General features: G+C 37.1%; 2 protein-coding genes across 3 annotated transcripts; both read left to right on the top strand.

Moving 5' to 3' along the window:
• The first annotated feature begins 9,292 nt into the window (after positions 1–9,292).
• LOC102910968 (sulfotransferase 2A1-like) lies at positions 9,293–45,168 on the top strand. The gene is made up of 7 exons (XM_076571844.1): positions 9,293–9,535; positions 10,399–10,607; positions 12,246–12,372; positions 31,142–31,237; positions 32,008–32,014; positions 42,766–42,935; positions 45,033–45,168. Exons 1-7 carry the CDS (start codon positions 9,403–9,405, stop codon positions 45,143–45,145), a joined length of 855 nt encoding a protein of 284 aa, XP_076427959.1. The 5' UTR covers positions 9,293–9,402; the 3' UTR covers positions 45,146–45,168.
• A 29,859-nt stretch (positions 45,169–75,027) lies between these two features.
• On the top strand, positions 75,028–116,255 carry LOC143266817 (sulfotransferase 2A2-like). 2 transcript variants are annotated; one of them, XM_076571681.1, is made up of 7 exons: positions 75,028–75,274; positions 76,508–76,716; positions 78,561–78,687; positions 88,912–89,028; positions 94,985–95,079; positions 111,732–111,909; positions 116,120–116,255. In XM_076571681.1, exons 1-7 carry the CDS (start codon positions 75,142–75,144, stop codon positions 116,230–116,232), a joined length of 972 nt encoding a protein of 323 aa, XP_076427796.1. In that variant the 5' UTR covers positions 75,028–75,141; the 3' UTR covers positions 116,233–116,255. The 2 variants fall into 2 exon arrangements, with proteins under 2 accessions (XP_076427796.1, XP_076427799.1); XM_076571684.1 differs by lacking the exon at positions 88,912–89,028.
• Positions 116,256–144,179: the final 27,924 nt, after the last annotated feature.

Here is a 144,179-nt window from a genome sequence, read left to right on the forward strand (position 1 = left end):
CTTCCTTCTGGAGACTTCCGAGATTGCTATTGGAAAAACTTATTTGTTATCAAAAATGGAAGGTTTGGATTTAAAGAGGACATAGCATGTAAGAAAGGATTCTGAGAAATCAAGAGTAAGCATGGAGAGAATTAGAATTTAGAAGACAATGGTTCCTTTTTATTGGTTTCCTTCTCTCCCACACCAGAGGGCACTTCTACTATGGGACTGAAGAATCTCTCAAACTTTTCTGTTAGCAATATGCTTGGGTTTAGAGAAGGAGTGATCCAATTCTATCTCCAAAGCCAGCTTGGCTTATAATTGAATTGGAACCACAACTTTTCTAGATTGATAGAGAGATAGATGTTAGACAGTGAGATTTTACCATGTGTAGATTGGTACCAATATATTCTTTCTTCCTGCTGTAAACATCCGGATATCTAAGGCCTTATGATTTTTGGAAGATGGGTATTTCAGTTATCCTGGAAAGACAAAAACAGAACCATACCCCAACCTCTGATTGTTAAATTTTTCTTACAACTTTAGAGATGTCACATTGGTGGATGATCTTTTACTTCTCTTTATCAAGGCGTTTTTCCTGTTCAAATCAAAATTTTTTTTTTTTTTTTTTTTTTTGTTTTTTTTTTTTGTTTTTTTTTTTTTTTTGGTTTTTCGAGACAGGGTTTCTCTGTGTAGCTTTGCGCCTTTCCTGGAACTCACTTGGTAGCCCAGGCTGGCCTCGAACTCACAAAGATCCGCCTGCCTCTGCCTCCCGAGTGCTGGGATTAAAGGCGTGCGCCACCAACGCCCGGCCCTCAAATCAAATTTTTATTAATTTTGTTGGTATCCATTTTGGTCGTATTCTAATTGTACTGAAATGTGATTTTGATTGTATGTTAATAAATAAAGTTGCCCGGGGGTCAGAGCTATTAGAGACATAGACAGAGTGTGGCGGTGGTGGCACACGCCTTTAATCCCATAGATCTCTGTGTGTTCAGAGATACAGCCAGCATTGGAGACATATGCCTTTAAGACCTAGGGGGCTGTACATTCAGACAGTGATGAGGCAGTCATGTGTTTGGGTTTACAACCAATGAGAAGGCAGAACAACATACTATAAAAAAAAAACCGAACAGACAGGATATAGCTTTTTTTCGGGAAGGTGGGACACCGCAGGCAGAAGGGTGAGATTTTAGTTCTGAGCTCTGACCTTTCGGCTTTCTCTTTTACTTTGTTTCTGTGTATCTTATTTAATAAGACTGTTGATTACATCAACAATCCATAGCTTTTCTTCTCCTGCAGAAACAAAGGCATAACCCCTTCCCCAACATAGAACATATTCAGGTTTCTATTCTGAGGTCAGCACATCCTTGAAATAAACCAGTTGGTTTAGCTCAGGAGTTTTGTCTGTCGTCCAGTGTGTCTACGCTGCTGTTGTTCCTTTCTCATCAGCATTGAGAAAATTCAAGGTTAATAAAGCACTATGCAGTCTATTTCTAGGAGTCATTGTTACCTGTTTCTGTTTAGTTAGCATATCCTTAAAGGTTCGATTGGATCTTTCTATGACTGCTTGGCCTGTGGGATTGTGTGTTATACCTGTAAAGTGCTTTATATTGTAATAAGCGAAGAATTGTCTCATTTTATTGGAGACATATGCTGGGGCATTGTCTTTCTTAATTTGTACAGGTATTCCCATGATGGCCATAACTTCTAATAGATGTGTGATCACAGAATCAGCCTTTTCAGAACTCATAGGAGTTGCCCATTGAAATCCTGAATAGGTGTCAATGGTGTGATGTACATACTTTAATCTTCCAAATTCTGCAAAATGAAACACATCCATCTGCCAAATTTCATTTCTTTGTATACCTTTTGGATTGCTCCCTGCTGGCAGTGGAGTTTGGTTATAGATGGAACAAGTAGGACATTTTTTTCACAATATCCTGTTGCCAAGTGATGGAGAAATCCTTCTTCAAACCTTTGCCATTTACATGGTTTTTCTTATGAAATTCTGAGGCTTCTAGCACATTACCTATTAATAACTGATCAATCTCATCGTTACCTTGTGCTAGAGGTCCTGGCAGACCTGTATGGGATCTGATATGTGTTTTATATATATAGGATGTTCCCTTTTTCTGATGATTTCCTGAAATTGTATGAATAATGATGTTAATTCTGTTTATCAGGAATAAATTCAGCAGTTTCAATATGTAAAACAACTCTCTCTGCATATTGAGAGTCAGTGACTATATTGAGGGGTTCTGTGAAGTCCATCAGTAACATATGAATGGCATACAGTTCTGCCTTTTGTACAGAGACGTATGGATTTGTACCACTTTACTTAAGTCTCCTGATTTATATCCTGCTTTCCCTGATTTATTTATATCAGTATAAAATGTAAGGACTCCAGAAATTGGCTTTTGTTGTACAATGTGAGGAAGGACCCATTCAGTCTTCTTTATGAGTTCTATTCTCTTGCTTTTGGGATAGTGGTTGTTAATCTCTCCCAAAAAGTTACTTCAGTCTCTGTACCGGTATTCATTTTCTTTCCATAGTGATGAAATTTCCTCATTAGTTAAAGGTAGTACAATTTCTGCCGGGTCCATTCCTGTCAACTGGTGAAGTCTTAATTTACCTTTTTGAATCAAATCAGAGATCTTTTCTATATAAGTCTTTAATTTCTTATTTGGTTTACGTGGTAGGAATATCCGCTCCAATATAATATCTTCCCTCTGCATCAAAATACCTGTTGGGGAATGTCTGGAGGGGTATATGACAAGAATGCATTTAAGTTCTGGATCCACACGTGCTTCATGAATTGTCTTTTCTATTAGAGTCAATTCCTTCTCAGCTTCGGCTGATAATTCTCTTGGACTATTTAATTCTTTGTCTCCTTCTAGAGTATTAGCCAAATTTTGTAGTCCATCTTTGGGTATTCCCATGATACCCAGTAAGTTGGAAATGCTTCCTAATAACTTTTGAAAATCATTAAGATTATTATAATTAGGTACTGTGAAGGCAAATTTTTTTCTATCATTTTCTTGTAAGGGTATGGTAAAGAAACAGTCTTTTAACTCAATGACTATTATAGGCCATTTTTTGGGTAGCAGAGAGGGCAAGGGCATCCCAGTCTGTAGGGAGCCCATTGGCTGAATTACTTTATTAATAGCTCTCAGATCTGTCAGCATTCTCCAATTACCAGATTTTTTTTAATAACAAATACAGGAGAATTCCAAGGGCTGGTAGATTCTTCAATGTGTTGAGCATTTAACTGCTCTTGAACCAGCTGTTCTAAAGCTTATAGCTTCTCTTTTGTCAAAGGCCATTGTCCATCCCAGACAAGTTTATTAGTTAGCCATTTTAAAGGTAAGTCAGTTGGTACTTCTGCGAGTTCAGCAGCAGTTGTGCTCTGTTTGTATAAAGCCTGAATGGTTGGTGACTGTTTTTTTATAGCATGCTATGATATTATTCCTAGGAACATGCATTAGCCTGCATTCCTTTTCTCAGAGTGTAGGAATTTTAATCTGGGTATTCCACTGTTTTAACAGATCTCAGCCCCAAAGATTTACTGTTACATTTGCTACATATGGCTTCAGCCTTCCTCTCTGTCCTTCTGGCCATATGCATTCAACCCACCTCGAACTCTGTTTTATCTGAGATAGGGTGCCAATCCCTAACAGTTGGACATCTACCTCTTGAAGAGGCCAATTTGGATGCCACAACTTTGGTGTAATAATAGTCACATCTGCACCTGTGTCTTCCAGGCCCTCCAGAACCAGGCCATTAATTCGAATTCTAAGCTTTGTTATTTGTTCATTTATGGAAGTCTGCCAAAATACTTGCTTTATAGCATTCTTTGTAAACTGTGATTCATCTATCAGAGCTATTATATCATCCATTGCTGTATAGGTTTTTACCTTAGGCTTTGGTTTATTCAGTTGTCCTGGAGAGGAATTTCTTCCACAGTGGCTGGGATGTTCGTACTATATTTGATTTGGGGGCCTGCAAGAGGCCCCTGAGGCGTTTCCCACCAGGAAAGGGTTGCCTCATATATCCATTTTTGATCTACACTCACTGGTCCAATGTTGGCCTTTGCCACACTTTCTACATAATCCAGGAGGTGGTTGGGGTCTCCTGTTTAGGCTATTCCTAAAAGGATTGTTACTTCTAGGAGTACCCCACGTATAGTTTTTCCTTATATGACCTGGTGTACCACACTTAAAACATTTGGTAACATGGGGCCTTCTTTCACATCTGGGATTTGTCTCTCCTATCCAAGCCTCATTACTATAGTTAAGAGACTCAACACCATTAGTGTACTGAATCCATTCTTCCAAAGGAGCTGATCTGATCTTTAGTGGTGTAAGTATTCTTCTGCATTCTGCATTAGCATTGTCAAATGCCAAGGACTCAGTTAATACTTTTCTTAATTCTTTATCTGATACATTTTGTTATAGCTGTGTTCAGCCTTTGTAAAAAATCAGTGAAGGGTTCGTGCAGTCCCTGAAATATCTTAGTGTATACCTCAGTTGGTTTTCCAGGTTCTGGAATTTTTTTCCCAAGCATTTAGAGCTGCTGTATGGCATAGGGATATTTTATGCTCATCTTAAGTGGCTTGTACATTCCTGTCAGCAAAACATCCCTCACCAAGTATTTGATTTTGGCAGATCACAAAACCTCTGAGTTTACCTTGTTGTTCTAATTTTTTTTGCCTCTTCTCTCAACCAGCTCTTCCACTGTAGCTGCTGGCTATATTCTAGAACAGCTGAAATTAACTGATGCCAGTCATCTGGGATGATACTATGTGAGGTAGACCATGAACTTAACATCTGTCTTACGTATGTGGAGTGTATCCCATATCTAACTACTGCTTCCTTTATATTTGTAAAATCCCTTGTTGAAATTTGTTGTAATGTATATTTAATATATGGCTCAGGGTGTGTGTCATCTGCTGGCTTCTCATGGACAATAACAGGATAAGCCATTTTATGAGAGCCATTTGGAGATGTTACAACCTCTATGGTCTTTAACTTCTGCTTATTAGTTCCCTTTTCATGTTTACTGAGAATTTCTTCTAAGGTTTGCAAACAAGCACGTAGGGTCTGTTCTAGGGAGTGAACCTCCTTTCTTGAAAGGGACTCCAGATTTCTCATGTAATCATAGACATTTTTATTTTCCTCAGAATCACATGATTCCATGGAGCTTATCTTATCAATTAATGATAATCTCTCTTCCTTATGTAGTGTCTGAGTAGCCATAACTTCACTCTGGAGAGTTAGTGTTCTATCCATTAGATATTCATATTTATTATCAATGAAATCAAATTTTGGTACAAGCCTGTTTTGTAAATCCTGATTAGCAGATTCTAGAGAAAGAATCTTTTCCTGTAAGCCTTCATTGCTATCTTTTAAAGCAGATTCCAGAAAGAGAATCTTTCTCTGTAAGCCTTCATTGCTATCTTTGAAAGCAGATTCCAGAGAGAGAATCTTTATGTTCATTTCACACAGCATCAAGTCATCTGAATGGAGGGAAATTCAACTGAGAAATACCTCCATAAGATTCACCTGCAATGTATTTTTTAGTTAGTTCTGGGAACATCCAACCCATGGTGGTTAGTGCTCGCCCTTGGTTGTTGTTCATGGGTTCCATAAGAAAGCAGGTTGAGCAATGTCATGGAAATGAGCCAGTTAGCAGCACCAATCTCATAACAAAAGAGTATCATTTTGAATTCCTTTCTAACAAATTGTTATCATCTGACACCAAGTTGTGGTGGTTTGAAAGAAAATGGTCCCACATATCACAGATTCTAAGGACTCCTCCAAAAAACACTCAAACTGTATCACTACATTCTACAAGAAAGCATTGCACAAGATCCATGACCTTTTAAAATAACAGTGAAAATGTTGAAAAAATAAGAAACTAATACTCTTAACAATAGATTACACTCTACTGGGCAGGGTCCTGAAAAAGGAGGTGAAATTAATTACAGTCAATATTTAAGACTTAAAGAAGCACCTAAAATTAACAACATGAACTGGGATGACACTCTCCAGCAATACACTCCTCACTGATTGACAAATTTAATATTATGAATATGATTAAATTAGCACAGAAAATCCATGGTAAAATTTTGTCAAAATTCTAATTTCATTTCTTATTTTAAAAAGTTGTTTCAAATTTATTTTACTTTTATTTTTGAGTGTTTTACTTGCATGATTATCTGTGTACCTTATGCATTTTGGGTGTCTGTTGAAGCCAGGAGAGATTATTGGATTCCCTGGAACTGCAGTTACAGATGGTTGAGAGTTACAGATGGTTGACATATGTGTGACAAGGTGGAATCTGTGTTCTTTGGAGGAACAACAAGTACTCTTAACAACTGATCTACATTGTGCGTCTCCCATTTTATGATCTTCTTATAAGTGAGAATATTTTCCACAAAATCAATGGAATATTTACTTCTCACAGGCCTAATATCTTGTTTCTTCACCCATCACAATTAAGATTTGTTTCTTAGATAGGGTTTCTATTGTTATGAAGATACAAAATGACTTCAACGACTCCTATAAAGCAATATTTAATGGGTGGTTAGTTTCCACTTCAGAGGGTTATCCCATTAACCTTATGGTGGCATGAAAGGTAGCAAGCAGACAGATAAAATACTGAATCTGTGAGTCCTCACATCTTTATACAATAGGAACAGAATGTGATCTGAATCACTGGCAGTAGCTTGATCATTTGTCAATTCACAAAGCCCACCCCAACAATGTCACACTTCCTCCAATAAAGCCAATCCTACTCCAACAAAGTCATACCTCTTAATACGACCACTCCATTTGTTGGGCATTTTGTTTCAAACCACCGCAATTTGTTATCAAATAAGAATAATTAGTTAGAAAGCAATTCAAAATGATATTCTTTTGTCATGGCATATATTCTATAATGTTAGTTTTACTATTTCTACAAAATGAAATCCTGTGAAATATCAAAATAATAGGTAAGATCAAATTTTATTCAACTTGTAGGGGCTAGTGTTTCCTAAAATTGATACTAAATATATTTTGAAAAGCCATATGAAAACCCACTAATTTAGATGCTTCCTAAAGTAAATAAAATAATTTAAATTGTATTATGACATATAGGGATAATCATGTTCCAACTAGATTTTATATGCTGTCAATTAAATTCTATAGTATCAGGTATTGGTTTTCATCTTTTGAATAGTTGGCAAAAAGGATCCCATAGACACCCCTAAATATTATAGGCTGTTGTCAATGTTATTGGTTACTTTCCACAACCTGATGATAAGGCCCGAATAACAGAACTTAACTTATATTATTCACCATGGAGAAACTGTGCTGGTGTCTAACAAGAAGCCTCATCTCTAATAATTATCATGAACAGTACTGGAAGGTACTCTGCACACTATAGGAGTGACCTATACAAGTGACCTACCTTCCAGATTTATTGGTAATTTAATAGAAAAAATATTATAGGAATAGTCAAAACCATTATTACTGGATTTAAATCCAATTCCATCAGATGGAACCCACATCTAACATTGATAATGAGGCCAAACATGATCCTAGATTGGTCATGGACTCATAGGAAAATCTATAACAATTATTGAAACATGCCCTGACTCTGGAACCATTACCAAAGAAACACTCTTGGTCCCTAGAATCAGAGTCAGTGAAAGAAATATACCATAGCCTTAGAATTAGTGTGAAAATGACAAGAAAAGCCAGGAAAAGAAACACAGTTTGGTTCTTATATCAAGGCCAACACTGCTCCTAGCCCATAAAACTAACCAATTCCTGAACAGAAAAAAAAAAACAATATTTGGATGACTTTATGCCGAAGATATTGTATATAAAGCACTGTGCATGTTCAATTGTGGGCTACTCTCTAAACCTTGTTAGAGGCAGCCATTCTACTGGACTACTCCTTCCCATATAAGTTTCTTTCTCAAAAGAGTTTTGGGTGTGAAGATCTCAATTCACTCTTTCATGCTGAGCTGTCCTACAAGTTAGAGGCTTGACTCTCCTGAGCAGTCAGGTTACCTTCCCCTCCAGGGATGAACTGTCCTAGCAGTTACAGGCTTGACTCTCCTGAGCAGTGAGAATACCTTCCCTTCCTGGGCTGAGCTGTTTCATTGCAGATCCAGCCATCAGAGCTGTCCTAGCAGCTCAAGATATCTGGGAGACCTTCCCCTCCAGGGATGATCTGTCCTAAGCAAGTCAAGGTATTTGGGATACATCCAGGGCTGACCTATCCTGTCAGCTTGAGGTATCCCAGATACCTCACCCTCTAGGGCTGAGCTTTCTCATTGCCGCTCCTGCTGTCAGGGCTGTCCTAGTTGTCATCTGACTCTCCAAATAGTTAAGATACCTTTCACCCAGAGTTGCAAAATTTATTATTTGGTGCCAAAACCTGGGACCAAAACCCCAGAGTTGCAAAAGATACTTACATTTTGGGGCCCAAAACCAGGACCAAACCCACAGAGTTTCAAAACTTTTATACAATGAATCTGTTCTACCTAAGGTTTGTGAAAAACACAGAGCCTGAGGGTATCTGTTGATAGGATATATCCTACAGACATGACAGAGCAAACACCTTTGAACACTCACCAGTATATTTATACAAATGAACCACCATAATGGAACTGTTTTTACCCAAATAAAGATAGGGGAAATTTTACATTGTCTTATCCATAGAGGAAAAAAACAAACACAACAAAACAAGTCAATGAAGATAGGATCAACTGCCTCAGGAGGGGAAATCCCATATTGGTTGTTCAGGTCCTAGTGCTCATCTAAGGATTTATTCACATACAAACAGAATTAAATGGACTCTGTATGTTATGTAAATGTGTGATCATATCAACATAGCAGTGAAAATAAAAGAAGGGCTCATGAATATGGGAAAGAGAGGAAGGCAATGGAGGGGAAAAATGAGGCTGAGGTGTATCGAAGGCACTATATTTATCAAAAACAATCCCTAATTAAAAAAAAATGATTGTACATGACAACTTTTTTTTCAGGGCAACATTTTTTATGGTCTCTGTAAATTTTTTTCCACATTTGAAACTATTGAGAATGATTAATTGTATTAGAAAATATTTTAACTAAGCCTCATTTCAATGTCTAAGTACATTTTATTGAATTTCTGGTTTGGGACCATGACCTCAGGCTCACAATTTTCTAGAACAATCTCTGATTAAGTTCACAGCTGCTTAATACAGCAACCTTTGACTGATTTCCGCAATCTGTATTTCTTCCTATCAGCAGCTCTTTTTGTACAAACTTTGGGATGTTAATGATTATTTGACTGCACTATAAATTTTACCTCTCAGCATTTGCTTTAATCTGAACAGGGGATCAATGCTGGAATTCTCACAGCACCAAGAAAGAGTTTTTTGGGATGTCAGACTACTTTTGGTTTGAAGGAATACCTTTCCCTGATACAGTGTATAAAAGAGAAATTATTGAAGAAAGTCATGATAAGTTTGTGATCAGAGATGAAGACACTGTCATAGTGAGTTATCCTAAGTCAGGTAAGAACATCATTGAGAATGATCCTGAACTGTCTGTGGAAGTTTTGGGCTTTATTCATCCTTCATTTAGGTGGTGAATGGAATGCTTTATATATCTCATGTGTTCAATGGTTTGTGGGCTTGAAGAGCTGTATCTGAGAGCATTTTCACTCAGAGGAAGAACTCTCACCTAACCAATGCAGTCAGAGGAGCAGCTTAGGTACTGGCAGTGCCTGAGCTGATCCTTGGAGCAATGACAGTGTTTCCTAAAGCAGATTGTGGCATTCGTTTCTCTTTTTGTTGAAGAGATATTGATGATAATAAACAGATAAAAGAGCATCAAGAAAAAAGGCATGAATATAAGATTATGTGGAGGAGAGGACAACTTCAGGAAGAAGAATTACCATGGATCTTCTTCAAGTAGAGGAAAGAATCTCAAAACTCAAGGAACCAAGAAAGGCATCATGGTCATTGGGGAGGAGTGTGGTGGGAGGCAGAAGCAGTAAACATTGGTTAAGTATTAGGTTGCTAACATCAAAGGGCAATAAAATGGAAAATCTAAGGACAGTGGGCTTCAGGAAAAGGATTCAGATAATAGCCCAGAGAATAATGGTAGAGAAACACTCATTGACAAATGAGCATATAATCACAAATACATTTTGTATGGTTAAATAGACCATGGAATTTATTTAAGCTAAAGTGAAGCAGTACCAATACATACAGTGCAGGATGGATGCATCTTAATGACACTGTATTAAATAAAATGTTCCAGTCTCTAGGACAGACACCATGACTGAATCCCTGACAAATATCTGCAATTGTTGAATACACCAAAACAGAATGGTTCTTCAAATGAGTGTCAATACATTTTCCTTCGTGTTCAGGAAATAATTGGCTGATTGAGATTGTCTGCTTGATTCAGAACAAGGGAAATCCCAAATGGATCCAATCTGTGCTTATCTGGGAACGCTCATCCTGGATAGAGACTAAAAAGGGACTTCCAATATTGATCAATACGGAAGGACCACGCCTCATGTCCTCCCACCTTCCTCTCCATCTTTTCCCCAAGTCTTTCTTCAGATCCAAGGCCAAGGTCAGTGTCCAGTAGTTGAGAAATCTTTGGCCAAATGCTCTTTGAACTTATTCTACTTTGTTAGGCCCTGGAACTCTGCCTGAAATGCATTCTGTATAGATTTGGAGAGGGAAGTTGGGATTTTCATGCACTAGGTGATGCTAAACTGTCTCCTCCTCAGACTATATTAGAGTACCAGGATATCAACCACCTCTCAGTGATCCTGGGCAGATATAATGCGAAAAACTGTGTTATCAGAGTAGGGCATTCAGGGACTACACATACAGGTCAAGTAGACCTCAAACTCGAGTGTACAGTGGATATTACTGGTTTGTTGTCAAAGTCATTTAGCTAAAATTGGTTCTATATACAGCCGAAACCTAATGGGTGAATCACCCAAGCACAGTTGCTCATAGGGGAAGCAGCCCGAACAGGCACGAATGCTGTAATCTGCGAGATTGTTCAACAACCATGGCTTATCTGTATCCATTGTGTCTTGCTGTGTCTAGCTGTCCATTAAGACCAGTTGTCACAAAAATTATCGACATCACTGACAGAGGATCTGCTAAGGGAATCAGAAATATCCAGGTTGTGACACATCATTTCTCATTGTTAAGAAAGTTTTGTGGAAATCCCCACACCTTAGAAACTATAACTATTTATGCTTAAACACAAAGACACATGTAGAAAATAATGTCTCTTGAAACTATCACAGTGAAGTTGTGATCATAAAGCTATACTTATGTGTATTATGTAGATTTAGAAAACTTGTGTCTGGAGAAATTAAGGCCCAATAGATGAATTATATAGTAATGTCACAATGAACATTGGGACAAAAATATTTATTTCATTTCATTAATTTTCTAAATTATTTCTTCTGTGTTGAGATTATACTATAATTATATACATTATTCCCCCTTCTTCTTCCTATCTCCAGTCTTACCATCATACCCCTCTTTTCTGTCTTTCAAATTTGAGTTTTTTCATTATTTGTTGTTACATCTGTATATGTATCTACATAGTCCTAAGTACCTTGGTACAATCTGCTCAGTATGTACAATGTTACTTGTGTTATGTTTTCAGGGCTAAGACATTGATATTGCATAACCAATTGCTGTTGCTTTTCCCATTTCCTTCCATCTCAGCATTTTTTAGGGGCTTATGGGTCTTTGTGTTCATCATTTTGCAATGAAACATTAGCATTAAACTCTGCATAATAATTCTTTTGAGAGTTTTCTTTTGTAGTTACCGTTACAGAATCTAATTAGTTTGTCATTTTTAAGATAAATTTAGCATAGTATGCATTATTTAATATATATATAAAATATTCTTTCACAGTGGACAGATAGTCTTTCACCTTGTAAAATATTGATCTTTACAAGTATTAAATCAATCTTGTCTTTTTTATTGTTGCTGTTGGTTTTATTACAGTATTACTGACCTAAGTTTTTTGCTGTTATATTTGTGTAAATCAAAGTGATAAAAGAAGATTCTGATAAATATAGATATTTTGCACTTGTGTTCATATTTTGTTCAAATAAAAATAATAAATATTTTTGGAAACCTCAAGGATACTTGATTGACTTTTCATATAAAATAAGCCAGATCAAATTGGTTTCTGACTATATTGACATTCATTTACATGTTTTTCCATTTAAGGTGATCTATGTCATCAGAAATCCCAGAGATGTTCTGGTGTCTGCTTATTTTTTCCTACATAACACAAAAATTATTGATAATCCAGAGTCACTAGGAACTTACATTGAATGGTTCCTCAAAGGAAATGGTGAGTGTCCTGTTAAATATAGGGGTTGAGGGAGGCTCAGTTACATTTATGAGGACAAGGTGTCTATAGCTTAGGCTGGCCTTGAATTCTCTATGCAGATAGGGATTACCTTGAAGATTTGCTCCTCCTCCCTGTACTTCATGAGTTCTAAGACTATAAGCACTCACTTCAACATTCTGTTTATTTAATCATGAGATTCAACCCCCAAGTCATTTATGTTATCTAACTTGGTTACAACTCAAGCCTTTAATATATTTTGTATTTTTCTCTTGGCTCCATCTTATTCCTCTACACTCTACCAACCTGTTGATCCAAGGATCATTACCATCACAAACCTAATTGTGAAGTCTTCCTCCTCTCACAAGCCACTGCCTAATGGCAGAGCTACAGCTTGACCTATGAATAACCATCCTGGCAATATTTGGAGTATCTAGTCTTTCTAGTACTAATGAAGATGTTATACCTTGTGGTTAACAGAGCAACAGTGATAGCAACAACACTAGGACCTATTTCCTTCTCATCATGAATATTTGAACATGATGACGGTACCAGATGTGAAGTCTTCTCAATCAGAAAATGATTGGTTACTCTGATACCACAATTGCAGTTATTGCACCAATGGGTGTATGTTGTATGGATGGTTGAAGTATAAATATCAGTGTCCATAGCTGAGTAATATTATTGACAAGAATCTCCCACTAGAATCCTACAGAAACTTTCTGTTACAATGAGGACTATTCAGCAGAAATTTATATTTCAGCTATTCCCAGTTTTCTTTCCTTATGTTGTGTGACAAGACTATGAGATTGGTTTTAGGAATAGGTTCTTCACCCGGGCAGTGGTGGTGCACATCTTTAATCGCAGCACTCATGAGGCAGAGCCAGGTGGGTCTCTGTGAGTTCAAGGCCAGTCTGTTTTACAGAGCAAGATCCAGGACAGGCACCAAAATTACACAGAGAAACCCTGTCTCCAAAGCCCCCCCCAAAAAAAGAAAAGAAAAGAAAGGAATAGGTCTTAACAACCAGTTTTTTGTGGGCAATTGACAATAGTGACAACTGCCTACATTATTTGGATCCCCAGGCCCATTTTAGGCAACATTTTCTAGCGAGTTATCCCAATAATAGCAATACAGCCTTCATTTTATAAACAATAACTTTTGGGGATATTAGTATCTGCTCATGAAAGCTGCCTTGATTTAAACACTTTAATAAAATTTTTAAGTGAGCTTACAAACTAATGGCACTTTCATATATTCTGGGTTTTGGTTAAATCCATCCCTAATTTACCCACCCCATCTTTGCATCCACACAATCAGTCTCATATTCCCTTCATTCTTATTGACACCATATGGGCCCTGGTGCTTCTCTCTTCTTAAGGTCTCTTTTTTCTTGCTACTCTTCTAATAGATCCTTTCTGCCTTCCTCTCCTTTATATACACATCAAGGTAAACATGCTAATAATTTGTCTAGAATCCACATATGAGACCAAAGATGCAGTGCTTGTCTATCTGTGCTTGTGTTACCCCCTTAAGTATATTTTCAAGTTCCAAATATTTTACTGTGAATTTTGTAATTTCATCTTTAAAGCTGAATAAAATTTTATTTTGTGTACATATTACAATCTCATCTATTTTCTGTTGATGGGCATCTAGGGTAAAACTGTTCTGTAGCTGTTGTGAATAGAGCTGCAATTAGCACAACTATTCAAGTATCTATGTAGTTGTATATATCTAAGTCTATAGTTTTATATACTTACCTAATGTGAGTATATACCTAAGATTTGATAGCTGGTTCATATGGATTTCTGTTTTCAGCTTTTTAAATGCTTCCCATATTGATTTAAATAATGGCTTTGCAGTTTTCTGTCCTAACAGTGTTTTTCTTTCCCCACATTTTTTGAAAATTAAAAAAAATAAAAAATAAATTTTATTATAAAGCAGCTTGCACATAAATAAAAACCAGATTCACCAAAATTATCAAGACTCAATATTTATACAATTAAATGAATTTATATACAGTTTGAATTGGTATGCAAAAGGGAAGCTGGGAAACTTCATATTAAATGTTATACTTTCAATATTGCTTATATTTCACCCAATTTTGGACCACAAATCCCCCAAATCCATGAGAAATTTAGAAAAAGAAAAACATTACCTAAATTCTGATTCAACAGTCTTGTCCATTGCTGACATCTACTCCTTTCACATCCCTTTAAATTTATATTATCTTCTCTTTTCAAACATTTTCAACATGCACTTCCAACATTTATTTGTGTTTTTTTTTCCTTTTTTGTCTTTTTTTTGTTTCTAAGACACATTTTGTCTATATTACAAATCTGGTATTTTTTCTTTTCTTTTGTTTTCTTTTGTAAATTTATTTTACAACATCATTTAGTTCAACATAATAGCCACAGAGTCCCCTGTTCTCCCACTCTCGCCCCCTTCCCCCTCCCCCCACCCCACCCCCCATTCCCACCTCCTCCAGATCAAGGTCTCCCCCGAGGACCGGGGTCGACCTGGTAGACTCAGTCCAGCCAGGTCCAGTCCCCCCCTCCCAGACCGAGCCAAGCGTCCCTGCATAGGTCCCAGGATTCAAACAGCCAACTCATGCAACGAGCACAGGACCTGGCACCAACACACAGCTGCCTCCCAAACAGATCAAGCCAAATGACTGTCTCACCAGTTCAGGGGGCCTGATCCAGTTGGGGGCCGCTCAGCCCTTGGTTCATAGATCCTGTGCTTCCATTCATTTGGTTATTTGTCCCTGTGCTTTATCCAACCTTGGCTTCAACAATTCTCGCTCATATAAACCCTCTTCTTTCTCACTAATTAGAATCCCAGTGCTCCACCAGGGGCCCAGCCATGGATGTCTGCATCCAGATTCCTCAGACCTTCCTTGGATGGGGTTTATGGCAAAACTAACAGGGTGTCTGGCCATCCCATCACCAGAGTAGGTCAGTTCCTGCCATCTCTCGACCATGACCATTGCCAGCAGTCTTTTGTGGGGGTATCTTTGTGGATCTCCGTGGGCCTCCCTAGCTCTCTGCTTCCTCCCCTTCTCATGTGGTCTTCATTTAACATGGTCTCCTATTTCTTGTTCTCCCTCTCTTTTCTTGATCCAGCTAGGCTCTCCCACTCTCTTTCCCTCGACCGTTGCCCTTCATTGTTCCCACTCATGACCAGGTTGTTCATGTAGATCTCATCCATTTCTCCGTGTTTTTTTTGGGGTCTCGTTTTTCCAGGTAGCCTCACTGGTGATGTGAGTAGCAGTCCAGTCATCTTTGTTCCACATCTAGCATCTTCCTATGAGTGAGTACATACCATATTTGTCTTTCTGAGTCTGGGTCACCTCACTCAGGATGATTTTTTCTAGATCGATCCATTTGTCTGCAAACCGTATGATGTCATTGTTTTTCTCTACTGAGTAGTATTCCATTGTGTATATGTGCCACAATTTATTTATCCATTCTTCAGTTGAAGGGCATCTAGGTTGTTTCCAGGTTTTGGCTATTACAAACAATGCTGATATGAACATAGCTGAGCAAGTGCTCTTGTGGTATGATTGAGCATTTCTTGGGTATATGCCCAAAAGTGGTATAGCTGGATCTTGGGGGAGATTGATTCCCAATTTTCTAAGAAAGTGCCATATTGATTTCCAAAGTGGTTGTACAAGCTTGCATTCCCACCAGCAGTGGAGGAGAGTTCCCCTAGTTCCACAACCTCTCCAGCATAAAGTGTCTTCAGTGTTTTTGATCTTAGACACCCTGACTGGCGTAAGGTGGTATCTCAGAGTTGTTTTGATTTGCATTTCCCTGATGATTAGGGATGTTGAGCAATTTCTTAAATGTCTTTCAGCCATTTGGGTTTCCTCTGTTGAGAATTCTCTGTTTAGTTCTGAAGCCCATTTCTCAATTGGACTGTTGGTTGTTTTGATGTCTAATTTCTTGAGTTCTTTATATATTCTGGATATCAGTCCTCTGTCACATGTGGGGTTGGTGAAGATCTTTTCCCATTCTGTAGGCTGTCGCTTTGCCTTGTTGACCGTATCCTTTGCTCTACAAAAGCTTCTCAGTTTCAAGAGGTCCCATTGATTGATTGTTTGTCTCAGTGTCTGCGCTACTGGTGTTATATTTAGGAAGTGATCTCCTATGCCAATGCGTTCAAGACTACTTCCTACTTTCTCTTCTAGCAGGTTTAGAGTAGCTGGATTAATGTTGAGGTCTTGTATCCACTTGGACTTAAGTTTTGTGCACAGTGACAGATATGGATCTATTTGCAGCCTTCTACATGTTGATATCCAGTTATGCCAGCACCATTTGTTGAAGATGCTTTCTTTTTTCCATTGTACACTTTTGGCTTCTTTGTCAAAAATTATATGTCCATAGGTGTGTGGGTTAATGTCAGGGTCTTCAATTCGATTCCATTGGTCCACATGTCGGTTTTTATGCCAATACCAAGCTGTTTTTATTACTGTAGCTCTATAGTAGAGCTTGAAGTCAGGGATTGTGATGCCTCCAGAAGTTGTTTTATTGTACAGGTTTCTTTTAGCTATCCTGGGTTTTTTGTTTTTCCATATGAAGTTGAGTATTATTCTTTCCAGTTCTGTGAAGAATTGTGTTAGTATTTTGATGGGGATTGCATTGAATCTGTAGATTGATTTTGGTAAGATTGCCATTTTTACTATGTTAACCCTGCCTATCCATGAGCATGGGAGATCTTTCCATTTTCTGACATCTTCTTCAATTTCTTTTTTCAGGGACTTAAAGTTCTTGTCATATAGGTACTTCACTTGCTTGGTTAGTGTTACCCCAAGGTATTTTATGTCATTTTTGGCTATTGTAAAGGGTGATGTATCTATAATTGTCTTCTCAGCTTCTTTGTCCATTGTATATAGGAGGGCTACTGATTTTTTTGAGTTGATCTTGTATCCTGCTAAGTTGCTGAAGGTGTTTATAAGCTTTATCAATTCCTGGGTGGAATCTTTGGGGTCACTCAAGTATACTATCATGTCATCTGCAAATAGGGAAAGCTTGACTTCTTCCTTTCCAATTTGTATCCCCTTAATATCCTTATGTTGTCTTATTGCTCTGGCTAGAACTTCAAGTACTATATTGAATAAGTATGGGGAGAGTGGACAGCCTTGCCTCGTTCCTGATTTTAGTGGAATTACTTTGAGTTTCTCTCCATTTAATTTGATGTTGGCTGTTGGTTTGCTATATATTGCCTTTATTATGTTTAGGTATGTTCACCGTATTCCTGATTGCTCCAAGACTTTTATCATGAAGGGGTGTTGGATTTTGTCAAATGCCTTTTCTGCATCTAGTGAGATGATCATGTGGTTTTTTTCTTTGAGTTTGTTTATATGGTGTATTACATTGATGGACTTTCATATGTTGAACCACCCTTGCATCCCTGGGATGAAGCCTACTTGATCATGGTGGATAATTGTTCTGATGTGTTCTTGGAGTCTGTTTGCCAGTTTTTTATTGAGTATTTTTGCATCAATGTTCATGAGGGAGATCGGTCTGTAGTTCTCTTTCTTTGTTGTATCCTTGTTTGGTTTAGGAATCAGTGTAATTGTAGCCTCATAGAAGGAGTTTGGTAATGTTCCTTCTGTTTCTATTATGTGGAACAATTTAGAGAGTATTGGAATTAACTCTTCTTTGAAGATCTGATAGAATTCTGCGCTGAAACCATCTGGTCCTGGGCTTTTTTTGGTTGGGAGACTTTTAATGACTGTTTCTATTTCCTTGGGCTATTTAAATAGTTTATCTGGTCTTGATTTAATTTAGGTATGTGGTACTTATCCAGAAAAATGTCCATTTCTTTTAGGTTTTCCAGTTTTGTGGAGTAGAGGTTTTTGAAATATGACCTTATAATTCTCTGGATTTCCTCAATGTCTGTTGTTATGTCCCCCTTTTCATTTCTGATTTTGTTGATTTGGATTCTCTCTCTGTGTCTTTTGGTTAGTTTGGATAAGGGCTTGTCTATCTTGTTGATTTTCTCAAAGAACCAACTCTTTGTTTCATTAATTTTTTGTATTATTCTCTTAGTTTCTAATTTATTTATTTCACCTCTCACTTTGATAATTTCCTGGCGTCTATTCCTCCTGGGAGACTTTGCTTCTTCTTGTTCTAGAGCTTTCAGGTGTGCTGTTAAGTCACTAGTGTGAGATTTCTCCAACTTCTTTATGTGGGCATTTAGTGGTATGAATTTCCCTCTTAGCACTGCTTTCATAGTGTCCCATAAGTTTGGGTATGTGGTGTCTTCATTTTCATTGATCTCTAGGAAGTCTTTAATTTCTTTCTTTATTTGTTCCTTAACCCATTGGTGATTCAGTTGAACATTATTCAGTTTCCATGAGATTGTAGGTTTTCTATAGTTTTTGTTGTTGTTGAAATCTAACTTTAAACCATGGTGGTCTGATAGTACACAGGAGGTTATTCTAATTGTTTTGTATCTGTTGAGATTTGCTTTGTGGCCAAGTATGTGGTCGATTTTAGAGAAAGTTCCATGGGGTGCTGAGAAGAATGTATATTCTTTCTTGTTAGGATGGAATGTTCTGTAGATATCTATTAGGTCCATTTGGGTCATGACATCAGATAAGTCCTTTATTACTCTGTTAAGTTTCGATTTGGGAGATCTGTCCAGTGGTGAAAGTGGGGTGTTGAGATCTCCCACTATTAATGTGTGGGGTTTTATATGTGGTTTAAGCTTTAGTAATGTTACTTTTACATATGTGGGTGCCCTTGTGTTTGGGGCATAAATGTTCAGAATTGAAACTTCATCTTGGTGGATCTTTCCTGTGATGAGTATGTAATGTCCTTCTTGATCTCTTTTGATTGATTTTAGTGTGAAGTCTATTTTGTTGGATATCAGGATGTCTACCCCTGCTTGTTTCTTAAGACCATTTGATTGGAAAGTCTTTTCCCAGCCTTTTATTCTTAGGTAGTGTCTGTCTTTGAATTTGAGATGTGTTTCTTGTATGCAGCAGAAAGTTGGGTTCTGCTTTCGTATCCATTCTGTAAGTCTATGTCTTTTTATAGGTGAATTAAGTCCGTTGATATTAAGGGATATTAATGACCAGTGATTCTTCATCCCTGTTATTTTTGGTGGTAGTGTGTGTGTACTTCCCTTCTTTGGGGTTTACTGTTGTGGCTTTATCTATTGCCTGTGTTTTCGAGTGTGTATCTGACTTCCCTCAGTTGGAATTTTCCTTCTAGTGCTTTCTGTAGGGCTGGGTTTGTGGATAGGTATTGTTTAAATCTGGCTTTGTCTTCGAATGTCTTGTTCCTTCCGTCTATGATGATTGAATGTTTTGCTGGGTATATTAGTCTGGGTTGACATCCATGGTCTCTTAGTGTCTGCATTACATCTGTCCAGGTCCTTCTGGCTTTCAAAGTCTCCATTGAGAAGTCGGGTGTTATTCTGATGGGTTTACCTTTATAGGTCACTTGGCCTTTTTCCTTGGCTGCTCTTAATATTCTTTCTTTATTCTGTACATTTAGTTGTTTAATTATTATGTGTCGAGGGGACTTTTTTGGGGGTCTAGTCTGTTTGGTGTTCCATAGGCTTCTAGTATCTTCATAGGCATTTCCTTCTTTAAGTTGGGAAAGTTTTCTTCTATAATTTTGTTGAATATATTTTCTGTGCCTTTGAGTTGGTATTCTTCACCTTCTTCTATCCCTATAATTCGTAGGTTTGGTCTTTTTATGGTGTCCCAGATTTCTTGGACATTTTGGTTCATGACTTTGTTGGCTTTAGTGTTTCCTTTGACTGATGGAACTATTTCTTCTACTGTATCTTCAATGCCAGAAATCCTCTCTTCCATCTCTTGCATTCTGTTGGTTATACTTGCATCCGAAGTTCCTGATCTTTTACTCAGGTTTTCTATTTCCAGCATTCCCTCTGTTTGTGTCTTTTTTATTTTTTCAATTTCCCTTTTCAGTTCTTGGACTGTTTCCTTTGTTTGTTTCATTGCTTTTTCATGATTTTCTTTCAGTGCTTTATTGTTTTCTTCCAGGATTTTATTGTTTTCTTCCAGGACTTTATTGTTTTCTTGCAGGGCTTTATTGTTTTCTTCTAATTTGTTTGCCCTTTCCTCTAGTTGTTTACAGCATTCTTCCAATTTTCTTGTCTTTTCCTCTACACAAGCCTCTACCTTCTTCATGAAGTTACTCATAAGGCTACTTTCTTCTGCTTCTTCCAATTTTTGGTGTTCATGTCTAGATGTTGGAGGCGAGCTAGGTTCTGGTGATGCTGTGTTGCTCTTCATTTTGCTGTATGTACTTCTGCCTTGACGTCTGCCCATCTCCTTGTGGTTCCTTCTTGGTCTTATCAGTTTACTTGTTTCACAAAGAGCTGACAGATTCAGGAAGACTCTCTCTCTTGTCCAAAAGGGAGTTCTCTTGTCCAACTCTTTGGTCCACAAGGGAAGTCAGGGGCAGGCTCTGGTCCAGAATGGCAGTCGGGGACAGGCTGGGAGCTGGGGGCCGGTCTCTAAGTCTCAGGAAGTGGCTGGGGTCTTGGGCAGATGGGCGTGGGAGCAGGGCGCGGAGATTGCAGGGGCTTCCGGGCGGGCCGGAAAAGGGGATCCCTCCTGGTGGGGCTAGAAGGGGAGCTGTCCAGTGGCCAGAACGTGGTGCCGAGTTGGGCAGGTCCTCCCGGAGTGGCTGGTGCCCAGGGATGGGGTCCGGGCTGGACCCAGGCACTTACCTCTGGTCCAGAAGGGAAGTCCGGGGCAGGCTGGGAGCTGGGGGCCGGTCTCTAAGTCTCAGGAAGTGGCTGGGGTCTCCGGCAGATGGGCGTGGGGGCAGGGCGTGGAGACTGCAGGGGCTGTCGGGGGGCTTGGAAAGGGGATCCCTCCCAGTGGGGCTAGAAGGGGAGCTGCCCAGTGGCCAGAACCCGGCGCCAAGCTGGGCAGGCCTCCCTGGAGTGGATGGTGCCCAGGGATGGGGTCTGGGTTGGACCCGGGTACTCACCTCTGGTCCAGAAGGGAAGTCGGGGGCAGGCTGGGAGCTGGGGGCCAGTCTCTAAGTCTCAGGAAGTGGCTAGGGTCTTGGGCAGATGGGCGTGGGGGCAAGGCGCAGAGACTGCAGGGGCTGCCTGGGGGCTTGGAAAAGGGGATCCCTCCCGGTGCGGCTAGAAGGGGAGTTGCCAGGTGGCCAGAACCCGGCGCCAAGCTGGGCAGGTCCTCCCAGAGTGGCTGGTGCCCAGGGGTGGGGTCCGGGCTGGACCCAGGCACTCACCTCTGGTCCAGAAGGGAAGTCCGGGGCAGGCTGGGAGCTGGGGGCCGGTCTCTAAGTCTCAGGAAGTGGCTGGGGTCTCGGGCAGATGGGCGTGGGGGCAGGGTGCGGAGACTGCCGGGGCTGCCGGGGGGCTTGGAAAAGGGGATCCCTCCCGGTGGGGCTAGAAGGGGAGCTGCCCGGTGGCCAGAACCTGGTGTCAAGTTGGGCAGGTCCTCCCGGAGTGGCTGGTGCCCAGGGGTGGGGTCCAGGCTGGACCCAGGCACTCACCTCTGGTCCAGAAGGGAAGTCGGGGGCAGGCTCTATTTTTTCTTTTAAAAATGGTGGCCATCTTGACATAGATAAGATGGACTCCTAAGTAGTTTTGAGTTTTTATTTGTATTTCATTGATAGCTAATGTTGATGAACACTTTCACAATTCATATGAAGCATTCCCTTTCTTTTATGGTGTACTTTTTAGTTCCATACCACAGGTTTTGATTTTTTTTCTTGATTTGTTCATCATTGGTATAGAGAAAAACTATTTATGTTTGATAATTTTGTACCCTGTCACTTTGTTAAAATCTTTATCAGGTCTAAGTGATCCCTGCTAAACACTTTCAGTCTTGCACTGATAGACTTGTATCACTCAAGAATAGGTACTTTGACTTGATTTTTTATTTGTACAGCTTTTTTTGTTCATTGATTTTTTTTCTATTTTAGAATTTGGTACTATAATAAATAAGAGTGGAGGAAGTCAGTTCATTTTCCTCTTGCTTGTCCTGGAAATATATTGGATTTCCCTCTACCTAGTAGAATGTAAGCTACAGTTTTCCTACATATGGCCATTACTATGTTGAAATATATTTCTTCTATTCTAAGTTCTTTGACATTTTATACATGAGGGGATGATAAATTTTATCAAAAATTCTTTTCTTTATCTAGACAGATTACAATGGGTTTTCTGTTCTTGAGTCCATTTATAATATGTAATTTATATTGATTGATGTTTGGGTATTGAACCAGTCCATCACTGAGTCTCTGGAGTAAAGTCAACTTGATCATGGTGAATGCTTGTTTTGATATAGTGTGTATTTGTGTTTGTGTTTGTGTCTCTCTGTGTGTGTGTACTTGTGCATGTACATGTACATATATATGCATATTGTGTGGGTCCATGTATATTCAAATGTGCAGGTTGACCATGTGGATTAAGGTGTTCATGTTTGGCTATAATCAACTTTACCTGTTCAGCCATTTTACTATCCTTTGGTAAGTTCCTGAATATGTTAACAAACTGTATTAATGAGAAACATTGCATCTATGTGAATCATAGATCTTGATCTATATGATTTTTTTTGTTGTTGAATATTTCTTTGTACTTGTATCAATATAATACTTCAAAAAAACTTTGGTAATGAGCCTTATTTTCCTTCTCCCATGTAACAGTTCAATAATCTTTGTGTTCTCTGAAGGTCTGGAAAAATTCATCTGGTCTGAACATTTCTCTTTTTTAGAGATTTTTTATTACTTTTGCAAACTCGTTGTTGTTTTAGGCCTTACAGTATTTTTATAACATAACTTTTATTGATTCTTTTGAACTTCTTCTCATCACACATATCAGTCCCACTCATTGTCCTGTCCTTTCAAATCTACCCTCCACCCTTATATCCTGCCACCAAAAAGAAAATAAAAATGACTTCACCTCTCACTTTGATAATTTCCTTGTGTCTATTCTTCCTGGGCGACTTTGCTTCTTCTTGTTCTAGAGCTTTCAGGTGTGTTGTTAAGTCACTAGTGTGAGATTTCTCCAACTTCTTTATGTGGGCAATTAGTGCTATGAATTTCCCCCTTAGGACTGCTTTCATAGTGTCCCATAAGTTTGGATAAGTGGTGTTTTCATTTTTGTTGATCTCTAGGAAGTCTTTAATTTCTTTCTTTATTTCTTCCTTAACCCATTGGTGATTCAGTTGAGCATTATTCAGTTTCCATGAGATTGTAGGTTTTCTATAGTTTTTGTTGTTGTTGAAATCTAACTTTAAACCATGGTGGTCTGATAGAATGCAGTAGGTTATTCCAATTGTTTTGTATCTGTTGAGATTTGCTTTGTGGCCAAGTATGTGGTCGATTTTAGAGAAAGTTCCATGGGGTGCTGAGAAGAAGGTATATTCTTTCTTGTTAGGATGGAATGTTCTGTAGTTATCTATTAGGTCCATTTGGGTCATGACTTCAGTTAAGTCCTTTATTTCTCTGTTAAGTTTCAATTTTGGGAGTTCTGTCCACAGTTTGCAACCTGGGGCTTATTCAGGGACACTTGGCTCAGTTTGGGAGGAGGGGACTGGACCTGCCTGGACTGAATCTACCAGGTTGAACTCAATGCTCGGGGGAGTCTTTGCCCTGGAGGATGTGGGAATGAGGGGTGGGTTTGGGGGTAGGCAGGGGAGGGGTTGTGGGGAGAACAAGGGAATCCGTGACTGATATGTAAAAATAAATTAAATAAATAATTAAAAAAATAAAAATAATTAAATGTGATCATTTTATCCTGTTTAATTAAAATAATTAACCTTCTTTTGTATGTTAATATTTAAAAAAAAGAAAATAAATAATGAAAAAAATAAAAACAAAAACAAAAAACAAATATCTCACTGACCCCTCTGTGGAATGACAAGCTCTGCTATCAGTCAGCAGTTTTCTCTCATACCAGTCCCTGCTGTCACATATCCAATTCTGGCACACTTTTCCCTGTTCACTCCTCTGTACTCCCCATCTACCCACCGCATATTTGTTCATTATAGTTGCATTGGGTGCTGGTGTGTATCATACCACATACACTTTTGCCCAAACAGCTTTAATTTCAAATGATCATTGTGCTAAATGGCTGGTCACGTTCAAGGCCTCTGGCTTTAGCTACACCATCAATACTGGACCCTCATCCAGACTCCTCTCAGATATCCTACTATATCTCAAAATCAAGGAAATCCTGTGGCCATGGTTCCCCAGGACCAGCTCTTTCCATCATCTCCAGCAGCTCATAGACAGGGTAGATGTTAAAGAGAGCCAACTAAAGACTGAGGATATGACCTTCAGTGATAGCTGAGTTGTTCAGCCTCAGTATTTGCTGTGTCTTCCCTAGGCTCCAGAGGTGGCAGATGAGAGGCAGAGTCAGGCCTGACTATTTTACATGTTTATTTTATGTTATGTGTAGAAGGAATTTGTTGCATGTATGTGTGTTTTTGGATATGTGTCTTGTGGCCACAGAGGAAGGAAGATGGCATTATGAGCTATCATGTAGGAAATCATCATCAGGAAATTGAATCCTGACCCTCTAGAAGGAAAGTAATTATTTTAACTTCTGAGCCTTGTCCCTACATCTACCTATTTAAATTTTTAAAATGTAATCTTGGTTTTATTTAGATAGGTATTAACTATGTAGAAATTAATCCATATATTTTAGATTTTCTGGTTTAATGGAATGATTTTAATGTAAACTTTAATAATTCTTTGAATTCACTGGTGCTTGTCATAATGAATGATTCCCTTTTCATGACGTACTGTATTATCTTTTGCTGTTTCTCTCCTTTTTCTTAGTTTATCCATGGTTATATTGTATTTGTGCTCAAATGTGGTGACATTGTACTTTTGCATTAATAAAGTTTTCCCTTAGATTAGGGAAAATAGAAAGCCATTTTAAGTAAACAAATAAGTCTGGCAGTGGTAGAACATGCCCTTAATTCTATCACTTAGCAAGCAGGATCATTGTGTGTTCAAGGCCACACTAGAGAACAGAGCCAAGCATAGATGTCTTTTAAGACCATTTTACCTGTGATGTCAGTTAATTCCATTTATTTTCTATTGGGATGAAGTGTTAACTATTGGAAATGAAAGTACTGAGATTCTTGCCTTTGGCTTTACATCTAGTACTATTTTCTGTGCATAACTGGGTGAACCTGTGTTTGTAATTGTAGAGTTCTCCCCATGAATTGTTCCATTAAGCAGTAGGAAGTAATGTTTATCATTGCTCAATAGACTTCAAGTCTATTGTGTAAGATTAGATCAGCTACATATCTCTGTTTTATAGCTCCATTTTTCCAGAATCTCTTTTCTCCATTATTTCATTGTAAGTATATAGCTGTCTTATATGATGAACTACAACAAACATAAACATCCTAGTACTTTAATCTAATGTTCTACACTGGGTCTTTTGATTAAGGAATTGGCGCCATTAATATTCAGTTACTCTTTTGTATATCATTTGGATATAAGGATACGTTGCTTTGGAAATGAGGCTCTGCTTTTGTTTCCACAGAAAGTAAGAGACAATGGATTTGTTCAATGTTAAGATGTTCAGATTTGATCAAGCCAGACATCCTGAACTTTAACAGATGGTACCTATCAAGAAAGGTTATAACCAGGCTTCCCAGGACTTGAACATTATCTCACATTTTCTTAGGATTCCTCTAAGATTATCAGCACCCTCAACCAGCATGGGCAGTATAAGAAGACACTCCCAAATTCCCAAAATATTGTTTATAAATGTTTAATTTTATTTAAATCAGTTGATTATAAATGCAATTTCTTTCTAAAGAGGAAAAGAGAATGTTATAGTTAGGATAGGATGAAAGGCTAGATTATTGTTTAAAAATGTTTTACATTGCTATTGATTTTAGTTTATTACTATAAATTTAAAGTTAATTTTGTTATGCTGTATGTATATTTATACTCTTTTGGGAAGTATTCTCTTTGTGGAACTCATTTAAAGTTGTAATGTAACATTAAGAAATATATATTTATAGTTAATCATCTATGATAATCAAACTTGTAGTCATTTTAGTTAAGATGTCTAGATATACATAGATATATTTCAATTATGTACGTAATCTTCAAACAGTTCAAAAACTAACAGAATATGGCATTTAAAATGTTTGAAGAAGTTTGAATTTCTGGACATTGAGACATGTCTGCTCCTGGCAGCACCAATCTACTTCAGAGAAGATAATGGGCATTGAAGCAACTCATTATGAAGTTTGCTTTCTTTGCTGCAAAAGCTAGACACTGCACACAAAAAATTGCCCTTGCCTTGACTGCTAGAAAATATGTTGTATCAAGTGGACATCCAGGACCCATAAAAGGTGACCACTGAACATTGCAAGATAAGATGGTTCTTCAGGTTTCTACTTAAGAGATGAGACTGTCAGACATTCCACAGGACACAGAGAGAAGCAACCGAGAGACACTAGGCTTATAGACTGAATAAGGATGCTCTAAAGTTGCAGGCAACTGTCCAGGTAGCCAGCTCTCTCTGTCATTCTAGATTTTTGGAAGTTGCATACAATGTATTTCTTGTTTATTTAAGTAATATATCCTTCTGGGGTCCTTGATGTAGTTGAAGACTAGATAATTCTAATTCTAATTTTCCTTGGATAAGATAAAATTACATATGAACCCTTAGACTCACAAATATAGAACAGATTGAATATTTTCTTTAATTTTACCAAATATAAATAGACTAGATATCATAACTGTAATTATTGCTTGATAACTCATTTGTTATTCATAATTTTAATATGTTAAAGTAAAAACCTTCCTTTTGTTTAGACAGAATAGGGGAAATGTCATTCTGTATGCTGTGTATATGTGTTGCTTTGATTGGTTGATAAATAAAGCTTTTTGACCTATAACAAGACAGCTTAGAGGCAGGCTAGAAATTAAAAGACAGAGACAGGAAGAAGGGAGAGAAGAGATGCCAGTGGGCCACTCAAGGAGCAACATGTAATGGGATGCACTTAAACACAAAGAACCTGTGGAGACACACAAATTAATAGTTATGTATCAGTTATAAAAAAAAAAGCTAGCAAAAAGTTTAAGCTATGACCATGCAGTTATAAATAATATAAGCTTCTGTGTGTTTACTTGGGAGATGAAAGTGGGAGAGATGTGTCCCTACCACCAGCAGGTCAGGACACCGGATATATTCCAACTACGACCTTGCTGGCATACATTGTGTAATTCATGTCCCCAAACAAATACCTTTTAAAACAACTTCCAAAGCAGAACTGCTATTAATTATTATCAGTATTTATCACTGGCTTATTTTCGGTGCACTCACTAGCATGCTTTTGGTTTTTTTTATGGTTTTGAGACAGAATCAGTTATATCCGAAGCTGACAAGAAATTCATTACGTAATTGAAAATCACATTGAATCCCTGGTCTTTGGGCTCTCCCTTCTTACTTTTGGTATTACATATGTGTGACACAACATTTCACTTGGCTTCTAGCTTTTCCTTTTATGCATGTATGCAATTGTGTTTATGATGATGTGTATGCAAATGTGAGAATGTAGGTGTTCTTATGCTAAAGACAGATGATAATATCAGGTGTTGAACCTTGATTTCTACCTTGTTTGAGACAATCTCCTTCTTCTTATACATCCCTGTGTGTGGCAAATTGGCAGGTCCTAAGTTTGTAGGCAATCTCCTGTCACCACCTCTCATGTCATAGAAGGTATACTAGGTTTAAAAAACAGGCTGCATCACCATGTTTAAATGGCTTTTGAGGATCCAAACCCAGGTATTGTGACATACAAGGCAATTGATTTCCATTGAGCTATCATATGAGCCGAGCTTTCAATCTCCTTAAGTGACTTAATTCTCTCATGTATTACCCAATTGACTTTATCTCTACACATTCTCTGTAGATCATTAATCACCACCAAGTTTCAATCAAATCTTAGATTCTCTGAACTCATGTATCCTACTTCTCTGGCACTGGCTTATGTCTTACCTTCTCTCCTGACTTGATTCAGTTGGTTCTTGAGATAATGGGGAACAATACAAGCCTGCAATGGAGGGTGAGGCATGAAGAGACAGCAAAACTAGACCAGAAACAGTTAGGACACTCTGACTATTGAAAACACATCAAAGTCATACTAGGAATGTAAATAAAGCATTTGGCTGAATGTGGAAGGCTAGGTCTTGAGCACTCTACCTGTCTATGTTTTGGTGTCTTTGGTCTTACGAGTCACTATCCAAAAGTTGTGGAAACTTAGAGGTGAAAGTGTGTGGAAAGAGATATCCCTCAGAAGGGGTTAATAGAGTTCTCCAGACATGATGGTAATAAAAAGTCCCAAGCTGGAAATGCTCAGAATCCTTTGGCTTCCTGTACTGTTGTGATCACATTTTACCAACTCATGCCATTTTCATTGCTACTTGCCAATAGGATGTCTCCTCATGGCATCAGTAGTAAATCTGTGAGGTGATGAGTTCACTGATGAACTGGATTTTATCTGCTTACTGTGTTTGTGTTGTAAATTATATCATTGAAATAATGACCAGCCTTCAGCTCAAGGATTGAAGGTGAAGGCATAGAGTCAATAAACTAATCACTTAACTTGAATTTTCTATCTGAGGGTGTAAAACTTTATTTTTTGGGGCCAGAGAGAGGACAAAATTTAACTTTCTGGGGCCAATAAAAAGAAGGAAACATGCACAAACATTTATATTTCTCCATCATTTTCTCTATATTTCTCTTAAGACTTATATATCTGAACAAAATCTCTGAGGCAATATAAAACTTACAATGTGGATACATTCTATTTTTCAAGTACATTATTACAATGAAAACAGTTAGAAAACATGATCTCCAATTTCCTTCAAAGGATTAAACATCCTACACATTATGGATATAAAACAATTTATCCAAAGAACCCACATACATTCATATCCAAGCAACTTCGTATAGATTAACAGAACATAAGCAAGTAAGATATATTTCTCAGCCATTCTTTTACTGCCAGGCTAAATTTTGTGGTTACAAAGGAAGGATCGATGATTTTATTACTTAACTCAAATGGTAATCTTATAAACAATCTTAAGAGAATCACAAACCTAAATTAATATATATGAAAAACAAACAGTCTTCTGTCTTTTAAATACTCAGATTGTGTTTTTATTCATCAATAGCTTTTTTTTTTATCAGGAAGCAGAGGGAATAAATGGGCATTAATTAATCACTGTCTTTGAATTAATTATCAGGATTTAAGGATTAAGGAATTAATCATTACCTTGGATTGCCAAACCATCCTAACAAGAAAGATCCATCCACAAATAGTAACTAGGCTGCTTTGTTCTTGTTTCTTGACCTCAATGAGTCCCTCACTCAACTATGTGCCTTTATAATCTTTAGATGGTTTCCCCAGGTTTTTCATCTCAAAGTTATTAACAAAAATATCTTATCCTACCTGTAAGTCATATTGAAAGCTTAGTTTTAGCTATGAATCACACTGAAGCCCATGTCACATATCTCAAAATTAAGAATAAAAGAACTTGACCTAGCTTAACTTTTGGGACACAATTGTGTTATTGTACATTTTTTACTCTTTTGGGTGGTCTACCATCCAGCTCCCAAATGTATCACACAAAGAGGCTTATTCTTACTTGTAAATACCTGGGCTTAGTTTGACTTGTTTCTTGCCCACTTTCCTTAACTTAAATAATCTCATCTCCCTTTTGCCTCTGGGATTTTCCCATTCTCTTATATCTATAAATCTTACTCTTCTTCTTACTTCTTCTGGAACTGGCTGTGTATCTGGTTGGCTGACTCTGATGTCTTCCTATTTCTCTCTCATTCATTGAAATTTTTTACTCCCAAAATTCTTCTATATATCCTCTGCCTGCCAGTGCCTTCTGTCCTTTCTCATGCCTCCCTATTGGCTTCAGATCTTTATTAGACTATCATGTGTTTAGACAGGTACTATAAAAAAACTTCCCAAAGTTAAACAAATGCAACATAAAAAAGTAACATACTTTTAAAAATATTCTACAACACAATTGTTTTTCTTAATCATTAATCTAAACCACAATCCATATGGATCCTCAAAAGAAACTAGGTCTGTGAAATTTCCTTGTTCTTATTTTCTATCTTCTGCAGCCCATGCTTTATCATGGGTATAGGAAACACCTATCTTGCATTTGGATTCATTAGTTTCCCTACTCAACTAAACTATCATAATCAATTACTATATTTATTAAAGAACCCAAATCACCAAAATGCTGTTTAAACCAACACTATTATTTTGTATAAAATCATTGCTCTAAACAGAATAGCTTAGGAGGAAATCATTTTTTATAATAATCCACAAATTAAAATGCCCAGTAGAATGGGATATTTCCTGAAGATAGTCATAATAAATTAAGGGAAGTGGGGATCTTCCTGCATGCATTCACAGCATGCTAGATACCATAGGAAAATAGCAGTGGCATAAATGTTAAGGTGCAACATTAGCAAAAGTCATTCTAGAGCCAAAGCCTTTGGGGCCTCACCTATCTGAGATTCACCCATTAGAACTTTCCTTCCTGGTGGAGCAACCTACTGATCTTCAGTTGCCACCTACAGCTCCTCTGACATGGCTACATAAAATATCACATTAAATGCTTTAAATACTGATTTGGTTTTTCTTAGTAAAGTTGTCTGCCATTTGTGGAAAGTGAATAATAACAGGTAGACCTCAATTTTATTCTTTGTAATCAATAATTTCCTTCCCCTTTCATACAGTGTCATATGGATCATGGTTTGAGCACACCCGTAACTGGCTGTCTATGAGAGAAAATGACAACTTCCTGTTACTGAGCTATGAAGACATGAAAAAAGGTAACTGTCATTCTTACAGCAATCACAAAATTCCTTAAGCAATTCACCCCATACAGCATCCCACATTGTTCAGTATCCCTATTTCACCTATTCTATCACTGGTAGGATCATGAAGAGTCACTAATTGTGAGCTCATACTGTATTTCCTTTATTAATGTGGTCTGTCATTTACTCTCCAGCCTCCTAGTCCACCCTACTTTACCCTGAAGTAGATTGGGGGAGCTCAAAATTGATCTAGTGGTGTTTCAAATCTGTCTATGCAACAATTTTGATACAGCTGATAACCCAGTGGTAATGGGGAAGGGGTAAACAGTGTCATACCACTGGTGGGCCAAAATGTATGCCATCTCCCTTTGATGAACAGAAGAGGGACAAAGGCATTCAATCTTTCAGGAGGAAGGTGTCCTGTGCTCTGAAGTACTGAGGGTTTCTGCATAGTGAGCTAGAAGACACTGGAAATTTCAATACTCTTAGAAGAGAATATCTAATATATTTCAACAATAAGTAATGAAATATATCTAAATACTCAGATAATCCATAAACTTATGTTACTTTACAGGTTTCATTTCAACAAAATGTCCCACTGAATGTCATAAATATGTTTAAGTAATATGTGCGTTTCACAAATATCTCTTACTTTAAAAATTAAAAAACATATCTTGGCAGGATATCACACCATTGTCAACCTTGCACTGAGTGTTAGAGACTGACTTAGAACCAGAGGCCATCCTTGGTTGCCTGGTGTGTTTGAGGCCAACCTTGGGTACAAGAGACCTTGTTTCAAAAGATTACTAACGAAAAAAAATTTGAAGTTCATTTGTCTAATTTATTTTCATGTAATTAAAAAAAATCTTCCCTCTAATGATGGGCATATAATAATGAAACCAAGCATATGAGCAAAAAGGTATTATCATTTGATCAGCAACTCAAAAATTTAAGTAGCTTGAAAGTTACATGTGAAACACAACCATCATTTACACATTTATAATCAATGATAAAGATATCAATTGTACTTTTACTGAGCAAAACGAAATTGTTCTGAGCAAACAGTCTGTCAGAAAAAATACTTGTCCACCATTAGAATTCTTCAAAAATTTAGTTAAGGAGAAGCAGTCTTACAGCCAATGCTAACCTTATAGAAGTAGACTCTGGTGATAACAAAGGCTGCTGATAGTTGTAACTTTTTTGTTGCTTTTATGTTCTCTTATTATATTTTAAAACAATAATTAATTGTATATTATTTTGGAGCCTGTCCTGGAACTCAGTTTGTAGCCCAGCCTTGCTTCGAACACAGAAATCTGCCTGCCTCTGCCTCCTGAGTGCTGGGATTAAAGTCAAGCACCACCACACATGGCAATTTAAATATATTTTGATCAGATTCTTTCCCTCACACAATTCTTTCCAAGTCATTTCCCCATCCTTACACACACAACTTCAAATTCCTTGTTAAAAAAAATTCCCCAAATGAAAACAATAGCAAAAATGAAACACCATGAGACTGGACTAGGCCCTCTGCATAGGCAAGACAGTTGTTTAGTTTGCTTTGCTTAATGGGCACCCTGACAGTGGGATCAGGAACCATCCCTGGTGTATAGTAGGCTTTTGAGAGTCCACACATCCTAGCGTGGGACAAATTACACAACCTTGGTGCAGGAGTAGTGTTGTTGGAGAATATCTCTCCAGCTCCCGCCACCAAGTCGTGCCAGTCCCAGAGCCCACTAATAAAATAAACACACAGACTCTTACATTATTTAAACTGCTTGGCCATTAGCTCAGGCCTATCATTGTCTAGTTTTTACACTTATATTTAACCCATTTCTATTAATCTTTACTTTGCCACTTGGCTCATGGCTTACCAGTACTTTACACCTTCCTTGTCCTGGCCGTGGCTCCAGACAGTCTCTCCTCTGCCTTCCTGTTTCCTCTTTTCTCCTCTCTGTTAATTCTGCCTATCCTTCCTGCCTGGCCGCAGGCCAATCAGTGTTTATTCATATAGAGTGATATCCACAGTAGAGTAGGTGCTTGGACCTGGCTCAACTGAGTGTATTAGGCTCTGCTGACTCCTCATCGTAGGTCTTGTGTTGGAGGAGATGGGAATGTACGTATGGGTTGAGGGGGAAGGATATGGACAGAGGAAGGTGGGGAAGGGGATCTGTGGTCAGTATGTAAAATGAATAGAAAATTTCTAATACTAATAAAAAAAGGAACAAAAGTAAAACACCAAAGTGTAACTAACTGTGAGCACCCCCACCACACACAAAACCCCAAAAACTATAGAGTCTCTTATATGTTGGTTAATTACTCCTGAACATGAAGACTGGCCTGGAGTGGTTGATATATACAGGGTCACTGCACTGCAGAATCCTGATTTTTCCTCTCCCATCAGGTATAAATGGCAATTCAGATGTTATCCTTTACCCCAGTGCCTAGATTTTCAATCATTCATTCATTCATTTTTAGAAATTATAACAAAATAAATACAATATGATGAATCAATACTATAATCTTGTAGTTGGACTAGACAAATCATCAGAACAGAAGCATCACAAGAAATGGCACAAAAATCAGAGATCTCAATGTTTGATCACATGGGAAGCCAAAAAAAATCATGAAACTAGAAACTCTAATTTATAAGTGGAGAACTGGTGCAGACATGGAGGACAATGCTACATGTTGCCGAATGTGGCTTCATATGTGGTTTTCTCATGCTGATGTGGAGGGCCTTGTTTCTTTATGTCCTCCCTCCTCTCTGGCTCTTAGACTCTTAGAGCTCAGGTTAGTTGATTTTGTGGATTTTCTTTTGGTGACTTTGATATCACTGGCCCCTACACTCCAGCCTTGCCCTGTTCTGAAGTGTATTTGTGAGCTCCACCTAATGTTTGGCAGTAGTCTCTGCATATTTTTCCATCAGTTGTTTTGTGGTGAAGCCTATATGATGACAGTAGTACTAGATATCAATCTATGGGAAAAGTAGTATATCATTTCATTGACTACCTTTGCCGTTCATATTTTTGCTATCCTAAATCTCTGGGGTATACTGCCTCTGGGTGCTGGCCCTCAGATGGGAGCCCTATCAGGACATGGGTCTGTGCTCTGCCGGTCATTACTTGTTCATTCCCCCAAATGCTGCCACATCTTTACCCAAGCAAATTTGCTCAGCAGGACAGATTGTAGGTTAAAGGCTTTGTGGCTGGGCTGGTGTCCCAGGCCTCCCACAGGAAATCTTGCCTGGTTAGAGGAGATGGCTAGTTCAGCTGCCATACTCTATGTTACTAGGTCACCCTCATTGATTCCTGAGGGTGTTTCTATTGCTCTAGGTTTCCATCTCATTCCAGTGATGTCCCCGTATTCCATTGTCTCTCCTAATTCTCTCTCAACCCATCCTCCACCCACATGATCCCTCCTGTTCCCATATCCATTCTCCCTTCAAAGACTCTCCCCCATCCACTAAAATGTCCATTTTACTTCCTCACAGTGACATTCATGCATAACCCCCCTCCTCCTTGGGCATACCTAATAATTTAGTTTCTCTTGGTCGGTCAGTTGTAGCTTGTTTCTCCTTTACTTCTGATGTCATAGTCACTTATGATTGAGTACATACCATTCTTGTATTTATGTGTCAGAATTGACTTAATCATGACTATCTTTTCTACATCCATCAGTTTGCCTTCAAATTTAATGATGTCATTGTTTTTAACAGCTGAGTAATACTCCATTATATAAATAAACTAGATTTTCTGTATCTATTATTCTATTGAGTTTATTTACAGTTTCTGACTATTACAAATAAAGATTCTATAAACATAGTTGAACAATGGTCCTGTGGTATGGATTGTTCTTTAGGTATTTGGCCAGAGTGGTATGGTATAACTGAGTCTTGAGCTAGATCGATTCCCAAATTTCTTGGAAACTGCCATATTTATTTCCAAAATTGCTGTATAAGTTTGCACTCCCACCAGCAGTGGAGTAGTGTTCCTCTTGTTCCATGCATTCTTCGCCATAAATCTGTCAATGGTAATTTTGATCTTAGCCACCCTGACAGGGGTAAGATAAAATTTCAGTGTTGTTTTTTATTGCATTTCCCTATGGCTAAGGATTTGAGTATTTCTTTGACTATTTCTCAGCCATTTGATACTTTCCTGTTGAGAATTCTCTGTACATATCTGTACTTAATTTTTAAATTGGATTGTTTATTTTAATGTTATCTAGTTTCTTGTGTTCTTTATATGCTTTAGGTATTGCACCTATGTCCAATGTGGAAGTGGTTAAAATCTTTGCCCATTGTGTGAATGGCCTTTTGTCTTATTGACAGTTTCCTTTGCCTTACACAAGTGTCTCAGTTTTATAACATCCCATTTGTTAATTGTCAGTATTATTGCCTGCTCAATTAGTATTCTGCTTAGAAAGTTGTCTCCTGTTTCAATGTGTTCAAGGCTATATCCCACTTTCTCCTTTATCAGGTTAAGTGTATCTGGATTTATGTTGATGTCTTTGATCTTCTTGGACTTGATTTTTGTACAATGATAGATATGCATTTATTTGCATTCTTATACATGCAAACATCCAGTTTTACCAGTGCCATTTATTGAAAATGTTGTTTTTTCTATTGTATAATTTTGGCTTCTCTGTCAAAAATCAAATGTCCATAGGAGTATGTATTTACTTCTGGGTCCTTGATCTTATCAAAAGAACAATCTCTCTGTTTTTAATGACAAAAGCATATGAGTTTTATTACTAGTATTTTGTGGTATAGCTTTAAATCAGGGATAGTGTTGTTATTTTCTCGTCCAAGTTTGCTTTAGCTATCCTGCTTTTCTTTTTTTTTTCATACAAAGTTGAGTATTGTTATTTTCTGATCTGTAAAGAATTGTGTTAGAATTTTGATGGGTATTGCATTGAATCTGTAGATTCCTGTTGATAAGCTGACCAGTTTTACTATGTTAAACCTGATGATCAATGAATATGGGAGGCATTTCTATGACTTGAAATCTTCTCCAATTTCTTCCTTCAGATTCTTTAGGTTTCTGTCATACCGGTTTTTCACTTGCTTTCTTAGAGTTGCACCAAATTACTTTATCTTACTTGTGGCTATTGTGAAGGATGTTGTTCCCTGATTTTTTTTTCTCACCCCATTTATCATTTGAATATAGGAGGGCTACTGGGTTTTTTTTTCAGTTGTTTATGAACCCAGCTACTTTACTCAAGATGTTTATCAGTTATCAATCTCCTTGGTACAATTTTTGGTATAGATTATTTATACTGTTGTATCACCTGCAAATAGTAATTTTTGACTTCCTTTACAAATTGCTTCCCATTATTCTCCTTAAGTTGTCCTGTTCTGCTAGACAACACTTCAAGTACTGTATTAAAAAGATGTAGGAAGAGTGGAAAGCCTTGTCACATTCCTCTTATTGTGTAATTGTTTTGACTTTCTCCACATTTAATTTGATGATGGCTATTGGTTGCAACATATTGCCTTTAGAATGTATAGGTATGTCCCCATATCCCTGATCTCTCCAAGATATTTATCATGAAGGGGTGCTCCTGTTTGTCAAAGGATTTATTTGCATCTAATAGGATGATCCTGTGGTGCTTTTCTTTCAGTTTGTCTATATGATGGATTTAATTACAGATTTTCATATGTTGAATCATCCTTGCATCTCTGGATGAAGTCCACATAACCAGTTTGGATAATCTTTTTGTTTTCTTGGATCCAGTTTGTGAGCCCTTTATTGAGTATTTTACATCTATGTTCATGAGGAAAATTAGTCTGTAATTCTATTTTTGTTTTTTCTTTGTGTGGTTCAGATATCAGGGCAACTGTGGCCTTATAAAATAATTTGGCAATATTCCATCTATTTCTATCTTGTGGAATAATTTGAAGGATATACTTATTAGCACTTCTTTGAGTGTCTGGTAGAATTATGCACTAAAACATTCTAGTCCTGGCTACTATTGGTTGGGAGACTTTTAATGACTGCTTCTATTTCCTTGGGGATTATAAATCTATATAAATTGTTTTGAACTTCATATAATTTCAGTAAGTGATATCTAACACAAAGGTTGTTCGCTTCTTTTAGATTTTCCAAGTTTGCGGTGTACACATTTTTGAAGTATGACCCAATGATTTCCTTAGCATCCTAGGTGTCACTTGTTATTTCTCTCTTTTCATTTCTGATTTTGTTAATTTGAATATTCTTTCTCTACCTTTTAGTAAGTTTGGATAAATGTTTGTCTACCTTGTTGTTTTTCCTCAAAGAACCAACTTGAAGTTTCATTGATTGTTTGCATTGTTCTCTTTGTTTCAATTATATTGTTTTTCATCCTCTACTTGATTATTTCCTGAATTCTTTGTAGTATTTGTGTCTGCTTCTTATTGATCTAGAGCTTTTAATTGTGCTGTTAATTCTCTGGTATGAGAATTCTCTAAATTCTGCTTTCAGCTTCTTAGTGCTATGAGCCCTCTCTTAACACAGCTTTATTTGTGTCCCATTAGTTTCGGTAGGTCATGGAATTATTTTAATTGAATTCTAAGAAGTGTTCAATAACTTTATTTCTTTCTTGACTCATTGTCAATTCAGTTGGGAGTTTTTCAGTTTTCATGATTTTTTAGGCTTTCTATAGTTTCTGTTATTTTCAAATGCAAATTTTACTCACAGTGGTCTCATAGTATATAGTGGGTTATTTCAATTGTTTTAATCTGTGGATGCTTGTTTTGTAACTGAGTATATGATCAATTTTGGAGAAGGTTCCATGAGGGAATGAGAAACAAGTATGATCTTTTGTGTGTTTGGGTGAAATGTACAATAGATTTATGTCTTGTGGTCATTCGCACCATAATATTTGATAATTCCATTATTTATCCATTTAATTTCCTTCTGGATGGCATGTCCATTTGTAGGAATGAGCGGCTGAAGTTTCCCAGTATAAATGTTTGGGATTTGGCTTTTGACTTAAGTTTTACTCATGTTTCTCTTACAAATATGGGTGCCATTGCATTGGAGAATAAATGTTAAGAATTGAAATGTCATCTTGGTGGATATTTACCTTAATAAGTGTAAAATACCTTCCAAATTATTTTTTGAAAAATTTTGGTTTGATTTCTCACCTTTACATTTAAATTAACCCATCATTATTTATCTCTGTATTGTCACAGGTCCTGTGACTTTACCTGTCCTTGTGCACCTTGCTCCTTGGGCATCTCAGATGTGTTTCTCCACTGTGCACTTCTTCTTCCCCTCTTTAGTTTAGTTTTTCCACCTAACCTCATCCAGCCATTGTATTGTTCAATATGATTCTTTATTAACAAATCAGAACATAGTTACACAGGGTATAGAAATATTCAAAAACATTTTCCTCTTATATTGTCTAAATAAATAGGAAGGTTTTAGCATTAACATAGTAAAGCTATATAAAATGGAAAAAGTTATTAAGAATTACAGTACCAATATCCAATCAATTTGTGTTTAGCAAAAGTAGAGAATATAATTATATAATTTATCTTAGTCTAAAGTTTTGTATCTAATTTACTTTCCCTTATAACTAAGGAATATTCATTTATAACTATTTATTTTTCAACTCCATCAAATCCCAGAAGGATGAAATATTACTCAATGACAGGGACATCAGGCTATATCAACAGTCACCCAAAGATCCTCTGCAATGATGGGGCATCCATCATTCCCATACAGGCCTGGAATTAGCCTACAAACTCTATTGTGAATAGAGGATTCTGAAAGACTTCCTACCTCGTCTTGGCAAAGATTGGCAGTAACCACTTGTTGCATTCTCCTGATCTAGTTTTTACAGTGACTGTCAGAAATGGAAGCAAAGGCTGTTGCTTTGCCCACATTGCTAGCTTTAGTCATTAAAAAGAAAGAAGAAAAAAAAACTCCATACAGTTTCTTTGATGTTCACCATCTATTCTGAAGTAGATTAGTGTGCCAGTACAGACATATCTTACTTTCATGAAAAGCTTTAATTATTAAAACATTTAAAATGTCATATATTGTTGTTCTTTCAATGTTTTGAAGATTGCCTATCTATTTAAAATACCTGTTTGTATAATTGGAACATCTGACAAGACTATAAATTTAACTATTATAGATGACTACTGATCTGTATTGCTTCATTATACATTTATTATTGAGTTGCACCAAAGTTACCTTAAGCAATAGTAGTAGTATACATACATTATAACAAAAGTAACTTTAAATTTGTATAAATAAAGTAAAATTCATTCCAATATAAAATATGTAGAGTTTAACAATTGTTTACAGAGATTAATTATTACATAATTTACTCTTTTTCCCCATCATAATAATGTAACTGTTTTCCATCATTTCTATATCATATCCCCTTTCTTCTTTTAGAAAGAGATTATGACCAAATTCAATTTGTAACCAACCCTTCTTAAATGAAAACAAACATTTATAACCAATATTTTGGGACTGTAAGTCTAGATTTCTAGACTACTTCCTGCTGTTTGGTGGGTGCTGGTAAACAGTCCAAAACTCGGAGAAAATTGGGATCATTGCTAAGTTTTGCCTTGAATATTTTGTGAGGCTAGATCACTACAGCTAGCAATATTAAAACTATTTTGGACGTTGGATCACCCTCAACATTTTATTGGTGTTTTGTCCCCTTGGTCTGAAAATATGTAACCTTGTAAAGGTGTATGTATGTATATATATATACAAGGTATATATATATATATATATATATATATATATATGTATATGTATATGTATATATAAAATAAAGGACACACACACACACACATATATATATATATATATATATATATATATATATATATCCTTTATTAAAAATACAAACTGTACATTATACACAAACTAGCCAAAAATAATTTTCTTGTTTTATGTTGGGGCAGGTAAAATATACACCATTTTTCTTGTATTTACTTTAGGTTTGTTTTCTCATGTCTGTAGTCAGGAATTTAGGGGATCTTTCTTTTCAAATCTGATTTTCGTAGACTCAGAATGAATCCATTGGCTCTTATTTTATGTGGAAACAAAAGCATATACTCTCCCCCAATTAACATAGCTTTTGACTTAAATTTTGAAATCACGATAATTTTAAATTATATAGTTTGGTTTAATTTAATAGCTTTGACAATCAAATGTCTCTCAGATGTTATGATCCACAAATATACAAACAATCTAAACACAACATACAGCATAATATAGAATCTAGACTATATGTGTATTTTTATCTGTATATGGCTTAGCATAATTTTTATTCCTATTCATTTTTAGGGATTTTCCTTGATTAATTATAAACCATTTTAAATCTATGACTGTTTCTATACTTTCTCTTCCTCTCCCAAGCCTACATACATTTTTCAAACATGGTGCGATCCACTTAGAGGACATTATGTCTAAATTTGTCCTTTCTGTGTATCTCTAACCCTTTCTGTCTTGATGATCAAAAAACCTTAATTGCCACCTACCATGTGGCTGGGAGTTGCCTCTCTGTTCCTCATCCTGTGTGAGAATGTGATAACTTGCCATGCTGCAGCTCAAGCTCACTTGTCACAGCCAGGGAATGTATCTATGTATAGTGGCCCACATGAGAAGCATGAATGATAATGCTGGTTTTGTCACTGTTTTTGTGTGTCTAGAAGACTTTTTAAGACCTCTCACACTGTGGGACCCTCAGTGGATGCCATATGTAAATGGATATTTCTCTCCCACGTGCCACTTCTAAAATTACCACTTAGAGGCTTCTATTATTTAAAAAATGATCAGCCAATAGCTCAAGCTTGTTACTAACTAGATCTAACATTTAAATTAATCCATATTTATTAATCTCTGTATTGCCAATTGTCCTGTGGTTTCACCTGCCTATAACATCTTGCTTCTTCAGTGGCTCACTCCCACTCTGCCCTTCATTTCCTCCTCCATAATTTGGTTTTATTGCCTAACCATATCTTGCTTGGCTATTGGTCAGTCAGCTTTTTCATGAAACCAATCTGGGCATAATTTATACAGTGTACAGTAAAGCAATGTGTAGGTAGAGGCAACTTTGGAGAATAAGACCTATGTTATACTCATTATATTGGGGAATTTTGGGGAGAGACTATGGTAGGTGTTCTTCACAGAGATAAGGATGAGTGGAAAAAGTGAAAAAATGTGGTCAGTCTACCTACTACCCTGGTAGGAGTCAGAAAAACAATTAAGGATTACCAAAAACAGAAAAATTTAATTATTCCACAAATAATTTGCTCTCTTGATTTTATTTTCCAGGGATAGAAAGTTTCCATGTAAGAAGCAAAGCCATCCATCAGATTCCTTGCCTTTTGAAAAATATTTTAATTTTTCATTATATATTCAATTTTCCCCAGGAAGCTTCATTACTCACCTCTGCCGTATGCTTATTCAGTTTCCTATAAGTCTCCCTTCCAACCATTCAACACATTCTTTTCAGTTATTGGCATGGTTGTTTACTTTCAATTAAAAGTCAACTCAATCTGTGATAAAATATATAATACAAGTTTAGAGCTAAAAGAACCTTTATGAGCCCATGTGTAGGGCTTGGATTCTAAGCAAAGTCATCCTTATTCCAAAGTTTTGCGTTCTTATGTCCAACCCTAGAAGTGAGTCAGTTGTGGCAGTGCACAGTTATAATGCCAGTCTAAGTGGGTCTGAGGTAAACAAATTGTGGATTTGATGCCCATCTAAGTAACAGCATGAAAGCATAATTCAAAACAAAATTAACGTTTGGCTGTAACCCTTACTAAAAACTATTGAAAACATTTTTATGAAAGTATTTTAAAACTGTCTTATTCTCATTTACCCATAGGAAAAGGTATCATTTGGCATAAACATGAACCTCCATTCAATTATTTGTGCATATGGCCTTCATTCACCTTTAATGCCTTCTAGAAGTATTTCTATAAGTATTTTTAAACATCACAGGGTAGGTTGGGTATGGTGGTGCAAAACTTTAATGCTAGCTCTTAAGAGGAAATGTGAATTACTGTGTGAGGTCGTCTGGTCTCCAGAGCAATTTACATCACACCACATAGGACTCCCCCCTCTATAGGACATAGCACACTCTGTTTCCAGACAAAATATCCCATTGCAGTTAGTAGTTGGGTAGGCATACACCTGTGAATATAACAATACACAGATAAAGACAAAATGATCAGAAGTTTAAGGCCCTCATTCAGTACAATGTAAATTTGAGGACAGTCTAAGTTATATGAGACCCATCTAATATCAACTCCCCCATAAAAGAAATCCCACCCTTTGTATTTTAGGGGCCAGTGATCAGTCACATTCCAACCCACTAAATATACAAATGTTGTGTGTGACCTTTGCCCTCCATACAAGGCCTGTTTGTTTGCTAAAACCCATTCTATACTTTCTCATTTTGTGGTGTCATTTTTTTCTTCATGTTTCTTTTTCCATCGTCCATCTGTAGTTACCTTCTCTGCATCTGTTCTTTCTAAGCTCTCTAATTATTAACCTCATTTTGTTTTGTTTCTTCTTTTAGAATACAAGGGGAACCATAGAGAAGATCTGTGACTTCCTAGGAAAGAAATTGGAGCCAGATGAGCTAGATCTGGTCCTCAAGTACAGCTCCTTCCAAGCCATGAAAGAAAACAAAATGTCTAATTTTAGTCTTGTCTCAGAAGATGTGGTTAATAATGGTTTGGTCCTCATGAGAAAAGGTGAAGAAACTCGTTAGTCCCAAAATATGTCAGAATCTGTGGTGGGTTTGTTTTTCATATGAGACTCTAAAAAAAATTGGGAATATGTCAGCAAACACGGCTGATTACTCATAGTTTTACACAGACTTTCCAGGGGGATCTTTCCATGGTGATGGCATGGACTTCAGAAACTGAACATATTTATTTTGGGTGGGGATGATCTTGGGATTTTAGAGTGCTGTGTCCAATATCCCCAATGGAAAATGAGAATGTAGACATGTTTTTGTGAGGCTTGGTTAGGCTCCCAGTAGCATAGCCCTAAACTGAAAAGAAAATATTTAGTGAAAAGAACTAAAGATACACACACACACACACACACACACACACACACACACACACACACACATATATATATATATATATATCACACACACACACATATATATGGTAAATATATATGGTAAATATATATGGTAAATATATATATATATATGTGTGTGTGTGTGTGTGTGTGTGTGTGTGTGTGTGTGTATGTGTGTGTGTGTGTGTGTGTGTGTGTGTGTGTGTGTATTGCATGATAACCACAAAATACACTTCCCTTTACTGCTGAAAAAGATGTTCAACAGGTCAAAACTGCTGATCCACCACAGGAAAAGGGCAGACCTTACAAGGACTAAGAAAATTGTCCTCCAGCGTAACCATATGATGGCATTTGCCAAGCAAAATTTCGATTGCTTCACAATCATAGTTACCGGCTTTGTTCTGAATTGTCTCTCCTGGAATAGAAATATCCATCTTCTCTATGTCTGTGCCACCACTTTACCCTAGGAGCAAATTGTGGGTGTGGTTTCATATCAGTGCAGTTGAGGAGTGACTGCCAGACTATACACACTGAATTAGTGAATAATTGGTGAGGTGAATGCATAAGTGGAGAGTTATGGGTTTAATTTTCCTCTTCCATTTTTTACATGCTTCAGCCTTAATCTTCATTCCCTCTCCAACATACAGTGTGAGGATCAGGTCATAAGACTGTAAGACAGCAGGAATATACATAGAGATAAGTAAGTTAAAGTCATTAGTGGTTGCATTTAATTCAGTAATCCTGGTGTCCTCACAAGAGGAAATTATACTCAGATTTGGGCACAAAAAATGTCAACTCAAAAAAATGTTCATCTATACACTAAGGAATGAGGCCTATGGGAGGATCCACTGCCATTGACCCATAACCTCAGACTCATGTGCTCCAGGTTCTGTGGACATAGAGTTCTCTGTACTACAACTGAGAACCTCAAGTAAGAAAAGAAATTGCCCATTCTTGGATTTCCTGTAATGAATCAAATTTGGGCAGAGATGAAAGAGTATGTGTATGAAGCCTTAGGGAATTTAAAAAAATATTTTACTTCTCAAATATATTAGATGCATATTTCAACCATGTTTACAAAAAGGAAATGCATAAAGTGACACAGCTGTGAAATAAAATACACAAAGGATGGGATCTGTGGAATTCTATATGGAAAGAAGATAGGAAGAGATGGTTAAAGTCACACAAATAATGATACAAAAGTAAAAAAAGTGACTATGTGGAACACATCAGCACTTCATGGTGAAGGAACACATAATACAATGGGAAAAATTGGACTACTTGTGATCTCTAAGCCCAAACCTTAAAACTTCCTAGAATGTGGTTTTGAGAACCAGGATATGGTGGTAAAGACTGTGGATGAAATCATCTTTATGCATCACCAAACTCCATACTACCTGAAAACTGACATCCTGGATTGTCTCAGCAAGCTGTATCTTGCTGAGAATGATTGAAGAATGTCTAGTGAGAAAAAGAAATAATCTGGACATTAAAAAATGTAAATCCAGTCTCTATGCTGTTAGATTGTTTAATAAATATGTTGGTATAGGAGATGGTTGACATTATTTATACAGAGTTACAAGTCTGTTTGCATATTTTCAAAGCTTAAGAATTGTTCTCCACAGAATAACTGTTAGTTCTACTTTATTGACTGTGTAGTCCTACTTAAGCAGATGGTAAAATCATGTGAATAAAGGAATAAGAGCATATGTACAATCAACATTTACCGATCTATGTGTCTGTTTCACATTTTCTAGGCATAACTGGGGACTGGAAGAATCACTTTATAGTAGCCCAAGCTGAAGCCTTTGATAAATTATTCCAGGAGAAAATGGCTGGTTTCCCTCCAGGGCTGTTTCCATGGAAATAAATCCTTAAAACTTCATAATCTTACATGAACACTGGTGTTTATTGAATTTTGTAGTTTTTTTTCTAAAATGTATTAGTAGTAATAGTAGCAGTAGTATTAGTGGCCATAGTAGTATACTAGTGGTGGTTGTTTTATATATATATGTGTGTGAGTGTGTGTGTGTGTGTGTGTGTGTGTGTGTGTACATGTGTGTGTTCATGTACATTTCTGTGTGTAGTACCTTTAGGGATAAGAAGAATGCATTGGTTCCCATGAAGTTGACATCACATATGCTGTAAGCTCCTTTCTTTTCATCCTAGGAACTAAATTCATGTTTTTTGTAAGGGTAGTACAGTTCTCTTAACTTCTGAATCAATTCTCCAGCCCTAAATGTTGTAGACTTGAGTCATGAAATGTTTGTTTGCTATACATAGCCAATTAAGTTCAATGTACTTCACAGAATTGCAGCTTAAAACAACCCTTGTAATGTCTGAAATGCAAAACACTCTACATAAATTTGTAGACAATATTTGGTTTTTGACATTTGGGTGAAAAATACATAAATTGTATTTATAGACATTCAAAGCTAATTTAACTAGTCTATGGTAGAAGATCTTTAAAACTTACATTTCTGTTCACAATTGTGTATTTGTATTTCAGTTTTTTCCTTCTTTTTGGTAATTTTTACTGGGTGTATACAATAATGGGTTTCATTATAAAACTGTTTCATACATGCACATCTTTTTCATTTTCTCAGTATTGTTCCTCTACTGCCAAGTGCCATACATTCACTCATCTTATTACTTTCTCCTCCCACACAGCACCTCTCTGCCTGGGGGTCCTATAGACACACTTATATTTAAATATGGATATTCAGAATGGAGAAAATGATGCCTAATTTTCTTTCCTTTTTATGATTACAGGACAGTTATTTATTTTAGGTATGATGGAGCATATACCTAGCGGCATCTAGAAGAGTCCAGAGCAGAGAGAGAAAGTAGTAGACAGAACATGGCCAGCAGAATAGGTCAGGCCACTATGTAGGGATCAAGAAAGCAAGACTAAAACAGAATAAGATGAGAGAGAGTGGCCAAGAAGATCAAGAGTGCAAAGAGTGGACATTGTCTAATTGAGTGTTTTATATACAAATGAGAGGTTAGTGAATAGAAGTCTATGACCTAGATAAGTTCAGGATAGGGACTGGGGTGAGAAGAACAGAGAGGAGCCAGGATACTGAATACTTGTGTGAATTCTGTAACAGTATTTGCCATGAGAGCATGGAGGCCAGCATGCACTTTGATATGCTAACAGGCACTAATTTAGCCATTTGTCCTAAGAATTTTTTTGACCCTGACATTCCATACTGTTTTTTGGTGATGAAGGCCTATGTAATCAGTTCTGTAACTGCTTCTTGGCTGACTATGGTGGTGTTGTCAGGACCTTGGATGTTTGGAGTGCTTATCAAAGATTGGAAGGAAGGAGTTGAGTTAAGGTTGGAGACATCTGTTTTGATATCCAGGTTTACAGGGACAACCTGGGGCAGGCAAAATACAGAGAGCTTTAGAGTAGTATGAACATTCTGGTTAAAGCCAGAGGCTAAGTCCAGTTTGGAATTCCATCAGAAATGTCAAGTTTATATGGTTTACAGCAAGTGTAGGGGTAGCTGTTTTTAATTTGGAGCAGTTTATAGTTTTTAAATAATTAGAAGTCTGATGGGAGTGATATAGACTGGAGGAAAAAAATAAAGCTAATGAGCATAGTGGAAAAACTTTTTCTTGAGTATATGCTTGAAATTTCCAGATCTATAGGGTGTGCAAGAAGTGTAATCACTAAGTGTATCAGAGGTAGATAGTTAGATAAATAGATCCCAATGTTAGGAATTGATAGTAGGTAAGTAGGGAAAATTCTGCTGTTGATTGACAGAAGTACTTATCTAGAGTATGAGTTGTGACAGATAGATCCCAGATGTTAATCCTAGAGGCATACATGAATTTCTTAAATTTACACAATGAGATGAAAATTTTAAATTTTCTTAAATTTACACAATGAGATGAAAATTTAGCCAGTCAATGGTGGCGCACGCCTTTAATCCCAGCACTCAGGAGGCAGGGCCAAGCGGATCTCTGTGAATTGAAGCCCAGCTTCATTTCCAAAGTGAGTTCTAGGAAAGGCACAAACCTACACAGAGAAAACCTGTCTCAAAAAATATTTTGGATATGTTATCATTGCTGCTGCTTATAATCTGTACGTAAATTTTCACTGTTGAAAAGTCAGTTAACAGGTGTGTAACACAAATTACTAAATGGTCGTATTAATAAAAAAACAGAGCTAAATATTGAGGTAAAAGTTGAAAGATCAGAGAAACAGCACAAGACAGCCATGTTCTTACTTGTACAAAATCCTCAGCTTCAAGAGAGAGACTTCTTCTTTACTCATGCCTTATATATTCTTTTTCTTCCCTGGCATCTTACTTCCTGGGATTAAAGTCATGTATAGTTCCCAAGCAAAGGCATGAGATTTCAAGTGTTGGGATTAAAAACATGTTCCACCACATCTGACTCTGTTCCCAGTGTGGCCTTAAACTCACAGAAACCCAGATAGATCTATGTATCCTGAGTGATAGTGAAGGGTGTGTGTTATCACTGTCTAGTCTATATTCATAATCTAGTGACTGGCTCTGTCCTCTGATCCCCAGATAAGTTTTATTGGGTTGTACAAGGTATAACCACATTTCCCCTTTTTTGTCTAAAATAATAAAAGATTATTTCTCAAGTCCTTGTTTTAAGTAGACTCTCAGGCTGGATCATCTCAGGTAGCCAACTTGAGCATTTTATACTTCAAAGCTTATCTTTTGGAGGTGTTTATCATCTCAGCAGTATTATCATTGAGGGCCCCCGACTTCCCTTCTGGACCAGAGGTGAGTACCTGGGTCCAAACCGGACCCCATCCCTGGGCACCAGCCACTCCGGGAAGACCTGCCCAACTTGGCCCCAGGTTCTGGCCACCGGGCAGGTCCCCTTCTAGCCCCACTGGGAGGGATCCCCTTTTCAAAGCCCCCCGGCAGCCCCTGCAATCTCCGCACCCTGCCCCCACGCCCATCTGCCCGAGACCGCAGCCACTTCCTGAGACTTTGAGACCGGCCCCCAGCTCCCATTCTGCCCCCAACTTACCTTCTGGACCAGAGAGTTGGACAAGAGAACTCCCTTTTGGTCAAGAGAGAGAGACATCCTGAATCTGTCAGCTCTTTCTGAAACAAGTACACTGATAAGACCAAAAAGGAACCACAAGGAGATGGGCAGACGTCAAGGCAGAAGTACATACAACAAAATGAAGAGCAATACAGCATCACCAGAACCTAGCCTGCCTCCAACATCTAGACCTGAACAGTATTATCATTGAGGAAATATAATGTGAGCTGTTTTGGCTTTAAGAAAGAAAGTCATTTGAAAAGGGAGTGTAAACATGGTTTTCCTATAAAGAATGTTAATTCAAGGAACAGCAACAACAGAAGGCCCTCCATTCTGGATTATGGAGAAAGTGTGGTAAGAATAAACATTGGACCAACAAATGTAGATCAACAATAAACAGACAAGGTAATCCTTTTCGTTGGCCCTTGGGAAACTCCCAGAGGGGTCTCATGAAGGTACCCACAGCAAATTAAGTTCAGAATTTTCCTGTCAACATAGAAGAAACCCATTCTCAGAGCAATTAAATAACCAAATGCCTATTGGAATAAACCAGGGTGCTCAGAATAACAGAACAGCTATAGCAGAGAACAGAAATTTCAGGAGAAACCATAAAGAATTTTTTTTCAGCAAAATTCTATAAATGAACAAATACCAAATAAAAAATATGAAAAATGTCATTCTCTTGGAAGATTTGTTAAACACAGGCGCCGATGTTACACTAATTGCACCAGAATATTGGCATCCAAATTTCCCTCTTCAGGAGGTACATGTTCACCTGTTAGAGACTGGAACATTATCTCAAGTGAAACAGAACTCTAGATGGCTAGAATGTATAGGTCCAAAAGAACATAGAAGAAAATTACAGCCATATGTGGCTAATATAGCTATCAATTTATTAGGACATGATCTATTACAACATTGGAATACTCAGATTAACATAATACTCAGAAGCAAACCATAAACTAACACATGTTTCTGAGAGAAATATTAGGAGGTATTATTACAAAGAGAGATCACTGGTCATCCAGATTGTACAAGTACAGGACTCAACAACTGTTGATCTTTCATAGACCCCAACAGGTCTACATTTAAAATGGGTAACAGATAAGATGTATGGGTTTAGCAATGGCCTTTCACAACAGAGAAACTGCAGGCTTTAGAAAACCTTGTATAAGAACAGTTGAATCTCAGCATATCAAAGAACAAAACAGCCTTTGGCATTCTCCTGTATGTGGTATTATAAAGAAATCTGGTAAATGGAGAATGATAACAGACCTCAGGGCAATTAACAAAGTAATTCAGCCAATGGGATCTCTACAATCTGGAATTCTTTTGCTTACTCTGTTACCTAGCCTATTATAGGTATTGATTTAAAAGAATGTTTCTTTACAATACCCTTACAAGAAAAGGAAAGAGACAATTTGTCTTCATGTTGCCTAGTTATAATAATTCTCAGATGGTTATGAGATATCAATGGAGGGTTATCCCACAAGGAATGTAGAATAGCCTAACCCTATGCCAATATTTTGTACAACAGCAATTGGAAGTAATACATACAAAATTTCTCAAATCTATAAGTTATCATTACATGGACAATATTTTACTAGCTGATTCAAATGCAGATAATTTAGAACAAATGTTTGAAGAAGTAAATAAAATTTTGCCTTATTGGGTATTGAAATTGTTCATGAAAATATACAAAAAGGAGATTCTATTAAGTATTTAGAATATAACACAGGTCTACAAAAAAATTATACCCCAATAGGTGCAAATTAGGAGAGATCTATTATAGAATCTTAATTAATTTCAAAGTTTATTTGGAAAAATTTCCCATCCAGAAACTATTTTGGGGGTAAAAAAATGATGAACTGAGTAATTTGTTCAAAACCTTAGAAGGTGTTAAGCATTTTTATATTCCAAGAGAATTTTCAGGGGAAGCTGAGAGAATTAGCCTTGTTTTAATAGATAGTACAGGAAGCACATGTATATCGTGTGGATCCAAACCTTGATCAATTTTGGTTATTTTGCAGCCTAAATCTTGCGGGCCGCAGAAATATATCATAAGAACTCAGCTGGTTATGGCAAAGTCACTACCTGGAGGGATCAGGGAATTCCTCCAGAGGAAGCCAAATCCCAAGGAGTTTTTGGTGTTACTTGGCTTGTTATATATCAGCTGTATTCTGTTATGAAAATCATGTGTGCCTTCATAGTTCTCCCAGTTGATTTTTCCCTAAGAAGGGCTAACAATGTGGACTGATCACTCTCTAGACATACACATTCCAGGAATTTGGAGAACAGCCTCAGGAAAGGCTTTCTCTGGAACCAGTTATCTCCCTTAGCCACTTGCAAGGACTACAGGATAACAGCCCACATGCAAGTCTCCTGACTTACGGTAAATTCCACAAGGAGACACCGCCTAGGAGAGGTGGACGTTAAGTAATAGCCTTACACAATTTAGCTTGGACCCTCCCTTTTATATACCGGGACTTCCAGGGCACTGGAGAAGAGAGAAGAGAATGGAAGAACGAGATGGGTAAGAACTTGAGAGGAACAAGCTGAGATAGGGAAGAACTAGATTGAAGAGCCAAAAGAGAGGACTAGAGGAATGAGATGGAAGATGAGGAAGAGCCAGATGGGGAAGAACAAGATGAGGAAGAGCCAGATGAGAGAGAAGGAGACAGGAGAGGAGCTGATAGGGGAAAGAACTAGATAGATGAGAACCTAGAAGGGACAGAACTAGATGAAGGAATTAAGATAGAACATAGAGGGGACAGGAGATAAATATAGAGAGAAATCAGGCAAGAAAGGAGCTAGACATGAGAACAGAACTGAAGCTGTGTATAAAGGATGTTATGCCAGAGGAATTAAAGCGAATGGATCAAAGAACTCTGAGTGCGTAGACTGATTTACCAACCCTAAAGATTCTCTGCTGGTTGATAGAGCCTTCTGCGGACCCTGTGAGGGGACTATCGAGGGGCTGGACCCCCATAGTCCTCGTTACCTAAACATTATCCTACAGGAATTTTAGTGAAGAGGGAAGATAATATACTGGAATGAATATTTCTACCAAGCAAATAGGTAAAAAATTAAAAAATTATTTTGAAAATATCTCTTAATTTTAAAAGGAAAATTCAGACTTTGTCAATTAGCATGAATAGACGCAGCAGAAATTGTAGTACCTTTAACTAAAGAAAAAAAAAATGACAAATTATGGGCAGAAAGTGAACCTTGGCAAAGAAATTGCTGTAAATTTTGGAGAGAGATTAACAGTAAATATCCCAAAAGTGACAGAGTTTAACTTATTAAGAGAGCTGATTGGATTCTGCCTTAAATTTTTCAGGAAAATACCCATAACTGAAGCCCAAGTATTTTGTTCAGATGAAAACAGACAAGGAAAGACAGGATACAAATAAAAAAAATAAGTGAAGTGCTTCTGTATTCACACATTTGCTAGAAGTGATGGTTATTGTGGGTACACGTATATGAAATTAACCTGAAAATGCTCCAACATATCTCTATGTTTAATTGAAACAGTGTTTTGCTTATTTAAAGATAAAGCATATTAGAGGTATACCACATAATCCTACAAGCCAAGCAGTCACATTAAGATCAAATACAACTCTAAAGAATATGCTAAATAAACAGAAAAAAAGAAACACAACCCCACGAAATAGATTACATAGTGCTCTATTAGCACTGAATTTTCTCAGTGCTAATAAGAAAGGAGCAACAGCTGTGGAGAGTATGGTGATATTTTATTTGTATTGAAATGTCTTAATAAATAAAGTTGCCTGGGGATCAGAGCTAACACCAAGCCATAGCAGAAGCCTGGTTGTGGTGGTGTACACCTTTAAACCCAGCACTTGGGAGGCAGAGCTAGACAGAGCTCTGTGTGTTCAAGGATACAGCCAGCATAGAGACACATACCTTTAATCTCAATACCAACCATAGAAGATCTGGAGGTCTGTATAGATGGGCAGTGATGCGGAGGTCATGTGGTTGGGTTTACAACAAATGAGAAGGCAGAATAGAAAGTCAATAAAAAGGACAAAAAAACACGAAGGGGGCCTCTTGCAGAGGAGGACAACAGCAAAAAAGAAGGGTAAGGTTTTTAGCTCTTAGCATTTGCTCTGAACTCTTGGGCTTTTTACCTTTGCAATTGGCTCTGTGTTTCTTATTTAACACAATCTCCTGGAGATTACATCTACAGGAGAGACATTGGATAATAGAAAAATCTTCAGTATTAAATTAGCCTATATACTTTAAAGATATGATGACCCCAAAATGGAAACCAGAATATGTGTTACATTGAGGATGATGTTTTGCTTTGTTTCTACAGGAGAAGAAAAGCTATGGATATCATTAAAAGTGATAAAGGATTGATTTGAACAGGAGAGACCTCTTAATTAGAAGGGGGAATAGTTCATCAACCAGTATGACCATCCAATTTGAAACTAACTTAGTCAAATAACAAATGCTTTTCATTTAATCAGATATAACTAGCTGGAAGGCTAGGGGAAAGGATTTTGTGCTGTGGGACGGTCTGTGTGTCAAATTGCTCTGATTGGTCAATAAATAAAACACTGATTGGCCAGTGGCCAGGCAGGAAGTAGGTGGGACAAGGAGAGAGGAGAATTGTGGGAAGCAGAAGGCTGAGGTGAAGAGACACTGCCAGCTGCCGCTATGACCAGCAGCATGTGAAGACGCCGGTAAGCCACCAGCCACGTGGCAAGGTATAGATTTATGGAAAGGGATTAATTTAAGCTATAAGAACAGTTAGCAAGAAGCCTGCCACGGCCATACAGTTTGTAAGCAATATAAGTCTCTGTGTTTACTTGGTTGGGTCTGAGCGGCTGTGGGACTGGCGGGTGACAAAGATTTGTCCTGACTGTGGGCAAAGCAGGAAAACTCTAGCTACATATTTGTTTTTGTCTTTCAGAAGAATAAAGGCTAAGGGATCTGAAGAATACCGGACAAATGAGACATTAGAAAAAATAGGACAGAGAAAATTGGCCTATTGGTATATCACATGTAAAATTTCATAAATCTTCCTTAAATGTTTGTTTTTACTCTTCTCTACAGACACTTAACACAAATGGTCTTTAAGTAGTCACAGTTCAATTAAAAATTAAAGCTGGTTTTGGAATTGGAGAATGGTTCTTTTCTTCTCTAAACCAAAGCATATTGTAAAAAGGGAATTGGAAATTCTCTGTATCATGTCAGAAGAAAAAAACATCTTCTGATATGGGACAGAAAAAAACCAAAAATTTAAGGAACTTTTCTACTGCCATTGATCTCAATTCTTTGGTTCTATTTTGATTCTTTAAACTTTTTTAATGTATGCATTTTATGTCAAAATTTATAAGGTTAATATATATGCATAAATACATGTATATATACATATATATACATATGTATTAAACTTATGTCATGATATTAATGGTCAGAAAGTAAAAACTTATTCTAGAAAAAGGCTTCATTTAGCTGCCTATACATGTCAGTTCCTGGCAGTACCAATCTACTTCAGAGAAGATATGGGCAAAGAAAGAAATGCATATAGAGTTAACTATTTTGTATCAAAACTTAGCCACTGGGCAACAAAGTGACCTCACATTGATTGCTGACAGTGTTATGTCCAAAATGGACAAATAGTACACAAAACATAGGATGAGCAGTTCTTGCCAAGACAACTGTAGTTGCAGCTTTGTCAACAGATGTCCTCTGAGACAAGGACAATATGGTACCATTACCAAAGTGGCTTTGCAATCCAGAAAAGATACAGTGCCCTTTATTGCAAGGCAACCAAACAAACAGTGGCCTGATGGCTTCTTGTGGGCAGTGAAACAGTAACTGAAACAGTTTTTCCTGAAGGAGTAACTAGGCTGATGGCATCCATCCTCCCAATGATAGACTGGCATTGATGAAAGGAGATGAAACCACCCATAAGCTAAGAATGATGGGATTCTGAGATGAAGCCACCAACTAGTTAAGAAGAATGGACAACCAAATTCCAAAAACAACTACAATTTAAAGAATTTAAAATCCTTAATCAGGAAAGGACATTGGTGGAATTCAAGTTTATATGGAACATGGAACACTTGCACCAAATGTGATGTTAAGCTGGAGGCCTTGCCTACACCCTACTTCACAAATGAGTCTGTCAGATACTATAAGCTTATAGGCTGAAGATGATTCCCTAACATGCAGAGAAACCTCAGATGACTGTACACACAGCTGAAAGTTTCTGCAAACTCTCAATTTTTTGGAAGTTGCTTGTTTACACTTCCTGTTTTACTAGATAATATGATTTCCTTCTTTGGTCTCTGAGGGAGTTAAACAATAGATAGGTGTAGTTACAAATTTCCTACTTAAGAAATTTAGAAAAGAAACTCACTAAGATGTGTTAAATGTATAAGTCTGAAAGACATCATAAGATACTTTTCTGTTGGTAATATTTGTTAGAATAAAAAGTGAATTAGATACATTTTGGACATACCAAAATAGAATAGATAAATGAACATTTTCTCTGAATTTGTTCAATGTAAATGGACTAGACCTTATTGATGTATTTATTGCTTGTATGTATTGAATGTAGTTATTGTACTTATAGTATGTGGTGGTAATCTAATTGTACTGAAATGTGATTTTGATTGTATGTTAATAAATAAAGTTGCCCAGAGGTCAGAGCTATTAGAGCCATAGCAAGAGTGTGGCGGTGGTGGCACATGCCTTTAATCCCATAGATATCTGTGTGTTCAGGGATATAGCCAACATTGGAGACATATGCCTTTAAGACATAGGGGGCTGTACATTCAGACAGTGATGAGGCAGTCACGTGTTTGGGTTTACAACCAATGAGAAGGCAGAACAAAATACTTTAAATAGATGAACAGACAGGAATAGAGCGCTCATTCGGGAAGCTGGGACACCGCAGGAGAAAGGGTGAGATTTTAGCTCTGAGCTCTGACCTCTCGGCTTTCTCTTTTGCATTGTTTCTGTGTTTCTTATTTAATAAGATGGTTGGTTACATCAATAATAGTATATAGTTTTTCTTATATTAATTATAAATTTTTAATTTTGAAAATTTTTATTAGATAAAAAAAAGGCAAAGTGTGGTGATATTTTATTTGTGCATTTAGAAATGAAGTTTTCCTGGAAATCAGGGTGAAAGACCAGCCATTTTAAGTAAACAAAGAAAGGCAGCACAATGCTCTTAATCTGATCAATTAGCAGGCAGAGTCTCTGAGTTTTCAAAGACATACTAGGGAACAGAGTCAAGAGTGTTGACACATGCCTTTAATCCCATTACCAACTATAGACATCTGGAGGTCTGTACAGACAGACAGTGAAAAGACAGTGAGGTAGTTGGTATAAGAGCCAATAAGAGGGCAGAAAAACAAGGCATAAAGTGTCATGGGTAGACAGGAAGTAGATTGCATTTGGAAACCACAGAGTTGGTGAAGTGAGGTTGGCTGTTGGCTTTTCCTATTTCCCTGATCTCTCTAAGGCTTTACCCCTATATTAGGTTCCCTGTTTTTATTTAATAAGACCCTTTAGAAATTTGTCTACAAGACCATATTGTACAAACTATTCCAATCTTGTTCAAGCCTTTGTACCTATACAACTCCTTTAAAATGTAATGCAAATTGCTAGTCCCTGAAATTTATTATTACCATGTAATTAGCATATAAAGAAATGAAAGTTAGTTGTGAATCACATGTTACTTTTGAACTTGTATTTATATTAGGTACATTTTCAAATTCAAATTGAAATATATTTTAGATAGGTCATCTCAAACACCTCAGAGATCTGCAGAATATGGGATTTGTGATGTTTTAATAACATATATTCTGTGTCATGTCTGTGAGACATGTGTACTCCTGGCAGCATTAAACTACTTCAGAGAAGATGAAGGGCATTAATAACTCCTTATAGAGTTTCCTTCCTTTGTTGCAAAATGTTAGCCACTTGGTAAGAAAGGGCCCTTGCCTCAAGTGCTAACAGCAGACTGTCTGAATGGACAAGGAGGACACAAAAGACAGGACTTCTGAACCTTGCATAGACAAGGTAGAAAGCCCTTTAGAACATCCTGCTTCATGGATGAATCTGTCCCAAATACTAGTCCTGTGGACCAAGGATGGATACCACAACTGAGAAACCTTGGGTGAATGTACAGGCAGCCATCAGTTTCTGTCATTTTTCACATTTTTTGGAAGTTGCCTGCTTGTACTTATTGCTTACTTAGTGAATATTAGTTCCTTCTTGGGTCTCTGAGGGAGTTCAAGACTAGATAGTTAGTGATAGTTTTACTTGTTAACTAATTAGGAAAAGAAACTCACTAAAAAGGTATAAAGTGTATATATTTGAAAGTCATTGAAAGAGAATAATCAGTTGGTCATAAAAGTTAGGATAGAAAGTGAATTAGGTACAATATTCTGGACTCACCAAAATGGAATAAATAATGGACTAATTTCTCTGAATCTGTCCAATGTTAATGGACTTGACAATGTTAATGTAATTCTTGACTGGATATATTGTATATACATATTATACTTATTGAATATAGTATTCCTATATTAGTTATAATATTTTTTATTGCTTTAGACAAAAATGTGGAAATGTGGTGATCTATTGTATAACCTAATAAAACTTGCCTGAGGATCAGAGGGCAGAGCCATCCACTAGATCAGGCGGTAGTGGCACACACCTTTAATCCTAGCACTTGGGAGACAGAGACACTGTGAGATGTTTTTCATGTTAAATGTGTGCTCTGATAGGTTAATAAATAAAACAATGATTGGCCAGTACCCGGCAGGAAGTATAGGTGGGAAAAGGAGGGAGGAGAATTGTAAAAATTAAAAGGCTAAGGCATAGAGACACTGTCAGCTGCTGCCATGACAAGTGAGATGTAAGGTACCGCTAAGCCACAAGCCACATGGTAACTTATAGACTAATAGAAATGGGTTAATTTAAGATATAAGAACTAGATAAGAAAAGCCTGCTGTGGCCATACAGTTTTTAAACAATATAAGTCTCTGTGTGCTTACTCAGTTGCTTCTAAGCAGCTGCAGTACTGGCAGGTGAGAGAGATTTGTCCTGAACTTAGGCCATGCAGGACTGGAGAACTCTCCAGCTACACAGAGATTCATCTGCATCTCTGTGAGCTCAATGCCACCCTGGACTACAGAAGACTGACTCAGTCTCAGAGAGGAATCAGAGCCAGATAATGATGGTGCACACCTTTAATCCTAACACTTAAGGTCTCATTCCTTTGGTGAAAGAGTACACATGCCTTTAATCCCAGGATGTATTATGTCAGGATGAAGAAAATTCTACAAGTTACAAGGAGACAAGGACTAGAGGCTCTTTTAGGCCTATGCCTTTACATTTATGACTCAGAGGCTTTCAGGACTGGCTGAGGAGTTGGTGAGGTGAAGTTGGCTGTGGCTTTCTCTGCTTCTCTGATCTTTCAGCTTTTAGCCCATTATCTGGCTAATGGATTTTTATTAATAAGACATTTTTTTAATTTTTGCCAGGGTTTCTCTGTAGAATTGCAACCCTCTTGGAATTCACTCAGTAACACAGTCGGGCCTCAAACTCACAGAGATCAACTTGCCTTTACCTCCCAAGTGCTGGGATTAAAGCCATATACCACCACCACCCAGCTTTAATAAGACATTTTAAGATTTGAATACCTGCTGTGGAAGCAGGTAGGCTGACTGAAGATTTTTACCAGTTCCTGTGATTTTACAGCTTCAATTCCCCTGTCTCATCCTCATAATGCAAGAGAATAATCTGTGGCATCTCCCTCATCTAGGTTGAATCCAACAAAATTTCTAAACTCAATAATCAAACTCGGAGTACTGTCTCAACTTTTAACTCCAATGAGGCCTCCTTGGGAACCCACCAACTACTGTGGCAAAGAAGAGCGAACCTAAACACAGATCTTAACAATTCTTTATTCCTTTGAGTCCAATCCCCCAGCCTTACCCCCAGCTCTGCAGCAGAGCACATGCATTAGCTACCCCCATCTCTAGTGGATGTCTGAGATCCCTGCTAACATCCCTACCACAATGCAAGCATTTGCCCCATACCTCAACTCAATCAAGTATTCCCTAAAAACATCCAAAACAACCTAGGCAAGGAAACAGGTTAAATGCAGATCTTCACCTCTCCATTTGAATCTCCATGTCCAATCACCTAGTAGTATTTCACGCTCTATGTGGAACACCTGCTGAAGCCTTCCTCCCACATATGTCCCTGTCTCATGTAGATAATACAGATCTTAACAACCAAAGTTCTTCCCCCTACTCATTTTTTTTGTCTAGCAAATGATGAAATCCAGAAGATATTATCTAAGCACTTACTGGCCAGTCTAATCAGAAAACAAGTAGACTAAGTGCAGATCTTGATCTCTCCTTGCATTCTTCCAAGTCCAATCTTCAGTCTCATTCACAGCTTGATTTCAAACCTTCTCTTGTGATCTGACTTCACTCAGTTGTCCCATTCCCAGGTTACTAACTAAGTAGATCCTGTGGATTAATCTCTTATCTTCCCTTCTGTGGATCTTCTTATGCCTTCTTCCTAGATCATTGCTAATCCTAAATGTAAGCATTGTAAAAATGAAGACATTTTTCCTGAAACTGCAATTGGCCACACTTATCAGGATTCCAGAAGAATTTTCTACCAGGCAATTTTATACACTGACCTAAGTACCAGACAGAGCAACAGAAATTAAGGAAGGAAATACCAACCCTGCAAAGACTGGATCAGATATCAGCATGTAGAATTACAATTTCCCCAATACCAGATGCCTACACACCAGCCTAAAAACATAGTCAATAACATTCTGGACAGTATACCTTCACTAGAGCCCACCAAATATACTACAACAGGCTCTGAATATTCCAAATTAAATGGAAAAAAAGAAAACAATACTAAAATGTTTGGGTGGAGATGACAGACATCATTAAAGAACAAATAATATATCTCATAAAGTAATCTGTGAAAACATAAGCAGTACAAAGAAAAAAAGAAACATTGAAGACCTGAAAATGGAAAGATTATTAGTCACCAAAAAAAAATGAAAGAAATGCAAAAGAAAAATTTAGGAACTCAAACAGGAACCATAGAGATGAACTTCAATAATACAGTTCAAGAAACAGATGAGAGAAACTAAAGGATTGAAGACAATGTAGAAAAAATGTAGACATTTGTCAGAGAAAATGTTAAATCTAAAATTTTCCTTGCACAAAACATGCAGGATATCTGGGACACCATGAAAATAATGCTTAATATTAAGAAGTGAAGAAAAAGAAGAAAACCCAGGTCAACTATATATAAATATTATCAATTATATAATATATAAATGATAAATAAACATAAATATGAATGTACATACATATGAATACCATCTAAATACTATAAAATAATAATGATGGAGATGGTTTCCTAAATGTCTATCTCTAGAAAATAAAGGAATTTTCTTTTACTTTGATTAGATTAAATTTAATTTATTTTTTGTCAAAGAGACCTTATTGAAACCTCTAAACAACATAGTTTCTAGGTTGCTCTTTACAAACTGACTGCAAGGACCCAATCTTGAAGACAACACCTTTAGAACTCATTGAACATGGAGATAATAGACTGGTGACCACCTAGAGTTTTCACCTCTAGTTCCTAGATCTTTGATACTGCAATGTGCTTTGCACACTATCAAAAGAGAAATGTAGACATGAAGCCACCCATAAAGCTTTTGATTTACAATGGTGTCTGCTGTTCAGCAATCCTTTTCTACACTATGTATAAGTTTAGACTCATTACTTAATAAAAAGTTGATAGAACAGTAACTTGGAAGGGAGTAATGGAGAAAAGCTAAACTCGTATGATGGGAAGAAGAAGAAGGGAGGAGTTAGAAGATATGCTAGCCAACCACCCAGGAAGCAAGACATACTACAGGACAAGTGAAGTCAGAAGCCACATGGCAATATATAGATTAATAGAAATGGGTAAATTTAAAGGTAAGAGTTAGCTAGTAAAATGCCTAACCTATCAGCCAATCATTCATAATTCACATTCAGACTCTGTTGTTTATTTGGGACCAGGCAATTAGAACAGGAAACATTCATTTACATAGTCAAACTTGCAAGATAAGATAGGCCAATGATACCACAAATCTCATGGCAATAAACAACCAGTAACAGATTTTACTTAAGGCCCATTCCATGAGATGGGATGAATTCCAGACATTGCTTTGGTGACAAGAGACTGGCGTAAAACCAAATAATACTGGTCTAAAATATTGTGAAAAATGATGACTAATGGTTTTCTGCTATGTTCAGATTAGTCACTTGTTCAGTCATCTTTAGATAAATTTTCTCTGAAAGCAGTGGGGAACAAACAGATAGACAACACAGAGAGTTTGAGATGCTCTTGGACAATCATCCCTAAATCATGTGTCTCTACCAAATCTCTCAGTTTATATCTCAGAGAACTCTTCAGAAGAAGAAGAAAGAATGTTAGAACCAGAGAAGATGGAGGACAGCAAACAACAAGGTCTTCCACATCAACACAAGCAAAGCTCATATGACCCACAGTCTGGAACAGCATGCATAGTGCCTCTCCACTCTGCACCAGTTTTCTGCTTATAAGTTATGGCTTCCAGTTTAGTGATGTTATGGGCTTCCTGAATGTGTGAACATATCAGTCTCTGCTTGTGCCTTCTCTTGTGCTCTTTTCCTTCTGTTGGTTTATCTTGTCCAGCTTTGAGGTGATAATACTATTTCAACATATTGTACTTTATTTTGCTATATTTTTTAAAGGAATGAATTAATGAGTGAATGAATGAATGAAAATCTATCCACTAAATTAAACATTAACAACTCAGCTCTCATTTATACCGGCCTGGAGGGTGAGAACCAGTTTTCCCCAATGCAGTGACACTGGATATATCAATCATTCCAATGCAATCTTCATGTTCAGGAGTAGTTGACTAAAATGTAATAGACCTGATGTGGCTGTTTCTCTTCTGCACTCTAATTTTAGCAGAAGAACCACCATATTCACACATTTGTATCCATACCATCGTAAACTAACATATCTATGCACATCAAAAGGAAAGGTAAAAGCCAAGTCAAATATGATGGCATCCATCTGTGATACTAAAACTCAGGAGGAAGAGACTTGAGAAGACCAAAGATCCAGTGTCATTTTCCGTTTCACATAGCATTTGTGGCCATCCTAGGATACAACAGATCTGTAAAAGAAAAAAAAGCCAAACTCTGTGACTACAAGCACAAAAATAACCAATATCATAAATATAGCAGATAATTAACAGTGGTTCTGACTTGGAAGTGATATTAAAAATATGTGATTATTTGGAGGCAGGGATTCTAAAGTGTATGTCAATAAGGGTGTCTCAGTCTTGGCGTTTAGCAGAAGATGGTTTTGAATTATTGATCCACTTGAAAATGTCTCATGAATGTTGTGATTGAAGGCTTACACCATAATAGTCAGCCTGGATATTTATTATTTTGTTCCATTTTCATTGATGTTTATCAAGTGATAAGACCTAATGGCTGGATCTAAAAAAAAAAAAAAAACAACCACAAAATCTATGTGTTAACAGGAAGTAATGTTCAAAAAGCAAACAAGTAAATACCTGCCTCCTGGTGAACTGTGCTATGAGGACAGAAAGTTTACATGACATAAATTGTAAGAATGATATTTTGTATGACGTTGGGATGAATGATTCCCATCAATACCAAAATATGTTGAATGAAAAGAATTAATGGTATGAATCAAGATTATATGACATTGTTAATAATCACATCAATGAACACAGTGAGCAGAATAAATCATGTCATAGAGACTGGAGTGGGGAAGCAGAGAGGGACTGGGAAAGATAGAGATGGGTGGCAGAGAGAGAGAATGGTTTACATGGGCATTCAGATAGTATGCGATGCCCTAGAAACTTGTAGTTAATGAAATCATTTTCAAGAGATTTTTTCTATTTTTGTATATGTTTGTTCATAATCAGAGAAGTATGAATCTGTGTGTGTATGTGTGAGTTTGCATGTGTGTGTGCTCACAGAGGTTTGCAGAGTGTCAGTTCCCTGAAGCTGGATTCATGAAACAATTGAGCTACTTAATGTTAGTGCTAGGAAACACATGCCACACTTCTCAGCACTTTTTTCTAAGTATTTCTAAGTACTTTTGATTACTGAAGTGTCTATCCAGCCCTAATGACATAATTTTGAAGAGTAGGTTATAAAAACCACTTTATTGAAGAAGGAAGTGTAGAAATTTTCACAGATGACCTACACAACAAATAATTGTAAATAAAGTAAATAAATATACAAAAGGGAATGGTGGCATTATGAGATAACAATGGGTAAAAATATACATTGTTCATCATATAAACGTGATGATCAAACTGTCTCTGTAACCCACATAAATCAGAAGTAGAAAAGTAACTCCACAACATTGTTCTCAAGTTCTCTCAAATGTACTTTGAAATTTGTGTAACGACACAGCCACAAATGCACTCATACACGCTGGTTCAAAATTAATGAGATATTTATATGGCTGGGGTGGGAGGAAGGGTGAGGGTGGATCTATGGGTGGTATGTGGAGTGAGTAGAAAATTTCTTAATAAAGAAAAATGAAAAAAATAAATTTAAAAATGTTTTTAAAAATGTATGTTTAAAGGAAAAAAATAATAGTGTGAAGGCAAGATGGCAGGCTTGGGACAATCCAATAATAACAAAGGTAACACAATAAGAAGATAAAAGTGGGAATTCCAGGATATCTGTCATCCTATGCAAAGATGAAATATAAGTTCATAGGTATAGAAAACATTTTATGATCATTTCCTCTAATTAGGAAATGAGATATCATGTTTAGTAGCTTTTGATGTTAATTTAACACATCCTATATCCACCTTGGAAGAGATTTGCATTGAGTAATCATGTAGATTACATTGGCCTGTGGGCATGTCTTTGAAAGAGTATCTTGATAGTTCATTTATAATGTAGAATGATGAATCACATTTTGGGCAGCATCATTCCCTACCCATGGTTGTCCACAAAAGTATAAGGGAAGAGAAAGCTAGTTGCAGGTAAGAAAGCAAGAGTAAACACATTGTCTGTCTGATTTTGACTGTGAATACAGTGTTCTAACTTCCTACCAAGACTTCTTATCAATGACATACTGTACTCTGGAGTTGTAAGTAAAACAAACCCTTTTCTTGCTAAGTTGCATCTTGTTAGAATGGATACACATTCAGATACAGGCAGAATTTAGAACCTCAAATAGACAAGACCAGAAAAGAGCCACCTCTCAAAATATTATATTTCAATAAAAAATATGTATTGACATTGGCAAGAGAGAGACATCAAGACAAAAATAAAGGAAGATCTGTCAGAATAATAGATTTTACCTGAGATTTTGAAAAGCAGGAGAAACTTGAAAGCTGTGTTTCATGTTCCAAAAGACAGCTAATGACAATTCAGACTACCCATCAAAGCTGCTTTTCATTACTGAAGGAGATATAAAAAATTATATGCTAAAAATATGCAAAATGAAATTATGACTACTAACACAGCTCTATAAAGCATATTTAAAGGAAAGGAGTTTTTATAGTTAAGAGGAATATAGGTATATCCTTAAGAGTGCAACAAGCAAAATTCATTTCACCAGTCAACTTGACACAACCTAAAATTATCTGTGAAAGCCTCAGTTAAGATATAGTTCTCATCAGGCTGACACATTACCAGGTGTTGAGATGCCGTCTTCATTGATGATCATTGTGTTTGGGCCTACAGCATAGGTAGCTGAAACTGAGTTGTATAAGAAAGAAACTGAGCATGAAACACTGATGAAGTTAAAAAGCAGATTAGGAAAATGATTTCTGCTTCAGTTCCTTTTGGAGATACTGCCCTGACATCTCCCATAGCTAAATTGTGACCATAAAGTATAATAATTTCTTCCCCTACATTGATTCTAGCAAGAGTGTTTTATTCACAGAAATGATAAAGCAAATTAGGGCAACAGCTAAATAAAAAATAATGAAAGCAAAACAGCTCGAGCACATTGGCAAAATCATCAAAATTACAATCATGAATAGGCACCTTTCAGTAGTATCTTAATTATAATGGAATCAATTACTTAATCAAAAGACACAGGTTAGGAGATTAGAATAATAAAGGATGAAGTATTTTTTATTGTACAGTATCATAAAAAGACATATGTAACCTTAAAATGAAATGATGAAAAAAGATATTTGAGGCAAATGTAGCATGAAAACAAGCTGATGCAAACTGACAAAATAGACTTGGAAACACATCTAATGAAAAATGATAAATATCACTTCCTACTATTTAAGGGAACAATTCATGGAGAGAACCGTACAATTCTAAACACAGGTGCACACAGTACTACACAGAAAATACTACTAGATGTAAAGCCAAAGTCTATCACCAGGTATCTTAGTAGTTCATTCTAAGAATTCATCTTTCATCCCAAAACATGTAGACAGAGTTAAATGAAATCAAAGGTAAAATGGCCTTAAAAGACAACTATACAATATTGTATCCAAACATTGCAGAATACAAATTGTTCTCAGCAGCCCATGGAACTTTCTTTAAAATATATCATCTATTAAGACACAAAGAACGTCGGAGCAAATATGGGGAAACTGAAATATTTCCTTTTATTGTACATGACAACAATGAAATAACATCAATAAACAAGAGAAACAGTAGAAGGTAAAGAAACTCATGGCAGTTTAACAACTCACAACATAATCATGAATGATTTCTAGAAGAATCCAAGAGTAGAAAAACTCCTATAATAACATGAAAATTAAAAACAATCAATGTACGTTAATCTGTGAGATGCAATGTAAGTAGTCCCAAGAGAGATATTTAAAGGTCAACATGCCTACATTAAAAAAATTAAAGAGATTTCTAATAATTTAGTTAATGGTTCACCTTAGGGCTCTGGAAAAAGAACAACTTACATATCAAAATCAGGAGCTGGAAAGAAAGCACTGACATTAATGAAATCAGTGAAATGCAAACAGTTGAAAAGTAAACAAACCACAGAGTCAATAAAATTGATTTTGGTCCTTCAAAATATAAAAAAATATTGACAAACTTTAGATAAACTATGCAAAAGGAAGTATGTAAGCCAATGCTGAATATGTAAGATTCAAAAATGGAGTCATTATGAAAAGTAACAATCAAATTCAAAAAATTATTAGAGTTTATTTTAAGAATATTCCACTAAAGGAAAAATCTAAGACATATGAATGAATTTCTAGAGAGATCAAAAACTACCATAATTAAACTAAGATGATGATTTAAACATTTAATCAAGTGTGGATGGGGATAAGGCTCAGCAGTTAAAAGCATTCACTGTTCTTGTAGAGAACCAGGATTCAATTTCTAGTACCTGTATAGCAATGCACAATACCATTTCTTAGACTCTTGGGGCCACAGACATTTGCAACAAACACATACATACATGCAAGAAAATCACTTCTACACATAAAATAAAAGGAACCTTAAAAATAATCAGGACTGTCTCTGTCCCTTGCCTGTCACATCTGGGTTGGAAAAAGGCACATTAAAGACCATCACTGAATAACTAAGCTACCACTGAGGCCTAATCTAGGGCTTTGATTTGGGTCACCCCTAACTTGGCCCTATGTGTGAGTTGGTGGAGAAGGTGAAAAGGGCTGGTCCTTCAGAACCGAGTCACAGGATATCCATGACTGTGAGTGATAGTAACATATCCAAGATGTGTCTAGGTGAGGGTCCAGTATTGAGGGTGTAACAGAATGCATAGGTCCTAAACCAGACCAACAAATCATTGCAATGTACATTATCAGTAAGTAAATCTGTTTGGGCAAAATGATATACTGCATGACACTCCCCAGTTCCCTATGCCATTATGATGAATAAAAATTTAATGGAGATGTGGAGAAAATGGCGTAGTAAAGTGGGACAAGTAGGTTGTAACTGAAGGCATGACATGTTTGGGTGGTATGAGAGAAGGCTGCTATCGATAGTGGAGCGTATCCATGCCCAGAGTGTTAGAGAAGATTTGGTTTTTGGTTTGTTTGTGTTTCTTTTCATTTTAAAATAAATTTACTCATGTATATTTTTACACTCAAGCCATAGTTTCCCATCCCTCCTCCCCTCCCAGGAACTCCCCCAACCTCACTCTCAAACCATTCCTTCTCCGTTTCTGTTTAGGAAGGGGCAGGTCTCCCATGAGTATTATCAAACAATGGCCTATCAAGTTGCAGGAAGACTAAGCAATTCTCCATGAATTATAAATACAGTTGCTAGGAACATAGTTGAACAATATCATAGTTGTATGATTGCGCATCCTTTGGGTATGTGCCCAAGTGTGGTATAGCTGGATCTTTTTGTAGGTTGATATCCAGTTTCTGAGTAACCTCCACTATGACTTTCAAAGAGAATGTACAATTTGCCACTCCCACCATCAATGCAAGAATATTCAACTTACTCTCCCTCCTCTCCAGCATGAGCTGTTTGATATAGATATATAGGATAAAAGTGTAAATTGTTGAACCTACTTTTAAAAAGCAACAACTTCTTTAAAAGTGTTTTACATTGCTATGGATTTTAGTTTATTGATACAAATTTAAAGTTAATTTTATTACACTATATATGTATTTTTACTCTTATTTAAGGTATTATGTTCATCCAACTCATTTCAATTGTAATAAAACAATTAGTCTTCTATGATAGTCATTCTTCAAGGACTTGAAGTTTTTGTCATGTTGGTCTTTCAATTGCTTGGTTAGAGTTAAGTCAAGATTAAATTACTTCTATTTTAGTAAGTTAGACTTGAGCAATGGCATACACTAATTTCTAAGTCCAATTCCTGTTTCCTTTGTATGGACTAATATGAACTCTCTAGCTATATGTTGTTTGATAGTTTTTTTTAATTAATTCCTTTTTAGTCTGTTGAGAAACTTCTACACAAATATTGTAATCATTACATTGTACCTTCTCTCAGTTTTGCTACTTGCCTCCTCTTGTGGTCCTCATTTCCCTAATTCATAAGATTTTTTACATATCTTATATATGTACAAATATAATAGATAAATGTATATGTTATGTATGTATATAAAAAAATTATGATGCATTTATATTGGTATACATATATAATATATCACACCTAATGTGTTGATTTAATTTTGATCATATGTCTATGTGTACTGAAGTGACCAGTTGGTTGTACATAACATAGAAGAGCTGTAGCACATGATATATTTTAAATAAAAAGTAGTTAATATTTTTCTAGAAGGAACACAGATGTGAAAGAAGATAAAGATGATGCCTGATAGTGCTTATAGGGGAGACTTGCTGTTTCGTCCAGTGATAAGTGGCTATACATAAGTCATTGTATATTCATTAATAAACTCAAGTCTTCTGGTTAATATTTAGGCAATTTTATATATACCAGGTTCATCCTGGAAGAAGCAATTGCAATTTTGAATATGCCTCCGACTGACTGGCATGTAGTTATGTCTTGGCCATTTCTTGGTTAATTATTCATGTAGAAGGACCCAATCCAGTGGTTTTGGAGGCACCTGCCCTAGGCAGTTGGTCTTGGTTTGTTTGGAAAAGAAGGCTAAGGAAACTATGAGGAATGAGTGAGGGATGAGTGATCTGTGATGTGACCTCTTCAGTTCTAAGTAGACATCTGCCCTTTTCTATTGGTGAAATTATTAAGGCCACTCCACGTAGTTAAAAGGAAGATTTATTTAGTGGGTAACTTAAAAATGAAGGGATAGGTAGATCGCGGGTTTCTGGGGAGGGTGTATTGCAGTTCAGGGTAGTTCTCTGGAGCTCTGCTCAGTCAACCTCCACTGTCTAGGGTCCAGGAACAGAGAGTGCTTGCCCATCCAGGTCTCAGGTCTCCAGAGGCCTCCCTTAGACCTGCCTCATAGGCTTGACAGTTGCCAGAGTCTCAATGGTGGTTGGAACTTCCAAATCCAAGCTGGAATGTCTAACAGCTACATCTCCCCCTTTTTGTCTAAATAAGAAGTTTCTAAACTAGTACAAGACTATATACAAAGGAATGGTTATCAAATATTGTCCAGGAATAATGCGGGATAATGACATAGATAAGATGGAACTACAACCAATGCAAACAATATCAAGCAAGAAACACATACTAAAATCAAGAGAAGTATAGAGCATAGGCAAATGGCATGTTATAAAGATCATTCCAAAAATTGTCCTATCAAAAAGAATCTGAATCTAATACTTAATATGTTCTATCTAAGATATTATATATACTATGTTGTAACTATAACTGCTCGTCTTTAATCCCATCAACGACTTGAGAAGGAACATAATGATACCTGAGAAATGGAAGATGGATTCAAGCAACTTTTGGGAGTCTTGCAAGAGTAGACAGAGACAGCTGGCAGCCTGGACAGTCACCTAATGTTTCTCAGCATTGTTGTTGCATTCAAACAGGCTACAGGCCTAGAGTATCTGACAGACCATTTTCAGAAGCAGGAATTCTGAAAGACCATCTTACCCTCTCTTGGCAGAGTACAGTGGTCTCTTTCCTTGTGTCCCACTTGTCCAGGAATGACAGCATTGCATTTGTACTGTCAGCCGTCAAGGCAAGGGCAGTTCTTTGCCCAGTAGGCAATTTTGTGCCAAAAAGACAAACTTCCAAATGGAAATGTCTTAGAAGCCCAACATTCTCTCGGGATCAAATTGGTGCAGCCAGGAGCAATTGTGTCTCATGTCAACAGAATTCTAAGTTATTTAAATGCCATATTCTCTAGGTCTACGAAGTGTTTGAAGATTACCTGTCCATCTGACCTATGTATCTGTAAATCTGGATAACCTAACTAATCTATCTATAGAGATGACAGGCATAGGTGACTATAAATCTATAAGTCTTATCTGCCGAAATAACCTAAGGACTAAGGCTTCATGTAAACAAGGTAAACAGTCTATAAGTAAATGTATGGTGAAGAACAATGACTTCAAAATTGTAACAATACACAAGATATTTATAACAGAGGTAGGAATATATAGCACAATATACAATATGACAATAATCTTAAATATATATCAATATACCGAATATCCTAAACAGAAGTAGAACATACATAAAGTATGACAGATATAAATTTACATTTGTATCAATATAAACATATTTCAAATAAGAGTAGAAATATATGTACATTATAACAAATATAGTTCCGTATTTGTATCAATATACAAATCATCTTAAACAGGAATATAAAATAGTTTACATTTGTATCAACATATAAGAATCCATAACAGTACAAGTTACAGTGCAAATTATCTAAGGTTGCTATTTTACTACATTTGTTTACTAGTATATACAATGATCTACCATAATATCTTATACCTATCCATTCCATTTCTTCTTCTTCATTTTTTTAATGAGAATACTGATTTTAATGTTTTCTTCAACCCCCAATCCTATAACCATCATCCATAACCCTGAGAAATATGAAACCTAAGGGAGAAGGGGCATCATTTTCTTAGAATTGCTTCCTGTTGTTTAGGGTTCATGTTATCTCTGTTGGGTACTGTGAGAAAGCTCAGATAGTTAAATCTCAACTAGAAGCTAGAGTTTTTGTGTCCTGGCTAATTTTCTGTTCATTTCACACAGCATCAAGTCATCTGAATGGAGGGAAATTCAACTGAGAAATACCTCCATAAGATTCAGCTGCAATGTATTTTTAGTTAGTTCTGGGAACATCTACCCCATGGTTGTTAGTGCTTTCCCTTGGTTGTTGTTAGTGGGTTTCAAAAGAAAGAAGGTTGAGCAATGTCATGGAAATGATCCAGTTAGCAGCATCTCCAATCTCATAACAAAAGAGTATCATTTTGAATTCCTTTCTAACACATGGTTATCATCTGAAACCAAGTTGTGGTGGTTTGAAAGAAAATGGTCCCACATATCACAGATTCTAAGGACTCCTCCACAAAACACTCAAAATGTATCCCTACTTTCCACAAGAAAGCATTGCACAAGATCCATGACCTATAAAAATAACAGTGAAAATGTTGAAAAAAATAAGAAACTAATACTCTTAACAATAGATTAAAATGGCTGGGCGGTGGTTGCGCACTCCTTTAATTCCAGCATTCAGGAGGCAGAGACAGGTGGATCTCTGTGAGGTCGAGGCCAGCCTGGACTAACAAGTGGGTACCAGGAAAAGGCACAAAGCTACACAGAGAAACCCTGTCTCAAAAAACCTAAAAAAACCACCCAAAAACAATAGATTAAACTATACTGGGCAGAGTCCTGAAAAAGGATGTGAAATTAATTACAGTAAATACTTAAGACGTAAAGAAGCACCTAAAATGAATAACATGAACTGGGATGACACTCTCCAGCAATACACTCTTCACTGATTGACAAATTTAATATTATGAATATGATTAAATTAGCACAGAAAATCCATAATAAAATTTTCAATGTTTTACTTGAATGATTATCTGTGTACCTCATGCATTTTGGGTGCCTGTTGAAGCCAGGAGAGATTATTGGATTCCCTGGAACTGCAGTTACGGATGGTTGAGAGTGACATATGGGTGACAGGATGGAATCTGTGTTCTTTGGAGGAACAACAAGTTCTCGTAAAAACTGATCTACATTGTGCCTCTCCCATTTTATGATCTTCTTATAAGGGAGAAGATTTTCCACAAAATCAATGGAATATTTATTTCTCACAGGCCTAATATCTTGTTTCTTCACCCATGACAATTAAGATTTGTTTCTTAGATAGGGTTTCTATTGTTATGAAGATACAAAATGACTTCAACGACTCCTATAAAGCAATATATTTAATGGGTGGTTAGTTTACACTTCAAAGGGTTATCCCATTATCCTTATGGTGGCATGAAAGCTCGCAAGCAGACAGATAAAATACTGAATCTATGAGTCCTCACATCTTTATACAATAGCTACAGAATGTGGTCTGAATCACTGGGAGTAGCTCCATCATTTGTCAAATCAAAGCCCAACCCAACAATGTCACACTTCCTCCAACAAAGCCAATCCTACTCCAACAAAGTCATACCTCTTAATATTACCACTCCATTTGTTGGGCATTTTGTTTCAAAACACCACAATTTGGTATTAGATAATAATAATTAGTTAGAAAGCAATTCAAAATGATACTCTTTTGTCATGGCATATTTTCTATAATGTTAGTTTCAATATTTCTCCAAAATGAAATCCTGTGAAATATCAAAATAGTAGGTAAGATCAAATTTTATTCAACTTGTGGGGGGCTAGTGTTTCCTAAAATTGATACTAAATATATTTTGAAAAGCCATATGAAAACCCACTAATTTAGATGCTTTCTAAAGTAAATAAAATAATTCAAATTGTATTATGACATATAGGGATGATCATGTTCCAACTAGAATTTATATGCTGTCAATTAAAATCTATAGTATCAGGTATTGGTTTTCATCTTTTGAATAGTTGGCAAAAAGGATCCCATAGACACCCCAAAATATTACAGGCTGTTTTCAATGTTATTGGTTACTTTGCACAACCTGATGATAAGCCCTATTCCTGAAGACAGAACTTAACTTTTATTATTCACCATGGAGAAACTGCACTGGTGTCTAACAAGAAGCTTCATCTCTAATGATTATCACTAACAGTACTGGAAGGTACTCTGCACACTACAGGAGGAGAAAAGCAATCATAAATGTCATATATCTACAAATCCTGTGGCCTATACAAGTGAACTCCCTTCAAGATTTATTGGTACTTTAATACAAAAAATATTATGGTTATAGTCAACACCGTTATTACTGGATTTAAATCCAATTCCATCAGATGGAACCCACATCTGACACTGATAATGAGGCCAATCCTCATCCTAGATTGGTCATGGACTTATAGGAAAATCTATAACAATTATTGAAACATGCCCTTACTCTGAAACCATTACCAAAGAAACACTCTTGGGCCCTAGAATCAGTCAGTGAAAGAAATATGCCCTAGCCTTAGAATTAGTGTGAAAATGCCAAGAAAAGCCAGTAAAAGAAACACAGTTTGGTTCTGATATCAAGGCCAACTCTGCCCCTAACCCACAAAACTAACCAATCCCTGAAGAGAAAAAAAACTAACCAATATTTGGTTGAATCCACACCGAAGATATTCTATATAAACCACCCTGCATGTTCAGTTGTGGGCTATTCTCTCAACACTTTTGGAGGCAGCCACTCTACTGGACTATTCCTTCCCATATAAATTTCTTTCTCAAAAGAGTTTTGGGTGTGATGATCTCAATTCACCCTTTCATGCTGAGCTGTCCTAGAAGTTAGAGGCCTGACCCTCCTGAGAAGTCAGGGTACCTTCTCCTCCAGGGCTGAACTGTCCTAGCAGCTACAGGCCTGACTGTCCTGAGCAGTCAGAACACCTTCCCTTCCAGGACTGAGCTGTCTGATTTCAGATCCAGCCATCAGAGCTGTCCTAGCAGTTCAAGATATCTGGGAGACCTTCCCCTCCAGGGATGATCTATCCCAAACCAGTCAAGGTATTAGGGATACCTCCAGGGCTGAGCTATCCTGTCAGCTTAGATGTCCAAGATACCTCACCTTCTAGGGCTGAGCTTTCTCATTGCAGCTCCTGCTGTCAGGGCTGTCCTAGTTGTCATCTGACTCTCCAAATAGTTAAGATACCTTTCACCCAGAGCTGAAAAATTTATAATTTGGTGCCAAAACCTGGGACCAAACCAACAGAGTTGCAAAATTTTTTAAAAATTAATTCATTCTACTTAAGGCTCGTGAAAAACACAGAGCCTGAAGATATCTGTTGATAGGATATATCCTACAGACATGACAGAGCAATACACCTTTGAACTCTCACCAGTATACTTACCCAAATGAATCACCATAATGGCACCAGTTTTTTAACCCAAATATTGATATGGAAATTTTTACATTGTCTTATTCCTAGATGAAAAAATAAACAAAACAAATAAGTCAATGAAGGTAGAATCAACTGCCTCAGGAGGGGGTATTCCATATTGGTTATTCAGTTCCTAGTGCCTATCTAAGGATATATTCACATACAAACAGAATTAAATGGACTCTATGTTATGTTAATGTGTGATCATATCAACATAGCAGTGAAAATTAAAGAAGGAATCATGAATATGGGAAAGAAAGGAAGGCAATGGAGGGGAAAAATGAGGCTGAGGTGTATCGAAGGCACTATATTTATCAAAAACAATCCCCACTTAAAAAAATGATTGTACATGACAATTTTTTTCAGGGCAATATTTTTTTATGGTCCCTGTAAATTTTTTGCACATTAGAAACCATTCATTTTTATATAATGTAATTTAATTTTACATATCAGCCATAGATTCCCTTGTTGTCCCTCCTCCTGTCCCCCCTGTTTCCCCCCCAGCCCACCCCCCATTCCCATATCCTCAGGACAAACACTTCCCTTAAGATTGAGTTCAACCTGGTATATTCAGTCCAGGCAGGTCCAGTCCCTTCCTCCCAGGCTGAGCAAAGTTTTGCTGTATGAACCCCAGATTTCAATAGGCAATATCATGCATATCAAGCACTGAGGACAGGACCTGGTCCCACTGTCTGGATGCCTCCCAAACAGATCAAGCTAATCAACTGTCTCACTTATCCAGAGGCCTGATCCAGTTGTTCATAGTTCATGTGTTTCCATTCATGTGGCTATTTGGCCCTGTGCTTTATCCAACCTTGGACTCAACAATTCTCACTCATACAAGCCCATGGCTGAAAGACATTTAAGGAATTGCTCAATATCCCTAATTATCATGGAAATGCAAATAAAAATGACTCTGAGATACCACCTTATGCCTGTGAGAATGGCTAAGATCAAAAACACTGAAGATACCTTATGCTGGAAAGAATGTGGAGCTAGGGGAACTCTCCTCCACTGCCGGTAGGAATGCAAGCTTGTACAACCACTTTGGAAATCAATATGGCACTTTCTTAGAAAATTGGGAATCAATCTCCCCCAAGATCCAGCTATATCACTCTTGGGCATATACCCAAGAAATGCTCAATCATACCACAAGGGCACTTGCTCAGGCATGTTCATATCAGCATTGTTTGTAATAGCCAGAAACTGGAAATAACCTAGATGCCCTTCAATTGAAGAATGGATAAATAAAATGTGGTACATATACACAATGGAATACTACTCAGCATAGAAAAACAATGATATCATGAGGTTTGCAGGCAAATGGGTGGATCTCAAAAAAATCATCCTGAGTGAGGTAACCCAGAGTCAGAAAAACAAACATGGTATGTACCCACTCATAGGAGGATACTAGATGTAAAACAAAGATGACTAGACCGCTACTCACAAACCCAGGGAGGCTACCTAGAAAACAGGACCCCAAGAAAGGCACAGGGATCACCCAGATGACAGAGAATAGAAACCATTCTTAATGCTTAATTGTATTAGAAAAATATTTTAACTAAGCCTTATTTCAATGTCTAAGTACTTGTTATTGAGTTTCTAGTTTGGGGTCATGACCTCAGGCTCAAAATTCCCTGGAACAATTTCTGAATATGTTCACAGTGTAATGCAGCAACCTTTGACTGGTTTTTGCAATCTGTATTTTTTCGTATCAGCAGCTCATTTCAGTACAAACATTGGGATATTAATGATTCTTTGACTGCTCTATAAATTTTACCTCTCATCATTTGCTTTAAGCAGAACAGGTGGACAGTGTTGGAAATCTCACATCACCAAGAAAGAGTTTTTGGGATGTCAGCCTACTTTTGGTTTGAAGGAATACCTTTCTCTACTATAGTGTATAAAAGAGAAATTATTGAAGAAAGCCGTGATAAGTTTGTGATCAGAGATGAAGACACAGTCATACTGAGTTATCCTAAATCAGGTAAGGAATATCATTGAGAATGATCCTGAACTGTCTGTGGAAGTTTTCAGCTTTAATCATCCTTTATTTAGGTGGTGAATGCAATGCTTTATATATCTCATGTGTTCAATGGTTTGTGGATTTGGAGAGCTGTATCTGAGAGCATTTTCACTTAGAGGAAAAACTCTAACCTAACCAATATAGTCTTAGTGCCTGAGCTGATCCTGGGAGCAATGACAGTGTTTCCTAAAGCAGATTGTGGCATTGGTTTATCTCTGTGTAGAAGAGAGATAATGATGAGAATAAACAGATAAAATAGCATCAAGAAAAAAGGCATGAATGTAAGAATTTGTAGAGGAGAGGACAATATCAGGTAGAAGAATTACCATGGACCTTCTTCAGGTAGAAGAAAGAGTCTCAAAACTCAAGGAAAAAAAGAAAGGCATCATGGTCATTTGGGGAGGAGTATGGTGGGTGGCAGAAGCAGTAAACATTGGTTAAGTATTAGGTTGCTAACATCAAAGGGCAATAACATGAAAAATCTAAGGACAGTGGACTGCAGGAAAAGGATTCGGATAATATCCCAGAGAATAATATTAGAGAAATACTCATTGAGAAATGAGCATATAACCACAAATACATGTGTGTATGGTAAATAGACACATGGGAATTTATTTAAGCTAAAGTGAAGCAGTACCAATACATACAGTGCAGGATGGATGCAACTTAATGACATTGTGGTAAATGAAAGGTTCCAATCTCAAGGACAGATTCCATGTCTGCATTCGTGACAAATATTGGAATAGTTGAATTCATCAAAATGAAATGGTTCTTGACTGGAGGCAATGTTCAATAGGAAGGTTGGGGTTGCTGAGTAAAGATTCTCAGTTTTGTTAGGTGAAGTATTTTAAATCATCTGGAAGAATATATTTTGTACTTACACAATGTGGATATAGCAAATACCACATGCTTTTTTTCTTGGAAATAGCTACATTTAAATTTTATGGTTGTATATTCTTTTTTTTTTTTTTGGTTTTTCGAGACAGGGTTTCTCTGTGTAGCTTTGTGCCTTTCCTGGAGCTCACTTGGTAGCCCAGGCTGGCCTCGAACTCACAGAGATCCACCTGCCTCTGCCTCCCGAGTGCTGGGATTAAAGGCTTGTACCACCACGGCCTGGCAATGGTTGTATATTCTATTTAAGGCTTTTCAGAAGTGCTTTGAAATGAGTGTCTATAATTTTTCCTTCTTCTTCAGGAACTAACTGGCTGAAGGAGACTGTCTGCTTAATTCAGACCAAGGGAAATCCCAAATGGATCCAATCTGTGCCAATCTGGGAACGCTCTCCCTGGATAGAGACTCAAAAGGGATTTCCAATATTGATCAATAAGGAAGGACCACGCCTCATGTCCTCCCACCTCCCTTTCCATCTTTTCCCCAAGTCTTTCTTCAGATCCAAGGCTAAGGTCAGTGTCCAGTGGTTGAGAAATCTTTGGCCAAATGCTCATTAAACTTATTCTAGTGCATTGGGCCCTGAACCTCTGCCTTAAATGCATTCTGTGTAGATTTGGAGAGGGAAATTGGGATTCTTATGCCCTAGATAATGCTAATCTGTCCCCTCCTCAGATTATATCAGAGTACCAGGATATCAACCCACTCTCAGTGATCCTGGACAGATATAATGAGAAAGAGTGTATTATCACAGCAGGGAATTCAGGGATTATACATTCACGTAAAGTAGAGTTCAAACTCTAGTGTACAGTGGATTTTAATGTTTCCTTGTCATCAAAGTCATTTAGCTAAAATTGATTCTACATATAGCCAAAACCTAATGGGTGAATCAACCAAGCAGAGTTGCTCATAGGGGAAGCAGCCTGAACAGACACTAATGCTGTAATCTGGGAGATTGTTCAACAATCATGACTTATCTGTATCCATTGTGTCTTGCTGTGTCTGGCTGTCTATTAAGACCAGTAGCCACAAAAATCACCAACATCACTGATAGGGGATCTCTTAAAGGAATCAGAAATATCCAGGTTCTGACATATCATTGCTCATTGTTAATAAGAAAGTTTTGTGGAAGTCCCCACACCTTAGAATCTATAAGTATTTATGCTTAAACTACAAAGACAAATGTAGAAAACAATCTCTCTTGAAACTATCACAATGAAGTTGTGAACATAAACCTATATATGTGAGTCTTATCTAGATTTGGAAAACTTGTGTCTGGGGAAATTAAGGCCTAAAAGGTGAATTATATAATAATGTCACAATGAGCATTGGGACAAAATATTAATTTCATTAATTATTTAATATTAATTTGTTTGAAATTATTTCTTCTGTTTTTGAGATTGTACCATAATTACATACATTATTCCCCCTTCCTCTCTCCAGGCTTTCCATTATAGCCCTCTTTTATTTTTTTCTTTTTTTATGGTTTTTCAAGATAGGTTTTCTCTACGTATCTTTGTGCCTTTCCTGCATCTCGCTCTGTAGACCAGGCTGGCCTGGAAATCACAAAGATCCACCTTCCTCTGCCTCCCAAGTGCTGGGATTAAAGGCATTTGCCACTACCATCAGCCTTTTCTCTCTTTCAAATTTGTGGGTTTTTTTCATCATTTTTTGTTACATCTGTATTTGTATCTACATATTCCTAAGGACCTTGGTACAATCTGTTCAGTACGTACAAAGTTAGTCTATGTATGTTTTCAAGGCTAAGAAAATGGTATGGAATAACCAATTGCTATGCTTTTCTCTGGGAAGTCTATTTCTTTCCATCTCAGCATTTTTTAGGTGCTCGTGGGTCTTTGTGTTCACCATTTTGCAATGAATTATTAGCATTAAACTCTGCATCATGATTCTTTTGAGAGTTTTTCTTTTATAGTTATAGTTATAGAAACCAATTAGTTTGTCATTTTTCAGATATATTTAGCATAGTATGCATTATTGTGTGTATATAAGAATCCTTTCATACTGGATGGATAGTCTTCCACACTATAAAATATTGATCTTTACAGGTACTGAGTCAATCTTGCCTTTTTCTTGTTGCTGTTTTTTTTACAGTGTTAGTGACCTCAGTCTTTTTGCTGTTACATTATTGTAAATCAAATAAAATTATAAAAGTGTATATAAAATTATACATTCTGATAAATATAGATACTTTGTACTTCTGCTCATATTCTGTTCAAATAAAAATAATAAATATTTTTGGAAACCTCATTGATATTTGATTGACTTTTCATATAAACTATGCCAGATAAAATTGGTTTATGACTATATTGACATTCATTTACATGTTTTTCCATTCAAGGTGATCTATATCATCAGAAATCCCAAAGATATTCTTGTGTCTGGTTATTTTTTCCAACGTAACACAAACCTTATTGATAATCCAGAGTCACTAGGAACTTACATTGAATGGTTCATCAAAGGAAATGGTGAGTGTCCTGTTAAATATAGGGGTTGAGGAAGGCTCAGTTACATTTATGAAGATAAGGTGTGATATAGATTAGGCTGGTCTTGAATTCTCTAAGCAGATAGGGGTAATCTTGAGATCGACTCCTCCTCCCTGCACTTCCTGAGTTCTAAGACTATAAGCAGTCACTTCTATATTCTGTTTATTTAATCATGGGATTCAATCCCCAGTCATTTATGTTATCTAACTTGGTTATGACTTGGTTAATATATTCTGTAATTTTATCTTGGCTCCATCTTATTCCTCTATACTTTACCAACCTGTTGATCCAAAGAGCATTACCATCACAAACCTAATTGTGAAGTCTTCCTGCTCTCACAAGCCACTGCCTAATAGCACAGCTACATCTTGACCTATGAATAACCATCCTGGCAATATTTGGAGTATCTAGTCTTTCTAGTACTGAGGAAGATGTTATACCTTGTGCCTAACAGAACAAGATTGATAGCAACAACACTAGGACCTATGTCTTTCTCATCATGAATATTTGACCATGATGACTGTATCAGATGTGAAGTCTTCTCAATCAGAAAATGATTGGTTACTCTGATACCACAATTGCAGTTATTGCACCAGTGGGTGTATGTTGTATGGATGGTTGAAGTTTAGATATCAGTGTCCATAGCTGAGTAATATTATTGACAAGAATCTCCCATTAGAATCCTACATAAACCTTTTGTTACAATGAAAGCTATTCAGCAGAAAGGCATATTTCAGCTCATTCCCAGTTTTCTTCCCTTATGTTGTGTGACAAGACTATGAGATTGGCTTTAGGAATAGGGTCTTAGCTGGGCAGTGGTGGTGCACATCTTTAATCCCAGCACTCAGGATGCAAAAGCCAGGTGGATCTCTGTGAGTTCAAGTCCTCAGGCCCATTTTAGGCAACAATTCCTAAGGAGGTATCCCAATAATAGCAATGGAGTTTTCATTTTATAACCAATAACTTCTGGGACCAGTAGAATCTGCTCATGAAAGCTGCGTTGATTTAAACTCTTTAATAATTTTTTAAATGAGCTTACAAACTAATAGCATTTTTATATATTCTACGTTTTGGTTAATTCTATCCCTAATTTACCCACCCCATCTTTGCATCCACACAATCAGTCTCATATTCCTTTCCTTCATATTGGTACCATATGTGTCCTGGTGCTTATCTCTCCTTAAGGTCTTTTTTTTTTCTTGCTACTCTTCTAATGGCTCTTTTGTGCTTTCCTCTCCTTTATATACACATCAAAGTAAACATGCTAAGAATTTGTCTCGAATCCAAATATGAAACAAAAGATGCAGTGTTTGTCTATCTGTTCTTGTGTTACCATCTTAAGTATATTTTCAAGTTCCAACTATTTTACTGTGAAATTCATACTTTCATCTTTAAAGCTCAATGAAATTTTACTGTGTGTACATATCACAATCTCATCTATTTCCAGTTGATGGGCATCTAGGCCAAAACTGTTCTGTAGCTATTATGAATAGAGCAGCAATTAGCACAAATGTTCAAGTATCTATGTAGTTGTATATATCTAAGTCTATAGTTCTATATACCTACCTAGTTAGAGTATATATCTAAAATTTGATAGCTGGGTCATATGGAATTTCTGTTTTCAGCCTTTTTTATGCTTCCCACAGTGATTTGAATAATGGCTGTGCAATTTTCTGTCCAAACAATGTTTTTCTTTTCACACAATTTTTCTGAAAATTAAAAAAAATAAAAACTAAATTTTATTATAAAGCAGCTTGCACATAAATAAAAACCAGATTCACCAAAATTATTGAGACTCAAAGTCTATACAGTTTAATGAATTTGTACACAGTTAGCATTGGTATCCAAAACAGAATCTGGGAAACTCAATATTAAATGTTTTACTTTCAATATTCCTTATATTTCACTGAATTTTGGACCACAAGACCCTCAAAACCATGAGAAATTTAGAACAAGAAAAACATTAGCCTATATTCTCATTTAACAGTCTTGTCCATTACTCCTTTCTCATCCATTTATATTTAAATTATCTTTTCTTTTCAAACATTTTCAACATATATTTCAAACATTTACTATTTTTCCTCTCTTTGTCTTTTTGTTGTTGTTTGTGAGATGTGTTTTCTCTATGTTACAGCTCTGGCATTTTTTTAAATAACTGTGACCATTCTGACATAGATAAGAAGGACTCCTAAGTAGTTTTTAGTTTTTATTTTGTATTTCTTTGTGAGTTAATGTTGATGAACACTTTCAAAATTCATATGAGGCATTCCCTTTCTTTTATGGTATACTTTTTAGTTCCATACCACAGGTTTTGATCCAATTCTTTCTTTATATTGAATATTTTATTATCTTTAATTCTTGTTAGATACTAGATACACATTGTCTGGAAGCATATAACTGGCAAAGCTTTCTTCCATTTTATTAGCTGAATCTTCACATGATTAATAATTTCCTTTGGTGGATAGAAATCTTTTAATTTCAAGGGGTCCCAATTGTTGAGTATTTGCCTTATTTTCTGAGTGAGATGAGTAGCATTTAGAAAGTCCTTATCTGTGGTTACCTCTCAAAGTGCACTTCCTATAATTTCCTCAACTGTGTCAGAGTTTTGTGTCTTCTGTTGAGGGTCTTGATACATTTACAATTGGTATAAATGTGTGTGTGTGTGTGTGTGTGTGTGTGTGTGTGTGTGTGTGATGAAGGATTACGATCGAAATTCATTCTTCCACACATAGCAATCTAATGTCCAAAATACCATGTACTGAAGATACCAAGATCTTTCTTTCAATGCATGTTTTTAATATTTTTTTCAAAAATACAGTGCCTGCAGTTGTGTGAACTTATGTCTTGGTTTTCTATTCAATTAATCCACTTTTTTTGTGTCAGTACTTTGCTGTTTTCATTACTCTATCTCTGTAGTATAACTGGAAATAAGGTACTATATTTTTCCAAGGTTGCTTTGATTATCTGCAATTGTTTGTGCTTTTGTATGAATTTATTATTGAACTTGTTCTTTAGAAATTACAAAGATGTATAAATTATATTCTGCTTATTAAAACCCTTTTCCCTCTCTAATCTCCCTCTCACCTTTAGTAACCCCCATTCCCTACAGTTCTCTTTTATAACTTTCACATCTATTTATTGGTGGCCCATTCAATTTAACCATGATTTTTATCTTCTGTGGGAATGTGGGGTTTTGACTACCAATGGAAACCTAGTTGGCACCTCACTGGGGACACAACTGAGGACAGTGACTTCCTACCACCCAGAATCATTCAGTATTCATAATTTCATTATGGAGTTGTAGTGTCCAGTGAGTACCTTCATCACAGTATGATACCTCATTTTTGAGCAAGTCTTATGCAGGATCTTTGCAGCTGCTTCAGCAGCTTTAAGATCATGAGTACACTTGTTCTGTCATGCCCACATGTCAACATTTTCCATTCCTTCTTTTTTTTCAACTTTTACATTATTTACACTGCCTCTTCTGCGATGATCCCTGAGGATTAGAGACAGTTCTGTAGTGTTGAATTTAAGAATGAACATCTAACCATTCCACAATAATTTGAAGATTATTAATTTTTATTTCTATTGATAACACTAAAAACCTTGATTGGTATTGTACTGAGTGTAGCAGGAATCTTAGAGAGTCTTATTAATAAAATAAAACACGAGCCAGGTATTGGGGTGAGCACTGGAAAATCAGGTAGACAGAACAAGCCACAGCTATCTTACCTCACCAGATCCTCAACTGGTCTTGTTTCCTCAGACTGGAGGCTTCTGAGTCCTCATCCAGAATGGGTCTGAGCTGAATTGCTGCTCAAAAGCCTGAATGCTTAACTAGCCAAATGCTTAACCAGCCAAATGCTTCTAGTTTCTGGTCCTCACGCCTTATATACCTTTCTGCTTTCTACCATCACTCCCTGGGATTAAAGGCTTGTTTTTTGGGATTAAAGTTGTGATGAGTCATTATGCCTGTCTGTATCCTTGAACACATGGATTTCTGCCTCTGGAATACTAGGATTAAAGACATGTGGTACCACTGCCTATCCTTTATGATTAATATTGTGGCTGCTCTGTCTCTGACCCCAGATAAGTTTATTAGCATGGACAATATTTGGGGGAATACAATACCACAACTGAGTCTGTTCATTGCTTATGGTAGGATGGGCATTTTCATAATATGAATTTCTCTAGTTTGTGACCATGGAAACATTTTCCATCTCCTGACATCTGCATAAGAGTCTCTCCTTAATGTGTTGAGGTTTTCAGTAATGAGGGCTTTGCCTCCTGGGTGTATTCATTACTTTTCTATTGCTGTGATAAAACACCATGAACAAGGCAACATATTGAAGGAATGCTTTGTTTGGAACATATGATTCCAGAGTGATAAGAATCAATCATTACCACTACAGGTAGTATGGCACCAGGAAGACAGGCATGGCATAGGCATAACACCTGAGATCTCACAACTCAAGCCACAAACAGGAGGCAGAAGGAGAGCACTCAAAACAGTGCTAGTCCTTGATACCTTAATCCCACCCCAGTGACATATTTCATCCAGCAAGTTCATACTTGCTGATCTTCCCATAAGATACAACATCTGCAAACCAAGTATTGTAACCTGAACATTATATGGGACATTTTTACAAGGCAGCACACTTGTTTAGGTTTATTCTGAGATGTCTTCTTTAGACATTTGTTAACAGACTGATATATCTGATTTGTTTCTCAATTTGTTCATCATTCGTATAGAGAAAAACTAATTATGTTTGTTTGATAATTTTGTACCCTGTCACTTTGTTAAGAGTCTTTATCAGATCTAAGTGATCCTTGCTAAACACTTTCAGTCTTGCACTGATAGAGTTGTATCACTCAAGAATAGGTACTTTGACTTGATTTTTTTCTTATTTGTACAGCTTTTATTTGTTCATTTATCTTTTTTTTCGATCTTAGAATTTGGTACTATATGTAAAAAGATTGGAGGAAGTCACTTCAATTTATTCTTGCTTGTACTGGAAATATATTGGATTTCCCCCTACCTAGAAAATGTAAGCTACAGTTTTCCTACATATGGCCAATACAATGTTGAAATATGCTCTTTCTATTCTAAGTTCTTTGGCATTTTATACATGAGGGAATGATAAATTTTATCAAAAATTCTTTTCTTCATCTACACTGATTATCATGGCTTTTCTGTTCTTTATTCTATTTATACTATTTAATTTATATTTATCAATGTTTGTGTATTGAACCAGCCCTTCATTGAGTCTCTGGAATAAAGCCAACTTGATCATGGTGAATGGCTGTTTGGATATAGTGTGTGTGTGTCTGTGTGTGTGTGTGTGTGTGTGTGTGTGTGTGTGTGTGTGTGTGTGTGTCTGTGTGTGTGTGTACTTGTGCATGTGCATGTACATATATATGTATACTGTATGGGTCCATGTATACCCAAATGTGCAGCTGGAAACCAGAGAAAAACTTACAGGAATGTGTTCTTTCTTTTGAACATATGGATTTTGGTCTTCAGGTTTGGCAATAAGCAACTTTACCTGTTCAGCCATTTTACTATCACTAATAAGTTCCTGAATATGTTAACAAAGTATTTTATTGAGAAACTTTGCATCCATGTTAATCATAGATCTTGGTATATATGATATCTTTGCGGTTGAATATTTGTCTGTTCTTCATATCAAGATGATACTTCAAAAATGGTTTGGTAATGAGCCTTATTTTCCTTCGTTTATGTAACAGTTCAAAAATCTTTTTGTTCTCTGAAGGTCTGGAAAAATTCATCTGGTCTGAACATTTCTCTTTCTTTAGAAATTTTTTAAATTACTTTTGCAAACTCATTGTTGTTATAGGCCTTAGAGTATTTTTATAACATAATTTTTATTGATTCTTTGGGAATTTTTCATCATGCATATCATTCCCATTCATTGCCCTGTCCTTTCATATCTATCCTCCACCCTTGTACCCTGCCACATAAAAGAAAATAAAAATGAAAACAAAATAAAAACAAAAACAACAAAACAATATCTCACTGACCCCTGTGGGGAATGATAAGCTCTGCTATCAGTCAGCAGTCTTCTGTCATACCAGTCACAATTGTCACATCTCCAATTCTGGCATTCTTGTCCCTGTTCACTCCTCTGTACTCCCCATCTATGCACCGCATATTTGTTCATTATAGTTGCATTGGGTGCTGTTGTGTGTCACACCACAAACCCTTTTGCCCAAACAGCTTTAATTTCAAATGTTCATTGCAATAAATGGCTGGTCTGGTTCAGGGTCTCTGGCTATGGCTACACCATCAATACTGGACCCTCATCTAGACTCCTCTCAGATATCCTACTATATCTCAAAATCAAGGAAATCCTGTAGCCATGGTTCCCCAGGACCAGCTCTTTCCATCATCTCCAGCAGCTCATAGACAGGGTAGATCTTGGAGAGAGCCAACTAAAGGCTGAGGATTTGAGCTTCAGTGGTAGCTGATTTGGTCAGCCTCAGTATTTGCTGTGCCCTCCCTTGGCTCCTGAAGTGGCAGATGAGAGGCAGAGTCAGGCCTGAGTGTTTTACAGGTTTATTTTATGTTATGTGTAGAAGGGATTTGTTGCATGTATGTGTGTTTTTTGGACATGTGTCTTGTGCCCACAGAGGCAGAAACATGGCATTGTGAGCTATCATGTAGTTACTGGATATTGAATCCTGACCCTCTAGAAGAAAAGTAATTATTTTTAAATTCTGAGCCTTGTCCCCACGTCTACCTATTTAAAATTTTAAAATGTCATCTTAGTTTTATTTAGGTAGGTTTTAATCCATGTTGAAATTTAATCCATATATTTTAGTTTTTCTGGTTTAGTGGAATGATTTTAATTTAAACTTTAATAATTCTTTGAATTCACTGGTGCTTGTCATAAGGAGTGATTCCTTTTTCATGACTTAACTGTATTATCTTTTACTCTTTCACTTCCTTTTCTTAGTTTATCCATGGTGATATTTTATTTGTGTTGAAATGTGGTGACATTTTACCTTTGTATTAATAAATAAAGTTTACCCTGAAATCAAAGTAAATAGCAAGCCATTTTAAGTAAACAAAGAAGTCTGGCAGTGGTAGAATTTGCCCTTAAGTCTATCACTTAGAAGGTAAAGTCTCTGTGTGTTCAAGGCCACACTAGAGAACAGAGCCAAGCATGATGACATGTGCCTTTAATCATAGTACCAACCATAGAGGCCTGGAGGTCTGTACAGATAGACAGAAAATGAGTGGTGTAGGAAGAGGAAGTGAGGTATTTGGGCTAACAGACCAATCAGAGGGCAAACAGCAAGTCATATAAGACTGGTTAGATAGGATGTCACTCTCTATGGAAGCTGCAGAGTTGGTGAGTTAACGATGGCTGGTGGCTTTCCCTAGTTCCCTGATCTCTCTAAGGCTTTCACCCCTATATTTGGCTTCATGGTTTTTTCTTTAATAAGACCATTTAGAAATTCATCTACATTTATCTGAAGTTTTGTCAATATTATTTATATGTTGAAGGAAAAACTATTTCATCGACTCTGGATTTGTTTGGTTGCTGTTGCTGTTTTCATTTCACTAACTTTTTTTAATGTCAGTGTTTTCTTTCCAGCTTCTAATTTTGATGTTTGACGCATTCCTTTTCCAAAGCCCTAAGGCCATTCTTTAGCTAATTTATTAGAAATATCTTTGACATTATAATATAGTTAATTTGAACTATAAACATTCCTCTTAGGGCATTTTTCATTGCATCTCATAGTTTAAAGTATATTGTGGTATTTTTGTTTCATTTCATTGAAAGAATCTTTCCATTCATGATTTCATCAAGGACTCATAAAGTTGTGAGTTGTTTATTCTCCATGAGTTTGTTTATGTTGTGGAGTTTTTCTTATTTATTTATAGTCATTTTATACTTTTGGGGTAGAACATAAGGAATTATTTCATTTTCCCTATGTATTTTAAGATGCTCTTTGTGACCTTGTATATGTCTATTTTATAGAAAGTTCCATGTGCTTCTGAGAACATGGTGTATTCTTCAGTCTTTGGGTACATTATTCTATAGATGTCTTTAAAGACCATTTTACCTGTGATGTCAGTTAATTCTAATTATTTTCTATTGTGATGAAGTGTTAACTATTGGAAATGAAAGTACTGTGATGCTTGCCTATGGTTTTACATCTAGTACTATTTTCTGTGCATAACTGGGTGAACCTGTGTTTGTTATTGTACAATTCTCCCCATGAATTGTTCCCTTAAGCAGTAGAAAGTAATGTTTATCATTGCTCAATACATTTCAAGTCTATTATGTCAGATTAGATCAGCAACATGTCCCTGTTTTCTAGCTCCATTTCCCCAGAATCTCTTTTTTCCATTATTTCATGGTAAGGTGATAGCTGTCTTATATGATGACTACAACAAATATAAACATCCTAGAACTTTAATCCAATGTCCTCCACTGTGTCTTTTGATTAAGGAATTGGCACCATTAATATTCAGTTACTAGTGTGTAGCTGGAGTTTTCTTGTGTCCTGGCCTTCCAGTAGTCAGGGCAAATCTCTCCCACTAGTGTCCCCAAATAAACACACAGAGACTTATATTATTTACAAACTGAATGGCCTAATGGCTCAGACTTCTTGCTAGCTGATCTTATATCTTAGATAAACCCATTTCTATAAATCTGGACTGTAGATGTTACCAACCATCTTATTAAATAAGAAACACAGAACCAATGCAAAGAAGAAAGCCAACAGATCAGAGCTAAGAGCTTTACCTGTCTGGTGCAGCTAGCCTTTTCAGCCAAGAGACCTACTTCCTGTGTTTTCATCTTTATATAGACTTTCTGTTCTGCCTTCTCATTGGTTGTAAAGCCAACCACATGACTGCCTGGTCACTGCCTGTTTGTACAGACCTCCAGGTCTTCTATGGTTGTTATTGAGATTAAAGATGTGTGTCTCCAATATTGGCTGTATCCTTGAATACAAAGAGATTTACCTAGGTCTGCCTACCAAGTGCTGGGATGAAAAGCATGCACCACCACTGCCCAGCTTTCACTATGGCTTTAATAGCTCTGACCACTGGGCAACTTTATTTATTAGCATACAAATAAAATCACATTTCAGTACAAATAAAATATCACCATAATATACCTTGCCATGTGGCTTGTAGCTTACCTGGTACTTTACATCCTCCTCCCCATGGCTGGCTGGCACCATCTCTCTGACTGAGCCTTCTTCCACCCAGAATTCTCGCTCTCCTTGTCCTGCCTATACCATCCTTCCTGCCTAACTACTGGCCAATCTGTGTTTTATTTATCAATCAATCCTAGCAACATATATTCAGAGCATATATGACATCCTCAACACTTCAGCTGCACTAGTGAAAGGTGATTGTTGATTCCTCTCATTGTGATGATTTTACCAAGGTGATTGTGTTGTTTTCTTATTTAACTATTGATCTAGTTTGCTTTATGCTCTCTCAAGCCAGAAACAATGTAGGGGAAGAAATTGTTTATCTGGCTTAATCTTTCAGATTGCAATTTTCTATGGGAGAAGTCAAAGCCCTATCTCCAGAAGGAACTGAAGCAGAAAGCATTTTATTAATCTTCATGTTAACTTGTTATGGTGTCTTATGCTGAGCTGTCTTTCTCATAAAATCCAGTTACAGCTACCTATGCTGTGGGCCCTAACACACCAATCATCAATCAGGACAACAACTCAAATACTTTGTCATCAGCCAATCTGATCTGTACAAACTCTTTTTTTTCCTTTTGTTTTATTTTACAATACCATTCAGTTCTACATATCAGCCATGGATTCCCTTGTTTTCCCCCCTCCTGTCCTACCTCCACTTCCCACTTTCTCCAAGGCAAAGCCTCCCCCGAGGACTGAGATCGACCTGGTAGACTCAGTCCAGGTAGGTCTAGTCCCCTCCTCCCAGACTGAGCCAAGCATCCCTACATAAGCCCCAGGTTTCAAAGAGCCAACTCATGCAATGAGCACAGGACCCAGTACCACTGCCTAGATGCCTCCCAAAGAGATCAAGCCAATCAATTGTCTCACCTATTCAGATGGGGGCCCCTCAGCCTTTGGTTCATAGTTCATGTGTTTTCATTCGTTTGGCTATTTGTCCCTGTGCTTTATCCAACCTCGGTTTCAACAATTCTCACTCAAAAAACCCTCCTCTTTCTCACTTATTAGACTCCTGGAGCTCCACCCGAGGCCTAGCCATGGATCTCTGCATCCAGATTCCTCAGTCCTTGGATGGGATTTCTGGCACCACTATTAGGGTGTTTGGCCATCCCATCACCAGAGTAGGTCAGTTCTGGCTCTCTCTCAACCATTGCCAGCAGGCTATTTTGGGGGTATATTTGTGGATTTCTGTGGGCCTCTAGCACTTTGTTTCTTCTTTTTCTTATGAGGTCTTCATTTATCATGGTTTCCCACTCCTTGTTCTCCCACTCTGTTCTTGATCCAGCTTGGATCTCCTGCTCTCACAGGCTCTATTTCCCTTGACCCTAGCCCTTCATTACTCCCACATATGTCCAGGTTTCTCATGTTGATCTCAGCTATTTCTCCATCACTATCCACGATAATCAAGTAGGCTTCATCCCAGGGTTGCAAGGGTGGTTCAACATACAAAAGTCCGTCAATGTAATACAACATATAAACAAACACAAAGAAAAAAAACCACATGATCATCTCACTAGATGCAGAAAAGGCATTTGACAAAATCCAACACCCCTTCATGATAAAAGTCTTGGAGCAATCAGGAATACAGGGAACATACCTAAACATAATAAAGGCAATTTACAGCAAGCCAACAGCCAACATCAAATTAAATGGAGAGAAACTCAAAGCAATTCCACTATGACCTTTACAAACTCTTAAAAGAGGCTCTCTCAGATAATTCTAGGCTGAATCAACTTGAACATGGAAGATAACGCTTGCTTTGTTGCAGCCTTATGGATTCATTTTTTCTCTTTACTGGAAAAGATTCCTATAAGTATATTTTGTAGAACTGTTTTGATGATCATAAATTCATTTTGCATATTTTAGCATATTTTTTATCTTTGAATTATGAGAAGCAGTTTTGATGGGTACAGTAGACTGAGTTGTCATTGGTTGGCTTTAGAACTTGAAATACAGCTTTCCAGGCCCTCCAGCATTTTAAAATCTCATTTGAAAAATCTATTATTCTGACAGACCTTCCTTTACATTTGCTTGGTGTTTCTCCCTTGCCAGTTTCAATGTAATTTCTCTGATTATAATTTTATGAGGGAAATATATTTTCTGGTCTTGTATATATGGTGTTCTATATTTCTTCTTTATCTTAACTGGCATCTGTTCTAACAAAATACAACCTAGAGGAGAAAATGGTTATTTTTGTGTACAACTCCAAGTTACAGTTTATTTTTGAGGAGAAGCCTAGGCAGGTAGTTAAGGCATTGTGTTCACAGACAAGAGTAGAGAGACAATAAATATGCTTGCCCTTGCTTTCTTGTTCTCAGTTAATATTCTCTTACCTTATGCTTTCCTGAACCCACCTGAGTAGAAAAATGGGGCTGCTACAATAACCCTTCACCTTTTACATTATCAATTAACAATCAGAACAATCTTTCATTGACATACCCACAGGCTTTTGTGATCTAGATAATTCCTCAATAAAAATCTGTTCCAAGGCAGTTATAGGTGTTATAGGTTGTAGCAAGTTAACAGTAGGTAATTTTAATATAACATCTCTTAGATTTGTTTTTCTATAGAATGACAGATATCTTGGGATTCCCACTCATATCTTTATCTTATATTATCTTAGTTCTTGTTGCATTGTCCCACATCTTTCACCTTGCCTTCACACAGTGATATATTTTTCTTTTAAATTTTTCTTATTTATTGTGATCTACTGTATGTGTGTGCATATCTGTGTGGTTACACACATCTCACTGAACATTTGGAAGAACTTGAGGAAAACCTTGTGGAGTCAGTTGTGCATTTCTAATTTATATGGTTTACAGAGACTGAGGTTTGGTCAGCAGGTTTATATAATAAGCATTTTACCCACTGTCATATCATTATCCTTGACTGGTTATTGAATATTACTCACCACTGACACTAAAATTCTGTTGTTGTTTGTTGTATATATAGCCACTAGGTCTCATAATTTGATACCTATCTATTGAAATATTAGCAAATAATATATTTACAGGCTGAGTAGGATGATGTAAGTATTAATTGGGTGGAGAAGAATTGATAAAAAATTCAAGGCCATCCTTGTTTACTTACTAAGATTGAGGACAGCCTTGTGATGGGGAAATGTCTTTCTGTATGCTGTGAATAAGTTTTGCTCTGATTGGTTGATAAATAAAGGTATTTGGCCCATGGCAAGGCAGCTTAGAAGCAGGCAGGAAGTTCAAAGAGAGAGACAAGAAGAGATGCCACTGAGCTGTTCAAGGAGGTACATGTATTTGGATGCAGATAAAGCCAAGAACATATAAAGATACATAGATTAATATTTATGGAATAATTTAAGATATAAAAAATAGCTAGCAAAAAGTGTGAGCCATGACCATGCACTTATAATTAATATAAGCTTTGTGTGTTTACTTGGGAGATACAAGTATGTGGGATGTGTCCCTACTGCCAGCAGGTCAGGACACAGGAAATCTTCCAACTACAGCCTTGTTGGCATACACTTTGTAATTCATGTCCCCAAACAAATACCTTTTAAAACAATTTCCATAGCAGAAATGGTATTAATTATTATCAGTATTTATCACTGGATTATTTTTGGTGCACTCACTAAGATGCTGTCTTTTTTTGTGTTTTGAGACAGCATCTATTGTATCCCAAGTTGACAAGAAATTCATTATGTAATTGAAAATCACATTGAATCCCTGGTACTTGTGCTCTCCCTTCTTATATTTGGCATTACATATGTGTGACACAACATTTCACTTGGCTTCTAGCTTTTCCTTTTATGCACGTATGTACTTGTGTTTATGATGATGTGTATGCAAATGTGAGAATTTAGGTGTTCTTATGCTAAAGACAGATGATAATATCAGGTGTTGAACCAGGATTTCTATCTTGTTTGAGACAATCTTCTTCTTGTTCATCCCTGTGTGTGGCAAATTGGCAGGTCCTAAGCTTGTAGGCAATCTCCTGTCACCAACTCTCATGTCATTGAAGGGTTACTAGGTTTAAAAAAACAGGCTGCATCACCATGTTTGAATGGTTTTTGAGGATCAAAACTCAGGTCTTATGACATACAAGACAATTGATTTCCATTGAGCTATCACATGAGCCCAGCTTTCAATCTCTTTAAGTGACTTAATTCTCTCATATATTATGCAATTTACTTTATTGCTACACATTCTCTGTAGATATTTATCACCAGCAGGTTTCAATCAATTCTTAGTTTCATCGAATTCATGTATCCTTCTTCTCTGGTACTGGCTTAAGTCTTATCTTCTCTCCTGACTTGATTCATTTGGTTCTTGAGATAATGAGGAACAATAAAAGCCTGCAATGGAGGGCGAGGCAGGAAGAGACAGCACAAGTAGACCAGAAACAGTTAGTACACTCTGACTATTGAAAACACATCACAGTAGTACTAGGATGTAAATGAAGCATTGGGTTGAATATGGAAGGCTATGCCTTGACCATTTCTAGTTGTCTATGTTTTGGTGTCTTTGGTCTATAGGAGTCACTATTCACAAGTTGTGGAACTTTAGTGGTGAATGTTAGTGGGAAGAGATCTCCCTCTGAAGTGATTAATAGAGTTCTCCAGACATGATGGTAATAAAAAGTCACAACCTGGACATGCTCGGAATCCTCTGGCTTCATGTACTATTGTGATCACCTTTCAACAACTCATGCCTTTGTCACTGCTACTTGCCAATAGGATGTCTCCTCATGGCATCCGTAGTAAATCTGTGAGGTGATGAGTTCACTAATGAACTGGATTTTATCTGCTTACTAACTTGGTGTGTGTGGCAAATGATATCATTGAAATGATGACCAGACTTCAGGAGCTCAGGATTGAAGGGGAAGCCTTGGAGTCAATAAACTAATCACTTAACTTGACTTTTTTATCTGAGGGTGTAAAACATAATTTGCTGGGGCCAGAGAAAGGACAAAATTTAACTCTCTGGGGCCAACAAAAGGAAAAAACATGCACAAACATTTATATTTCTCCATTATTTTCTCTGTACTTCCTCGATGTTTCTCTTACAGCTTATATATCTGAACAAAATCTCTCAGGCAATACAAAACTTATAATGTGGATACATTCTATTTTTCAAGTACATGACTACAACGAATACAGTTAGAAAACATGATTTCCAATATCCCTCAAATGATTAAACATTCTACATATTATGGATGTAAAACAAATTATGCCAAGAAACCAAATACATTCTTATCCAAGCAACTTGGTTTAGATTAACAGAATATAAGCAAGTAAGATATATTTCTCAGCCATTCTTTTACTGCCAGGCTGAATTTTGTGTTACAAAGGAAGTAACAATGATTTTATTACTTATCTCAAATGGTAACCTTATCAACAATCTTAAAAGAAACACAAACCTAAATTATTATTTATAAAAAACAATCACTCTTCTGTCTTTTATATACTCAGATTATGTTTTCATTTGTCTTTTAAAATCTCAGATTGTGTTTTCATTCATCAATTGCTTTTTGTATCAGGAAACAGAGGGCATAAATGGACATTAATTAATCACTGTTTTTGAATTAATTATCAGGATTTAAGGATTAAGGAATTAATCATCATCTTGGATTGCCAAACCATCCTAACAAGAAATATCCATCCACAAATAATAACTTGGCTAGTTTGTTCTTATTTCTTGACCTCAATGAGTCCCTCACTCAACTATGTGCTTTTCTAAATTTTAGATGGTTTCCCCAGGTTTTTCACCTCAAATTATTAACAGAAATATCTTATCCTATCTGTAAGTCATATTGAAAGCTTTGTTTTAGCTATGATGCACACTGAAGCCCATGTCACATCTCTCAACATTAAGATTAAAAGAACTTGAGCTAGCTTAACTTCTGGGACACAATTTTGTTTTTGTTCATTTTTTACTCTTTTGGGTAGTCTACCACCCAGCTCCAAAATGTATCACACAAGAGGCTTATTCTTATTTGTAAATACATGGGCTTAGTTTGACTTGTAACTTGCCAGCTTTCCTTAATTTAAATAATATCATCTACATTTTACCTCTGGGATTTTCCCATTCTCTTTCATGTGTAAATCTTAGTCTTACTCTTACTCTTTCTGGCACTGGCTGTGTATCTGGTTGGCTGACTTTGATGTACTCCTTCTTCTCTCTCATTCATTGATTTGTTTTGCTACCAGAATTCTACATATTCTTGCCTGCCAGCCCCTTCTGTCCTTTCTCATGCCTTATTCTTGCCTTCAGATCTTTATTCGACCATCAGGTGTTTAAACAGGTACCATAATATAACTTCACAGAGTTAATAAATGCAACATAAAAAATTACCATACTTTAAAACAATATTCTTTCAACCCAATTGTTTTCCTTAATCATTAATCTAAACCACAATACATATGGAACCACAAATGAAACTTGATATGTGAAAATTCCTTCTGCTTGTTTTCTATCCTGGGCAGGATTTATCATGGGGAGGGGAAAAGCCATATCTTGCTTTTGACTTTATTAGTTTCCCCACTAAACTAAACTCTGTCATAATCAATTACTCTATTTATTAAAGAACACAAATAACCAAAATCCCATTTAAACTGACACTGTTATTTTGTATAAAATCATTGCTTTAAACAGAATAGCTTAATAGGAAATCATTTTTATAATAATCCACAAATAAAAATGCCCACTAGAATGAGATATTTCCCAGAGATAGTCTTAATAAATTAAGGGAAGTGGGGATCTTCCTGCATGCATTCACACCATGCTAGATACCACAAGAAAATAGCAGTGGCATAAATGTTAAGGTGCAGCATTAGCAGAAGACATTCTAGATCCAAAGTCTTTGGGGCCTTATTTCTCTGAGACTCACCCATTAGAACTTTCCTTCCAGGTGGACCAACCTACTGATCTTCAGTTTCTACCTACTGCTCCTCTGATATGGCTACATAAAATATCACATTAAATGCAGTAAATACTGATTTTGTTTTTCTTAGTAAAGTTGTCTGCCATTTGAGGAAAGTGAATAATAACAGGCAGAACTTAATTTTATTCTTTGTAATCAATAATTTCCTTCCCCTTTCACACAGTGCCATATGGGTCATGGTTTGAGCACACCCGTGACTGGCTGTCTATGAGAGAAAATGACAACTTCCTGTTACTGAGCTATGAAGACATGAAAAAGGTAACTCTCATTCTTTCAGAAATCACAAAATCCTTTAGCAGTTCACACAATGCACCACCCCACATTGTTCTGTATCCCTATTCCACCTTCTCTATCACTGGTAGAATCATGAAGAGTCACTAAATGTGAGATTATACCCTATTTCCTTTATTACGGTGGTCTGTCATTTACTCTCCAGCCTCCTAGTCCACCCTACTTTACCCTGAAGTAGATTGGGGGAGCTCAAACTTGTTCTAGTGGTGTTTCAATTCTGTCTATGCAACAATTTTGATACAGCTGATAACCCAGTGGTAGTGGAGAAGGGGTAAACAGTGTCATACCACTGGTGTGCCGAAATGTATGCCATCTCCCTTTCATGAAAAAAGAGGGACAAAGGCATTCAATCTTTCAGGAGGAAGGTGTCCTGTGCTCTGAAGTACTGAGGGTTTCTGCATGGTGAAATTTCAATATTCTTAGAAGAGAATATCTAAAATGTTTCAACTCTAAGTAATGAAATGTATCTAAATATTCTGATAGGCCACACCCTTATGTTAATTTGCAGGTTTCATTTCATTGAAATGTCCCACTGAAAGTCATAAATATGTTTGAGTAATATGTGCATGTCATAAATATCTCTTACTTTAAAAAGTAAAAAAAGACTTATCTTGGCAGGGTGTCACATGATTGTAAACCTTGCACTGAGAGTTAGAGACTGACTCAGAACCACAGGCCATCCTTGTTTGTCTGGTGTGTTTGAGGCCAACCTTGTGTACAAGAGACTTTGTTTCAAAAGACTACAAAGGAAAATAATTTTGAAGTTCATTTTTCTATATCATTTTCATGAAATTAAAAAAAATTCCCACTAATGATGGGCAAATAATAATGAAACCAAGCAAATAAGCAAAAAAAAGTATTCTCATTTGATCAGCAACTCTAAAATTTAAGTAGTTTGAAAGTTTTATGTGAAATGTAACCATCATTTACACATTTATATACCAATGATAAAGATATCAAATATACTTTTTACTGAGCAAAACAAAATTTTGTTGAGTAAACAGTTAGTTAGAAAAAATAATTGTTCACCATTAGAATTCTTCAAAAATTTAATTAAGGAGAAGCAGTCCCTTTTATATATGATTTATTTAATTTTGCATATCAGCCACGGATTCCTTTGTTCTCCTCCCTCCCACTCCCCCCCACCCCACCATCCTCCCAGTGCACTCCCCATTTCCATCTCCTTCAGGGCAAAGGCTCCCCTGAGCATTGAGTTCAACTTGGTAGATTCAGTCCAGGCAGGTCCAGTCTCCTCCTCCCAGGCTGAGCCAAGTGTCCCTGTATAAGCCCCAGGTTCCAAACAGCCACCTCATGCACTAAAGGGTCCCAGATCCAATGCTTGGATGCCTCCCAAACAGATCAAGCTAATCAACTGTCTCACTTATCCAGAGGGCCTGATCCAGTTGGGGGCTCCTCAGCTATTGGTTCATAGTTCATTGTCAGGGACAAGGGCAGCATCTCTAGTTAGTGGAAAAATACAGACCCCCAAAAAGACAGGGAACTGGAACATCTTATGGACAGGTTGCCTAGCAAAAGGACATTGAGTCAGAGCCCTTGACCTTTTCTCCCTGTCAACATCCTGTATAAACATCCTATTCAAACATCCTGCAGCTGGGTTGGCTTGCCCCACCCTATGCAGATAACAGCTTGCTGCTCCCCCCACCCTGCAGAAACTATATAAACCCTCCTGAAGAAAAATAAAGTTGCACCTTGATCAGAATCTTGACTTGGTGTATTTCCTTTGTGTCTCTGTCCCTATCATTCCATCCTTGGAGTGGTCGAGAACCCTTTGAAGCCCTGCTGGCTGGGGCAATTTATGAGTTTCCATTCATTTGGCTATTTGTCCCTGTGTTTTTTCCAACCTTGGTCTCAACAATTCTCACTCATACAAACCCTCCTTTTTCTCACCAATTGGACTCCTGGAGCTCCACCTGGGGCCTGACCTTGGATCTTTGCATCTGGCTCCCTCAGTCATTGGATGGTGTTTCTAGCACAACAATTAGATTGTTTGGCCATCCTATCACCAGAGTAGATCAGTTCAGGCTGCCTCTCGACCATTGCTAGTAATCTATTGTGGGGATATTCTTGTGGATTTCTGTGAACCTCTCTAGCACTTTGCTTCTTCCTATTCTCATGTGGTCTTTATTTATCATGGTCTTTTATTCCATGTTCTCCCTCTCTGTTCTTGATTCAGCTGGGACCTCACACTCTGCTAAGCTCTCTTTTCCTCTAATCTTGCTCTTCATTACCCCCACTCACATCCAGGCTGTTCATGTAAATATCTTCCATTTCTCTGTCATTGGGTGATTCTTGTGCCTTTCTTGGGGTCCTGTTTTCTAGGTAGCCTTCATGGGTTTTTGTGTAGCAGTCTAGTCATCTTTATTTTACATCTAGTATCCTCCTGTTAGTGAGTACATACCATGTTTGTCTTTCTGAGCCTGGGTTACCTCACTCAGGATGATTTTTTTCTAGATATCACCTTATGTCTGTCAGAATGGCTAAGCTCAAAAACACTGAAGACACCTTATACTGGAGAGGATGTGGAGCTAGGGGACCTCTGCTCAACTGCTGATGGGAATGCAAGCTTGTATACCACTTTGGAAATCAATATGGAGCTTTGTTAGAAAATTGGGAATCAATCTCTCCCAAGATCCAGCTATACCACTCTTGGGCATATACCCAGGGCACTTGCTCAGCTATGGTTATATCAGCACTGTTTGCAATAGCCAGAACCTGGAAAGGAAAAGCAGTCTTACAGCCACTGCTAAAATTATAGAAGTAGACTCTGGTGATGACAAAGGCTACTGATAGATGTAACTTCTTTTTTGTCACTTTGATTTCTCTTTTATTTTTTTTATTGTTTAAAACAATTATATAAATATATATAATTGTTTTGGGAGACAGGGCTTCTCTGTGTAGATTTTGGAGCCTGTCCTGGAAGTCAGTTTGTAGCCCAGCCTTGCCTTGAACACAGAAATCTGCCTGCCTCTGCCTCCTGAGTGCTGGGATTAAAGGCAAGCACTGCCACACATGGCAATTTAAATATATTTTCATCATGTTCTTTCACTCACACAATTCCTCCAAATCATCTCCTCTTCCTTATACAGTCAACTTTAAATTCCTTTTAAAAATATCCCCCAATGAAAACAATAGCAAAAGAGCAAAACACCATGAGATTGGACTTGGCCCTCTGCATAGGCAAGACAATTGAATTGAATAACATTTTCTCTGCTTAATGGGCACCCTTACAGTGGTATCAGGAACCATCTTTGCTTTATAGCAGGCTTTTGAGAGTTCACACATCCTAGGATGGGACAATTTATACAACTTTGGTGCAGGAGTAGGGAATTGGACCTGCCTCAACTGAGTATATTAGGCTCTGCTGACTGCCCATTGTAGGTCTTGCATTGGAGTTGATAGGAATGGAACTATTGGTTGAGAGGATGGCAATGGGAGTCAGAGGAAGGTGGTAAGGGGATCTGTCGTCAGTATGTAAAATGAATAGAAAATTTCTAATACTAATAAAAATAAGGAACAAATGTAAAACACTAAATTGTAATTAACTGTGAGCACTCCCGCCCCCTGTGCCACACACACACACACACACACACACACACACACACAAAACTATGGATTCTATTATATGTCATTCAATTACACCTGAACATGAAGACTGGCCTGGAATGGTTGATAGATACAGGGTCACTGCACTGGATAAACCTGATTTTCCCTCTCCCAGCAGGAATAATTGACAGTTCAGGTGTTAACCTTTACTCCAAGTGGCTAGATATTCATCATTCATTCATTCATTCATTTGTAAAATGTATAACAAAATAAAATACAATATGATGAAACAATACTGTCATCTTAGTGTTGGACAAGACAAATCAACAGAACAAAAGCATCACAAGAAATGGCACAAAAATAAGAGATATCAATGTTTGATCACTTGGGAAGCCCATAAAATCATGAAACTAGAAACTCTAATTTATAAGTGGAGAACTGGTGCTACATGGAACACAATGCAGCATGCTGCAGAATGTGGCTTCATATGTGTTTTTCTCATGCTGATATGGAGGGCCTTGTTCTCTTCATGTCCTCCCTCCTCTCTGGCTCTTACACTTTCTTCTTCTTCTTCTGAGTTCTCTGAGCTATAGAGGGACAGATTTAGTGGAAACATACCATTAAGAACTGATTTGTTCAAAAGTATCTACTCTGTGTAATGTCTGTCTGAGGGTCTCTTATTTGCTCTTGCCACCTTCAGGAGAAAGGTTCTCTGATGATGGCTGAACAAGACACAAATCTGAGCATAGTCGAATATCCTTAAGAGTCATTTTGTCACTAAATTGTTAGATCAGTATTACTTACCTTTACACTAGGTCCCCAGGATATCTAAACTCTGGTCAGCAAAGTGGTGTCAGGTATGGTTTCCATCTAATGAAGTAGGCCTTAAGTAAAATAAATTATTCGTTGTCTCCTCCCATTAGCTTTGTGCCACCATGACTTTAGCATATCTCGCAGGACAAAATTGTAGACCAAAGTATTTGTGGCTGGATTAATGTTTGCATTTCTCTTTTGATAGTATGTATAAGACCATCTTTTAATAAAGATGATGGAATGCAGAGCTGAAAGCTGTATGTAATCACCAGGTGTTGTTCTCAGCAATATGTCTTTGCTGTCAGTTTGTGGAGAACAACCTATAATCTTGGCAATGGCCTGTGTTAGGGGTTCCCATGGGATCTCTTTGGCCAAGAACTCATTAGATGTAACCCAATACCAGAACTGGAAGCTTCTTTGGTGACAAGAGATGGTCATTTGGAACACTATCCTCCCCATTATTTGGAAATATTATTTAGATTGTCATCATATGTGTATGTATTTTAAGAAGTTTTTATTGTACTAGGTTTTCATACATTCACTGATGTATTCTTTAATTTTAGTTATCACTCCTCATATTTCCTCCCTCCCTCAAGTCCCTCTCCTTTTCCCCTCCTCATTTGATAATCCCATTCCAGGCCTTACCTATCCATCCATAACTTGTTCTCCATGCTTATTTCTTTCATTAATAAGGCTGAACAGACTTATTTTCCTGATGTTGTCTATTGTCTATTTTGGGTTCTGCCTGTTTTTTTTAACTTTGATAGTCCTCTCCTTCCTTAGATTAAGGAGTTATTTTCAAGATTTATTTTTGGTTTATTTATTTATTTTTGTTTTTTTCATCCAAATCAAAATTTCCCTCACTCCCCTCTTCCTACTTCCTCCAGCACTACTCCCACCCATTTAATTCCCCTCCACTGTTACTCTTCAGATATTGGTGGGCCTCCCAATAATATCAATCAGCTATGGTATATCAAATAGCAGGATGACTATTCTCTTCCTCTATCTATAAGACTGGATGATGTATTGTGATATCAGAAATGGGTGTTGAAAGGAAGCAAAAGAGTCAGAGACTTCCCCTGCTCTCATTATTAGGATTATCATATGAATACTACGTTACACAAATGTAATATATATGCACAGAGCCTATATCAGTCTCATGCATGTCCACTATTGTTTGTTCTGTCTCTGTGAGCCCCTATGAGCCTAGGTTAGTTGATTCTGTGGATTTTCTTTTGGTATCTTTGATATCACTGGACCCTACACTCCATCCTTGCGCTGTTCTGAAGGATATTTGTGAGTTCCACCTAATGTTTGACTGTAGTCTCTGCATATTTTTCCATCAGTTCCTTTGTGGTGAAGCCAATGTGATGACAGACATCAATATAGTCTATTGATGAGAAATGCAGTATATCATTTCATTGACTTCCTTTGCCATTCACATTTTTGCTATCCTAAATCTCTGGGGTATACTGCCTCTGGGTGCTAGCCCTCAGAGGGGAGCCCCTCTCAGGATATGGGTCTGTAGCTCTGCCAGTCATTACTTGTTCACTCCACCAATTTCTGCTACATCTTTACCCAAGCAAATTTTGTTGGCTGGACACATTGTGAGTTGAAGGTTTTTTGGCTGTGCTGGTGTCCCAGTATTTCTGTGGGAAATATTGCCTGGTTACAGGAGTTGGCTAATTCAACTGCCATATTCCTTGATACTGGGTCACTCACATACATTCCTGAATGTTTCCATTGCTCTAGGTTTCCATCTCATGTCAGAGATGTATGGTGATATATTATTTGTACTGAAATGTGATTTTATTTGTATGTTAATAAATAAAGTTACCAGAGGCTCAGAGCTAATAGCAAGCCCTAGCAGAATCTGGGGTGGTGGTGGCACACACCTTTAAACCAGATCACATGACAGAAAGATCTCTGTGTGTTCAAGGACACAGCCATCAGGGAGATACATACCTTTAATCACAATACCAGCCATAGAATTCCTGGAGGTCAATATAGACAAGCAGTGATGAGGAGGTCATGTGGTTGGGTTTACAACCAATGTGAAGGCAGAATAGAAAGTCAATAAAAAGACAGATACACAGGAAATAGGTCTTTTGCTGAGAAGAAGGACAATAGCGCCAGGAAGGGTAAGAAGGTGGTTTTAAGTCACAGCTCTTACTACTGCTCTGACCTCTTGGGCTTTTCATTCTGCATTTGGCTCTGTGTTTCTTATTTAATAATAAGACAATTAAATTTACAGTAATGCCCCCATATTATATTGTCTCTCCTAATTCTCTCTCAATCCATCCTCCACACACATAATCCATCCTGTTCCCATTTGCATTCTCCCTTCTAAGTCCCTCCCCCATCCAATAGCAATGTCTGCGTTACTTCCTCACAGTGACATTCATGCATATACCAACCCATTGGGCATACCTAATTATTTAGTTTCTCTTGGTCTGTCAGTTGTAGCTTGCTTCTCCTTTACTTTCTACATAATAGTCATTTATGATTGAGCACATACCATTCTTGTATTTCTGTGTCAGAAATGCCTTAATCATGACTATCTTTTCTACATCCATCAGTTTGCCTTCAAATTTAATGATGTTATTGTTTTTAACAGCTGAGTAATACTCCATTATATAAATATATCAGATTTTCTGTATCCATTTTTCTATTGGGGTTATTTACAGTTTTTTACTATTAAAAATAAAGCTTCTATAAACATAATAGTATAAGTGTCCTGTGGTACAGACTGTTCTTTTGGACATAAGCCCAGGAGTGGTATGGTATAACTGAGTCTTGAGGTAGATCAATTCCCAAATTTCTTAGAAACTGTCATATTTATTTCCAAAGTGGCTGCATAAGTTTGCACTCCCACCAGCAGTGGAGGAACATTCCCCTTTTTCTACGTGCTCTTCATCATAAATCTGTCAATGGTAATTTTGATCTTACCCACTCTGACAGGGGTAAGATAAAATTTCAGTGTTGTTTTTAATTGCAGTTCCCTGATAGCTAAGGATTTGAAAATTTTTTGATGCTTTCTCAGCCATTTGATACTTTCCTGTTGAGAATTCTCTGTGTAGATCTGAACTTCATTTTTAAATTGGATTATTTATTTTATTGATACCTAGTTTTTTTGTGTTCTTTATATGTTTTAGGTATCACACCTATGTCAAATGTAGAACTGATTAAAATCTTTTCCCATTCTGTGAATGGCCCTTCATCCTGTTGAGACTTTCCTTTGCCTTACACAAGCGCTTCAGTTTTATGACATCCCATTTGTTAATTATCAGTGTTAGTGCCTGCTCAATTAGTATTCTGCTCAGGAAGTTGTCTCTTGTTTCAATGTGTTCAAGGCTATATCCCACTTTCTCTTTTATCAGGATAAGTGTATCTGGATTTATGTTGATGTCTTTGATCTTCTTGGACTTGATTTTTATACAATGATAGATTTCCATTTATTTGCATTCTCATACATGCAAACATCCAGTATAACCAGTGCCATTTGTTGAAAATGTTGTTTTTTCTATTGTGTAATTTTGACTTCTCTGTCAAAAATCAAATGTTCACAGGTGTGTGTATTTACTTCTGGGTCCTTGATCTTATCAAAAGAACAATCTCTCTGTTTTTAATGAGAAAAGCATATGAGTTTTACTACTAGTACTTTGTGGTATAGCTTTAAATCAGGGATAGTGTTGTTATTTTCTCATCCAAGATTGCTTTAGCTATCCTGCTTTTCTTTTTATTTTTTCATACAAAGTTGAGTATCATTATTTTCTGATCTTTAAAGAATTGTGTTAGAATTTTGATGGATATTGCATTAAATCTGTAGATTTCATTTTATAAGCTGACCAGTTTTACTATGTTAAAGCCGATGATCAATGAATATGGGAAGCATTTCCATGCTTTGAAATCTTCTTCAATTTCTTCCTTCAGAGTCTTTAGGTTCCTGTCATACCGGTTTTTCACTTGCTTTCTTACAGTTACACCAAGATATTTTATCTTACTTGTGGCTATTATAAAGGAAGTTGTTTTCCTGATTTCTTTCTCACCCCATTTATCATTTGTATATACGATGATTACTGGGAAATTTTTAGTTATTAACGTATCCAGCTACTTCACACAAGATGTTTATCAGTTTTGGATCTCCTTGGTAGAATTTTTGGGTTTGATTATGTATCCTATTGTATCATCTGCCAATAGTAATTTTTTTTACTTCCATTACAATTCTTTTCCTATTAATCTTCTTTTTTTTTTTTTTTTGGTTTTTCGAGACAGGGTTTCTCTGTGTAGCTTTGCGCCTTTCCTGGAACTCACTTGGTAGCCCAGGCTGGCCTCGAACTCACAGAGATCCGCCTGGCTCTGCCTCCCGAGTGCTGGGATTAAAGGCGTGCGCCACCACCGCCCGGCCCCTATTAATCTTCTTAAGTTGTCATATTCTTGTATACAACATTTCAAGTGCTGTGTTAAATAGATGTAGAAAGAATGGAAATCCTTGTCACATTCCTGTTTTTTTTTTTTTGTGGAATTGCTTTGATTTTTCTCCCCATTTAATTTGATGTTGGCTAGTGGTTGCAATATATTGCGTTTAGTATGTATAGGTTGTCCCCATATCCCTGATCTCTCCAAGATGTTTATCATGAAGGGATGCTCCTGTTTGTCAAAGGAATTTTTGTTTTGCATCTAATAGGCTGATCTTGTGGTGTTTTTCTTTCAGTTGGTCTATACGATGGATTAAATTAACAGATTTTCATATGTTGAATCATCCTTGCATCTCTGGGATGAAGCCCACCTAAACAGGGTGGATTATCATTTTGTTTTCTTGGATCCAGTTTGTGAGTACTTTATTGAGTATTTTACATCTATGTTCATGAGATAAATTGGTCTATAATTCTATTTTTGTTTGTTCTTTGTGTGGTTCAGATATCAGATAACTGTGGCCTCATAAAATAATTTGGCAATATTCCATCTATTTCTATTTTGTGGAATAATTTGAGGAGTATAGGTATTAGCTCTTCTTTGAATATCTGGTAGAATTATGTACTAAAACAATCTACTCCTGGCTACTATTGGTTGGGAGACTTTTAATGACTGCTTCTATTTACTGGGGGATTATGCATCTATATAAATTGTTTTGAACTTCATATAACTTCAGTAAGTGATATCTAACACAAATGTTGTTCACTTCTTTTAGATTTTCCAAGTTTGTGGTGTAAACATTTTTGAAGTATGACCTAATGACTTCTTTAATATCATAAGTGTCTCTTGTTATGTCTCTCTTTTTATTTCTGATTTTGTTAATTTGGATATTCTCTCCCTGCCTTTTAGTAAGTTTGGATAAATGTTTCTCTACCTTGTTGTTTTTCCTCAAGAACCAACTTGATGTTTCATTGATGGTTTGCATTGTTCTCTTTGTTTCTATTATATTGATTGTAGTCCTTTATTTGATTATTTGCTGAATTCTTTTGTAGTATTTGTATCTGCTTATTATTGTTCTAGAGCATTTAATTGTGCTATTAATTCTCTGGTGTGAGAATTCTCTAATTTCTGCTATCAGGTTCTAAGTGTCATGAACCTTCTTTTAACACAGCTTTAATTGTGTCCCATTAGTTTCGGTAGGTCATGGAATTATATTAATTGAATTCTAAGAAGTGTTAATTATATTTCTTTCTTTTTTGACCCATTGTTATTTAGGTGGGGATTTTCAGTTTTCATGATTTTATAGGCTTTCTATAATTTCTGAAATGCAAATTTTACTCACAGTGGGCTCATTTTATATTGTGGCTTATTTCAAGTTTTTTTTTTTAATCTGTGGATACTTGATTTGTAACTGAGTATATGATCAATTTTGGAGAAGGTTCCATGAGGGAATGAGAAACAAGTGTAACCTTTTGTGTTTGGGTGAAATGTACTATAGATATATATCCTGGTCATTTGCACCATAATGTTTGATAATTCCATTATTTATCCATTTAATTTCCTTCTGGAAGGCATGTCCATTTGTAGGAATTTGCTGCTATAGTGTCCCATTATAAGTCTTTGGGATTTGGTGTTTGATTTAAGTGTTAGTCATGTTTCTCTTACAAATATGGTTGCCGTTTCATTGGAGAATAAATGTTAAGAATTGAAATATCATCATGGTGAATTTTTACCTTAATAAGTATAAAATAGCTTCAACCTTCTCTTTTGAATAATTTTGGTTTGAATTCTCACTTTTACATTTAAATTAACCCATCTTTGTTAATCTTTTTATTGTCATAGGTCCTGTGGCTTTACCTGTCCTTGAGCACCTTACTCTTTGGGCATCTCAGATGTGTCTCTCCACTGTGCCCTTCTTCTTCCCCTCTGTAGTTCAGTTTTTCCTCCTAACCTTATCCAGCTGGGGTATTGGTCAATATACTTCTTTATAAAACCAATCATAACATAATTTACACAGGGTGTAGACATATTCTACAACGTTTCCCTTTTTTTGTTTAAGTTAATAGGAAGGTTTTAACATTAACATAGTAAAGCTATGTAAAATGGAAAAAGTTATTAAGATTTACAGTACCAATACCCAATCCTTTTGTGTATAGCAAAAATAGATAAAATAATTATGTAACTTATCTTAGTCTAAAGTTTTGTATCTAATTTTCTTTCCATTATAACTAAGGAATATTTATTTATAAATATTATTTTTCAACTCCATCAAATCCCAGAAGGATGAAATATTACTCAATGACAGGGACATCAGGCTATATCAACAGTCACCCAAAGATCCTCTGCAAATATGGGGCATCCATCTTTGGCGTACAGCCCTGGATTATCCTACTGACTTTACTTGCACCAGAGAATTCTGAAAGACTTCCTACCTTGTCTTGGCAAAGTTTGGCAGCCTCCACTTGTTGTATTCCCCTATCCAGTTTTTACAGTGAGTGTCAGCAATTGAAGCAAAGGCCACTTCTTTGCCCACATGCTAGCTTTATTCATATAAAAAAAAAACTCCATACAGGTTCTTTGATATTCTGAAGTAGATCGGTGCTGCCAAGACAGACATATCTCACTTTCATGAAAAGCTTAAATTATTAAAACATTTAAAATGTCATATTTTGTACTTCTTTGAATGTTTTGAAGATTGCCTATCTATTTAAAATACATGATTGTATACCTAGAATATCTAACTAACAAGACTATAAATTTGAGTATTATAGATGACTACTGAACAGTATTGCTTAATTATACATTACATTTATTATTGAGTTGCATAAAAATTACCTTAGCAATTGTGGTAGTATACATACATTGTAACAAAAGTAACTTTATATTTGTATAAATAAAGTAAAATTCATTCCAACATAAAATATTTAGAGATTAACAGTTTTGGGGGGGATTAAATATTCCATAATCTACTCTTTTTTCCTCATCATAATAATCTAACCTTTTTTATCATTTCTATATCATATCCCCTGTCTTCTTTTAGAAAGAGATTATGACCAATTTCAATTTGTAAACAACCCTTCTTAAATGAAAACAAACATTTATAACCAATATTTTGGGACTTTATGTCTAGATTCCTAGACTATTTTTCTCTGATTGGTAGGTTCTGGTAAACTTTCAGGAACTCTGAGAAAATACGGATAATTGTTAAGGTTTGGCTTGAATATGTTGTGAGGCTAGATGATCACAGCTAGCAATATTAAAGCTATTTTGGATGTTGGATCACCCTCAACATTTTTATTGTTGTTTTGTTTTCTTGGTCTGATATATTTAAAGGTAATATATACCTTTATTAAAAATATAAACTGTGCATTGTACACAAACTAGCCAGAAATAATGGTTTTTTGTTTTATGTTGGAGCAGGTAAAATACACACCATTTTTCTTGTATTTACTTTAACCTTGTTTTTTCATGTCTGTAGTCAGGATTTTAGTGGATTTTTCTTGATCAAACCTGATTTTTTTTTTACTCAGGATGAATCCACAGGCTCTTATTTTCTGTGGAAACAAAAGCATATCAAATGTCTCTGAGACATTATCACTCACTCATTAATAGTCAAAAAACTAATCACAACATGCAACATAATATAGAATCTAAACTCTGTTTTTTGATCTATATATGGCTTATAATAATTTTTATTATTCTAATTCTTTTTTAAAGATTTTACTTAATTGTTTTTAAATCATTAAGTCTATGACTGTTTCTATTCTTTCTCTTCCTCTCCCATGCCTACACACATTTTTCAAACATGCTGCGACCCACTTAGAGGCATTTATGTCTGAATATGTCCTTATTGTGTATCTCTAATACTTTCTGTCTTTATGAACAAAAAACATAAATTTGCCACCTGCCATGTGGCTAGAAGATGCCTCTTTGTACCTCATCCTGTGTGAAACTGTGATGACTTGTCATGCTTCAGGTCAAGCCCACATGTCACAGCCAGGGAATGTGTCTCTGTATAGTGGCATACATGAGAGGCGTGAATCATAATGTGCCACGGACTGGCCCACCGGGAGTACCATGACCGTAGGAGAATCAGGGCTTGGGTAGTCAGGAAGGCAAGGATTCGGCGACTGACAGACAGACAACAAACACACTCAAAAGTGGTTTGAATCTGCTGCAATTTTACTTCTGCAAATCAGTAGTTTATATACAGAAAAGAAAACTATCAAGTCATACAGGGAACAACAAGATCTTGGCAATAATTCAATTACATCATCTTTAAAAAACATCAAGCACACAGTTACTAATCGGCGCTAGACATATCCTTTCACTCACAAGAACTTTATGACCCAAAGAGCAGTCTGTGTTTTTTAAACTTAGTACAGTTCCTAGACTTGTGTAGGCTTCTTGCAGCTGTGTCCTTCATCTTTATCTCAGCCGCTCGCTAGTTTATTATTCACTTCTACTTTTCTGGTTCTCATGACCCATTTAGCCAATTTGGATGCTACAGATCCTCCCTATGTCTTTCTTTAGTTCTTTACCATATATCTCTTCTAATATAAAACCTTTTTACCTGCTGGAATATGGACACTTGTACTTTTACACCTGTAAGGGGAAAGGGTTCTGTTATAGTCCTTAAGTTTTCCATGCTGAACTTCCTCAACAGAGGGGCCCACTATCTGCCTTCTATGAGATAATGTTTTCTGCCATAAATCACCTTAGTTGGGATTCCTAGTGGGTGAGTGTTCATTCCCTAGAAGTGCCTGAACTATTATACTTTCTATTACTTAGCGGCTTGAGGCTTGAGGTCTTTAAGGAATAGTTCATTCTGCTATATCTAAATAAGGTCCATGTCCAGCTTCCCCTTTCCTCCACAGTTCACAACCCAAGCATTCATTAATTTTGGCTGTGTTTTATAGATTAATTAGAACATTATCAGAAAAGCAGTTATACAGAACCCATACCCCAGAGAGCTCATGATCTGTGAAGCACGTCTCCTTCGAGAAGGAGGCATAACACGGGCACTCTGCCAGGGACCTCCAGGGAGCTTAGTCCCGTAGGACACGTATCTCCCATCCGCTATTATTGACATAATTGTTCATGTCACACGGACGACACTGGAGTTGGTGTGGCAATAATGCTGGTCTTGGCTCTGTTTTTGTGTGTCTAGAAGCCTTTGTAAGACATCTCACACAGTGGGACACACAGTGGGTGCCATATGTAAATCAACATTTCTCTCCCACATGCCAGTTCTGAAATTACCACTCAGAGGTTTATATTAAATTCAAAATGCTCAGTCAATCGCTCAAGCTTGTTACTAACTAGATCTTACATTTAAATTAACTCATATTTATTAATCTACGTTGTGCCACATGTTCTGTGGCATCAACTGCCCATAACATCTTGCTTCTTCAGTGGCTCACTCCCATTCTGCCCTTCATTTCCTCCTCCATAATTTGGTTTATTGCCTAACCATATCCTGCTTGGCTATTGGCCACACAGCTTTTTCATTAAACAAATCTGGGCATCATTTATACAGTGTACAGGAACATTCCATGGCACGTAGAAAAGGGGCTGGCCTATGAGTGGTGATAGGAAGGACATCAGGATGGAAGAAAGCAGAGTTTTCCACAAAAACTGCATAGATAATCACCTGGAAATGGGGGCACTGAGTGAGGACAGGACACAGCAAAATTTTGATATAAAGCTGTAAATGAAACTGAATGATTAGTCTTGAGATAATAGAGGTAGAGGTGAGGATCTATAGATTGCCTACTTGCTTTCCTGGTCAGAGTGACCTGTGGTTTCTTATGGAGTGACTACATGATTTGGAGGTGAGGGGAAAGCAATGAGTAGGGAGAAGGAACTTTGGAGAATAAGACCTCTGTTATACACATTATATTGGGGAATTTGTGGGAGATACAATACCAGGTGTTCTGCACAGAGATGAGGATGAAACTAGGAGAATGGACTTGAGGAGGAAATGGAGAGATAAAGCTCTGCATTGAGTCTACTACTTCCATGTACAGTTTTGCTTGTGAGTTCATGGGAAATAGTTGATTGAGTAGGGGTGTAGGACAAATCAACGATTTATGGTAGGGGTATTTAGGGAGGTCTCTGAGATCCACTAGACAGGGAGGAGGCTAATGTAGGTGTTTTGATGCAGAACTGGGGATAACACTGGGGGATGGGGCTAAAATTGGAGAGTGAGCCAAAAATCTAAACTTAGCTTACTTTTTTCCCTGCAAGAGTAATCTGTGGGTCCCCAAGAAGGGCCAGTTGAAGTAGGGGCTTGGGATAATCCTATGAGTTGTAAGAGTCAGGATAGCAGGAGAAGGTTTTTGGGATCCACACTAGATGGGGGGAGATGTCACAGATTTTCTGTGGCAGATCTTGGGATCATACTTGGGTATTGGAACTAGAAGAGAAGAGGAAAAGGAGAAAATAAGTGGTCAGCCTACCTACTTCCCTGGCATGAGGCAGCAAAGTAATATTTGATGAAATATACTAAGGATAAAAAAAACAAAAAAAAATTAATCATTCCAAAATAATTTTCTCTCTTGATTTTATCTTCCAGGGGATGAAATTTTCTATGTAAAAAGCAAAGCCATCCATCAGATACTTTATTTTTTGAGAAATATTTGAATGTTTCATTAAAAAATTCAATTTTTTTCCCGGGAAACTTCATTTCCCACCTCTGCTGCATGCTATTTCATTTTCCCATTAGTCTCCTTTGCAACCATTCAATGCACTATTTTCAGGTATTGCCATGGTTGTTTACCTTTACATTAAATATTAACAGAATCTGTGATAAAATATGTAATAAAAGTTTAGAGCCAAAAATTCCTTTATAAGCCCATGTGTAGGGCTTGGATTCTAAGCAAAGTCTTCCTTATTCCAAAGTTTTGCATTCTTATGTCTAACCCTAGAAGTGAGCCAGTTGTGGCAGTGCACAGCTGTGATCCCAGTCTATGTGGGTCTGAGGTAAACAGATTGTGAATTTGATGCTTATCTAAGGAAAAGCATGAAGTCATAATTCCAAAACAAAATCAAATATTGGCAGTGGTCCCAAGTAAAAATTATTGAGAACATTTTTTATGAAAGTGTTTTAAATCTGTGTTATTCTCAGTTACCCATAGGAAAAAGTATCATTTGGCATAAACATGAACCTCCATCAAATTATTTGTGCATATTGCATTCATTCACCTTGACTGCTTTCTAGAAGTATTTCTGTAAGTATCTTTAAACTTCTGAGGGCAGGTTGCTTATGGTGGTGCACACCTTTAATGCTTGCCCTTAAGGGGAAAAGCCTCTTTGTGTTTGAGGTCAGTCTGGTCTCCACAGCAATTTTCATCAGTCCAGATAGGACTTCTTCCATAGCATACTGTCTCAAGTCCCACATCCCATTGCATTTAGTAGGTATGTTGGCATACACCTGTGAATATAGCAATAGACAGTTAGAGAAAATATAATCAGAAGTTGATGGTCTTCATTCAATACCAAGTGAATTTGAGGACATTCTAAGTTATATGAGACTCATCTAATGTCAACTCCCCCATAAAAAAAATCACAGCTTCTGTATTTTAGGGGCCAGAGATCAGTCATATTGCAAGCCAACTAAATATGCAAATGTTGTGTTTGACTCTTGCTCTCTTTACAAAGCCTGTTTCTGTCCTAAACCCTATTGAATACTTTTTCAATTTCATGGTGCCATTTCATTCCTCATGTTTCTTTTTCCATCTTCCAGGTGTAGTCACCTTCTCTGCATCTGCTTTCTCACAGTTCTCTAATTATTACCCTCATTTTTGTTTTGTTTCTTCTTTTAGAATACAAGGGGAACCATAAGGAAGATATGTGACTTCCTAGGAAAGAAACTGGAGCCAGATGAGCTAGATCTGGTCCTCAAATACAGCTCCTTCCAAGCCATGAAAGAAAACAAAATGTCTAATTTTAGTCTCACCCGAAAAGATGTGAATATTAATGGTTTGGTCCTCATGAGAAAAGGTGAAGAAATTCTTTAGTTCCAAAATATGTAAGAATACATGGAGGGTTTTTTGTTCCAATGAGGCTCCAAGAAATGGCTGTGAATGTGTCAACAGTCATTGCTAATCTCTCATAGTTTCTCAGAGACCTTTGAGGGGAATCCTTCCGTGGTGATGACATGGACTTCAGAAATACTGAAAAGATTGATTTTTTTTTAAAATCTGGGAGATGATGTTGGCATTTTAGAGGGTTGTGTGCCATATCCTCAATGGAAAATGAGAGACATATTTTTGTGAGTTTTTGTTAGGCTCTCTGTATTATAGCCCTAAACTCTAAAGAAAATGTTTAATGGAAAGAACCACAGATATATTTTGGATGATAGCCACAAAATACACTTCCATTCACTGCTGGAAAAAGATGTTCAACAGGTCAGGATTGCTGATCCAGTGTAGGCTAAGAGTAGAATTTATAAGAACTAAGTGAATTATCCTCCAGTGTTAAAATATGATGGCATTTTTCAAGCTAAATTTGGATTGATTCATGATCATAGTTACTGTCTTTTTTTTTTAATTGTCTCCATTGGAATGGGAATACCCATCCAAATGTCTGTGCCACCACTCTATGTTATGAGCAAATTGTGTGTATGGTTTCATAGCTGTGCAGTTGAGGAGTGACTGCCAGAATACACCACACCAAATTAACGAATAATTGGTAGGATGGGACTCAGGGTTGAAGAAGGAATGAGTCAGATGTGAAGTATTGGGGGATGACTAAAAAACTTGGGTATAAATGCAGGAAGTAGAGAGTTATGGGTTTAATTTCCCTCTTCCAATTATTTACATGCTTCAGCCTTAATCTTTAGTCAATCTCCAACCTACATATGAGGATAAGGTCATAAGACTCTAAGGACATCAGGAATATATATAGAGACATAAGTAAGTTAAAGACATTAGTATATTGCATTTAATTCAGTACTCCTGGTATCCTCACAGGAGAAAATTATACTTAGATTTGGGCACACAAAAATGTCAACTCAAGAAAATGGTCATCTATACACTAAAGACTAAGGCCTATAGGAGGATCCACTGCCATTGATCCATAATTTCAAACTCCTGTGCTCCAGGTTCTGTGGACAACTACAGAACCTGGACTGTACTACAACTGAGAACCTGAAGTAAGAAAAGAAATTGCCCATTCTTGGATTTCCTGTAATGAATAACAATTTGCAGAGATGAAAGAGTATGTGTACATAAATGGCTGCAATGAAATGCCAAAAAAAGAGGTGGCTTGTTTAATAGAGAAAGGCTACTGAAACTAACAAAAGTTTTATCTGAGACACACTAGAGAAGGTGAATTAAAATTTGGAACAAAATTCCATGAGGAAAAGTGTAATTTCCTCTTTTCCAGCTATGTTTTTCCAGAATGAAACTACATTGGGATTTTAGTTTAGTCTCTTCTAAAATATAGAATTTTCATGTATTACATTTTTGGAGGAAAATATATAGTAGTTATTTCAAAAAACTGATATGGCCCTAAAGTCAAATGTGCTTTAATTATCATAGTGATCATATAAGACACCCATTTCTTTTGCATTTGAAAATAAATTTTATTCTGAGAAATTGTTTTTCTTGTATTAAACTCAGTATAAGCCATGAATCCCACAGGACACCAGATCAATGAAGGGGGAGACAAACTTCATTATACCCCTCAACCTGATTCATGACTCTAGTACAGAAGTTGCTGAGATGCATATGTTGGGAAACCTTTTTGAAAGAATAAGAAGAATGATGAAAATGTTGATCTTCTTAATTCCTACATTAGATTGATTCCTTTTTTAATATGGAAAGTATGAGTAGATCAAAGATTAATTCTAAAATTTATTTCATTACTTACCATTAGATACCCAATCCTTAAACCATAATGTATGAAAAGTTGTGTTAAATGTTATACTAGCTTTGACCAAGAGGAATTCTCTCTACTTATTTTTGTTGTCCTTCAGTTGCTTTTCTCAGGACACCATAGAGATACATTTCCTTGCCTCTAGAGAGATACTCTGAAGAACTACTCTTTACATAGGAGACTCACTTATCTGGCTAGATGGGATTAATTTAGTTTAAAGTTCCATTGAAAATTTTTCAACAAACAATTTTGAACATAATGATTCAATATTTAGATATTTTTGGAAATACAGACCAGAGAGATGTTCTGTTTGGTTGATATAACTTTTATACAGACATTGTCACAATCAAGACACATGGGAGGAAATGTCTTCTGACAAACTTCAAAGGTTTCACCCTCATTAGTTCACCGTAGATATTTAGTGTAGTACTAAGTACTAGACATGGTACTTGAGTCAGTACTCATTTTCTCTGGTGTACAAAAAGATATTAATGTGAGACACAGAGGGAAGACTTATGGAGAAGCCCATTATCTACAGGTCAAAAAAGCCAGGAGGGTATGGACAACAACATTTTATGAGACCTGCAGCCTCTCAAACTAGGAGCAAGTTCCTTTCCAACAGGAGTTAAGCCACTATGCATTAAGGTTTTACTGACCCTGGATACATCGGAGTTTGAGGAGGTTTTTAGAAAGAAGCACTGAAGAAAAATACATGCATGAAAGGTACACAAGATTTTGAGATGGTTGGACTGAGAACTTCATGAGTACTCCTCCACAAACATGATTCTTTCATCTGGACTGATTCATTCAATTTGGCAGACATAGTGATTTTGCTGAGATTCTGGTAGCTCAGTATACAGTCTGGTTTATAAGGATCAAAATTGCTGTGGGATACAATAACGCAACTTGTTCCAAATAATAAGTATTATAATGAAGCTGAAAGTAGCAATAGGCATTGATAGATTCCAGTATTAATAGATGACACTCTTATAGACATTGCAAGTAATGGTATATTATTTGACTATTGTGTATCAATAATTCTATTTCCTTTAATGTGTACCACTGGGCATTTAAAGTTAACTTATACACAAATATTGTATTTTAGTAAAGGAAAAAAAAACATGACTTCTATTGTCAGTCTTTTTGGCTTCAAATCTACATGCATAACTATACTGCTGGAAAGATCTCCAGTACTAATTTTTCTTCATCAGCAAAATGACAACAAGGCCACTATCTTCCTTACTCATTCACTAATCCTTTCAATAATTCCATACTGAGAATGTTTTTGTATGTCTGATACACTTTGATAAATGAAGCCTTTGATAATTTAAGAAATATTTTACTCTTCAAACATCTTAGATGCATATTTCAAGCATGTTTAAAAAGAGGAAATTCATCAAAGTTTCACAGCTATGAAATAAAATACAGAAAGGATAGGGCCTGTAGAATTCTACATGGAAAAAGATAGAAAGAGATGTTCACCATCACACAAATAAGGAAACAGACGAACAAGAAGTGACTATATGGAACACATCAGCACTTCATGAATAAGGAACACATAATAGAATGTGTGAATTTAGACTATTGGAGATATCTAAGTCCAAGCCTAAAGACCTCCTAGAATGTGATTATGAGAACCAAGGTAGGGTAAAAATAATACCTGGTGTGAAATCATCTTCATGCATCAGCTAACTCCATACTGACTGAAAACAGGCATCCTGGGAGGCTCTCAGCAGGCAGTATTTTGTGTCTCTTATATCTGTTGGAAATAGCAAGATGACTGATATGTACCTCAACATTGTATGTATATCCAGCTCCATGGTATCTGATACCTTCAATCTCTGAAGGCATGTGCATTCATATGCAGCTACAGACACATAATTAGAATTATTTTTAAAGGTGTTTTAAAAGTTGTGGCATGGTTTGCAGAACAGTTATAAGTAAACCCTAAAAGGAAGAAAGCACAATTGAAGTGTGTTTGGTTAATTGAGATATGAAATTCTATTGGGCTTGTCGATAGTATGATGGAAGCATGTCTAGTGAGAAGGAGAAATAATCTGGCCATTAAAAATATAGATGCAGTGTCCATGTTGTTAGATTGTGGAGTTGATATTTTGGTATAAGAGATGGTTGACATTACTTACACAGAGATACAAGTCTATTTGCATACTTTTCAAAACATAAAAGTTGTTCTCCATAGAGTAACTGTTAGCTCTACTTTATTAATTGTGTGGTTCTACTTAAGCAGATGGTAAGATCATGTGAATAAAGAAATGAGAGCAGATTTACAATCATCATTAACCCATCTCTCTGTCTGCTTCATATTTTCCAGGTGTGCCTGGGGATTGGAAGAATCACTTTACAGTAGCTCAAGCTGAAAACTTTGATAAAGTATTCCAGGAGAAAATGGCTGGTTTTCCTCCAGGGCTGTTTCCATGGAAATAAAATTTTAAAATTTTAAAATCTTACATGGACACTGATGTTTATTTTCCTGTCATTGTACAGTTGACTGAGTGGATATGGTCATAGAATATATCCTATTATTGAATTGTGTAGTTTTTTTTCTAAAGTATATTAGTAGTAATAATACCAGTAATTATAGTGGTAGTAGTAGTGGAGTAGTTGTGGTTGTTTTATGTGAGTCTGTGTGTGTGTGTGTGTGTGTGTGTGTGTGTGTATGTACACAAGTGCATGTTGCAGGTGTGCATCGTGCACATGGGTGTGCACATACATTTCTGTGTGTAATACCTTTAGGGATGAGAAGAATGCATTGGTTCCCATGGAGATGCCATTGCATGTGCTGTAGGCTCCTTGATTTGTGTCCTAGGAATTAAATTCAGGTCTTCTATGAGGGTAGTACAGTGCTCTTAACCTCTGAATCATCTCTCTGGCCCTGAATCTTGTAGTCTTGAGTTATCAAATATTTGTTCCTATTATGACTGGTTTACTCTACATTGCCAGTTAAGTCCAATTTGCTTCACAGAATTGCAGCTTAAAACAACCGTTTTAATATCTGCAATATAAAACACACTACAGAAATTTGAAGATAATTTTTGGTCTGTTATATCTGGGCAAAAATAAATAAATTATATTTATAGAGACATTAAAACCTAATTTAATTAGTCTAAGGCAAAAGATCTTCATAAACTTATATTTCTGCTCACAGCTGTGTATTTGTATTTCAGCTTTTTTCTTCTTTCTGGATAATTTTTACTGGGTGTATACAATAATGGGTTTCATTATAAAACTGGTTCATACATGCATATAATTGTCATTTTCTCAGTATTTTTCCTCTACTGCCAAGTGCCATACATTCACTCATGTTAGTACTTTATTTTACTACACAGCATCTCTCTGTTGGGTGTCCTATGGACACATTTATGTTAAAATATGAATGTTCAGAATGGAGAAATAATGCAATATTTTCTTTCCTTTTTATGATTACAGGGAAGTTATTTATTTTAGGTATGATGGAGAAGATACCTAGGGGCTTCTAGAAGAGTCCAGAGCAGAGAGAGAAAGTAGTAGATAGAATATGGCCAGTAGAATAGGCCAGGCCACTAAGTGGGGATCAAGAAAGCAAGACTAAAACAGAATAAACTGAGAGAGAGTGGCCAAGAAGATCAACAGAGCCAAGAGTAGGCATTATCAAATTGACAGTGTTATATATAAATTGGAGCCTGGGGAATAGAAGTCTATGACCTGGATAAGTAGGGGAGAAGAGCAGAGAGGAGTCAGAATACTGAATACTTGTGTGAACTCAGTAACAGTATTTGCCATGAGAGCATGGAGGCCAGCATGCACTTTGATATGCTAATAGGCACCAATTTAGTCATTTGTCCTAAGGACTTTTTTGATCCTGACATTCCAGACAGTTTTTTTTTTGTGATGAAGGCCTATGTAATCTGTTCTGTGATTGCTTCTTGGCTGAAATTATGATGGTGTTGTCAAGACCTTGGAAATTTGGAGTGCTTATCTAAGATTAGAAGGAAGGAGTTGAATTAAGGTTGGAGACATCTGTTTTGATTGCTATCCAGGTATACAGGGACAACCTGGGGCAGCTTTAGAGCAGTATGAAAATTCTGGTTAAAGCCAGAGGCTCAGGCCTGTTTGGAATTCCATTAGAAATGTCTAATTAATATGGTTTACAGAAAGTGTAGGGATAGCTGAGCAGTTTATAGTTTTAAATAATTAGATATCTGAAGGGGCAGAAATAGACTGGAGAAAAAAGAGAAAATGAGCATAGTGGAAATTTTTTTTTCTTGGGTATACTCTTGAAACTTCCAGATCCATAGGTAATAGGGTGTGCAAATAATCTGAAGCCCAAGAGTATCTGAGTTAGACAGCTAGATGGACAGATAGGTAGGTTGATAGTTAGATAGATATATCCCAATATTAGGAATTGACAGTACATAAGTAGGGAAGCTTAAGCTGTTGATTGACAGGAGTACTTATTAAGAGTATGAGATGTGACAGATGGATCCAAGATATAAATCCTTGAAGCTTACATCAATTTCTTAAATATACACAATGAGATGAAAATTTTGGATATATTATCATTGCTTATATTATATACCTAAATTTTCACTGTTGACAACTCAGTTAACAGGTGTTTAAGACAAATTGCTAAATGGTCTTATTAATAAAAAAAAGCACAGAGCCAGATATTGAGGTAAAAGCTGAAAGATCAGAGAAACAGAACAAGACAGCCACATTTTTACCTATACAAAATCCTCAACATCAAGAGAGAGACTTCTTCTTTACTCAGGCCTTATATACCTTTTTCTACCCTGACATTTTACTTCTGGGATTAAAGGATTGTATGCTTCCCAAGCAAAGACATGAGATCTCAAGAGTTGGGATTAAAAACGTGTTCCACCACATCTGGCTCTTTTTCCAGTGTGGACTTGAACTCACAGAAACCTGACAGAGCTATATCTCCTGAGTGATAGGATTAAGGCTGTGTGCCATCATTATCTGGTCTCTATTTCTAATCTAGTGGCTGGCTCTGTCCTCTGATTCCCAGGTAAGTTTTATTGGGGTGTACAATGTATAACCACATTTCCCCTTTTTGTCTAAAATAATAAAAGTTTATTTCTCAAGTTATTTTTTAAGTAGACTCTACAGCTGCATCATCTCAGCTAGCCAACTTGAAATTGTCCTGAGCAGTTTGTAGTCCAAAGCTGATCTTTGGGTGGTGATTATCATCTTAGTGGTATTATCATCCTCCTGATGGAATCCTTGTTGTGGGACCCCATCATCATTTCTGGAGACTTCAAAATCACTGTTATGTATGGTCATGGTACTCTGCAGAAAACTGATAGAGACTCATAACCGAAATCATGTACAGGCAGGTAAATGAAGCCTTTTTTTCTAGGATTAGTTAATACCCTATGACCACTAATACGTCAAAAGTTTAAAATGTTCATATATACATATATATGTACACACACACACACACACACACATATATATATATATATATATATATATATATATATATATAAGTTATATATTAAGAAAAGTTTTAAAGAGTCAAAATAAAACCAAGGGATTATGAGTAAAGTGGCAAAAGAATATTCCCTTATTTTTTTCCCTATCCCATTTGCAGATGCTCTTCTGACTTGATACAGAGATTTTTCATTTTCTTTTAACAAACATGCTTGGGGTTTGAAAAAGAGAGAGCCATGCTCCACCTCCAAAAATAGCTGTAATTTTTAATTGAACTTAGACTGCAATAAGACTATTTTCATTATATGCTTGTAGAGCTCATCAAAAACAAACTTTTAGGAAGACTTATGAAATTTTATCTTGTTAAATATGTGATATACCATATACCAGCAGGTCAATTTACTCTTTTTCTTGGTACATTTTTTGGATGATTTGTCTTTTCCCTTTAGATGTTTCATTTGCCCAGTGATAAGAAAGTATTTTTTTAAATAAATAACTATAAGGGGTCATCCTTTAGGTAACACAGAAGACAAAGGAATCCCAGATTGTAGACAGCCCACTGGCTGAATTACTTTTTAAAAAGCTCTTATATCTGTTACCATTCTCCACTGACCAGATATCTTTAAAATAACAGATACAGGAGAATTCCAAGGTTTGATAGTTTCTTCAATATGATGGGAGTTTAACTGCTCTTGGAGCACCTGTTCTAAGGCCTGTAGTTTATCTCTTGTTGAATTGATTTGAATTCTAGTCATTGTCCTGAGCCCTCAATGTATTATTGGCTCAATAGTTTTATTATATATTTTATCACAAATTAAGTTACTATTTCCTGGGAAGGAAAGATCCATGGCAATAGCTGAAAAGAATGTGTTGAATGGTTGCACATGGGATTTGTGAGAACCTGCACTTCTAAACAACAGAAACAGCTGTGTAAGGAAGCTTCCTGGGGAAAATTGAACTTTATAATGAGAAAGTAAACTGTATTAAATAGACTAAACAGCTGTGTGTGTTGCTACTTACACAGGAAATTTCTATTCCTGGATGATAAGATTAAGATATCAATTTCTTTTGAATGCTCCAGTTTTTCTGTTTTTATTGCTCCTTAATATTTGTCATTAAAAACAAATTTGCTTTTGTTACTCCTGCTGTGGTAATATATTATGTACCCTAAAAGAGCTTGTCTGAAGATCACAGGAAAGAGCCAGCTACTAGATTAGACATATAGTTCAGGTAGTGGTAGCACACACCTTTAAATCTATCTCTTAGGACGCAGAGATCCATCTGCAACTCTGTAATCTCAAGGTCACCCTGGACTACATGAGACTGACTCAATCTCAGAAAAAAATTGAGCCAGACAGTGGTGGCACACACTTTTAATCCCAGCACTTCAGATCTTATGCCTTTGCTTGGGAAGAAAGCATGCCTTTAACCCAAGAAGTAATATAGCATGGCAAAACAGGTCTATTGGGGTTGAGAAGATAGGATTGAAAATCTTTCAGGTGAGGAAAGCTTCTTAGGGAGAGGAGTCCTAGCTGTGAGAGGTGGCTTGTTCTTTTGCCTCTCTGAACTTTTAGTATTTACCCCAATTTCTGGCTCCAGGTTTTTTATTAAAAGACCTTGTGGAATTTGAGTAACATCTAGCATACAACTTTTGGATCATGAATTCACATAATAGCCACTTGCCTGTGGCCTTGCAGTCCCCTGCTCAGGCCTGATCTGCATACTGCCAGAGTCTTCATCTCATGTGGGCTGGATTCTATACCCTACTGGCTAAGTTTTTGTTGTAGACTTTCTGTAGCCAATTCCATAGGTATTTTTGGCTCCAAAATTGACAAGAGTTAGTCACTTTCAAACACTTTACCCATGCAGGTGGGTGGATATTTTGCTTCTTTCTTTTCCTTGTGGGTTTTGGCTTTCTTTCAGCAAACTCCTCTGTCTGCTCCCACACTATCATCTGAATCTCATTATCAGCAAATTTGGTGATTTTGTTGGGATTTCTTAAGGAGATATTAGTTAATAGAAGGACTTCTTCCTACATTAAATATTGGAAATATTTTTAAAATGGAGGAATTTTGGTTTCTGTTTGATAATGCAATTGATGCTCTAAAAATGAAACAATTACATGAAAGGATAATTAAATTAAATGCTGATGGGATTTACATAACATCATTGATAAATATTATTTGTTTGACCATTTTATTTTATCATTTAAAAAATGGTTAAGATGAGTCCCAATTTAAAAGTTTTAAAAGACATTTTTAAACAGATAATAGAGATACTCAGACCCAGACAGAAGAATTTAAAAAAGAACCAATCTCAATATTGCATTATAAGGTAACAAAAAAAACAGTCTAAATCTTTCAAAGAACCAATGTTAATCTATCCAGAAACCTTCCAGGAACTACCAAGTGATTTGATATTCTTAAGACTTTGTAAGAACTGACTTGGCTCATGAGCAAATGTTAGATTTGAGGAGATTCTTAGAAGTAACAGTCTCATATGGCATCCACTTATCTTTCATGAAGCTGATGTTAAATCCACAATCCCACTTATACTAGAATTATCCCACAAGACTTGAGAGATTTAGTTATAGCAGTTTAGAGGCTGGTATCCAATTACTAAGAAGGATCTGTGAAAAGATGAGAGTAAGACCATTGAACAACAAAATAAAGTTAGAGGTATAAAAATTTCTGAAGACAAACTTCTTGGAGAAAGTGATTATGCTGAAATACAAAGACAATCTTTATATAAATACCCCACCCTGGCTTTATGCCCAATGGCTGACTTGAGTGCTTGGGACAGAAATGAAGACACAGAAAAAAGATGAGTCATTTACTAAAGTTATACAGGGCCAAAAGGACCCTCACTGATTTCTTAAAAAGACTGCCTTCAGCAGTAAATACAATGGCACCAATTTCAGAAACAAGACAGATAATAATTGAATCTCTAGCTTTTAAAATGCTAATGCACAATACAAAAGGGTAATTAGGCTGTTATAGGCAAGACTAGTACCTTCTGATGAATAGATCTGAGTTAAATAAATTTTAAATCCCATGACCATGATGATGCTTAGAAAAGAAAGGTGATTATCATAAGTTTGGAGAAAAATAGTTATGTCAAATGTCTTAATTGAGTTTAACAAGGTCACCAAAGAAAGGGACTGAAACGAGGGCATTCCTATAAATAATCTTTTAATGAGAAATAATCTCAACAAAAATGCTGGATCATGCAAATTATGTTCTGGAAAAGGCACATACATGAATAAGGAAAGTTGATCAACAATGGACACATGAGGTAATCCTTTGCCTTTGCCATTAAGAAACTCCCTGAGGGGTCTTTCACTGTCCCCATGCCAAATTCTGTTGAATCCTTTCCTATAATCATGGAGAACACACCTTTTCAGAGCAAGTAAAGAATGTAATGCCTATTATAAAAAAAAAAAGCAAAACAAAACAAAAAACAAACAAACAAAAAACCCCATACTGCTCTGAGTGTTAGATGGTAGAAAAACCATAGAAAAGAGAACCAAAAATTACGGCTTTAGAAAACAAAATGAAAATTTAAAGAGAAATCACAAATCAAATTTGATGAAGATTAGAAAAGAGAAAGTCCCCAAACTTATGATTGGGAAGGGTTTTTGTTTTTCTTTCAGGAGAAGGAATGCTAAAGAATTTGAACACCACTGGACAAATGAGACATCTGAAGAAGAAGGACAAATCATGCAGAGAAAATATTCCAAAAAAGAGTAAGTTGGTCTATTAGTGTACCACATATCTAACAGGATAAAATTTTATAAATCTTCCTAAATGTTTGTTTCTGCTATTCTCTACAGACTTTTAACAAAAGTGGATTTTATGTACTCCTACTTAAATTAAAAATTAAAGCTGACTTTTGAGTTAGAAAATGGTTCTCTATTTCTTTATACCCAAGCATGTTTGTTAAGATGGAAATGCAAAGTTGCTGTATCATTTCAGAAGATCCACCTTATATGAGACAGAAGAAAAAACAAAATTAAGTTAGTATTCTATTGTTAATAATCTCATGATACTTTGGTTAAATTTTGACTCTTTAAAACTCTAGTTAATGTATAGATTTATATATATATATATATATATATATATATATATATATATAAATCTATTTTTGAGAATGTCCACACAGTTTTCCAGACTACTTCCTTGTTATTGGGAGTCCTAGTAGTCTTAGAGGAACACAAATAATATTTAGGTTTATGGTCAAGTCCTGATTAGTCTGTGAGTCAGTATCATCTCAGATAATCATCTTGATATTGTCCTAGGCAGTTTGTATCCCCAAGCCATCTTTGTGTGGTATATGTCAGATTAATGGAATTATCATAGTCTATGTGGAATCATCATTGTAGTGTCCCATCATCTTATGGGAGACTTCAACGTTGCTGTTACGTGTGGTCAGGTTTAAGTGCAGAAAACTGATAGAGCCTGAAACCTAAAATCATGTACAGGAAGCTTGATGAAGCCTTTTTTCTAGAATTTTTAGCACTCTATTTGACCATTAACATCATGCCAAATATATATATATATATATATATATATATATATATAAATGTTAGTTAAATATTAATTTTGTTAGACCATGTAGTGATATTTTATTTGTGTTGAAATGTGGTAATACTTATTTGTGCTTTGATACAGCTTATCTGGAGATCCGGGTTAAAATGCCAACCATTTTAAGTAAACAAAGTCGGGCAGCACATGCCCTTAATCTGATCACTTAGCAGGCAGAATCTCTGTGTTTTCAAGCCCATACTAGAGAACAGAGCCAGTGTGGTGACAAAGGCCTTTAATCCAAGTACCACATCTAGAGACCTAGATGTCTATACTGACAGACAGTGACAAGGAAGTGTGGTAGCTGGGCTAAGAGCCAACCACAGGGTAGTAAAGCAAGGCATATAAAGTTGTGGGCAGATAGGAAGTATCTCGTATTTGGAAGCTGCAGAATTTGTGAGGTAAGGATGGCTTGTGGCTATTCCTATTTCCCTGATCTCTCTAAGGCTCTCACCTCTATAGTTGGCTTCATGCTTTTTTATTTTTTTAATAAGACAATTTAGAGACTTGTCTACATTTAGCATCCAACTGTGGGGCAAGAATTCACAGAAAATCCTCCTGCCTGTGGCATTGCAGGGCCCCAGCTCCACCAGAGCCAGGCACTGCCCTCAGCTAGAACTGCAATTGGCCAGAGCTACATGTAGCCAGACGACTTCTGGGCTTACAGAGTCCCTGGCTCCGCTACCAGTTGCATGACTCAGGCCCAAGCACATGGCCAGAATCTCTTTGGTGTTCTCTCTACTTGTGGGTAGCAGAATCCCAACACCTCTGCCTCTGTCTGGATTTCCATCTTGTACTGCCACAACAAATTGTAGCTGCTTTGAAATTCCCTCAGGCTTGTAGAGTTCTATGCAGAAAACAGATTGGGTGAGTCAATTAAGATATTGTAAAGGGTGAAATTAGTTCAAAAATAAACTTTTCCCACATTAAAAAATGGTAAATATTTTTACAAGAGAAGAAATCTGGTCTCTGATAAGATATTAGGAGTCTGAACATGGAACAATTAAATGAGACTATAATTAATGTTGATGGGGTGTACATAACATCAATTATTAATATTATTTGTTTAATCATCTTTATTATAGTATTAAGTGTTTGATCAACTTAAGTGCCAAGATGAGAGCTTTAGAAAACTTGTTAAAATGAATAATATAGAAATTCAGACCCAGAGAGGAGAATTAAAATGTGATCCTAACTCAGGATTGACTGTGGTAATATTTTATGTGTATGTTAATAAATAAAGTTTGCCTGGAGATCAGAGGACATAGCCAACCATCAACAAAAGTCAGGCAGTGGTAGCACATGCCCTTAATCAGATCACATGGCAGGAAGAGTTTCTCTGTTCAACGACACAGACAAGAGTGGTGAAACGTACCTTTAATCCAAGTGCCAACCATAAAGACTTGGAGGTCTGTACAGACAGGCATTGATGAGGAAGTCAGGTGGCTGGGTAAAAGCCAATGAGAAGGAAGGACAGCAAGGCAATAAAAGGTTCAGGTTAGACAGGACGAAGCTGGTTTGCTTTGGAAGCTACAGCAGCATGGTGATCTAAGGTTAGCTGGTAGCTCTGCTTATTTGTCTGATCTCCTCAGCTTTCAGTCCTGTATTTGGCACTCTGTTTCTTATTTAAAAGACTGATTAGAAAGTCGTCTAACATTGACTTTGGAAAAACCTGTTTAAATGACTTACAGAGAATTTTAGACCCACACAGAAGTTTTGAAAGGTGAAATTATTTCAGGACTGAATTATATATTTACAGAGATATAGCCTGTTTTCAAACAAACAAACTTAATCTACTGGTAACCTTATAGAAATTAGCTGTTCAAGGGCCTGTAAAAGCTAATTGGACTCCGATTGAAATATTAGATTCAAGGAGATATAAAGAAGCTATAGTCTCATATGGTATGCATTCTCCTTTGTTAGGCTGAGTTAAATTTTTGGTCAACTTGTAACAGAATTTTCCCTTTGGACCTGAAAGAATTTGTTACAGATGTCATAGAAGCTGGGGCACAATTACAATGGAGATTGTTATTTGAAGAGGAAGCACAATACATCAACAATGTAGGCCTGGAGGTGTGGAAATTTTACATGATCAGCTTCTTGGAGAAGACAAATACACTGATATACAAAGAGAATGTTTATATGATAACAAAAGCTTTATTCTATGCAAAGTGGCATCCATGAATGCATGGGACAGAATTGAGGAAGCAAGAAATATAATTGAATCATTTACAAAAGTTATACAGGGCCCCAGAGAATCCTTCATGGATTTCTTACAAAGGCTGTCTGCAGCAGTAAATAGAATGATACCAAAATCAGAAGACAGAGAGATAATAATTGAATATTTGGCTTTTGAGAATGTTAATGAGGTATAGAAAAGAATAATCAGGCCACAAAAGGCCAGATCAGCAACCTTGGAGTATTGGATCAGGGATACAATTAATATTCAGTCTCATGACCATGATGAGATGTGGATAAGAGAGGAAAAATAATGTCAGATGTTTCGGGGTTAAGAAACAAAGTCATTTGAAAAGGGAGTGTAAACAAGGTTTTCCTAGAAAAAATGTTAATTCAAGGAACATCAGCAATAGAAGGCCCCTACATGCTGGATTATGGAGAAAGTGGGGTGAGAGTAAACATTGGACCAACAAATGTAGATCAACAATGGACAGACAAGGTAATCCTTTTCCTCTACCCTTGGGAAACTCCCAGAGGGGTCTTATGCAGGTACCCACAGCAAATTAAGTTCAGACCTTTCCTGTCAACATAGAAGAAACCCTTTCTCAGAGCAATTAAATAACCAAATGCCTATTGGAATAAACCAGGCTGCTCAGGGTGGTAGAACAGCTTTAGCAGTGAAAACAGAAATTGCAGGAGAAATCATAAAGCAATTTTTTAGCAAAATTCTATAAATGAACAAATACCAAAATTAAAAATATGAAAAATGTCATTCTCTTGGAAGATTTGTTAAACACTGGTGCGGATGTTACACTAATTGCACCAGAATTTTGGCATCCAAATTTGCCTCTTCAGGAGATAAATGTTCAGCTGTTAGAGATGGGAACATTATCACAAGTGAAACAGAGCTCTAGATGGCTAGAATATATAGGTATAAAAGAACAGAGAAGAAAATTAAATCCATATGTGGCTAACATAGCTATGAATTTATGGGGCCATGATCTATTACAACAATGGAATATTCCAATTAACATTCCTCCAACCTCAGAAGCAAACCATAAACCAACATAAGTTTCTGAGAAAAATATTAAGAGATATTATTACAAAGAGAGATCACTGGCCATCCAGATTGTAAAAGTACAGGACTCAACAACTGTTGATCTTTCATAGACACCAGCAGTCCTATCTTTAAAATGGTTAACAGGTAAGATGTATGGGTTTAGCAATGGTCTTTGACAACAGAAAAACTGCAGGCATTAGAAAACCTGGTACAAGAACAGTTAAATCTCAGCAGAATTAAATCAAACCATCAAACAGCCTTTGGAAATCTCCTGTATATGTTAATATAAAGAAATCTGGTACATGGAAAATGATAACAGAACAAAGGGCAATTGACAAAGTAATTCAGCCAATGGGATCTCTACAATCTTTAATTTTTTTTGCTTACTCTGTTACCTAAAGGATAGCCTATTATAAGTATTGATTTAAAAGACTGTTTCTTTAAAATACCCTTACAAGAAAAGGACAGAGAAAGATTTGTCTTCATGGTGCATACTAATAATAATTTTCCTCTGGTTAAGAGATATCAATGGAGGGTTACCCCACAAGGAAGGTTGAATAGCCCAACCTTGTGTCAATATTTTGTACAACAACCATTGGAAATAATACATACTCTGTTTCTCAAATCTATAATTGATTATTACATGGACAACATTTTACTAGCTGATTCAAATGCAGATAATTTACAAGAAATGTTTGAAGAAGTAAATAAAATTTTGCCTTGTTGGCTATTGAAAATTATTGGAGAAATTATTTTGGCCACTCCACGTAGTTAAAAGGATATTTATTTAATGGCATAACTCACAAATTAAGTAATGGGTAGGTCGCAGGGTCTGGGGAAGGTGTATTGCAATCCAGCGGTGTTCTCTGGAGCTCTGCAAAGTCCACCTTTCACCTTTCAGCGTCCCGGCACCGAGAGAGTGCACAGAGAGAGCGCTGGCCCATCCAGCTCTCTGGTCCCCAGGCGCCTCCCCTCGCCCCGCCTCGTAGGCGTGACGGTTGCCAGAGTCTCAATGGGGGTTGGAACTTCCACATCCAAGCTGGAATGGCTACCCACTACAGAAAATTGCTCCTGAAAAGATACAAAGAGGAGAATCTAATAATTATTTTGAATATAACATAGGTCTACAAAAAGTTAGACCCCAATGGGTTCAAATTAGGAGATATCTATTACAGACTCTTAATTAATTTCAAAGATTATTTGGAAACATTTCCCATCCACAAACGATTTTGGGGTAAAAAGTGATGAACTGAGTAATTTGTTCAAAACCTTAGAAGGTGATAAGAACTGTATAGTCCAAGAGAATTATCAGGTGAAGCTGAAAGAATTAGCCTTGGTTTAATAGATAGTACAGGAAGGACATTTATATTGTGTGGATCCAAGGCTTGATAACATTATGGTTATTTTGTAGTCTCAGCATTATCCTACAGGAATTTTAGTGTAGAGGGAAGATAATATACTGGAATGAATATTTCTACCAAGGAAATGGGTAAAAAAATTAAAAAAAAATTATGTGAAAAAGAGTCTTGAACGCCTTGGCATAGGAGATCACTTCCTAAATATAACACCAGTAGTGCAGACACTGAAAGAAATAATCAATCAATGGGACCTCTTGAAACTGAGAAGCTTTTGTAGAGCAAAGGATATGGTCAACAAGGCAAAGCGACAGCCTACAGAATGGGAAAAGATCTTCACCAACCCCACATCTGACAGAGGACTGATATCCAGAATATATAAGGAACTCAAGAAATTAGACATCAAAAGGACCAACAGTCCAATTGAGAAATGGGCTTTAGAACTAAACAGAGAATTCTCAACAGAGGAATCCCAAATGGCTGAAAGACATTTAAGGAATTGCTCAACTTCCCTATAATCAGGGAAATGCAAATCAAGACAACTCTGAGATACCACCTTACGCCTGTCAGAATGGCTAAGATCAAAAACACTGAAGACACTATATGCTGGAGAGGATGTGGAACTAGGGGAACTCTCCTCCACTGCTGGTGGGAATGCAAGCTTGTACAACCACTTTGGAAATCAATATGGCGCTTTCTTCGAAAATTGGGAATCAATCTCCCCCAAGATCCAGCTATACCACTCCTGGGTATATACCCAAGAAATGCTCAATCATACCACAAGAGCACTTGCTCAGCTATGTTCATATCAGCATTGTTTGTAATAGCCAAAACCTGGAAACAACCTAGATGCCCTTCAACTGAAGAATGGATAAATAAATTGAGGCACATATACACAATGTAATACTACTCAGCAGAGAAAAACAATGACATCATGAGGTTTGCAGGCAAATGGATGGATCTAGAAAAAATCATCCTGAGTGAGGTAACTCAGACTCAGAAAGACAAATATGGTATGTACTCACTCATAGGAAGATGCTAGATGTGGAACAAGGATGACTGGACTGCTACTCACATCACCAGTGAGGCTACCTGGATAACGGGACCCCCAAAAAAGACTCGGAGAAATGGACGAGATCTACATGTACAGCCTGGTCATGAGTGGGAACAATGAAGGGCGACAGTCGAGGGAAAGAGAGTGGGAGATCCTAACTGGATCAAGAAAAGAGAGGGAGAACAAGGAATAGGAGACCATGGTAAATGAAGACCACATGAGAAGGTGAGAAGTGGAGGAAGCAGAGAGCTAGGGAGGCCCACAGAGATCCACAATGATACCCCCGCAAAAAACTGCTGGCAATGGTCGCGAGACGGCAGGAACTGACCTACTCTGGTGATGGGATGGCCAGACACCCAGATAGTGGTGCCATAAACCCCATCCAAGGACTGAGGAATCTATAGGCAGACATCCATGGCTGGGCCCCTGGTGGAGCACTGGGAGTCTAATTAGTGAGAAAGAAGAGGGTTTATATGAGCGAGAATTGTTGAAGCCAAGGTTGGATAAAGCACCGGGACAAATAACCAAATGAATGGAAGCACAGGATCTATGAACCAAAGGCTGAGGGGCCCCCAACTGGATCAGGCCCCCCTGAATGGGTGAGACAGTCATTTGGCTTGATCTGTTTGGGAGGCAGCTGTGCATTGGTGCCAGGTCCTGGGCTCGTTGCATGAGTTGGCTGTTTGAATTCTGGGACTTATGCAGGGACACTTGGCTCGGTCTGGGAGGGGGGAATGGACCTGCCTGGACTGAGTCTACCAGGTCAACCCCGGTCCTCGGGGGAGACCTTGATCTGGAAGAGGTGGGAATGGGGGGTGGGCTGGGGGGAGGGGTGGGCGAGAGGGGGAAAACAGGGGAATCTGTGGCTATTATGTTGAACTGAATGGTGTTGTAAAATAATAATAATAATAATAATAATAATAATAATAATAATAATAATAGATCTCTTAATTTTAAAAGGAAAATTCAGACTGTCAAATAGCATGAATAGATAAAGGAGAAAGTGTAGCACCTTTAATTAAAGAAAAAAATGACAAATTATGGACAGAAAGTGAACCTTGGCAAAGAACTTGCTATAAATTTTGGGGAGAGAATAACAGTAAATAGGCCAAAGTGATAGAATTTAACTTATAAAGCAATCTGATTGGATTCTGCTTTGAATTGTTCAGGAAACACGCATATCTGAAGCCCATGCATTTTATACAGATGAAAAAGAAAAGGAAAGGCAGGATACAAATAAAAAAATAAGTAAAGTGGTTCAAAGTCCATGTAATTCAGTTAAAAATCATTATTGTATGCTCTTCTGTTAGTATTAATGGGTTTTTCTGAACCTCTCAACATAGTACCTGAATCTTAGTATGCTAAAATGGTTGTCTTACATAATGAGAATGCAGAATTTATACATAATTAGTCAGAATTAACTTTGTTATTTATTCAATTACAAGATATAATCAGAAATAGTAAACATCCTTCATATGTACCTCACATCTGATCCCATACAGGTCTGTTAGGCCCTCTACCACAAGGTAATGATGAGATCAATAAATTAATGGTAGGAAATGTGCTGGAGGCCTCAGTATTCATTAAAAAAATCATATCAGGCCCAACCCGGACCCCAACCCTGGGCACCAGCCACTCAGAGAAGACCTGCCAAACTTGGCCTCAGGTTCTGGCCACCAGGCAGGTCCACTTCTAGCCCCACCGGGAGGGATCCCCTTTTCCAAGCCCCCCAGCAGCCCCTGCAATCTCCACACCCTGCCCCCATGCCCATTTGCCCGAGACCCCAGCCACTTCCTGAGAATTAGAGACCAGCCCCAGCTCCCATCCTGCCCTCGACTTCCCTTCTGGACCAGAGGTGAGTATCCTGGCCCAGCCCAGACCCCATCCCTGGATACCAGCCACTCCAAGGAAGACCTACCCAATTTGGCCCCAGGTTCTGGCCACCAGGAAGGTCCACTTCTACCCCCACCAGGAGGGATCTCCTTCTCCAAGGCCCCCTGCAGCCCCTGCAATCTCCACGCCCTGCCCACATGCCCATCTGCCCGAGACCCCAGCCAATTTCTGAGACTTAGAGAAAAGAACCCAGCATGCATTTTGCCCTCGACATCCCTTCTGGACCAGAGGTGAGTATCCGGGCCCAGCCTAGACCCCATCCCTGGGCACCAGTCACTCCTGGAAGACTTGCCCAATTTGGCCCCAGGTTCTGGCCACCAGGCAGGTCCCCTTCTAGCCCCACTGGGAAGGATCCCCTTCTCCAAGCCCCCCGGCAGCCCCTGCAATCTCCATGCCCTGCCCCCACGCCCATCCAGCCAAGACCCCAGCCACTTCCTGGGACTTAGATACTGGCCCGCAGCTCCCATCCTGCCCTGGACTTCCCTTCTGGACCAGAGAGGGCTCCCATTTTACCCTGGACTTCCCTTCTGGAAAAGAGCTCACATACTGACCTGGACTTCCCTTCTGGACAAGAGCACACATCCTACCCCAGACTTCCTGTCTGGACAAAAGCTCCCATCCTGGCCCAGACTTCCTGTCCAGATAAGAGCTTCCATTGTGCCCCTGAGTTCCCATTTGGACAAGAGAGCTCCCATCCGGACAAGAGAGAGAGACGTCCTGAATCTTTCAGGTCTGTCTGAACAAAGTGCGCTGATAAAACCAAGAATGAACCACAAGGAGATGGGCATTCATTAAGGCAGAAGTACATACAACAAAATGAAGAGCAATACAGCATCACCAGAACCTAGCCCACCTCCAACATCTAGACCAGAACATCAAAAATTGGAAGAAGCAGAAGAAAATAGCCTTATGAATAACATCATGAAGAAGGTAGAGGCTTGTGTAGAGGAAAAGACAAAAAAATGGGGAAAATGCTGTAAACAACTAGAGGAAAGGGCAAACAAATTAGAAGAAAACAATAAAGCCCTGCAAGAAAACAATAAAGTCCTGGAAGAACACGATAAAGTCCTAGAAGAAAAAAATAAAGTATTGGAAGAAATCAATAAATTACTGAAAGAAAATCATGAAAAAGCAATGAAACAAATAAAGGAAACAGTCTAAGATGTAAAAAGGGAAATAGAAAAAAATAAAGAAGACACAAACAGAGAGAATGCTGGAAATAGAAAATCTGAGTAAAAGATCAGGAACTTCAGATGCAAGTATAACTAACAGAATGCAAGAGATGGAAGAGAGGATCTTTGGCATTGAAGATACAGTAGAAGAAATAGTTTCATCAGTACAAGAAAACACTAAAGCCACCAAAGTCATGAACAAAAATGTCCAAGAAATTTGGGACACCATGAAAAGACCAAACCTATGAATTATAGGGATAGAAGAAGGTGAAGAATACCAACTCAAAGGCACAGAAAATATATTCAACAAAATCATAGAAGAAAACTTTCCCAACTTAAAGAAGGAAATGCCCATGACAATATTAGACTATAGAACACCAAACAGAATAGACCCCCCAAGATGGCGGAGACAAGCAGATGCAGGTAGGCCTGTGGCAGCGGCCCGAGGAGGTAGACGGGTCCGGTGGCAGTGGCTGACAGGGACATTTAGGCCCAGCGGCAGCTGCCGGAGACATTCAGGCCCAGCGGCGGCCCACAGAGGTGTACAGGCCCTGCGGCAGAGATAAGCAGACGGAGGTGGACAGGACTGGCGGCGGCGGCCGACAGAGACATTCAGTCCCGGCAGCCCACAGAGGTGGACAGGCCACGCGGCAGAGACAAGCAGACGCAGGTCAGCGACTTGCGGAGGTGGAAGGGCCCGGTGGCAGTGGCCGACAGGGACATATAGGCCCAGCGGCAACCTGCAGAGACATACAGGCCCCGTGGCAGTTCGCAGAGGTGGATGGGCCCGGCAGCAGTGACAAGCAGAGGTAGGTAGGCCCGCAGCGGCAGCCGGCAGAGACATACAGGCCCACTGGCCGCCCGCAGAGGTAGACAGACCCAGCGGCAGCTGACAGGGACATACAGGCCCAGTGGCAGAGACAAGCGGACACAGGTGGGCCTGTGGCGGCGGGCCACAGGGGTGGACAGGCCCGGGGATGGAGAGGGGCGGACACAGCTTGGAACGGGGACGCCCCTAGCCCCAACACCTGGGGAAGAGGCTATCTCCGTGGGTCGGAACCAGGGCGAGTCTGGACACTCTGTCTGGGGACAACCCAGGGCCCAACTGCTGATCCTGTGAAACCCAACAACTTGGAGGTGTTGGTGAGACTACCTTGCTCAGCTGAAACCCATCTGGGAGAGGATTCAGATGCCTACAGTTTGAAGTCTGAAGAAACAAGATCAGCTGAGGAGTTGACAAATGAACAAAACGTGACCTGGGAACACAGAAGAAGGCGCTACCCAGTCACCAAACCAGATCACGAGAATCATAAGTATATAATTCACCGACTGAAATCAGCTGTCCCTGAAGAAACAGCCCAATAGCACCAATTTAACCAAGAACCCCTACTAAACCAAGACTAAAAATTAGAACAAGAGAGGCACTCTCAGACACAGACACCACCTGCACCGCACAGAGGAAAAGATGAGTAGACGCCAGTGCAAAAATACAGGCAACAACATAAAGACCTATATGGCAACATCAGAACCTAGTGATTCTACACCTGCAAGACCTAAACATAACATGACAGAAGAAACAGAAGAGATCAACCCTAAAAATGACTTTAAGAAGATGATAGAGGCCCTTAAAGAAGAAATAAAACATTCCCTCAATGAGGAAATAAAAACTTTCCTTAAAGAGGAAATGAAAAACTACCTTAAAGAGGAAATAAAAACTTTCCTTAAAGAGGAAATGAAAAACTCTCTTAAAGAGGAAATAAAAACTTCCCTTAAAGAGGAAATGAAAAACTCCATTAGAGAGGAAATTAAAAACTCCCTTAAAGAAATGGAAGAAAAAACGAACAAAAAATGGGAAGAAATCAAATCAAGCCAAGAAAAAGCAATTAAACAGATGAAAGAAACATTCCAAGATCTGAAAAATGAATTTGAGACAATAAAGAAAACACATGCTGAGGGAATGCTGGAAATAGAAATCCTGACTAAACGAACAGGAACTACAGAAACAAGCATAACCAACCGATTGCAAGAGATGGAACAGAGAATCTCTGACACTGAAGACATGATAGAGAAAATAGATTCGTCAGTCAAAGAAAACACTAAAGACAAAAAAGTCATAACAAAAAACGTCCAGGAAATTTGGGACACCATGAAAAGACCAAACCTAAGAATAATAGGGATAGAAGAAGGAGAAGAATACCAACTCAAAGGCACAGAAAATATATTCAACAAAATTATAGAAGAAAACATTCCTAACCTAAAGAAAGAAATACATATGAAGATACAAGAAGCTTACAGAACACCGAATAGGCTGGATCCAAAAAAAAAGTCCCCTCGCCACATAATAATCAAAACACTAAACACACAGAACAAAGAAAAAATATTAAGAGCCGCAAAGGAAAAAGACCAAGTAACATATAAAGGTAAACCCATCAGAATAACACCAGACTACTCAATAGAGACTATGAAAGCTAGAAGATCATGGACAAATCTCATGCAGACACTAAGAGACCACGGATGCCAACCCAGACTATTATACCCAGCAAAACTCTTAATCACCATAGGCGGAGTAAACAAAATATTCCAGGATAAAACCAGATTTAATCAATACCTGTCTACAAACCCAGCCCTACAGAAAGCACTAGAAGGGAAAATTCAACCCAAAGAAGCTAAATACATCCATGAAAAATCAAGCAATAGTTAATCCCACACCAACATACACCACAGAAGAAACAAGCTGGTGTAGCTATTCTAATATCTAGAGAAAAAGGATGTTTCAAAAGAGAAGAAGTCTTGTGGCAATGCCTCAGTGGTCCAGGTAACTACCAGAACTCAGAAAAGTTGGTTGAATTTGGGATTGACTGGGAGGCCAAAGATTTAAAAAGCAGAAGATTCTCTCAAGACACAAGTTGTGTGATAATAGTGTGTTTTGTGTGTGTGAATGAGAATTTGTAAATGTTGAATTCTAGGCTTCGACAATCATTGTCAGTGCAGATTAAGCTGCAAGTATTTATGCTTTAAAACTTAAATTACAAAGCTAGTTACATCTTTCTAACAACTAGTTTTAATGTTTATGAGCATATTTTACCTACATTACCTTTTCAGGATGTTGAGAAAGATGCATCACAAGCAAAGGCTGGAGGCTAGGGGCTAGATGGTTTTGAGAAAGAGGTCTTGGTGGACTCTTTCATAGAGCAAAGGGAAGCAATGCCTTCTGGGAAATGAGCTAAGTTTTAATCTAGTCTTTAGGATTAGAAGTCAAAAACAAAAATATTAAGGAAAGGAAAACCTAATTGATCTTTGAAGTATTGTTATACGAAATTGAGTGGGACTTGTGAGGCCTTTCTTCCAGAAAAGAAGGACTTGGTTGTCAGGCCTATATTAGGCCTAAACCTTGGTGCCATGTAGTTGTACTTAAATCATTTCAATGGAAAGTGTCTTAGTGATTGGAACTTCTAGTGTAGTTTGGAGTTCTTCCATTTGAAAAATGTGATATTTGCATGGGATTGTTTGAATCTTGTTTTCTAGTCCCTCCCCATCACCACCCTCATAGTCTGAAGGTAGATTTTTCTCTTGATAAAGGAACAAAAAAGGTGAACATCTTGTTTGTAAATAGGTATCTAGTAACTAGTGGTAAACTTGAAATGGTAGAATTCTTTAAAGCCTAATTCTAGATAGCCTTAAGAAAATATATCTTAATTACTTTTGAACCTGTATTCACCTTGTTTTTTTTCAAATATCTTAAGTTATATTTTCTTTTTCAGAGCTGCTTTTTATTTGGGGCTACTTTATTTTTTTAATTGAGGTGTAATTCATAAAAGGGTATATTGTTTTGATGAGACCTTTTACAACTGTGGCTGGATGTCTTTCTTTAGTCTTCCAAGAAGGGCCATTTTACTTTTTTAGAGTTACTTTTTAAAGTCATGAGGTCAACAACTTGGACTACTATGCATGTAAGTGCTAATGCAAATTAAAGCCCAAGTTGACCTCCAGCAGCAGTTCATTCTATGTTGACAGTGAGAGAACACTTTGCCTGTTAGGATACTGTTACTTGTGGACTGAAATGCTGAAGAAACCCCTGCCCCTATTTTGTTTTTTTGCAAAAATCAAGGTATATTCTAGGGTTTCCTGGTTGACCTCAACAGATAAACTGAGATGATAGTCTTAGTTCAGAAATGATCTGAATGTAGATTTACAGTCTACGTGTACAGCTGGCTAAGTGAGATAGCTTTCACAGTTCTGCATGTATCCCATCGGCTCCCCATTAGTCACTGAACTCTTAAAACTGGTATTGTAACATTATTACAATGTTTTGCGCCAATTTTATAAACTTTACAGTACAATATGTGTTCCTTTTCTGAGGCAAACCAAAGGTATATTTCTCAAGGTTCTGCTGCTATCAGCAGTGTTGATGGAGGATTTTTTATACATTTGTAATAGATAGAAATAAACCAGAAAAAAAAAGAAGAAAAAAGTGGTGGAGGAAAAGGTGAACACTGCAAGAATACTCAAAAGGGCTGAGAGTTGCAAACGCCAAGATTGGCTTTGCATAGTAAATGGAATAGAACAGCTCTGAACTATAGCTTACTTTTCCTGGTTTGGTCTGACAGAATGATTGAATGCTTTTGTACAAAAATCAGAGCCTTAAAAACAAGGATTTGGTGAGATTGTAAAATGGTGTGCCACTTTGGCAAAATAGTCTGCTGGTTGGTCAAAATGCAAAACATTGTTACTCTGTTACTCAACAATTCTACCCTTAGGAATATAACCTCAAACTACTGAAAATGTGTACCTATGAAACATGTACATGAAGGTTTACAGCAGTGTGTTGCTAATAGTAAAAAAGTTAAAACAACTCAAATAGCTATCAAATACTGGAGAGAAATAAAATGTGGCTTATTCATACAATAGAATATTATTAAGACATAAAAATGAATGAGAAACTGACAAATTAAATGACTTTGGTGAACCTTCATAATTTCATTTGTAGATCTTTCCATTTCTATTTTATAAATACATTTGGGGTTATAAATTATAAATGTACTACCTCCTGTCAACATTGTATACTTCTATTTGATGATTTCTGTGTCAAATATTATATGGAAATGTTTCCAAGTATTTTCTGTATTAACTGTGAATGAATAGAACAAAATAAATTGCCTGTGATGGAAAAAAAAAAAAAAGAATAGACCCCCCAAAAAAGTCCCCTCAACACATAATAATTAAACAACTAAACATACAGAATAAAGAAAGAATATTAAGTCCATCAATGTAATATACAATATAAACAAACAAAGAAAAAATCCACAAGATCATCTCACTAGATGCAGAAAAGGCATTTGACAAAATCAACACCCCTTCATGATAAAAGTCTTGGAGCGATCAGGAATACAGGAACATACCTAAACATAATAAAGGCAATTTACAGCAAGCCAATAGCCAACATCAAATTAAATGGAGAGAAACTCAAAGCAATTCCACTAAAATCAGGAACAAGGCAAGGCTGTCCACTCTCACCATACTTATTCAATATAGTACTTGAAGTTCTAGCCAGAGCAAAAAGACAACATAAGGAGATTAAGGGGATAAAAATTAGAAAGGAAGAAGTCAAGCTTTCCTTATTTGCAGATGACATGATAGTATACTTGAGTGACCCCAAAGATTCCACCCAGGAACTGATAAAGCTTATAAACACCTTCAGCAACATAGCAGGATACAAGATCAACTCAAAAAATCAGTAGCCCTCCTATATACAATGGACAAAGAAGATGAGAAGGAAACCAGAGATACATCACCCTTTACAATAGCCACAAATGACATAAAATACCTTGGGGTAACACTAACCAAGCAAGTGAAGGAACTGTATGACAAGAACTTTAAGTCTCTGAAAAAAGAAATTGAAGAAGATGTCAGAAAATGGAAAGATCTCCCATGCTCATGGATAGGCAGGACCAACATAGTAAAAATGGCAATTTTACCAAAAGCAATCTACAGATTCAATGCAATCCCCATCAAAATACCAACACAATTCTTCACAGACCTCGAAGAATAATACTCAACTTCATAGGGAAAAACAAAACAAAACAGGATAGCCAAAAGAATCCCGTACAATAAAAAATCCACTGGAGGCATCACAATCCCTGACTTCAAGCTCTACTATAGAGCTACAGTAATAAAAACACCTAGGTATTGGCATCAAAACCGACATGTGGACCAATGGAATCAAATTGAAGACCCTGACATTAACCCACACACCTATGAACATATAATTTTTGACAGAGAAGCCAAAAGTGTACAATGGAAAAAAGAAAACATCTTCAATAAATGGTGCTGGCATAACTGGATATCAACGTGTAGAAGGCTGCAAATAGATCCATATCTGTTACCGTGCACAAAACTTAAGTCCAATTGGATCAAGGAGCTCACATAAATCAAGCTACTCTGAACCTGCTAGAAGAGAATGTAGGAAGTAATATTGAACACATTGGCATAGGAGATTGCTTCCTAAATATAACACCAGTAGCACAGACACTGAGAGAAACAATCAATCAATGGGAACTCTTGATACTGAGAAGCTTTTGTACAGCAAATGATATGGTCAACAAGGCAAAGTGACAGCCTAAAGAAAGGGAAAAGATCTTCACCAACCCCATATCTGACAGAGGACTGATATCCAGAATATATAAGGAACTCAAGAAATTAGACATCAAAAGGACCAACAGTCCAATTAAGAAATGGGCTATAGAACTAAACAAAGAATTCTCAACAGAGGTAACTCAAATGGCTGAAAGACATTTAAGGAATTGCCCAACATCCCTAATCATCAGGGAAATGCAAATCAAAACAACTCTGAGATACCACCTTATGCCTTTCAGAATGGCTAAGATCAAAAACACTGAAGACACTTTATGCTGGAGAGGATGTGGAACTAGGGGAACTCTCCTTCACTGCTGGTGGGAATGCCAGCTTGTACAACCACTTTGGAAATCAATATGGTGCTTTCTTAGAAAATTGGGAATCAATCTCGCCCAAGATCTAGCTATACCACTCTTGGGCATATACCCAGGAAATGCTCAATCATACCACAAGAGAACTTGCTCAGCTATGTTTACATCAGCATTGTGTGTAATAGCCAAAACCTGGAAACAACCTAGATGCCCTTCAACTGAAGAATGGATAAATAAATTGTGGCACATATACACAATGGAATACTACTCAGCAGAGAAAAACAATGACATCATGAGGTTTGCAGGCAAATGGATGGATCTAGAAAAAATCATGCTGAGTAAAGTAACCCAGACTCAGAAAGACAAATATGGTATGTACTCACTCATAGAAAGATACTAGATCTGGAACAAGGATGACTGGACTGCTACTCACATCACCAGTGAGGCTACCTGGAAAACAGAACCCCCAAAAAGACACAGAGATCTCCCAATGAAGGAGAAATGTCTGAGATCTACATGAACAACCTGGACATGCGTGGGAGCAATGAAGGGTGAGGATGGAGGGAAAGAGAGCAGGAGATCCCAGCTAGATCAAGAACAGACAGGGAGAACAAGGAATGGGAGACTATGGTAAATGAAGACCACATGAGAAGAGGAAGAAACAAAGTGCTAAAGAGGCCCACAGAAATCCACAAAGATACCCCCACAAAAGACTGCTGGCAATGGTTGAGAGACAGCCGGGACTGATCTACTCTGGTGATGGGATGGCCAAACACCTTAATATTTGTGCCAGAAACCCCATCCAAAGACCGAGGAATTTTGATGCAGACATCCACAGCTAGGCCCCGGGTGGAGTGCTGGGAGTCTAATTAGTGAGAAAGAGGAGGGTTTATATGACCGAGAATTGTTGAAACCAAGGTTGGATAAAGCACAGGCACAAATAGCCAAGCGAATGGAAACACATGAACTATGAACCAAAGGCTGAGGGGCCCCCAACTGGATCAGGCTCTCTGAATAGGTGAGACAGTTGATTGGCTTGATCTGTTTGGGAGGCATCTAGGCAGGGTACCAGGTGCTGTGCTCATTGCATGAGTTAGCTGTTTGAAACCTGGGACTTATGCAGGGATGCTTGGTTCAATCTGGGAGGAGGGGACTGGACCTCCCTGGATTGAATCTATCAGGTTGATCTCAGTCCTCGGGGGAGATCTTGATCTGGAGGAGGTGAGAATGGGGGGTGGGCTGGGGGGAAGGGGAAGGGGGCAAGAAGGGAGAGAACAAGGGACTCTGTGACTGTTATGTAGAACTGAATAGTATTGTAAAATAAAATTAAATTAAATTTAAAAAATCATATCAATAGTAAAAGTTTTAAAAAGGGATTTTTCCATAAGCTGGCAAGAAGCCAAGGAAATTATAAGGAAATGACCTACTTGTTTTATTTAAAATGAGACTCCACTATCAGCAGGATGTAACGCAATGGGTACTCAGAGGAATGAAATCTGGCAGATGAATGTTTCACTTTGCAAAATTTGGAAAATTGAAATATTCCACCACATCATTGATACTTATTCAGAATTTCAATAGGCAACTGCTTTCAGTTCAGAAAAGGCTGTTTCTGTAATTACATATTTGCTAGAAGTATTGGTTATTGTGTGTATACCTGTACAAAATTAAACTGTCAATGCTCCAACATAAGTCTCTGTTAAAATGAAACATTTTTTTGCTCATTACATGATAAAGCATATTACAGGTGTACCACATAATCCTACATCCCAAGCAGTTACAGAAAGTTCAAATACAATCTAAAGAATATGCTAAATAAATAGAAAAAGCCAACACCCCCCCCCAGAAATAGATTACATAGTGCTCTATTAGCACTGAATTTTCTCAATGCTAATAAGAAGGAAGAAACAGCTGTGGAGAGACATTGGATAATAGAAAATATCTACAATATTAAATTAGCCTATATACTTTAAAGATATGATGACCCCAAAATGAAAACCAGGATATGTGTTACATTCGGGATGATGTTTTGCTTTGTTTCTACAGGAGAAAAATATTATAGATATCATTAAAAGTGATAAAGGATTGATTTGAACAAGAGAGTCCTCTTAATTAGAAGAGGTGATAGTTCATCAACCAGTATGACCATCCAATTTGAAACTAACTTATACAACTAACCAATGCTTTTGATTTATCAGATATAAGTAGCTAAAAGGGAACATCCCTGAATTAGGCTAGGGGAAAGGTTTTTGCTTTTGTCTTTCAGAAGAATGAAGGCTAAGGAATCTGAAGAATACTAGACAAATAAGATATCTGAAGAAATAGGACAGAGAAAATTGGCCTAATAGTATATCACATATAAAATTTCATAATTTTTCCTTAAATGTTTGTTTCTACTCTTCTCTACAGACACTTAACACAAATGGTCTTTAAGTAGTCCCAGTTTTATTAAAAATTAAAGCTGGTTTTTTAATTGGAGAATGGTTCTCTTCTTCTCTATATCCAAGGATGTTGTTAAAAGGAAAATGCAAAATCTCTGTATCGTGTCAGAAGAGCCATCTTCTGATATGGGACAGAAGAAAACCAAAAAATTATGGAACTATTCTATTGCCACTGATCTCAATTCTTTGGTTCTATTTTGATTCTTTAAACTTTTCTTAAGGTATCAATTTTATGTCAAAAATTATAAGACTAATATATATGTATAAGTATGTATATATATACATATATTAAACTTATGTCATATTATTAATGGTCATAAAGTACAAACTTATGCTAGAAAAAAGGCTTAATTTAATTTAGCTGCCTATACATATCAGTTCCTAGCAGCACCAATCTATATCAGAGAAGATATGGGCAATGAAAGAAATACATATGGAGTTAACTTTTTGTGGCAAAAGTTAGCCACTGAGAAATAAAGTGAACTCATATTGACACTGTGCTATCCAAAATGGACAAATAGTCCATTTCATATCCACAAAACACAGGATGACCATTTCTTGCCAAGACACGTGTGGTTGCAGCTTTGTTAACAGATGTCCTCTAAGACATACACAATATGGTACCATTACCAAAGTGGCTTTGCAATCCAGAAAAGGTACAGTGCCTCTTTATTGCAAGGCAACCAAACAAAGAGTGGCCTGATGGCTTCTGGTGTGTAGTGGAACAGTCACTGAAACAGTTATTCCTGAAGGAATAACTAGGCTGATGGCATCCAACCTCTCAGTGATAGACTGGAATTTAGTAAAGGAGATGAAACCACCCATAAGCTGAGACTGATGAGATTCTGAGTTGAAGCCACCAACTAGTTGAGAAGAGTGGACAACCAAAATTCCAAAAAAAACATCAATAATTTCCAGAATTGTTTAAAATTTAAAATTTAACAATTTAAAATCCTGAATCATGGCAGTACACTGGTGGAATTCAAGTTGATATAGCACATGGAACACTTGCACCAAATATGATGTTAAACTGTAGGCCTTGCATACATCCTACTTCACAAATGAGTCTGTCAGATACGCTAAGCTCATAGGTTGAAGATGATGTCGAAACAGTCAAAGAAACCTCAGATAACCATCCAGGCAGCTGACAATTTCAGTGAACTCTCATTTTTTTGGAAGTTGCTTATATGCACTTCCTGTTTTACTAGATAATATTATTTCCTTCTTTGGTCTCTTAGGCAGTTAAACAATAAATAGTTGTAGTCACAAATTTCCTACTTAAGAAATTTAGATAAGAAACTCACTAAGATGTGTTAAGGGTATAAATCTGAAAGACATCATTAGATAGTTTTCTGTTGGTAATATAAGTTAAGATAAAAAGTGAATTAGATACATTTTGGATGTACCAAAATAGAATAGATAAATGAATATTTTCTCTGAATTTGAACAATGTAAATGGACTAGACATTTTTGATGTATTTATTGCTTGTATATATTGTATATAGTTAATGTACTTATAGTATATAGTTTTGCTTATATTAATTATGAATTTTTAATTTTTCAAATTTTTATTAGACAAAAAAGCAAAATGTGCTGATATTTTATTTGTGCTTTTAGAAATGAGGTTTGCCTGGAAATCAGGTTGAAAGACCAGTCATTTTAAGTAAACAAAGTCAGGCAGCACAATGCACTTAATCTGATCACTTACCAGGCAAAGTCTCTGAGTTTTCAAAGACATTTTAGGGAACAGAGTCAAGTGTGTTGACATATGTTTTAATCCCATGAACAGCTATAGAGATCTGGAGGTATGTACAGACAGACAGTGACAAGGCAGTGAGGTAGTTGGTCTAAGAGCCAATAAGAGGGCAGAAAAGCAAGGCATAAAGAGGCATGGGTAGACAGGAAGTAGATTGTATTTGGAAACCACAGAGTTGGTGAGGTGAGGTTGGCTGTTGGCTTTTCCTATTTCCCTGATCGCTCTAAGGCTTTACCCCTATATTAGGTTCCTTGTTTTTATTTAATAAGACCCTTTAGAAATTTGTCTACAAAACCATATTGTACAAACTATTCTAATCTTGTTCAAGGCTTTGTACCTATACAACTCCTTTAAATGTAATGCAAATTGCTAGTCCTTGAAATATATTTTTACCATCTAATTAGCATATAAAGAAATGAAAGTCATTAGTTAGGCACCTGTTACACGTGAACTTGTATTTATATTAGGTACATTTTCAAATTCAAACTAAAATATATTTTGGATA

This window comes from Peromyscus maniculatus, chromosome 1, assembly GCF_049852395.1.
Source record: "Peromyscus maniculatus bairdii isolate BWxNUB_F1_BW_parent chromosome 1, HU_Pman_BW_mat_3.1, whole genome shotgun sequence".
Taxonomy (NCBI): Eukaryota; Metazoa; Chordata; class Mammalia; order Rodentia; family Cricetidae; genus Peromyscus; species Peromyscus maniculatus.

Excerpts from the sequence above, each read along its gene's own strand:
- LOC102910968 (XM_076571844.1), top strand. The coding sequence starts at position 9,403 with ATGTCAGACTACTTTTGGTTTGAAGGAATACCTTTCCCTGATACAGTG. Across the intron at positions 10,608-12,245 it reads TCTTCAGATCCAAGGCCAAG|GTGATCTATGTCATCAGAAA; the intron begins GTCAGTGTCCAG and ends TTTCCATTTAAG. Across the intron at positions 12,373-31,141 it reads ATGGTTCCTCAAAGGAAATG|TGTCATATGGATCATGGTTT; the intron begins GTGAGTGTCCTG and ends CCTTTCATACAG.
- LOC143266817 (XM_076571681.1), top strand. The coding sequence starts at position 75,142 with ATGTCAGCCTACTTTTGGTTTGAAGGAATACCTTTCTCTACTATAGTG. Across the intron at positions 78,688-88,911 it reads ATGGTTCATCAAAGGAAATG|ACTCCTGGAGCTCCACCCGA; the intron begins GTGAGTGTCCTG and ends CTCACTTATTAG. Across the intron at positions 95,080-111,731 it reads GCTATGAAGACATGAAAAAG|AATACAAGGGGAACCATAAG; the intron begins GTAACTCTCATT and ends TTCTTCTTTTAG.